Source organism: Buteo buteo, chromosome 23 (genome assembly GCF_964188355.1).
Source record: "Buteo buteo chromosome 23, bButBut1.hap1.1, whole genome shotgun sequence".
NCBI classification, from domain to species: domain Eukaryota; kingdom Metazoa; phylum Chordata; class Aves; order Accipitriformes; family Accipitridae; genus Buteo; species Buteo buteo.
In genome coordinates this window covers 21,674,964-21,816,556 of record NC_134193.1, presented here as the reverse complement: position 1 = coordinate 21,816,556, position 141,593 = coordinate 21,674,964, and the positions used below count along the sequence as shown (strand labels likewise).

Sequence of the window (141,593 nt, the reverse complement as noted above, 5' to 3'; positions counted from 1 at the left end):
ATCCAATGAAGAATGGATACGTAATGCTTATCAGCAAGTAAAAGAGTAATCATTAAATAACTCAAGGATGCTTCAGTACAAAATGTGATTTGTTCACTTATGTTAATAACCTCTGACTCAAAGTACAGTACTACCATATATATATACACCATATATACTACCAAATATAATGTTCTAAACATGATAACATACTAAATCTCAGTGTAAAGAATTTTGCTCTCTAAATACGTGCTGTGAAACATAAAGAGACTTCAAGTTTCCAGGAGAAAGAGCTCCAAGCTTGTTAGATTACCAGCATGAGAGTTAACTGGGCAATTTTATACCAAATGGCCTCTATGCAACGATATTCTAGAAAAAAAATAAGTTATCATTGCATATAATACAATTTAACAACAGAGGAATCCACATATTTGTAAATTAACTCTCATCCCATAAGCACTGTACAGAATCTCACATAGGTTCAGCAGTGTTACAAGAAATAAGAGATTATAATCTTTTATACAGATAATTGACTCCTAATTTATATCTTTAAAATGCTGAGAACTCTTTTTCATTGCAGAAACATAACACTTCTACATAAAAATAATTATCACATGCCTAGCTCTGAAAGAACAGATAGTAACAAGGACATGAATCAAGATAGTGAGAAACTGTCAAAAGTTGCTAGCAGTACAAGTCTCCAATTATAACACATACCTCACATAAGAGTAAGTCAATAATATGGAAGACCATGTAGAGAGGGAATTTTGCAGTGAACAGGGTAAGGAACCATTGGGAAGCATACATGTGAGCTTCAAGGCTAATGTCCAGAAAGTGGTTATACAGATCAGGAATGTATTCCTAGTAATAAAAAAAAAAAAAACAAAAAAACAAAAAAACAACAACAACAACAAAAAAAACCACCACACATAAATACTGAAAGTTAATTTATACTATTTTGGAACTGTAGCTGAAATCCCAAAGTAACAGCAATAAGTAGGGTAGTGTGACAATCAGTGCAGCAAGGCTTCTGTATCCACCCATGCCTGCCAAGACAGCTGTCTGACAAGCTGAAGGACCTTCTAAGGATGCCGAAGGCTTGTCCCAGTGTGGATGCTCAGAAGGACACTCTATCACAAGCACAACGAGTTCAATCTCCGAGCTCCCACCTTCGCAGGAAACCCAGGCAGTGGACGTGGTGACACTGCAAAGCCACTGTGTGGTGTGCCTGCAGTGAGCTCAGAAGTCACTGCTATGCCATGGCCATAGGAGAGCCACTCAACTGGTCAGACACGTCTGCCTTCAAACTTACTGCACACTGCCAGCAGCATCAGACTGGTCTCGAGTCAACATTCTCTATTCTTAAAAAACCCCCAATATGGATAGTCCTCACTCTTCATCCTTACTAAGAGGTCACAAACACTATTCACATATAATAAAAATAGCTAGTTTTGAATTGCGGGCTCTGCTCCATTCACTTCATGTAAGTTTGAACACCTACCTGCATGAGGCGCTCCAGCTGATAGAACTTGCAGTGCAAATCTTCAAAGTTTTGTTTGAAAAGTTCCCTGAGTCCATAATCAAACATGATTTTAACCAGAACACTGAAAGCTTGCTCCTCAGGCATCTGTGAGAGAAGAAAGTGTATTTATCACAGAGCATTTAAATCTTTCACATCGGTTCCATTTGCCCTTACTTCCCTCTTACAGAAAGGCTAAATTGTCACTCCTTTTTATTCTGGCCCTACCCAGTTTAAAAGTAAACAAAAATACTAACACACAAAATTATGTCTAGTGTGGCAAACAGCATTTCATTCTTGTTCTGTGGAATAAACCACCTCTCAATCGCTCGACTAAAAATACATCTTTCAGACATCAAGACCAAAGCAGTTTCTTGGTTCCAAATTGTGTCAGAATCAGAATCTTACAGAATTTTAACAGCCTAACCCTTTCTCACCTATGTAACTAAGACAGAAGCAGTATTACTAGAGGATGTTAAACAGAGATCTTTCCCTTATTCCCAACAATATATTTACCTTTTTAAATGACATTATTACATTTGATGTTTACTTATTAGCTGGCAGGAATAAGAAAGACCAGTAACTGCTAACAAAAATTCCACACATCACAACTCAGCATTGGTTTGGGAGAGTTCAATATCCCTTTCCTGCCAAAAACTGAAGAAACACTCATCAAAGCTCATCAGTGTTTAGACGTTTTTCCCTGACATCAAAATTCAGTTTTCATATTTCCATAGTAAAGTCTGACTTCGGGTCAATCACTTGTTCCTGTAAAGGGACAGAGCATCCATCTCAAGTATTCTACTATTAATCTGCAGATGGAGTTTGTTAAAACTGAAAACTTTGCTGAGACATTCCAAACTGGTAGCAAAGGACTAGCAGAAACTTAATTTCCTTTTCTGCAACATTTCTTTTTAATATTTATTTTCCCTAGCAGCCACACTCCAAAGGCTGACTTCAAAGAGAATCAAATAAAAAGAAACTTATTTGAAATGTAGCCTTTTTAAATGGATACATTATTCCCAGAAGCAACAGCTATTGCTAAAGAAAAAACTCTAGAATAACACATGGTTCATTCTTGACAGTGAGTCTCTCTAATGCAATGGATATTAAAAAAAAAAGGACATTATGACAATGAAAAAGCTAAAAGAAAGCATCTATGTTTCAGTAAGTGTTCAGTTCTTCTATCAGAAAGTATCACCCTTCTTGATCTGATTCAGTGTAGTAATAAAGAATTAACTGCTCACCAAGTAAATATTTCAGATTACAGTTACAGAGAACTAAAAGGTTGTTATCGTTAATAATTTGGCTTTTCTTTCAAAAGAATGGAGTTTACAATCTCTTCTATATCCTTCACTGACTTTACAACATTATGGAAAATCCTCCACTGAAGACCACACTTCCTCTTCCACTGAAAACTGCAGAGGAGTCTTCACACTTAGTTCTCTATGGTAGCAATGATCACTAAAAAGCAGCAGGGGAGAAGAAATCTCAAAACACTACTGGGCTTAGGAACTCTGTTCAGTTTCAACTACCCATGCTTGCAATAGAAACACTGATAAAAAGCAGACATTACTTTAAAAAAGAACAGTCTATAAATAATTTGTACAGATTTCCAATCCTCTCATATTTCCCAAGCGTGAGTGAATCTAAAACTTTTGCTTCTGATAGACAGTAACCATTAAACTCTCTAGCTTCTGAACATGCAAGCAATTAAAGGATATTACTCTGATGAGATCACTTCTACCAACAACAATTAAGTTGAAAAAAGCATAATGCAGTACCTTTAAAAAAAATTAAAATATTATTGTATCCTTCACTAACCTCTCAAACCAAGAAGCATAAAGGCCTACAATACAATAGCCCATATAGGCAGCATGTTGTTTAAAGCTCGAGACCTAATAAACTGCTGTCCCATCAATGACATAAATACACTGCTGTGTATACAAGACATATGGCAATTACCATCCCTATTTCTGACTGATTCCAATAGAAACGTCTTCCAAAAAGCTTAAATCTGACCTTGAAACCCTTCAACAGAAACATTTACAGTGTTGTCTTATACACAAATTCCATGCCTACTAGTGATCATGAGTACAAGCCTGCAGAGTTTCAAATGGAAGGTGTCCTGAAACAGAAACACAGTGAAATGAACGCTGACTGTATAAAAGAGTCATTACGAATACCACAGTAAGTTTTAAACAATGTACTCCTCTCTGTCTAAAATCACATTATTATTGACCAACATGTAAGTGGATATGTAGCTTGCAGCCCTACTAGTTCACCAGTTACAGACGTTTGTTCTAGGCATGTGGAGCAATATTTATTCTTAAGCTTAAAACAAACGGGGAAAGAAACCCTACCACTTACATGTAGGAGCAGCACAGCAGCAAGAAACGACTGGCCTTGACAGTAGCCAATCTCTTCATCATAGACAGAGTAGGCCTAAAAAAAAGAATCAAGACTTTACAGCATATCTAACTTGAGCTACAAACACAACGAAAACAAACCACTGCATTGAACATAGCTCCACAAAATTTTCACAGGGTACATCAGTTGCCATTCTAACAAAGGGATAACCTGTATGAAAATCAAACTGTGATATATAGCGGCAGTGGCTGGTTACGGTGATGCACCAAGACCACTGCAGCCTATTAAGCCACTTACTGGAGTGCTTTTATGTCTAAACAGGTGCTACAGGGCCATTAGGAAGAGGGAGAAACACTAGGAACACAAAAGAAAGAGTGCAGGAAGCATACAACATTCCAGCTGAGATAACTGAATACAACAACAAGCTGTCCATTTTTGCTAATTTCTTCCTTATAATAAGCCACTTCAATGCATGCCTATAGCTTTATAACATTTATGGGAGGTACATAGTTATCTCCAGTTTTAAAGACAACTATATATGGCAACAGCAGCTTATGGCATACATTACATATAAAGGACACAGCCAACGTCAGAACATTTCTTTTTCAAGAGGCAACATCAGCATGATTTCCTGCACGTGTCCCTAACTTTGCCAGCACAACTTACACAATATTGACAACTAGGGAGCAGGCTGCAGCCAAATGTGAGCTGCTCTTTATCAGTATGGAATTAGCCCTCATCTCCATCATAGCATATAATTTGTCCAGCTTGATCCAGGCTGACACGCCTGGAATCACGTGAAGTCTCTGTACCAAACTCCTCAGTGTTCAGGAATCCAGAAGGGCTTACTACTTTAGGTCTCCTATCTGAATGGCACTATAACCAGCTAAACATCTACAATGAAGAACCAGACTGAGACTAGCGCCAGAGTCTGTCTCCATGATACAGTTAATGGTAATACATACACATTCTTCTCAGGTAACAGTTACATCTGTTAATGGTGTTAAATACAAGTTACCAAAACCAGTTAAGAACAATTTAAAGAATACCTTGCATATTTTGTACAGGGAGTCCTGGCCATCTCCCCCAGTATCTTTAAAATAATCATGAGCAGGGAATGTTCGATTGATGTCTCGGGTGATAGCACTGTCTTGTGGAGACTCCTATTAGAGGAAAAAAAAAAAAGTAAATTAAAACACATATCAAAAGAATATAAATCACAATATGCTAGGACTGAGAGTTAGGAGATTGGCATTGTGTTCTGTGCACTGTTCTAAATTTAACAAAACACAGAACAGGCTGCCTGCAGGCTGGCAGGTCCAGATCACAATCTTGATAAATTTGGTTACCTAAGCACATCTGGGAACGGTCAGTGAGTGGCAGAAAAAGCACGCACACAAAATTGTTCCAGGACATTGCAATGCAGATAGCAGCCTTCCCTTGGAGACTTCTGAATGCGAATACTGCCCGGTCACACTTCTTCTATCTCACAACTGCAGAAAGTAACAGTCAATTGTAAGCAGCTGCATGCTGCTGTCCAAAATTCTGTCCCTTAGGTTCAGCTAGAGAAACTACTCTTCATCCCCTCCACAGAATCAGACAACAGAAAAGTAGAAAACTGAGTATGAGCCCAAGAAAAACAGTATCATACAGTAAAACATTATACAATGCAGGGGTGGTTGCCTGTATGAGCTGGGCATTTCAGCATGAGGAAGATGGAACTTTGTTCTCTACATTGCTCTGATGCAATCAGTTTCAGATGCCTTAGACATTTGGAAAGCTCGACAATAACAAATAGCATACAATTAAGAAAACCAGTAAATGTGAACAATGGACCAAAGAGACCAATTGGAAGAAACACCACGAAAGTCTGCATCAAGGGCGAGTCCTATACAAAAGGCAGTGAAAACTCCTGGTAGAGATGAAAGGAATTTGACAAAGCATAACAATTAAATACAGTAAACAATAAAAGCTTAGGACCTTTTCCTCCTGACTTTTGAGTGATTTAAACACCAAAGGATCTCTGTGAAATCAGTTGGCAATACTGGCCTCAAATAGCCCACCTTATTAGGAATTGTCAGTATTGCTGAGGATGGCTTAGAAGGAATCCTAGTCCTACTTCAGAGAAATATCCAGAAAAAAAGTTTCCAGAATATAGAAGGAAGAGGTTTGTGTCAGGCACATCATGAGAAATCATAAGCATTTATGAACAACGTCCAGCTTAACCTGATTTGCCCTCAACCACAGATTCACATTCCGAATGGGAAAATAAGCAGGTGCCATTCCCACACCGAGGTCTTCTCAGTTCTCTGTCAGTATTAGACATGCGACTGAGATGTTCTGATCAATCTCATTCAGTTCAGTTTGAAACTATTTCTAGTGTAGTCATTTAAGCCAGAGCTTGTCGCACTGCAAGGAAAAGTATCCTTTGGAAACAGAAAAAACTGCTCCCCCTCATTAGCAAATGAAATTTGCTTGTTTAGGAAGCCAGTGGAAACAGCTCATATACATCATACCTCCTCCTTTAATTCAGAAAACAACAGTAAGAAATATGTATTTTAAAACCACGCACCAAAAAGTGACACAAATGCAAAAATTTCTAACCAGGCACACAGAAAATAGCTGTCAAAAGATTTGATGCAGTTCCCAAAACCTTTACTTTACAAGGAACATTCATGCAAATTGGAAGATTAAGCAGCTTCTTCCATGTAGATGGAAATGGGTTGCTGAAAGAGGCTGTAAAGTCTCCATCATCACAGGTGTTCAAGACTCAACTCAACAGGGCCGTGAGCAACCTGATCTGGTAAGACCTGCTTTGAGCAGAGGGTTGGACTAGATGACCACCAGAAGTCCCTTCCAACCTAAGTTATTCTATGATTAGCATACAACAGAAATCACTCATTCAAGCTATCTTTAAATCACTTAATTTACCCAGCATGTGATAGGCAATTTTAGTGTGTCTTTTGAATCTGAAATTGTGCTCACCATATTGAATTAAAAAATCTGAATTGACCTCTACAATTTCAGAACTATTTCTACAATTTTATGCCACATTTTGTAATTTCTGATTAATCAGATCTCAGAGTTTGTACGAATGTGTTTCACCATAATGTCTTGTACCTTTTGAGGCAGTCGTGACCCAGCTGATTATTATAACCATTGCTATTACCTAAATAAAACAGAAAAAAAGCCCTCTGTTTGTCTGTAGGTATTTCTTTTTGCCTGTGATTGGTCCCTCTTTCCACTACCTAAAAGATTACTTTCCTGGGCAGGTAATGAGACCAAGAGCTCCTTGGTAGTGGGAATCATCTGAAAAGATGCCACAACGATCATTAAGCAACGATTGCTAGCAAAAGGGTCAAAGGTTCCCTTGTTAGGTGGCTTCCCTGGCAATGACTGAACACACAAAGCCAGTCTTCTTCACATGTGAGATTACCATGTAACAGTGTCCAGGTTAACATACAAGATGCTCTGCAGAAGCAAAACAGAAAAGATTTTTTTATTTTAAAAAAAGTTTTACTATATCCAAATAACCCATGTTTCTGTTTGACAAAGGGAAAAATGGTTAGAAGTAAAATAGATCATAAAAAAGTACATTATATAATCAGTGTGAAGATCATTAAATATATCTTTTTGTTGATCTTTTTCTTCACAAAACGATTTTGCAAACAAGAACAAAATTACCACAGTGTGCTTGTTTTCTCTTCTGACTTTAATCCAAGGTTAATGCTCCTCTCTGTGGCTTAATACAGACATTTCATTAGGAAAGCATTACACTGCTGTTAGAATCAAGTTACTGGATTGTTTTGGAAATTATATCAAAAGTACTGTTCAGCATTTCAATTTGATAATAATTAACATGCTAAAGTGGTCCGCCTCATTATAAGGAAATCGGAAACAAACAAAATCCAATGCTAAATAAATGTCATATAAATAAAAGCCTTTTAAGTCAACAAAGACAAGTACAATAAAGGCTGGCTGTTAGCTTCAGCTAGTTTTGCAAGTAGAGAGAGACAATGTTCAGAAACAATTCTGAAACCTTTAAAGGATGCGAATACAGTCTTGGTGATAACATTCTTAAAAGTCTGCAAGACTGAATTAAAGTACTCTACTTTGCAGGAGCACAGGTACTGTTCACTGCTAATAGCAATTTGTGGTACCAAACAAGCGAGTTTCCTGAGTGTTACCTGTGTTCTGCTGCAATGGCAAAACAATCTTAAATCCACTTGCCTTTATTCCACTTATTTAATAGCTAAGACCAAAGCATCTCGTTGGAAACTCTTAGGATAGACTTCTCAAACCAATCAGTCATTGTGGCTAAAAAGAACTAATTAGCGGTCTCTCTCTGGCTTTGCGTGACTTGTTCAGCACTTGACTCCTATGTTTCAGTACAATTCTTCCAAGTAATCTGTAACGCTAGTTCCTGCAGCTGAAACATAGCTTGGGGAGAGAAAAATTAACGGAAATGATAAGGTTTAAAAAATGTTTTTCAATCCCTGGCTTTGAAATCTCCCCATTAGTACAAACTGCTGCAATCCAAGCATTGTGTAACCTTTTCTTTACTCCTATTTTTATACCTTGCTGTGAGAATTGGCTCAATGGGCAATTTCTCATGCTTTCAGGGGACTGGGAACTGAAGGAAACCCTTCTGAACCCACACCCTTCACAAACTGGGATTGAAAAATAGAAAGCTAAGAATGACAGGAAGAAAAAGAAAGTAATAAAGAAAACAGAATGGAAAACAGCCATGAGAACTGAGGCAAGTGTAGTGAAGATTAAAATTCTCACAACAGTTCACTGCTCTGAAGGAAAGCAGGAAAATATAGATGCTCAGACTAAGAACATACCCTTCCTCCCCCTTTTTTATGCACTTTAAAATATATGGGGAGTTATACCGAAACCTTCCTCTACAGTTGACTTAAAAAGAAACTACATGAGTAATTATGGAAACCAGGACACAGTCCAGTAGATAAAAGCTCATCTATTACACCAGCCTGTATATAAAAGCATATTGGTTCCCACCTCCTAAACTGTACACACCTAAAAGACATTTTCCTTGTATTTTTGTGATCTCCCAGGGACCTTCACAGGATCTGCAAACCATATCATGCAGTTACAACCTCGATCAACATCTTCAGACTGAGACTGTGTTACTTTAGAAGCTCTTTCTGTAGCTTAAGCCACAATTAAAAGACATGGAAGAGCTGGAATTCCTAATACCTCTTCATGGGGCTGATGTACTTGCAGTTTTCAGCAGCTCAGGTTTATTCCTTGTAATCCCCTACATAAACCCAAGAGGATGAAGAAGCAGCAGCAAAGAATTGCTGAAGGGACCAAATCTGTGATAAAAAAAACCTGAAATAGTAAGTCTCCAGAGAAGCAGAGGAAGTTGCCTGCTGGAAATGGCTTGCCACAGAAAGATCAACTCCAGCCACACCAGGCTACTGGAGAAATCTGATGGGGGCATAAAACATAAAGCCTTTACCTAGACACAGGCTGACTTCAAAAACAATATAAAAATGGAAAAATTGTGAGGTCCAAACTTCAGATTCCTCCCTGCCCCCACCCCAGAATTATTCAAAATATGGAAGTTTGCTCACTGGGGTGAGTTATCCGACACACCCACCACAAAAAAAAAACCAAACAAAACAAAACTCTGCTTGATTCTCACTCCTGCCACAATGGCACCGATTTTCACATTGCGATTATTTCTTAGGAAGGTCCCACTGACTTTGCAAGGATTTTGTCACACGGTCAGAGATTACTGTGAGAAGGGTCTATAGACTCAATCAGTCAGTGGAATTTTACCTGCTTTGCCCAGGGTCAGATCAGCACAGGGCATGTTGTTGCAATGCATCTGGGCAAGGCACAGACAAGCCCTCCAGGAGAGCACCAAAAGCCAGCTGACAGCTTTCAGCAGTTGCAACAAGCAGAAAAAGCCAAAACTCTCTGTAACTTTCATGGGCACTAACAAGGGTAATATTACACAATGGGGATAAGTTATTTTCAGCAGATCGGTACATTTTAATTACATCCAAAAATATTAAAAGGTCTTTCGATAGGTATTTTCAATGTTAGTAGGATACCGTGTCAGCAGGTCTATTTTGCAGGTTGATGGCATTCCCAAGATTACTTTTAATAAGCAATATTTACACTGACTTTTACACAGAGGGCATTTCCTGCATTTGTCTTCGACCAAACCACGGTGAGAAGGTTTTGGTAAGAAGAATTACACCTGTTACTGAGACCTTAAGGAAGTATCACAAAACCCACTTTCAAAGCAATGTGCTTGTTAACTTCTCACAAGAAATGCTGCCTGCAGAATGTAAGCGTTACCTGGAGTTAGCACTTACCAAGAACATTCACAAATAAATAGTATTTGTGGAAAAAACCTGAACAATTTAGATGAATTCGGAATGGTTAGACAGCTGCAATTTGATACAATAGTGCATTGATACAGCATACTTTCAGTCCAAATATGGCAATATAGTGCAATTCTAAAAATAAAAGTGAATCCCTTGTGATATCTAGCCCTTTCGCTGTGTTCGTTTCCTTTTAGGGCTCAAGTTTCCCACAGGAAAATTATAGAGGCGAGTTTGCCTACAGTGCCCTACATCATGTATGGATAAAGCATAAACACAAAACGCGTGCTGGAAGGTTTTCCTGCTCTTGGCAATTACGTACAAGCCAGACTATTTAGAGCAATCAAGATAAGAGGAGAAAAAATCCACCCACTCCCAAAGAACACACCTTTATCAGCACAGTTACATAAAAGTCATCCGAGACAAGACGTGAAAACATGTGACGTATCATTTATTTCTTAAATGTATTTATGATCCATTCAGACCTTTCAAATAAAGTGTACAAGTGCATTTCAGAATAAAAAACTACACTCTTCACACAGCTCCGTAGAACACTACATTTCATCAAGAAACTTGAAGCAAAAACTTCCTATTAAACCACCCATGCATCCTTTGGCTACAATAATATCACTGATCAACAAGTACTGCTATTCAATTCTGAGTTTCCCTTTAAAGAGAAGGAGCATCCTAAAATATGCTACCCCTTCCAGAGACCTCTCTTTAAAGAGAGAATATTAAATAAATTAGCTAGGCATTTAGGCAAAACAGTAAGGCTACTTAGTACTGTTGATGCATGATCCATATATTTGGAGAACAGGCAATCCTAGGCTATGTGAAATGCGTCAACAGCCCTTGAAATTTTAGTAGTATCAAGATTACATCAATCCAGAACAAACGGCAGACAAAATGTAACCAGTGGAACAATCACTGAAAAATGTGCAGTTTCTCTTAGGATGGGAAGTGCTGATAACAGATTCAGAAAAGTGTTTATAAAATTCGCTAAGAACCACACTGACATTCTTAAAATTACATATTGTACAAAGCCCTAAACTGTATGACTGTACAATTACTACCGTGTTAAGTTGCTTGTTTTAAAATACATACATACACATATATATATAAAATACATATATATATTCCAAAACAATCAATTTAACACGGCAGTAATTGTACAGTCACACAGTACACACATATATATGTATGTACATCTACAGCAAAAAGGAAACAAGCCAAGAGATGTATGACACAGCTGGGGTACAGATCATCTCAAAGGGAATAATACATTTCTTTGAGATTTAATAGCTCATAGCAAAATTACCTCTTGGAAATAATTATGCAAAGATTTAGAATCAGATATTTACATGCTTCCAATTTATCTAGTTCCATTTAATATTTAAAAATACGTAAGTATTATTTTAAATCAGTAACATTTGTCATTTTTGGCTCAACTGTAGTTTTTTTATTATTAGTATTAGTTGAAAAATCAGCTACAGAAATGTCTATTAAAACGATGGGATAGAAGTACCCCTCTCCCCTGTATTTTAACAACAATTCTGAGTTGGCACAAAATAAGTCATTCTGGAGCCACAACAATAACTCTTCCTCAGCTGCCTTGCATATCGAAACACCCATCTTCACCATCTCCCCCTTCCCCCACAGAGCAGAAAACAGAACAAACCCAGGCATAGATGAGGAACATCGAGGAGCCCAGAGTGACACCCTGATACTCCCCATTGTGTCAGAATTAAACACAGCATTAGAGAGTCTTAAGGGTTGGATTGCCTCTAATTCACCTGTTTGCTTTTCTAATCTGCTTTGGTGGATTTTTTTCCATAGTTCTTCATAGCAGGGGCTTCACACTCACACCTCTTTCTCATCTTTTAATACGAAACAATTTCCAGCATTAAAAGGTGCACAAAGTCCTTACAAACACACACATACGCATTCTTACCTGTGATTTTGTCTATTCTTGGCCTTTTCACTGACACTCAGGAAAAAACTACCAGTTGCAACACTACTCCTGTAAGGAGCTGGACTGTCTCCCGAACAAAACTCCTCGTAACGACCCTCTGACAAATGTCACATCTCCACAGAACACACTGAAATAATGTCACCAGTGGCTTCTGCTGTCCCAGTTACTGTGAAGGCGCAAGGAGACAGGTGGGACACAAGGAAAAGCAAGCATCCTTTAAAGTAAGATTGCTCCGCTGTATTTCGTTCAGCAAAGCAACCTAAAAGCACATGCACGCATAGCTTCCCATGCTTGCAGTTTAATTGTAAACAGCATGTGGAAAAAAAAACAATTAAAAAAGGTAATAATACAACTTTGAAATCCCTGAAGAAAAGACATACCCACGAGTATTAAGAACAGTAAAAAAGCTCATCATTAGCAATTGCAAACTTGTTTCCATCCTGTTGCATTCATTAGAGGAATACAAAATTGAATCTAGTGTTTACATGCTAGAATTACAATAGAAACTAGATTTCAAAGGTTACACACGGAGAGAAATTTATCAGCATAGGAACTTGCAAAACACTGTGCTGTACAGCATTTCTAAAGACATAAGTCTGTGAAGACAATATACGCGATTGCAAATCCTTTCAGACAGTTCAAAAGCATGGCTGGAGGTAATGCTGCTTCCTGTTATCTGAAAGGATTAACTGCACCATTATTTTTAGTAGGTTTTAATGACAACAATTTAACCTCAAGAAATACCTGACCCCTCAAAAACCGAGGTGATCAGAAACATACAGGTACCTTACAGCCCTCAGGGTTTTATTTCTTTGTACACTAAACATCAATTCCTTTGACAGTATCTACAGAAAATGTTTTAAAAAAATGTTTTTATGAAATACTTTAATACTCAGTAATGCTAATATTTAAAAATACTTCACAGTGTGGTACTAATGTAACTTCATAAAACGAGCAACTTGAGTTAGCTAAAGCTCAAAGCCTTACATTATATTAAAATAGTCCAAAGATTTCACACACACACACACAAAATCACTAGCACTATAAATATACCTAAGCCACTTTAGTGCAAAGTCTGTTTTTGCTTCCCCTGACAAATCCCTCTACATTCCTGCCAGCATATTAAAATGTCATCTTTTACTAATCTAATTATTGATTTTCAAGGATTCATTTACAGTTGAAATCCCAGAAGAACTTTTTTCAATTTACCATAAAAGTAATGACTTGGTTTATTAAGCATTTGATTGCTTGTATCACGTGATCTTTGTAACATTTAAGAATGACTCACATATGCACAGCAGGATTTGAGTTCATCTTTACAAGGAGCTACTTGAATTTAACATTTTAATTAAAGGATCTCCAGTAATGACCATCAGAGAGAAGCCAAAGCTTTGAATTACAAAATTGCTATCCTCGTCTTAAAAATTCATAAAAAGAAAGAAGCTGGAACAGAAAGTTCAGACTCCCTTCCCTCCTCCTAACCACCCACGGGTACCCTCCTGCTGCATCTCAGGCGCTGTCTCATGCGAAGGAGCTGCCCAGGTGTAGTTCTCCTCCGCACAAGCAGCAATTGCTAACTTCAAAAACGTGTTTGTCTATCTAAACCCAGATTCTAAATATAACCTAAAGCAATGTGCATCCGCTCAGCATTTCTAAAAACTTCTTAGCAAATAAAGCTACTGGTTATCAACCCGTGTACAGGTAACAGTCCCGCAGGGACCTGCCCTCCTGGTCTCTCCCCCGAGCAGAGCCTGCACCTCCTCTGATCAGCTCAGTGATCGTGACACTCCTCCCCAATGTCTTCAGGACAAAACAAAGATTACTTCAATGACTTCTCTTTCTCAATTTAAGTAACCACAAATTCACTGGCTAGAGAATCAGTTTTGACTGGACAGATTGCTAAAGTACACCAGAGGCTGTAAATAAACAACCTGGATCAGGATATAGGAATGTAACTTAAATTAATGTTTTCATTAGCTGCTAAAGCTCAAGAGATGCAAATATGATACGGGTAAAATCCGCAAACACTTCCATTTGCAACCACCACTAAATGCATGTAGAGCAGACACAGACTGTGGCTCGTTTTAAACCCTGCAATGGGAATAAAAACCAAAAGGTGACAGAAGTCCATATTGAGCAGAGAACCATCAGCAAAGCTGCCTGCATAAGCAAAATGTTGTGTCACAGACAAAAAACCTGAAAAGCTGACTAAACAAACTATACCACATCAGATTATTTCCCTATTGCTGGAATACCTCAGATGGTCAACCACGACACCAATTGGTATTATCCCATTTTACCTGCACTGAAACGGAGGGGCTGGATCGCCACTCCAGGTCTGAAGGGAATCTGGTGCTGGAGACCCAAGGCTCAGGAGAGCTGCCTTCGGAGTGCAGCAAAGCAAAAGCAAAAAGGTTAATTAAACTCCATCTTTTAAAAAAATGTAAAGAATATGACCCAAATTAAATACTCCATTGTTTTGGCAGAACTGCAATTTACACCCTACCATCAGCACAGGCACAGCTGTCCAGTGGGTTTCCTTTGTTTGTTTACACTGGCCACAACTTTCAGTTTCTTTCTCTAAATACAACTGCATCTGGTTTTACACATGCTAAGTTTTAATTTTGAAGAGCTACCCTCTTCCCAAAACATTTTACATACCTAGTTTTAGTATTAAATTGTCTGCCTTTGCTTATCTGCAGGAAATGTCTTTCAAAGTGGTACCTCTGCAATGCACAGGCAATAAGGGAAATAACAACCGAGAAGCTTTAAGACGTTGGCCTCTAGAAGTCGGAACACTTCTCTTCTAGTGCAGAATGGGTTGTTTTCATGATGGGGGATCCTCCCATCACCCTAAAGGAAGGGCTGTTTACTTTGATGGAGACAGTCTGTAAAACCTGATGGCCCAGCGGTCTGACCAGCTGTGGCTTATCCCAAGGTCTAACCTGACCTCAGCCAAATGTATTTCAAGCCCACACGATTATGAAGTCTTAGGGGTCCCAAAGTGACCAACAGATCTAATACATTGACCTGAGACCACAGCCACATACAAACAGTATCCATAGTATAAAGAATACGAAAGATAAAAAAAGCCCCATGTTAACCATGTTCTCTGGAGCTCTGAATTTCCACAACAGGAACAGAAAGAGAAGAGCAGAAAAGAGACTGAAAGAAACAGGCCGGCTCGGACAGCAGGGAAGAAGCACAGCTTCACCAGGAGAACAAACGGACTCGGCATTTCTCCACCGCCGTCACGCCCCAGCCTCTCCCCTCCTGGAAGCCTCAACAGAACAACCCCAGCATTTGCGAAGTGTCCACTCCTTAAGTTGCATAAGGGAAGACAGCTACTGTTCCCCCTTTTAAGTATAAAAACCACGGAGGCCTTTACACCTCTTGGATCTCAGCAGAACATCAGTTACAAACATGCGCTTTGCCAACTTCAGATAGTGTTGGTAGTGAGGTAAAATCCAAGTTTATCTTGAATGACATCACAGAAAGGATGTGTTGTCCTATTCTGCAAAGTCATAGAAGGGAAGAAAAAGGTTTCTAAAGTAAACAACAAAATAAGGGCCAGGTCAGGCAAATGTTTTAGGCAGGTCCTTCAAGTAGCCAGAACCAAAAATGTGTTAAAACAGCAACAAAAGCCCTCCAAATCTTTCACCTCCTCTTCTCAAATTAAAATTACCTACAGGAGATTTAAAAAAAAAAATTTTAAATGCGCCTTCTGTTTGTAATGTCTAAATGTAGACTCCTATGCTCAGATATTAGTTCCTAAGAAATATGTTTTTTAAAGCACCGACCTGAATTAGAAATAAAAGTTCTGTCAGCTTCAAACCCTGATGTGGAGTAAGATCAGACTGAAACATTTCAGACTTCCTGACTCGTGAAGGTTCAGTACATCTGTTATCATCACAGCAGTTGCTAATGCCACAATAAATATTGAAAAATCTGCTTATTAAATTTGCATACTGAATGTTTCCATCTCACATCACATACAGGCCTTGGAAATACCTTTTTCAGAAGAGACAAACTGCTGAAATTCAGGACTTCTTACAGGTAAAACCTTTATACGAGCAGGAAAGGAACAATGCCATAGAGATGCAGCACGAGACTGAAATTTCGAAATTCTCATGAGTCTGCTGCAAGAAAGACTCTTTGCGCAACCTCATGCTACTCTTGCGATTCTCTGTGCCTTGGTACTTTGTACCACTTTCTTCTTGTCAAAGATTTGTGACAAATATTCAAGACTGCCCCTTGGCACTCTGACGCTGAGCCATGTCAGAATTCCAACTAGCAGAAACAAATTTCTGAGTGGTAAGAAGCTTAAAAACAAGTACAAAACCCCTAACAGCAAAGAAAGACTGTAGAAACTAGTAACATTTAATTAAAAAAAAATAACAATAGATAACAGCAAAACTTTTGTTTCACACAAAAGGTATCTGTTGAATTAAAAAATACTGTCACTTGATTGGAGATTGTAAAAAAAAAAAATAATATTTCACAGAGTTTTCTCTCAGTCTATTTGGAAAATGACAATAATCACAAGCTAAACTTCCAGTAAACTTTAAAAAAAAATAAATAAAAAAATCAAGAGTTCTAGATGAAGCAAATTATCACCTTCTGAGAAGTTGTACATATAGAAATCCTTCCCAAGGTACTAGAAACATGCCACTGAATTGCATCCTGCAAATTGAAACTTCTAGCAGCTTTATTTGAAAGTGAGGCAGATAACCTTAATAAAAAAAAATTAAAAATTATAGTCTGAGATGGAACTTCAAAATTAGTTCACTTAATCGTATCACAACACAATTTTTATGAAGATGTAATTTGATTTCTGTATTCTCCTTGGTGTGGCATTTATCTGTGCAATGCTCTTGATACCAATTCCTAAAGCACCAGGCACACTCGGATAAAAATATAGCCAAAAAAGGATCAGTTTCATAAGTACAATGATGAAAGTGATCCAACTGGAAAGTTTGCTGCCTAACAATTCATAGCACAGATTGTGATGAAAAGGACTACTGTGCCTCACATTAACTATATGACAAAGGATGTTAAATGGACTGCTGAGCAAACAAGGTAATACATTTCAAAATTATTTCTTCCACAGCTGACATGGTGAACAAGATTCACCTCCATGCAATTTCACTGGAGACAACAGACTCAAACATTATGAATACCTAATCTAATCACATACAAACCTAGATCAACATTAAATTAGAGAAAAAAGTAATTTAAATTTTCTTAAAAAAATCAATAAATTAACACAGACAAAAAAAGAAATATTTGACACTAAACTACTGAGGCAACATTTTAAAGTGTCTGTAAAAACACCAGATGAAACTTGAATGCATCAATTGGCTGCAGCTCCTCTCTGTCCTCATCTCTTGGAGACTTCCAGATTCTGATTTTCACCTCTCACGAAAATCATCTGAGCTGATGAAGACTTTGAGATGAGTAAGGCAACTGAACAAAAGCCTGGCTGTTAGGAATGTTATAACTGAACCTTAGCTGCAAAGCAACAACAGCTGCAAGCATGCATCTGCATCTGTAACAACCACTACACTTTAAGTACAATTCTAGGCTTATAGCTGAAGTAGCAACTGCTTCATCTCGAGTTAAATCTCTATGCCATGATGTAGACCCCTTACCACTTTTTAAAATTTTCCATATTCTCAAAAACTAGCACACAATGCTCCTATATAAACCCTCTATCCATACCATGGGGAAAAAAAAAAAAAAGGCAGTCTTTGCTCTCCAGCTTCCACTTAAACCTGAAACTGCCATTTTGGGGGTTTTAGGCCCTAGCAGATTCTTTTCTTCTACTAAATTTAACCAAATGCTATTTCAACGATAGATTGCATCACTTCAAAGACTTGGAAATGTTAGATAAGGTGAAGAGTCAGAGAAAAGCTATTGAGAGTTTACCTGAGAGGCTGTTCCGAAAATATATCACACACACACTTTGATATTGGTGACTAAAGCCCTTAAATTGTTCCCCAAAGCCCACCTTTGCCATAATACCTACAAAACACTTGAGAACAATTAGCCAGCTGATGTGCTGTGAGCTTATTATACCATTTATAAATGACTCACTACACCCTTTCACTTCGCTCCCCCCACAGCTGTCTGTGCCTCTAACCAAAATTCAGACTGCAAGAGCTCTGCAGAACAAATCACCTCTACCCTGTCTGTAAAGGATCACAGCGCAAGCCCTGGCTCTAGACACGGTCTTATTACAAAAGATAACAAGAAATGTTGTGAAGGCATCAGGGTTTAGACAACCTTTGCTCTTAAAATTTCAGATGAACTAAGGAGGAAGTTTATCTTGAGAGGTTTGGACTATGGATGAAATAAGTTGAAAGCAGACCAAGATATGACTTAAATGCGCTTTGTAACAGGGCTCTCAAACCAAAACTAGGCAGCAATAGCAGGGGGTTCTGCCCCGTCCTCCCCAGGAACAGGTATATGCACAAATCCATAAGAGGAACGCATGTCTATCATCTGTCAGTGCTGACAAGTACAAGCCATGCCAGGAGTGCTTCATCCTGCTGCTCTCCCTTTTCTTCGCTGTTTCCTCACTGGCAGCCTCACAAGACTGTACCCGAGTTAACGTGGATGGGCAGCAAGCGGGATGGTCCGTAGCAATCGTCACACGTGACAGGACAGAGACACAACCTGTTATCCTCCGGAGCAAAGCACGGAAGATAAGAGGCTGGGGCTCACAGCGGACCAGAGAGGAGGGTATGTGTATGCTTGTGGGAGGGACAAGGTAGAGTACTAAGAAGAGGATGGTCTTGATCTATCACAACAGCAGACCTGGAACCATTGAACAAAAATACAGAGTCTTCCCTTTGGCCAAGAGAATTACTCCAATCCTAAAAAAAATTAGATTACTTTTCCCTACTATTTTTTCATTCCCACTATGACTAACAGTACACACCAGCTATAACACACGAGCTCACAGAATTCCCCAGGCTCACAGCAGTCCAATGCACCGACTGGAAGCACAATGATGGAAGCGAACTGCGGACTGTCACGGTGTATAACCTGCTCTCAGACCAGAGGTGTGGCGGGGGGGATATCCCTGTACCAGGGATAGGGTGAGATAAGACGATGCAGACTGTAATCCATTATTACAGGAATACTTGGTTCACTTTCATTTTCCAATATGGCATCAGTAAAAAGACAAGGATATTCTTCAGAAAAAACTAACCAATTTGAGGGCCATACTGCCTTCTTAACAGCATTACAGTTCTCAAAAATTTTTTATCTAAGCTAGCTTGAAAAAGCTGTGGTCAATGAGATTTTTTTTCTCAGATACTGACTTTGACCAGTTAGATACACGTTTGCCAACAGGATTTAGCTCCTGCTATATTCAAACCATCTTTAATCCCATGAAGGCTAAAGAAAAATGTCTCTAATTTAGCTCTGTGCACTTAGGAATAACTCAAATACTACAGTTAAATTTACAACATAGTTCCCTTAGCTGTTTAGAAGGCAATTGTTTTCTTTCCTTTCCCCTTAAGTTCTAGTATGTAAAATATCAGAAGAATTTAGATTAAAAAAAAAAAGGGGGGGGGAACATGTTATTTTTAAAGTTGTTCTTGAGAAAATTTCCACATACAAAACCATGGCATTTCTCCACTGGTTTGAGAATAATTTTCACATGTTGGCATCATCCTCGAGTGGCTGCCACAACTCTGGTATCATAAAGCGGCATATATTTTCTCTTAGCTTATCAAAACACGTTTTATTTAACTGCTAAATTTGGTCTGATCCAAGTTTTTCTTCTTACTTCACAACAAACAGGAAAATGCAGATGCCGTACTCTGATCGCACACATGCATCCTACCAGAGAAATGGGGCACGGAAGCCAGATCAGTCCTCCTAAGCGTATGACTGTTCAGATCACATCGCTGCACTCATGGCTCAATAAGACCCTAAGTTCACACTAAAATGTTCACATTGTTCACTACTGTTCTAAAAGTCCTGTCTAGGTAGCACTGAAAAACAAATTGTTTGGCCCCTTCCGTTATGAAGCTGGAACATTGTGTCAATATACTTTGGCATATATTAAAAAATCCCTGTAATATACCATATACTGTGACATTTCCACTTCAGATCTATCATTTACATGTGAAGCACGAATCTCAAAAGAACCTAGTAAAGCTGTAAGAAAGACTACATTTTGCCGAAGCTCTCAGACACCCACTCCATTCAGTCACACCAGCTGGAGAGGTAAGTGTCAAGATACAGCTTTATTCTTAAAAATGAATATGGAGGTGAAACTCCACAGCCTCCTCCACAGCAATAATTTTTTAAAGTGAAACCACAATGATATGTGCTCCTGATTCTTCTATGTCAGCAGCATTTCTCAGAAACCTTTTTGCAAATCTGGACATCTTAAAATCATATTTAACTTATTTTGCAATTTACAGAATTGTCCCTGCACTTTCCAGTCCAGCTGATAGGCGTCTTAGACATGACATCCATTGGAAGATCTTTTACTCCTAGAGGTAGAGGAGTCCTTAGCTACCCTCTGTCTAGCGCAAGAGGCACAAATAGCCCCCGAGAGACGCTTAAGTCCCTTCTGAAAGACACTGTTGGAGAGACTGTAAATGACACAGTTGCAGAAACTGTTGCTAATGGCAAGCCAAGTGGTCAAGAAGGATGCAACGCGGTTACTATAGACATTGGAGCTCTCCAGCAGAAAATAGATTATGTAGGGCAACCAGAGGATGTAGAAGACACTGGTGATGCGGAAAAGAACCATGGCATAGCGCTTGTCCGGGCAGGGCTGTGCCTCCCCAGCCTCGCCATCCTGAGAGCTGAAGCGCACTCGCCTCTCGTTGATCTCCTTGGTGTGCTGCTGGCAGATGCGGAAGATGTTGAAGTAAGTGAAGCAGACGATGAAAGCAGCCGGGGCATAGAGCATCACCACAATGAAGAGGGTAAAATAGGGATCGGTGCTCCAGGAATTGGCACACCACTGAAACACATCCCCGTGATATCCAGGCTTTCCCCAGTGAAAGGAGGGTAAGAAGACCAGGCAGGAGTACAGCCAAATGATCAGTATGCAGATTCGAAGTCTCCACGGGGTAACCAGCGTGTTGTAGGTCAGCGGCTTCGTGATGGCAATGTATCTGTCGATGCTAATGCATGCCAAAGAGGCCATGGAGACGCTCTTCAGCACTGACACCACATAACCAAAGATTTGGCAAACCAAGGACTCACTTAAAACAATAGGGTAGTGCAGCAGAGACAAAGAAGGCACCAGACAGCTCACGCCCACCAGGAGGTCAGCATACGCCATAGTCTGGATAAAGTAGCTGGTGGTGTGGTGGTTCAGCAGAGGTGCACAGTGAAAGACAAATATCACGATAATGTTGCCCGAAATAATCAGCACCATGAGGAACACAATAACAACCACTTCCAGGAGACAAAAATTGATGGTCTCCAGATAGCTAATGGCCAGGAGACAGAACGGCCGGCCACTCTGGTTGCCAACCAAAGAGGAGTTCATCTTGAGCACTGCAGTGATCTCTCTACTTCATGCTCCTGCCTGCTGCCTGCAGCCACTCCAGGCAGCTGCTGTCATTGCGGCTGGTGCCGTGTGTGTAGCAATGTCAAAACCGGAGCTCCGGTCCCCAAGGCTGCTCCAGATGCTGCTGCTGTGCATTGTCTGCAGCACAATTCCCCTTTAAATCCGGCTCCCCGCCGCTACCGGTGCACCGGGACCCAGCAGCAGTCATGTCAGCAACTTCACACACGCACACGGGAGAGGGCTGCTATTCGAGCCCTCCTGGGTGGGCTGCCTCGCCGAGAAGGGATGAGGGGCTGGGGGGAAGAGGGAGAAGGAACCTTCACCGAGTCAGGACGAGAGTCCTCCCGGAGGCTGACAGAAGAGAAGGGGGGAAAGTCTTTTTTACAGAACCGCCTCCCCCCCCCCCCCCCCCGCGCTCCCTGCCACCTCCATCGCCACCCCTCCTTCCCCACGCCCTGCTACGGCGCTTCCCCGCCGCCGCCTGCCCCCGCTCCCCGCCGGGGGCTCCCCGCTTCGCCTCCTTCTCCCCCTTCCCCACGCCCTCGGCCCGGGGCGCCGGGCTCCGGCCGGAGGGGCAGCGCTGGTGGTGGTGGTGGGGGGGTGTGGTGTGTGTAAGGCTTTCCGGACGAAACAACCTCCCCGAAATTCCTGCCGCCGGCCATCCGGGCGGAGGGATGCGCGGCGGAGGAGGGGGGTTCCAGCCCCTTCTTCTCTCCTGGCTCCATTTTGCACGACGCTTTTGTTCGCCGCCTCTCCCGGACCGCGCCGCTCCGGCCCCCCCCCAAGCCCCCCCCCCGCAGCCGCCGCCGCCCCCCCTTCTTCCTCCTCCTCCTCCTCCTCTCCCCAGCCCGCCCCGGGGTCGCAGCCCCGTCCCCGCCGCCCCCCGGTCCCCTACCTGCCGCAGGGGAACAAAAGCCCGGCAGCATCCCCGGCCGAGCGCCGGCACTGGCGGCGTGTGCTCCGGCCGCGGCGATGCGGAGCCGGGGGGGGGGGGAGGCGGGGAGGAAGGGGAGGGAGGCGGGCAGGAGCGCCGAGGAGGGCGCGGCGACGGCGGGGACCCGGAGGGGAACGGGGCCGCAGACCCCCCCCCAGCTCCCCTCAGCCCCGGGCCGCCGGCGGGGAAGGGGAGTCCGGGAGCGCCGCGGGCGCAGCCTCGGAAATGCGGGTTTTCCACTCAAATCGGCGAGGGGGGGGGGGGGGGGGCGTTTTCAGGAGTGGCCGATGGCGGTAGGTGCCTCACCCGGCGCGACCCCGGGAGCAGCCGGGATAAACGAGGGGGTCGCCGGGCTCCGGAGTGGACAGCGGCGGAGGCAGGCTCTTCGCCGGCACACCCCGGTCCTGCAGACAGACAAGACAGACAGACAGACTCACACCCACGCCCTGGTCCTGCAGACAGACAGACAGACACCCACGCCCTGGTCCTGCAGACAGACAGACAGGCAGACAGACACCCACCGCACGCCCCTGCTCCTCCTCTCAGCACCTCTCTGAGCGGTGAATGACAACCGTCCGGGCAAGGACGTGAATTCAAGCGTCTGGGCGTCAATTAAGGCTTTTTTCCAGCCGAGCCCTTTGGGGGAAACGCTTATTCTGGAATAAACGTTGTCTTTCCTAGGTGTAGTTTGTGTTGCTTAGGTCATGCTTGAAACCAAGGGCAAAGCTGAGAACCGTGTCCCACCATTAATCCAGATGTTGCTCCAGGTAAGTAAGCACCTCCTGCATACGTACGCGCAAAACGCAACGGCTTCGCTATCCCCGACAGCGCCCGAGACAACCTACACCGAACCAGAAAACACAACGACATTCCAGGGAGCAAACGCACAAGAAATTCACAACACGGCACTTAAACTTGTATTCGCACCATAAGCTAATACCATCATGCGTATTTAACCAGAAAATCCTCGTGGATGCATACAAGGCGAAGATGTCATAACAGGATACTGGTATCTTGTTGTTTGTCAAGAGCTTTTTACTCACTTGACATGCTGGAAAACACATTCCCGTGGTATGTGGAAGCTCATTCTCTGACCCGGATACCAGACTGCTCCACTGCCACAGCTCAGGACAGGCCCAACGCTACGGGAATTGGTCTTTGAACTCATCAGACCAGTAAGAGTCTGGAGTAAGGCTCTCCAGCAATTAAAGTCCTTTTGTCAAAAATGAAAGCATGCAACTGGCATCCTTACAAACATTAAGTTCACACGCTGAATTCAACTGATACCAACGAACCCAAGGTTTCAGTTAACCTAAGCTAAACATTTATTATTCTGTGGGATGCCTAATGAAAACGAATTGCAGCCAAACGGCTAGATCTCAAAGCAATCACGCTACAACGCTGGGGATTTTAGCTGACCTGTAAGTAGAAAAAAACATTTTACGATACACTTGTGTTGGTCAAAAATCTGTGCTGGACAACAGCATGACTTGGCAGATTTTTAGTCTGTCTTGTGCAAAAGCCTGAAAACAAAAACTTGTTTTTTCCCACCCTATCTTAAACCCAAACAGATCCCTTTACTATTGTCCTTCATTTTCATTGCAATTTATGGCATTTCTACTCACGGCAATTGAAGTACTAGAACTGTAGCTAGGAAACATAAACTTTGAATTAAATTTAGGCAAGGGCATTGTGGTTATACAAAAAAACAAGCTATGATTGAATTACTGCTGGAGAAATGATCTCCTATCTTTCCAAAGGAGAGAATGATTTACATACCAATTGATTCAAATAGTATTTCTGGATCCTTAGGCATAAATAGACACATTATAAACATCCTCAAGAAAACAACATACATTGAACTTTAAATATATCTCAGATATATAAAAACAAGGTAGCACTGGAAATTGTGAGACTGACCAAAACAACATCTGGTTGCTGAAATTTCAAAACAAAAGATGCACCGCCAAATCAAAAACTCCTCAATGTTTAGATTTTTATTAAAAGTACAAGCTTAACTCCTGTACAGCTGACAGGTATTTCTGTAGAAGAGAGACATTGTTTTTTTCCTTTAACTGACATTCTGTTGTTTCCCCAAAGCTGAGAGTAGTAACTCCATTCAAAGTTCATGCCAACTTACTCCTGCTTGCTTAAAACACCCAAGCCCAAACGAGCAATATCTCAAGTTAATTCTCTTAAGCACCCCTGCACCAGAAGCCAGACCCAAGTGGCCAACAAAGGGCGTAAACTGCAATTGGAAGGTAAGTGGGCTGGAGATACACCTGCCTGCTATCCCAGCTCTCTGGCCAATAGCACAACCAGCCCACCGAGAAGAACCACTTCTAAAAGACATTAAAACATGTGGTTCAGATGGCTGAGGTCTGTGAGAGATTGAAAATATTTCTGTATTGTAGAGACTTCTCCCACTCTATACTGTGAGATAATGCAACCTCACCTAAGACTATTAAAAAGTATTCAAGAAATCATTCAAAGTTACAACGAGAACTCTTGGGAAAACTACTGCTTGTAAAAGATAATTAAACTTTTATCACCACGTGATCAAAACTAATCAAACAAGGGATCTAGAGGTTCAGACAGACTGACAGCAAGGCTACGTCATACTTCTTATACTGCGGTTCACAGACGTAAGTTAGGTTTAATTTCAGTTGATCGTACACAATCGTGGCCCTTTGTACTCCTGAAAATTAAATGTATTCTTCTTAATTTATATGAACATACGGAAATGTCATTGTGATACAAGTGGAAAATAAGTGTTAACCACCCACAGCTAAAGTACTGTTACATTTTATGCCACTGATGAAGCAACACATTCAGTCAAATAATGGTAGTGACATTTTAATCTATTTCTTCATTAGAAACTAGTATCATTTGCACCAAGACAGATGAATAGATTTGGTAGAACTTCTGTGTACTGTAATCCTCTGCTCATGGAGACAAAAAGTGGGAATATGAGAAAATAGGTAACAAGTGTCCTGCTATAAGAAGAACTGGAACAAATTCATCTCTTACCAGGTCTACAATTTCTACCAGAAACGGTGACCCCAGGGTAACATCCCAGGATACTCCTTCTGCCACTGGATTATCTTTATTTTATTTTACTTGTGCCACAAGATGTCCCTCTCACATTGTAATGTTCTTAATATAGTGTATTTATCTGGTACAACAGTTCACGTTTTTTTCCTTTCGACATTATTTCCTCCCACACAGACCTATATCCTTATTTTTTCCTCAATACTGTAAATGTCAGGTTCTTAAAATTTTGGTATTATGAAGTACTTCTCCACTGAGAAATCGCCACTGATCTGAGAGATTCAGTAATTGCATTAACATTTTTTTTAAAACCTTGTCTGAAAAGTGGCTATTGTCTATTTTGCTTTGTATCATGATTTTTATTTTTTTTTTAACCTGTGTGGCTCACTTTACAAGTTTTCTACTCAATAATACTTTCCATCCACCTATGACTGTCAAAAACATGAAGTATTTTTCCTGCAGGTGTCCATTAATACCTGGAGCAAGTCCCGATGTCTGTTTTTCTACCTTTCAGTGGCTGGAAGCTTGAAGATTAACAGCCGTAACCATGATTGCCAAAGTCCTACCAGGAACAGATGCCTCTCAAAGGGACTGTCTAGATCGTTTTACCTAGAGTTTGCTTTCTGTCCCCAGTAGGGACATGACCTTAATTCACTGGGCTGGCTTTCATCCACGCTCCCCACCACGAGCACAGCAATCTGGAGTTACTAAAAGCTTTATTACTGCACACAGATGGTGTGCAAATTCTCAAAAGTAATTTGTGAAAGCACCACAATGGTGAAACTTAGACACTACCGCAATAACAAAAGCACAGAGTACAAAACGCCAGCTACTATTTATCAAAGAAATAAGGAGAAAATAATTAGTAAATATAGTCATGATGACTAGAACGCAACAAGCACATCTTAAGGCACCAATGCAACACCATTTTTAATGTACAAGTCAGATTCAGGAAGAGACCTAGACACAGCCTTCACTGGTAGAACGCAACAGAAGACATTTCCTTTTCAATCATTCAGTAGCCACACATCAACATTGAGCAAAAAATTACCCTTGCAGCAGTTAATTTGCAAAAGAAAGCAAAAAAACCAGATTCACCAGGCACCAGGGGCCAGAACTGCACAGGAAAGCAAACACCAGCAGAAATACTGGGGCGCCTGCATCCAACACCCTGCGCACAAGGGGGAGGAAAAAAAAAAAAAAGTATCTCTGAAAGAGGCCAGAAGCTTTTGAAGCAGCTGTCAACACAGATCCTTATTAATTTGGGACTGTGCTGCCGCATGGGGTCATGAAAATGACAGAAATCAAATGCAGCTACAGGAACAGAGGTCAACATTAAGAGAGAAGGGGCACTGGATTATGAGTACTCAAACAGGCTTACTGCATCTCACTACTTCCACTGAAGAGCAAAGGTTTTACATCAACTCCTTGTGCTTCTGCACTACACCACAGCAGTTATTCTCAGATAAACCATTTTCAATGCATGGTAATGCAAATAATTGCGTGCTTGCCAGAGAAGAATTTGTATTAGTGACATGCAAAACACAGCGAAGCATTATAAGGATGGTAAAGCGATGTATTATATGGCACCCTTGCCTTCACAAAATCAACAAATTTATTTTTTCCCAGACACATTTTCTCCTGTACGTTGCTGCATATTGACTGTAACTGAGCTGCTATTTTAAAAGCAGTAAGAATTAGTCACATTCCAACTCCAAAATTATCAAGTAATCTATGAATGCAATGAAAATAAAAAATTAAGGCCAAAATGCAGTCCAGCATTATTATACTGTTAGTATATACTATATACGATGGGTCTGCAAACATTCTCTTCCTGGGTCCTGAATTCATGTTCTCAGCCTCCCAAACAAACTTTGCATTCTTTGCCTATTCTTATCTTTAGTACTTCCTCACAGCCACTGATAACCTTTTTTGAAACCTTACACTTCTTCCACTGCCTGCAAATTGAAGAAATGGCAGTTCCACCGTGAACCAATCAAACATTTTTGCTCTCAAAGCACCAACCTTTGTCCATTCTACAGGAACAGTCCCAGCCCATTTTCATATTTAAGTCAGAACAAGGCAAACAGCCACAGCTGTGATCTAATACAGCACTTCCAGATTACAGGAGACTTCACTTTCATTTGCTTGAGCTGGTTATTGTAGCATGCTGGTAGTATACTACAGACCTCATATGACTACAGCTGAGCCTGAAAATGGTCATTCAGTACTCATTTTCTTTCATTGTTTAATTTCTTAACTAGTTTCCACGCTGAATGACCACTGCAGGTATACCCAGTCCTTTTGCTGCAGAACACAGTGCTGGATCAGCCCACTGCCTTTTACTTGCACTGTAGGGATGCTTCCAACACATCAGATCCAGGTTATTTCCTTCATCTCTGCCAAGTGTAAATGAGTGGAAAGGTTCACAGATTTAAAAATGAAATGTTACACTGTTCCTTTCTAGCTCACAAAGATAGTAGCAGTACATGTCACCAACTGTGCCACAAAGATATCATCTTTTCCATTCTGATACCAAAACATTGAAACAGAAAAACAAGTGACACTGTCAACTACTCACTAGGCAATTAAAATAACACAACAGGATAACTGTGATACACTCCTTGCCAGACCACTCAACCTCCATGTTATTTGTATGATTTATTCACCATAAAATCCAAGTTATAGCTCTACAACGCATGTTCCAATATTAAGGAATTCAGATCAAGTTTCTTCAATAAGTATGTGAAAGTATTTATGGCAGAACATTTTTAGCTAATCTAACATGATTCATTCAAACCACGTAGGATCCTTCCTGCATGATTCCAGCAGAAACCAAGTTTAATTTCAGAAGCCCTCTTGCCCTCAGAATAAGGTCTTTAATTGCTCTTTGCGAATCTGTGCCATCAGAACATAGATATACAAAGGCTGATTCAGTTGTTTTGCCTTTTTAACTAGTGAATAATTAATTTCTCTTATATATGTACTAAAGTTGCATCATTAATAATTTCTAATATAGTCCTTCTAGACTTGCATGTTTGATGAAGGCAGTAAAATACAATGTATCTATACAGACAATGGTCAAATCCAAATCAACACATCAGTTCTCTGAATAAGGAAGTGACATTTCATTTTGTGACCCATTTTTTACTCAAGAACCTTGAGAAACACCAAATCATGTCTGCATATATGAATTCTTATTTTCTTTTTATACATTACTGAGGTCAGTATTCAAGATGAGAAGTTAAAAAACTGCTGTCTAGTGCAAAAATGTCCAAACTGTTCTGTTTTTTCTATCAAAAAAGGCAGCGATTTCAACTAGCGTTGGATTTTTAGCATAAATGTTAAGACAATACAGCGAAATTCAGCTTTCATTCAGGAAAGCCAAACAAGCAAAGGAAATGAGCTCCCTGAATCTCTGTCAATTATGAAAGCAATTAATAGAATACTAATTTTTTTACAAACTAACTCAGAACTCATCTGAGTGAAACAGAAGTAGGACTATTAAAAAGAAAGCATAAAGATAATGCCACAACTAGCACCGCATGTTAGGGGTTTTTGTTGGAGGGAGGACTGAACTGTACTCACTAGTTGGTACACTACATTCAGATACACTCGTGAACCTTTAAGCAAAAGGGTACACACAGTCTCTGTATTTCCATTCATTAAGAGATGGGGGGCAGGGAGGAAATGAAAAAAAGCATTCTACCTTTGTGATGAGAATTCGGTACTTCTCCACCAGGTGATCGTTATTATGACACCCTGCCAGCAACTGCCACACTTCTCCTCTTAGGGCCTCAGGGACACCACTTCTCACCAACGCTGACAATGTCTTTGGCCTCACACTCAAATTGAGGTGCCTGGGTGTAGATGAAAGCATTGTTACTATTATCCAAATACAAATAAATGAGTACATGAGCAACAACTGATGTGTAACATCAAACGTGTCAAATGACAGGAATTTCAAGACAGTCCATATGTTGCCAGAGTAAGTGAAATTCAAGTTACGAAAAACAACAGATTTGGAAAAGCGCTTTCCAAACTATTTCCTTGATTTCCATTAAATTTAAATATAATATAAATATATAAAATACTCAACAAACCAAAACACTCCAGCAAAAACTAGAACTGGAGGACAGATAGCACACTGTAAGATTCCAAGCTCAGAGGATTACACCAAAATGAGAATTAGTTTGCAGAAGCATATACTGCTCTCTAGACTTCCTACACCCAAGCAGGCAGGTAAGCTTCTAGGTGAGGGAGGGAGAGAAGGCAGGCAAACAGAGCTATAAAAAAAAAAATAAAAAATCTCACATGGTTATCTAACTACATCCATGCATTTAAGCAGCTTCCACTGTACAATCTAGTCCCATCTAAACAGTTTTTTCAAGTGAGACCGGTGACAGCTCATAAATTACAGCACTGCAAGTTGTAAAAACTAAACCTACACATAATTTATGCAGCTACAGAAAGTTAAGCTGAACAGTCCATTCGTGCCTTATACATAAAATCCCCAAAAGACAGAGGCCTTAAATCAAAGAAATTACAATTTTTCTGCAGTTACTAAAAAACAAGCTTGTAGATAAAATTATTAAGAAGACTGATAGACTAAGCCAGGCAAAAAACCTGAACTATTGTCATATTGATCGCATTATCTTCTTAACAATAAACTGGTAGTTAATAATGTTTGTTAACAGTCTAACAGATAGGTGGATGATGATTTTACACAGACTGGGACTCCTTGTTGCCCTTCTCCAGCCTACAGTGTTCCAACACAGTAATCTGGAGACTAGCAATGCGGACATTTAAATCAGTATATATTGCACAGAACCTACTACCATAATGTCTTCCTTCGCTTTGCTTTCTCTAAACAAAATCAACTATAATAAAAATAATACTTATATAAGAGTTCCATTTATATCTACATACAGTCATATCTATAGACTTATATAGCATATATTTATAGAGCATTTATTATACCTTTTTAATATATAAATATTTATATATTTATATAAAATACTTGTTATATACAAAATATTCAAACTCTTTGTAAAGTCCTATACAACTGCTTTGCCTTAATCTTGGATCAGAATAAGTACAACATTAGTTCCAATGAATACAGCCATGAACTGTAAGGCTGTAGAATAAAAGCCACACACTACTAGATTCTTCCAAAGTATTTGAAATGAGAAAGTTGTGTGACTCAGCAGTTACGAATTATGAGCCAAATATTATTTAGAAATCACAAAATACCAATGCATATTTAATTACTACACAAATCTAATTACAGGATTCTACAAAACTAGCATGAAACTACCTGAAATCTGATTTTTATGATTTTCAATCCTCTTATGTTAAAAGCTCAAGGATCATCACTTCCAAATACTCGTTTTTAGTTAAGAAGGAAAGCCCTTTAACACATATTAAAGTTGTTGCCAGCATTAGCACAGAAGCACTTCATATCCTCTTAGAGCTGCCAAAACATTTTCAATAGGAGTCAGGTGGCTTAATTATCTTTGAGTCCTTGGAAGAATTACAAAAAAAATTCAAGTTGAAAGAAACCTTCTCACAGCAGCAGATGCATAGAGCTCATCTGTTAAAGATGTTTCTACGAGTCTAGGAGAGGGAGGGAAAAGGGATCATATATCATTTTACCATAGCCTTCCCCTTCTTACGAATGTGTCCATTTCTGATGTCCGCTTTCTTACCAAGTTAGTGCAATATATTAGTGCAAAACCAAACTGGAAGTAAAAGTACTTATTCAAATAAGTACTAAGTAACTGCAGAAAATAAAAAAATAATGCTAAATGGTTACACCCTCAATTTAAAGAGAATCCTGGCTAAGTGGTCACATCAATATTTTTCCTCAGCTAAAGTGCATGACTTATTCTAATCTCTGCTGTCCTACTCCTTAGATCTAACATTCTATACAGATCTTTGATTTTCTGTACATCCCTTGTGCTGCACCTCTAACATTAGGAAGCAGAAGGCAACAACCAAAGCCAGAGTCAAAATGTAGCATATTTGAGCTCAATCTGATGTTGTGCCTGTCATCCCCCTTTGTGGAAAAAAAAAACCCAAAACTGAATTTTGCAACAATCGGCATCACTTTCTTTCAACTGCTCAGGCTACTTCAAGATGAATAAAAGATCCTTCATGAAAGGAGGACAGGTGTTGCATTAGCAACATGACTGTCAAGAAACACTCTTCTTGTAAATTGGCATTTTCTAGGAAAAAAATCAGAAGAGCTCATGCACTTCCTTCTTGGCAGGCTCTGGAGCCATCTTCCTTTAGACAACGGAGGAAAAGCATCTTCGCTATCCAAGTACAAATCTCCCATATTCTTAAGCTACAGTTACTAAGATATGACAGCTGCAAGAAAAATTGGCTGTGAACTACATCAGAATTACAAAGAGGAATGGAAGTGATCTATGCAAAATAAAGACAAAGGGCTGTATTTTCTTTATACTACTTAAAGTTTTTCTTTAATAAAATCCCAGTGAAACTCACAGATAGACAAAATACACATGCTAAGAGAGAATGACCTAAAGACACAGCGCAAGTGAATTTCTACACAGTATTTAAGCATGCACTCAGAAATGAAAATACTTAAAAAACCCTCTGAAGAAATCAGAAAACACATAGCCAGAGAATAAGGGGTGTTGTGGGGATGATAGAAGACTAAATTCATACTAATGTCATCTCAACTGGCTTCCGGAAATAACAAAAACTCCAAGCAGAAGGAGCAAACAGAATGCGAATATTCAGAATTGTAATTTTCAGAATGTGATTTTGCCACTTACCATTTGGACAGCAGCTCTCCCCACGTCTCAAGAATTTTTTCTGCACACTCTTTGGAAACATCTCCAGAACCACTTAAAAGTGGTTCGTCGTTGTCTGCCAACAGAATAGAGGAGATGCTATGAGATCAACAGCCATTACTCTACCTTTACAGATTTAAATGTCGCTCTCTTAACCATATCAGTGTGTGGCACAAGAACTCCCTCTCATTTGTGGTGCAGTGCTTGGGCGCTCAACGCAGAGAAGGCAGAAGTATACTCTTCTCAGAGGCACGCAGTGATGTAACATGAGGCAGAAGACAAGAAGCAACATGTGAAATTCTGGTTAAAAATCAGGAAAACAATTTGCCATGAGGGTGGCCAAACCGATAAAAGGGCCCAGAGAGGTTGTGGAACCTTCATCATTGGAGACTGTCAAAACACAACAGGACAAGGCCTTGAACAATCTAGCTGGCTGGATTCACACTGAGTGGGAGGCACAGTTACTCCAGAGGTCCCTTCCCACTGAAGTAATTCTATTCTTCTACCTCAAACTTTTGGAAGGCTACAAAAATTCTCAAAGAGCACAACCTTCTGTATGTGAAAAGCTACAATACTGTAAAAGCAAAAAAGACAATAAAATCAACATGGTTCCACCAAGCAGGTGCAGACTCGGCATGTTGTTGCAGATCCATGAAAGTCCACGTGGTATTTTACTTTTAAATGTTTTGCACTTTTACTTTGAAAGCTACTACTCTTTGGTAACTTCCTTGGCTTAAATTAAACAGCTTTTTGAATGAAACACATTAAATGCGGTGGAGGGGGAGGATTAGCATAATCACAGTAACTCTTTTTGAAACCAATACTAACTGATGTACTCCCAGATATTTTTAAACACTTACAGCAAGTATCATATACAAAACCTACATTTCATTGATACAGTAGCCAACATTGGTTTTGCAGTAATGAGGAAATATATTCTTTTTCATTAAATCTATGCTTTCTGAACTGACACCTGAACTTGTCAGCAAACTCTTGCAACGATGCAAGTCATATCAACTGTAAACTAAATAAATGTATGTTCCTGGTCTAGAAAAGAATACCACTGTAGTTTAGTGTAATGGCTAGAGATTGCTAATGAATAACACTTTGCAAAGGAGTTAATTTTCAAACCAGCTTTCCCCTCCTTCCCCTCCCCACCAAGAAGGGAAATTAAAGCACAGAAGTGAAACAATTCACTCAAGGCCATATAGAAGGCCAGCGGAAAAAGTGAAAAAGCAGAAACCCAAGTCATCTACATTTCAGCTCAGAGCTGTAAGGCCAGATGTTTATATAGTCAGAACTAGTCCACATTTTGGTTTAAGAGAATTTTTTAAAAGCAGAAAAAAGATCTTGAAAAAGCATTAAGTTTCAAGCTGGGCAGGTCCTGGTATAGTTTTATGTATTACAGATGTCTATACCCGCCTCTTCACTAAGATATGCTGCTTGCTTTTATTTCCAAATAATATCACCTTCTCATTTGTACTCTCAAATCTGTTCACAGCTGCTCAAGGAGGGGCAGAAGCTACATGATAATCCCAAATTTTTAGCAGCCTCTTTTCACATTGTTCCAAATATATCATACTGGGGTCTTCAAGAGGCCTGAGCTGAGAAAAGTAGAGACACAGAAGTGTCACACAAGGGAGAGGCTGATCCAGAATGCGAGGATACTGGTTATCGAATACTCACAGCATTAAAGCAAGGTAAAAAAAAAAAACTAAAAAAACCCCAAAAAACCAGTAGGCCAGATTCTGACTGGAAAGGATTTGACATGTTTCATAACTATGTTATTTATCAACTGCCCGTTCTTTCAAAGTATACAAAGCATACAATCCACTTCTTACCTTCCTCTTCATCATCCTCTGGAGGAGAAGGAATCATCGAGCCCTGTGACCCAGACTGGGGCAGACGAAGAGAGGGGCTTGCTGTAGTTTTTCTTCTCTCCCTTTCTGATTCACTTTCTAGGCACACAACTTCATATAACGTGTCCGAGTTATTCTTTCTGTCCTTTTGCTTTATCTAGGAAACAAGTTTCATTTTACTGAGAAAAGCTATACAAATGCCCAGATTAATTCATAAGGTTCTACCTTCTCTTTTTGGAATAGGAGAGCTGAGAAACAATTTTCATCACATTCTACAGTGAGGAATGTTCAACCCTTGCAGCACACTTAATGCATCGTACAGGCCTGCAAGTGTTTCTACCCCTAATGCCCTAGAAAAATCTGTAAGCATACTGCACCCAAAAGGCACAAGTATCTGTAACAGATAGAGCAGAAGTGACGTTGGGGTCTGCCATGCACAGGTAGCTCATCTTTTCAACCGTAAGTGGACTGGACACAAATGCACAGATCTTTAAAGCTGTAAATGCATCTGTCCAACAAACGGTCTAAGAGAGGAAGGTTCTTTAACGTGAAGCAACTCTGCCTTTATTTAAAGATTAGTGGAAAATTAAAAACAAACCTTTAAAATGATGTGTAATTTATTTCTTTAACTTTCTGGCAAAAGGAGAGTTTTAATAAAAATTGTTCGGATCTCTTTTCCCACCATGACAATTGTCTTTAGAGATGCTTCCAAGTCATGTATCTGTGTATACATTGCTGCAGGAACACAAATTGTTGAGTCCCAAAGTCTGTTAAGTGGCTCTGTTTTCTCCTTAATTTTCAATGCTTTGATACCTTCCTTTCCTTTAAAGGAAGATTTTTCTTTGTGAAGTGGTTCTAAAATTTTAATACAGTCTAAGGATTTGGAACTTTTTTTTCATAAATGAATAAAAATAGAGAGTAGAAAAGGAAAGGTGAAGAAAAGAGGGAAATAAGATTTATAATTATACTCTACACTAAGCTCCTAGTGCTCAAATTTATCCTTTGGAGTATTAAAAATGAAGAGAAATACATCAAAACTAAAAATGACTAAATCACTAAATGTAATCTGAGCAAATAAAATCCCTCTGCTTCCACCATTTCCGAATAAAGAAACACTGCCAAAGTAAGATAAGCCAGTTCTACACAGCTGTATTTTTAATAGGCTAATCATGACTCCATAGAAATAGGTTTCCCTTCCAGGCTTATCAAGCAGTACATTCTATATTTGTTGCATCCACTATGAATTTTGATAATCTTCCATTAGTAAACACTGGAAGTTGGATAACCTGACAGTGCCTGTGGAAAAAAGAGAATTAGCTAAGATAAGTCACAATGCCTGTGAATTTGCTAAGACAAAAGATACAGAATTAGCTAAGTAAGATAAGCTTCCTTTAAACTGCCAAATAGAAAAGGCACCTTTTGGAGGTTGTAGAATATTTATAGCCCAACAGCCTTAACTGTTCAACATTTCCATGCTCCACCTCAAAAATATCCTAAGTAAAAAGACTGATCTCATCCATGAAGAATTTTTCCACCTTAAATTTTGAAGGAAGTTCTAAAGGAAAGTTTCCAAAATATTTATTCATATTTTACATAAAAAATAGGACATACACAAAAAAGAATCCTTAGTGAACCTCATCTTTGTTACCACCAAGATGCCATTATTTGTGAGCACCTTAAAAAAGTGCAAAAAGAACTAAGAAAAGACTCTTATTTCATTCAAAACCTCTTTAAAAAAAGAACACTTATCAAGAAATCAGGACTCCAACCTTGCTTTTTTGGGCTGCACCCAGAATTATAAAACCTTAAGAGAGGACATACATCCACATTGTTATTTGCTTCTATATATTTCCACTGCTTTAAACAGGACTTTAATTTCAGAACAATAATTTCTAAAGCAGGAGAACAGCAGCTACTTCAAGTACATCATCTCTTTAGTGACTTGGACCTTCAACTTTCCAGCCTTATTTTGAGACTAAGTTATTGCCTTGTACTGCTATTATGAATATCCTGGATAGAAATAATCCTTTCCTTTTTAGTAGATAGGGTAAAAAAGTAAGTTGGAAAAAACAGTAAAAGTTTTTAACAAGTTCTGGGGATTTTTTTGTGGTTCCTTGGGTCTTTTTTTTCCCCAGGGCAAACTTGGGGTATGTTTGAAATCTCTGCTTCCAACCATGTACAAGGGGGAAAACAGCCTTTCACAAAGAATAATTTTTTTTCTCATTTCAGGTGGATGTTTGCTCATCTAAAAAAAATAATAAAATATATTGGATTTGTATGATAAAATCAATTTAGTGACATATCAGATAGCATGTCACCAGGATTATATCAAAGCCTTTTTTTCTCTTAACCCTTAATTTTACATACTTACCCTACTATACCCTTACGCAAGCAACTCTCAGCATAGCCCCTGTTTGCAGATAAATACTCTGTTCCTTTTATTTCTGTGGTTTGGCTGGAAAATCCGTAAGCCTCTATGTAACTTTGCAGCCTCATCAAAGCTATCAAAATTTGCTTTGGAATGAGAACATCCAGCTTTTAATGGGAACTTTAGATAGCCAGCAACAATTAGCATAATGAAGGATAGCTTTTCTAAAATTGAAGAGCGTTTATTATACTACTTTGATTCAGGAGTAAAATATTGAAATATGAACATTATATTAGTAAAGATTTTACCAATCATAGGGAGAAACAGCCACAGTGAAATTCTGATCTGCCAACAGGCACTAATAACTACAATTCATCTTTACCTTCAATGCATTTGCATTTATTCAGCATTGTTCCATAAACCTACCTCTCAAGTCTTGAAACAATATAATTGACTGTGCCACAGTTATATTTGAAAAACAACCTTGCCAAATCCCAAATTAACTGTAGATTTTATTTATTTATTTTTTAATAAATACCTGTTTCAATTTTAGAAAGAAATTTTCAGTAGAGCTACGTTTGCTGAAGGGCCAGAACAATCTCTCGTTAGGTGAGCAAACTCTGACTTTAGTCTCCAGAATGAATCGAACAGGTTCCTGAACCTCAGTTATCACCAAATCCACAGCGGTAGTCATGAACAGTACTTTATCTAGAGAGAAAAATCAAAGCAATAATATTAAAAGAAATATTTCAAACAAAATATTCCATAACCTCTTTCCTAGTAACATGAAAGAACAAATGAAACTTTTTTGCAGAATTCAATTTTTTCCCTAATGTAACATCTCAAAACCCTAGAAGTTTCAAAATACGAAAATAAGATGACTATGCACTATCCACTAGAGAGTAAGGAAACTTAAGTCTTCAAGCCAAGAAAATGTTCTTGTTAAAGAGAATAAAAATTTTGCTTTTCAAGATCCCACTGAAAAGTATCAAAAATCTTCATTAAACATTATAAAGGATCTGTATACTTAACTCCACGGTGAAGATCTCATGCCATCTAGCCTAATTACATTTTAGTTGGGTTTTGTTTTTAGAAGTTACTTAGACAACGCTTAAGTCCCACCACATTAAAGGTAGCATTTAAGACCATCTCAGCTGTGAGATTCAGAAAATTGACTATACAGTATGATGCTCCAAACGGAGGCAACTGGACTCAGTGACCTATCAGATCTCTTCTGGTACTAAATGATAAATTGTGTCCTTTAGGTAGGATGGCATTCAATCTAGCAGCAGACTGCACCCAGCTGCACCCAGCAGCGGACTTTTATGACTTTTCCCAGTCAATTTCTATTAACTTCCCCAACCTTTGGCATACAACTGTGACAATAGATTGAAAAGATGATAATTCAGCTGACATCTTAAAAGAAGTAATGACAGATCTGTTTCAGGACTGAAGAGAGCAATGCAGCATCAGCTATTTTCAGACTACAGTTGGGAGTGTTTTACTTTCATTTTCATAGGTACAGGAACCCTTCTTTTTTAATTAAAAACTTGGATTCAGAAAAATCTGAGCTGACCACAGAAACCAAGCAAAGAAGAAACCTGCAATAGCCATTTAGTGCAATTCTCAATGGGATTCTTAAGAAGCTCTAATTGTGTACAAAGCATCTGCATCCTGTCCCCAACCTACACAGCCTCCTACTGGGATACAGTCATTCTTACAAGGTATTATTACTGAACACAGGAGCTTTCTTCTAGCCTTGTTTTGTTTAGATGTTTATGTTACATCTGGCATCCTACTTTCTGAGAATATATCCCATACTATGAAGGTCTTTTTGCAGGATTCATCTTAAAAGAAAAGAGAATTGATCCAATGCCCACTATGTAAGTCATTCGCCCTGGCTAGGGATAACATCTGGCAAAGTTCATACCTTTCGGTGTTTCTTCATTTACAAACTGGAAGTGTGGAGATTTTTGATTCCAGCTCCCAGTGATCACGTATGATTTCCCATCAGAACTTTTACCCATGGACTCCTGGAAACAAAGTAAGTTTATGTATTTTTATTTAAATTAAAGAAATCTCTACATTATGAAGTCTCAGCCCACTAAAACAGCTACTACACTGGCAAGAGAAGGGCAAGCGTCTGAAGTCCATGTGACACAGTCCTGTAACAGAGATCATCTCTGAAGAAAAGAATAGAGTTCCCATGCAATCTTTGGTGTCCTTGCTGATAACATAAAAATGCCAAATAATACTAATTGTTATAGATGTATGTGGTATAAACGTCTGTCTAGTGAGACCTGAAGACCAATAGCTCATTTTGGAGGTGGCCATTTGACAGCAATTTTCAGCTCACACAGGTGTAGGTGAGATCACAGCCAAGTACTTGGAAAGACAGGGCTCCAGCTGCAAAAGCTTTGCTTTTTTGTTGCTGTTTGGGAAAAAGAAAAAAAAAACAAAACCCAAAGCCACACACAAAACAAAAAAAAAACACCAAAGAAAAAAACCAACCCCAACCCCAAACCACAAAACCCCACTAAAACCAGAAAAAAACAAACCAAAAAAAAGAAACACCTGCCTGAGTGGTAAAGCATTTAAACATATAAGGCTTTAATCATGAACTTCGGGGATGTAGTTCATTGCCTCTAATACAAGAAAACAAATTAAATCAGAACGCTCTTTTACAAACTGCTGAACATGTAAACTTGGCAGATGTTTCACATTAACATACCTTCTACTTCACTATGATGTTTTAATACACCAGATGTTTTATTTTATCCTAAGTAGTTATTTTATATAATAAATTTTACTCTAAAACATCCTGAGATCCAGCTTTATTCAGCAAACAAAACACATGTTATTCAGCTATTAAGAACCAAGTCAATATTTTATCTTTAGGGTTCAGTGTGTCTGTCTACCTACCAACCTTATTTTCTGGGCCCGGTAAAAAGCAAAATTATTCATGTAGTATTGGACCTTTTTGGGTACTCACTACTGTAACAAGCATGTACGTCATAAATACTAGCAAGTTTGTTTTCACAACACACTTGTGAGGTCAGATGATGCCTTTCATCATTTTATAGATGGAGAAGTGAGTCATAGAAATAAAGCGCCCACTAATTCTCAGTGTTATGTTTGAAGCCGCTTACGCCTCAATTTTTACAGTGATAAGTATGCTATAAAACTTTTTATGTTCAAAGCACAGCTCTTTAATACTCAGCACTTCCAAAAATAAGGCTCCATGTTTCTTATTTCAGGCCCCTAACTGACAACAGTCATGACAGACTCCAAAATTGGGCAACTCCCTTGACCAAGCATCAGGTCATATTCTACCTCTGTAGGAGGAAGGAATTCAACCCAGTTTCCCAGAGCCTCAACCTCAATAGCATAAGCAACAGCATCAATCCCCATCAACAAGTGTACATAAGCATCTAAATCTTTTCTGTCTATCCTGAGATCACACACAATCGTTATCAAAATTATTACTGAATTTTGTTAAGATCCTTACCAAATCTAAAAGGTGCATGTCACCGCTCCGAACATCTTTCCCACGGCTAAGGAGAAGGCCAAAACATCTGCAAAACCAGGCAAAAAATTAAATGGCAAAAATTAGACTTACTCATAAACAAACCACTAACGTTCCTTACCTAAATATTTGCTGTCATACATCACAAGCAGCCCATGAATCCAATAACAAATGTCAACAAACCTTGACATTTGAAAGCAGCATCAAGTATGTCAAGCAAAACAATGTCAAGCCAATATTAAGTGTCAAGCAAGATTTCATAAGCATATTTAGAATATGATCTTACCCTGCCTACAGTAGCCTGGAAAGTTGTTCAATTACACAAAACATCCAAACAGATAAAGAATTTTTTAAAAATTTATGAAATTACCTCTCAATAGCAAGTTCTTTATTAGTTGTCTGTTGGACGTAAATCACTATCTTCTTATCAATTCCTTGGCGAAGTTTAAAGCATTGCCTGTCCTTGTCTTTGGGAACCGCACTGTTATTTACCAGGAAAGGAAAAAAAAAAAAAACAAACCTCAGAGCGTCATTTATCTGTATTCCTTGCATGTATCAAAACCAGCAACAGACACTTGGTGAAGCCAGCTTTTTACACAAAAGCACTCAAGACCTTTCTTCCTTGCACACTGCCATCAGTAACATGAAAGAAATGGCAACATGATTACGTGATGTTATTTTACCATCATTAGGTGAAAACCAAGGACACTTAGTTTGCAGAATAAAACCCATGATTTTATACTGTGTGGCTTAGTGTTGTTAGACTTCCATCAGCATTTCAAGAAAGTTTCTAAATATTGATTCCCCACGTAACATGCAAGTATTATTTGCTAAGCAATTACTTATAAGAAACTGCATATTGCTTGCTTTCACAAGGGAGGTGACTGGTGGGGCACATGATAAGCCAACAAGCCAAGAAAGTGCACCAATCTTTAGACTATTTCCCTTATTTTTTCTCCAGAGCATCCCTTCTCCTAAATGCTGCAAAAAGAGGGGATAGCGTGGTGGAAAAACCTAGAATTACACTTCAATGCCAATACACACGCTAAAGTTTTACCATCAATATTCCCTGTTGAGCAGCAGTTACATTAAATACTGGACAAATTGAGACTGTTGGGTTTTGACTTTCTTTTTAAGTCAACCGCATGTTCACTTTTCTGTTGGATATAAAAATAATCCTTATTTTATTTCAGACTTTCAAACCATGCATTGTTACCCCCAGGAGCTGCAAAATGGACGGTGGAGTATTGCCCATAGTTTAACACCTCAAACAAAACTTGGGTTTATTTTCTGACAGTGGGTGCTTACCCAGGCCAGGGAATAACAGACTGCCTTTAACTGTCAGCAGGAGTTTTATCTCCAGGGTCAGGACAGTGGATTTACATACTTAGAGCCAGTACATGCCATCAGACCTCATTTCCCCAGCATGACAGAAATGCACTACTAGTGACCCAGAGTGACAAGTGAAGGTAGATGAGCCAAGACAGGGTCAGGTACATTAAAGACTGAGATCAGAGACTGAGTATGTGGAAAGTGTTCTCTCAACTTCCAGGTGAGTATGGGTCTGCACGCAAAGGGTCATACGAGGATTAACATCAAACTGATAAAGTTTGCTATCTGAACTAAAATCTGTACTGTATGCCCAATGTAGGTACGATTCTGCTTAGCTGGAGGCAAAAATCTACTTTTCTTCACCTTGTACAGAGTAGGCACATAGCTTTTAAACAAATGCCCTGTTCCACTCCTAAAGCAGCTGTATTTTTGTGGCTGACAAGATCTTTAGATACATCTCCATAGCAAAGGCTGAGGTTCAGCCTACAGTCCATGCTGACATACCCGCGCTGGCTAGGACTGAAACAGTTCTTAGCAGCACAACTTCTGGAAACCACGTAAGCATCAAATCCTAGGCTGGCTTACACTACCTGCACTGCTGTGGCTATGCTGACATTAGCACCAAGCCAGCAAGATTGAACTTCACCCGGCGTATCCCCGTGTGCTGCAGCCACGATTCTGCCTGCCATGCACCTCAGCGGCTGCTGCTGCATCCAAGCCTAAGAGCCGTCAGTATCTTTTCAGGCCCAGGCCCTAAGCTAAATCATTTTTCAGTTTCAACACTTGAGCAGTCCTTTGGAGTGCTGAATAACTACTGGATTATTAAATGGGATTTATTCACTCAATAAATAAAACTAGAGCTGGATGTAAAACCCAGAAGAGAAACATCTCTGAAGCTGTGGCTAGGAGCCAAAGTGCTCAACAAGTCAGAGTATTTGGCACACATGCTGTACTGAAATAAAGACACTTCAGCAATTACAGAACACTATAAATGGTTATATAAAACATCTAAAGGCACTGGGTATAGGCTAAGCAGAAAAATAACTTTTTATCATAAACTAAAAAAGGTCTTTTTAGAAACCAAGGTTATCCACCATCAGACTTAACATGAAAACAGCATTAGCCAATACAATGTGAAAAGCTGCTCTAATACTCTCACCCTACACTACCACTTGCTAATAACACCTGGTTCAGGAAAAAAGAAAAAAAGAGGAAAAATTAAATTAAATTTTGAGAACTCGGTCAGAAAACAGAACCCGTTAGAGGCAAGCTCTGTTCGTAAATCTTTTTTGATATTGATAAAGAAACACTACAGATCAGAATGGGTGAGTATTTTAATGAAACAGATCACAGCAAAACCAAGGAGAACTAATGATGATCTTTGAGAACAAAGTTGAATTCTGCCTTCTTTTCTGCTTTCAATGACTAATACAGAGATCAATCCTAAGAAATCACAGGGAAATGGGTACAGATGAAGGATTTATCCTTCATATTCTTAAAATGCATGATGTAACTACAAGTTGCAATCACAAGGGGGAAATAAGGAAAGTTGGGTTTTCACTAAGATAAAAATAACAGCATGTCTACATAGGCAATGTCATTCAAGAAATTTACCTTGCCTGGGCAGCACAGAAAGATTTCAGCCTGAACTATGCAACTCCAGTAACTACCAAAGCACTATCATGTAAAGAGGAAGAAGGCCAGCATGTATGATTTGTTCTATTATATTCTGCTCTCAAATGTCGCCAGAGAATTCTCTCTGTTCAACATATTTTAAGAAAGATTAAATTGAATTTATCCCATTCATGGAGCAAAATCAAACCTAATGACCAAAGTTAAAATGCAAAGTGGTCTTTATGTTCCTATATGGTTACCTTCTGCCTCTACACAAACATCTTTCTTATGACTGTAAGTAAACAACTATTCAAGAAAGGGTTTTAAACAACATTGTTGAATTCTAGACACTTGCTGATCACAAATTCGTAACCGTATGGTTGTTTTCTGATACCGGGTTGCATACAGAGCCATATCTCTGGAGCCAAAAAACACATTATGGACAACTACACCTTTATTTAGTTCTGGAACAGCAATGTGGGAACAAGTCTGAGCTCTTGATCATCAAGCTCTCAGCTGATGAAGCAGTAATAACCCTGTACTAGATCTTAAAAGTAAATGTATCTTGTGACAAACAGATTTGGCTGAATACTTCTCTGGAGAGTAACTTATCTTTTTGGGATCAGCAAAATTATATTAAAAATTGAGGTTTTCAGAGTTTCTAATTTTCTCTGCTTTCTTTCATGAGACTTAATTAAAAATACGCACCCTTATGCCTCCTGCACTAATTCACACATCCTCAGCACCTTTGAAAACCTGGCCGAAAACGTGCACAACTCTGGATATGAGAGCACAGTCACAATGATGCATTTTCAGCTTCAGCAGCAATTCAGCTGAACACAACTTAAAACACATTGCGCAGAAAAGGTTTTAAAGACAAAAGAAAAATACAAACTATAAGAAGCACTTTGCAGGTAGCACCAGGATCAGTTAAACATCAAAGATGAAATAGTCCAGAGGGACATCACTGTTTTACTTCCCAAAAATGTTTATGTCTGGGATTCATTTAAACTAGAATAGGAAATTTTCAAAAAGGGAATTTAGCGACTACCTCAGACTCACACTCTTTATTCACTCACTTTCCAACAGAACCAGATGCTGCACGCACAGGAATGAAGAATCTATACCTGAAATAACCTTTCCCATCATCTTCTTTGATTTCCAGTGACACGGAGAAGGTGAAAATATCACTGTCTGGAGTCTGTGGGGTGGCAATGGCTGAGAGTGGAGTTTGTTTGGCAGAACGACGGAAGGCAGTGGCAAAGCTGTACAGTATTCGGCTCACCTGTGTTTAGACAGCACCAAAGAAAGATCAGAAAGCCACAGACATACAGAATGCATCAGCTGAAACCTACCTGAATTTTCACTAAAGAATAAAATGAGAAGTAACTGTACAAAAATAATTCAGCTTTAGCATCTAATTAACTGGTTTTCTACGCTTCTTAAAAGGATAAACTATTAAACATGCATTCTTATTTCATACCTAAGGTTTCTATAATTATCTTAACTTGGGGTAGAAAAAAGCCAAAAGTGATGAATTACATTACTTCTAACGTGCCTGAAATACTTCAATTTCATTTCAGTAATAACATTTACATGTACATAATTACCATTTGACAAAAAGATTCAACTTACAGCCTCTTGGATTTCACATCGGAAGACATGAATCCTGAAGAGTTCTGCATTGTAGTGGCTTTCAGTGAAAGCAAAGCAATCACTTTCAGGGGTTCCATCATGCCCTCGTACACAGAAAAGGATTTTATAGATTGGATAATTTGCTATTTCTGTGTTCGTCTGAGGATCTAAAAGTCTGTTAAATGAGAGAAAGAGGAAAAAAACCCCAAAGCTTGCACCTTCAGAACAATTATTTCAGCCAGATATTAACTTGCAAGCTTTAACAATGTCATAGCTACTGGTGAAAGTACATCACAAAGAAACTAGCTCCTGACTGTCATTTACTGCAAAACTTGACCAGAGTAATTATATATAAATTGAACAGTATAAAAAAGAACAATGCAACAGACATTTCCACCAATAATTTCCCCATAGTTTTCAGGGCTTAGCCTTCAAAAGCTACACTAATATGCAGCAATGGATAGCCTCATCCCTGTTAAGCCTTGTGTATCAGCCATTTTCCAGCCCTACAAACTAAACACTTTCCAGGCTATTTCCAAAGTCTTCAGCAATAACCACTCCCACTATGGCTTTGGGGACACCTTGGATCATCATAGTATTTCATACTGATCCTTGAACATAAAATGTCTTTGGTAAACAAATTCAAAGCATCACTTTTCTCAGATCTCTTTAAAACCCACATTTTCCACTAAACAAAATCCCAAGTTGCTCATGTCTCCTCCCAGGTAAACTGGTAGCTTGTTTCCTTTGCTAAAAGTAAGATTAAATGCACACAGTCATGGAGTACACCTGAGTGAGCTTCATACCTCACTGTTCCTTCAGAGACATTAGGCACTGACAGAGTCACATCTAAAGAAATCTGGCACTGGCTTCGTAAGATGGACATCATTCTGAGGGCTTCCACTTCACTCCGGGGAGCATTCACAGAGGCACAACCTAAGTAGGTGAGCTTGCTAAACACCACGCTGTCCTCATCTGTCATAGGTGTAAAAGGGCTCAAATCCTCACAGTCTAGGGTGAGACACAAAGTGGAACATAAGAAGCAAGACAAGGTATATGTAAGAAAATTATCAGAGGTTGACTCATCTCTAACTAAATGACAAAAGCGACCAAGAAACACATTACAAAAAGTCAGGTCAGGACAAAATACTATAGGAAAACCCTGCCTGAAAGTGAGTTGCTGATGGCAGAGAGCAACTCAGCTATCCCAACGGTACAACCAGTTCACTCAGAGGGCTTCTTTTAAATATAAGAATGCATTGATTTTCATTACAGCAATAAGATGCATAGACGAGCTAAAGAGACTAAAATTTTATACAGCCAGGTAAGAAATCATAGTACCTCTCAAGGCTAGTACAGCAAGTGTCTTCAGAAGAGAAGACAGTTCAGCATATGTTAACTCTTGCATCACATAACCTGGCTTTTACTGCACTAGTTGATTATAATGGGACAAATGGGGAAAGGTTGGTAGACACACCTGTACATAAATTCTCCTTCCTTTCCCCATAAAAAGCTAGCTCATAAGATACCACCAGGCATTCCACATTTTCTTTCTAACCTCCCTCAGATGGTTTCACCGGCAAACTCATTTCTGGTTTCTGGAGTCCTGCCACCGACACTGGGTTAATGGTAGAGGATGCTGAAGCTTCAAGGACAACAGGTTCTTCCCCATCTCCATCAGTTCTAACTTCTTCTCCATGGTCCCGGTCACTTGACTGATCTTCCATGGGTGGGTCCATCAGCACGTCTTCAAGCTCCCTTTGCAACTGCTGTTCGCTTCCATTCCCCACAATCTAAGAGCCAAAAACAGAGTTGGGACACAAAAAACTGTCTGAATGAAAAAAAACAACAAACGCACCCCTCAGGCACAGGGTCATTCATATGGCTTTTTCTGCCAACCAAAGCAGCAGTTAACAAATTTAACCTAGTTACAACCGTAAACACAAACTGCAATGTGCAAATGCTCACCAGTATGGATTATATCCTCCCTACTTTAACAAATTAACAAGCTCAAAGCAGGAGTTTTCTAGCACTGGAAAAAGTGAGATTACTTTCAAACTAGTCTTTAATCACCAACTCCAAAGACTAGCTTATGACAGAAGAAACTTACAGATGTCCACAGTACAGTGGTCTATAATAATTCTCAAAATAGTACCAGAAAGGGCCAAATATAATTAAATATGCTACGTGGTTCACGGGTAAGACAGCAAGTCTTCATAGAAGCGAAGAATCTGGAACAGGATTGTGCCATCATGCTGAGGAGAAGAGGTAGTGTTGTTTTATTTCCTAACACTCACCTACAGCCTGACTTTGCACTCATTGAAGTAAACATGAAAGCATGAAGCAACCTAAATGGTGCGAAATTAAGTTCTAAGCTAAAAAGAGAATGAAGACATTAATTTCAGGAAACTTAGATACTGTATCTAAGGAAACTCTTTGTCCATTCCTCTGTAATTAATAGGGAAGTGACTGATGCTTTACATAGTTTAGAAATTAAGCACAGAAATGGAGTTTACAGAAGTATTTTACCAGATGGCAGTCAGAGAAAGGTACTTGATTCCATCACTTCAGCTGCTGCTGGTTACTATTGTCTCAACTCTATGAGCTGGTTATTATCGTCTCAACCCTACGAGCAGATATGCATTTCTATATCCTTACATCTCTGTAAGCTTACTGACTTAAGACACTACATGCCAGCTAATAAAATCCAAATTGTGCAACTACCCCAACTTCTTAAAAAGAGTGTAAAAGAAATCTTATTAAAGAAATTTTTATTTTTTTTAAATCTGTAAAACAAGACAGTAAAGAAAGTGGTTAAAAACAGGAGGAAGAATACAGAGCAGACATAAATCTGCCCATAACACAATCTCAGTATTGAAGCAAATTCCATCTGCCTCAAAAGTAGCATCTCATAGTAGAAAATTATATTATCTTGAAAGTACCTGAAGCAATGGCCAAGGTTCTCACATTTCAACAGTAAATAAATCAACCTGAAGTCCAGTTAAGATTGCTGAAATAACACTGGAACAGATAACAGAACACCTTCATGCACACGGATGAGCTTTGCAATGAATTAAATATACTATAAGCAAAACATCAGATGTCACTTAGATATTTGTATGTGCATTTCCACCAGGCATGTCTCAGGAGTAATTACAGCAAGATTAGAGGTTTCTCAGTCAAGTCAGAATTCTGACATATGGTCATTTCCATCGCATCCCCAAAGATGAACTTCTCAGTTCAGAGGGAAAAGGAAGAAACATGAAGTTTACTTACTGTCTTCTCTTTTACACTCAGACCTACAATCTCCAGATAATTATCTGTATCTGCAGCCTCTATCTATATTGCATTAAAGGTGTAAATTGCATATTAGTTTTCTGGTGAAAAGTAACTATTTAATATACAAGAATATTAACAAAAGAACAGAAACTGGAAATACTCTAGAATAGAGCAGAATACAATTACTTTAAGAGAAGAAAAGTCCCAGATCCCTGTTCTTCAGAAGAAAGTAGGCAAAAAATGAAATTCACAGGTAGAGAAAAAAAACAAGCACACAAGATCCTAGAGGTAGGAGGGACATAAAAAGTAATAACCTGGTGACTGTTTTACTACAGAATCTAAACAACAAAACCTAGTGACTGTTTTACTACAGAATCTAAACAACAACAACAACAATCTGTCAGATGTTTATGCTCTTGAAACTTATGCTCAAACTGAAAGTAATTTTTAGGTATGGGTTAGAATACATTGATGTGCTAGCTGGGATCATCTGCCAGGAGCAGGATAGTAACTGCCTTACTCAGCTGTACATCCACAGAAGTATCAGTAACCTGTAACTAGTTACAGGAATTCACAGATTTGCATTTTCCTCCCAATAATTCTAGTATTCATTTGCATGATTCATGGAAGCAATGAAAAATCTTGCACAAGCATGTGGTCATCAAAGGCATAATCCTTTTAAGTATCAAGTTTATTATTCACGTCTTTGCAGGCGTTCATCAGAAAGATGATGATGATGATGATGGAAGATGCACCATGTTACTTTACTGTACACAGTTTATATGTTTTGGAAGAAAATGTAATGAATCAATCATAATGTCCTGCCAGCCTTGTTAAAGCCTGTATATTAAAAAACCTAAAGTAACTTCTAGTTTACAGGACCTGTTTCTTATGTAACTTGAAGTTAAGATTCATTCTGGCAAAAACCTGCATCTCATGCTTTTGCTCACAGTGATTAAACAAATTTCAGTTTTGGGTTTCGGAAAGGAAGGTAAGGAATTTACATCCAGTGAGAATTAAATGTTGCAATGGTATTAACATAAAATGCACGTAAAAAATGTTCTGTTCCATCAAGATTACAAGCCACAAAAGTCTGAACAGTGGTCTACTGTATTTGGTAAAATAATCATTATCAATAACTTGCATCTAGATACTACCCCATAAAACATGATCTTGAAAATAAAAGTTCCTAAAAATAGTAGTGACAGGTAAAACATGAGTCTAAGTTGTTTATGGTGTGACATGAAAAAGGCACATAAAAAAGAAAAAAATCTGTCCCGTAAATATTCTAAAATCTCATCATGCAAATCTTCATTTTAAAAGTAATTTAAAAGAATCCCTCTAAGAAAGCCTTCCTTCTCAGCCCAGACTACCCTCAAAAAAGAATTCTAAAAGACACAGTAAATATACTTTTGGACTAGAGGAGCTCTGCTGTTCTCATAGCCCTAACAGTCAAGTGCAACAAACCAGCTGCCTGAGAAACAAGGCCTAAAATACAAACTACGACTAACTTCGTGTCAACCAATGTCTCTTATGCAACCGTATAAATTCACCATATCGTGGGAACAGCACAGATTAAGATGTAAATATGCTTGAAACTTTGCTGCAACCTAAAAAACCAGTAAGAGGCAGCATGACAGAGTGCAGCAGAACTAAGGGCAGAAGGGAAGAACAAACAAGGCATACCTAACAAATGCTTCATGTAGGTTTGCTTGAGATAGAGGAAAGAAACCATTTGCCCTAATCATTGTTTTCTCCATTTCTCACAAAACTGAAAATTAATTTTACTTGACCTTTAAATAGGAGGTAGCGAACTCCCTTTACAGAAACACAGGGGATTTATTAGAACTGTAGTTTATTCCCTTCTCCTGACACATATGCTGCTGGCCTCTGCTCTGAGAGGTCTCGTTGTACCGTGTAGTTCAAGAACTCCTGCTCTACAGTGTGCTCCAGAAACAAGGCTTTCATAAATCTAGTTCAGTCCCACTGGCAGTGAGCAAAAGCAGACCCAGAAACAATAATGGAAAGCAGAAACAGCTAGCCAATTATATTTCTGGAAAAAAAATCATTGACAACCCCTTTTTAAATTGAACCAAGTATTTCAGCGTAGACAAAAAACAAAACACATTTATGAATTACGACCAAGTGAAGAAAAATATGGTTCCTGACTGTACTCGGAAGAAATATTTCTCTGTCTGGACTTGAGAAAGAACAAAAACTAAAATGTGCATTAATGTCCACAGCACTATTACTTAGAACTATAGCATATCAACAAATTTGAAATGAGAGCCTTAGGTTTGATGTACAAATTTCACAGCCTATCACATTCAGCAAACAGAAGCCTAAACTTCTAGCAGCACCCTCAGACTGCACTTAGCAAATGAAAGATCCTCAAACTGCTTTTCTAAAGAAACACAACACCAGAAAGACACGTGCTCAAACATGAACCTGAACCTATCTTCTGCTTTTCTTAGTGGGCACATCAAAGCAAATGGGTTTTGACATCTACAAACAAACAAACTTAGTTGTAAGTACCAAAGCAATTAGTTCTCCCTGAAAAAACTCATTTGTTCCTATGAAATACATAACCTCCGTTCTCACGTTGTACTGTTAATATTAATCTTCCATATACTACTTAAACACTTTTAGATATCACGGTGACAGTACTTTTAACACGTCTGACAACCTTCACAACTCCACTTATCCATGCACACCATAAACAGTTTAATAATACAGTAAAACTGGTTACTGAATGACTATTTGCAAGCTGAAAAAAAAAGATACCAAGAACAAAGCCATATTCTAGGATAGTATGTGTCGTCTCTTGTAGAACAATAACAAAATACAATTTCTGTTCTTAAGAACAGCTAAAAAGTCTTCCCATTTCCTCTGTTAAAAGTTTTTACCTCCTTAAGCAGAAGGCAGGAGGTTAACAGGAAGATCCCTGTATGGGAGAATTTAGACTGTGCACTGACTACTTATCTAAGGTATAATGTTTCCATTAATCACTCAGATTGCAGCCAATAACTAAACAGCACATACTCTTCAAGTGCCAGAATACTGAAAAGCTCAAGGTGAATCACTTTGTTCAAGGATCGTGCTCAGTCTTGGCACCAAATTCATAAAGAAGTTTATCTTTAAGACCTGCAAAGCTCTGTGACATTCAGTGCCAAATCAGGGAACAGCGTAACTTTATTTTACAATTGTTAATGATCAGGAGGCAGCAGTGCTAACCTTCTTTCCTCATCAAGAGAGACAGCATATCTTTAGCCACCATTTTATAAATCACTTTGGAAGTAAACATACGAGGAAAATTTAAGAAGTAATTTTCAGGAGTCTGTTTGAAATTGATTAAGGATATTATTCTCTGAAATATTTGCAAGCTTTATGAAGATGACTTCTGTATATAATGTCTCTTCAATTTCTTCGATTGTACTAAACAAGATATAGCATGTCATACAAACACTGCAGGACAGCCACAAGGCAATCGTTAGACCAGCAATACAAATAGCTCCCATGTGGAGCAAGGAGCACTGCAGACTACGGCATTTCACGTTTCCAAATTTTCTTTGGGAGTAACAGGATGAAATGGAAAATCTGGTTGACTGTGTCTGCCTCCTGGGGTCTCAAATGATGCATCGCAACTTTGGAAGCTAATAACATACACTGTCACATAAGCATTCTCAAGGTAAACACCACTATGGAGACTATTCTGAATTGTTAAGTATTTATAGCTGCTGGTATTTGCAGCATTAGGAAGACAAGTGTGAGGTTACAGTCTTTCAGCGGTTTTCATAGATAACCAGGCTGATTGTTCAAGAAAATGTCAAATTTTTTTAGACTATCCTATGATGTGAAGTGGCAATCTTCTGCAATAGCAATAAAATGTAAATGAACGTTTTTGCCAGATTAAGCACAAGTAAGATCTTGAGACTCTTAACTAACAGAATTAGCTTAAAGTCCTATGTAGAAGAAAACAGCCACTATAATGGCATGTCTTGTCCAGGACTCAAAGGAATGCAAGAAAAACAAAGAAAGTAGCTGGGAGGTAAAAGCAAGATGAGCAAAAGCATCAAGAAACATTCAACAAAGTCTCTGTTACAACTGCTGATAAGGAAAAGAGGAACACCCAGTCCAACAGGCAGAAGATGTGATTTCTTATCATCTTTAAAGACATTATTTTGAAGATGTAAGTGTGACTATAGACGTCAATCTCTTGCGATGGTGGATTATCTCTTTCCCACAAAGAACACACTAACTTGACTCACTCTAGGAAAGATCCAGTTTTCAACACATTAAAATGATGGAATTTGGAGTGACCACCTTACTTGTATCACTTTGCTTAAAGACTGCCGAAATACAAACTGGGATGAAATATTTTCTTTATGTAGCTTAAAAAAAAAAAAAAAAAAAAAAAAAAGAGTGACAAGGATCTCTTTTCAGAACAGCACTTTTAAAAGTGAGAAGATATCAATGCCCTTCCAATTCACACAAGCCTACCACATAGGCTTGTATTCTCAGATGCATGTCAAGTTGTTAGTTATAACTACACTTCTACATTTCTTAAAGAGAACATTTCACATTGGGGAAAACTTTAATATATGTTTGAATTAACAGATATGGTCAAATCAAGTGTATGTTAATATTGCTTTCTGTCTGAAATCTGTGATAAAATCACAGTTCAAAGTTCTTGACAGTCAGTCTGTTTCATCCTAAGCGCTTCATGAAGGATTCTGCAAAGTGGGAAAAAACCCACAGGTAGTGATGGAGAGAGCTCTTACTCAAAACCTAATTATCACCTCTGACATCAGCAACAGTAATGCAGAAATTACTGGCAAAATTGATTCCTGAATAAGTTCTCCCTTCTGTCAAGTTTTCCACAACAAAGAAGTCCCTCTTTAAGCTCTCTATGGTTAGTTTGATTTAGAAGAATAGGGAACAAACTCAGGTTATTGATTCTTACCTTCAGTCCTGTTTTTTCATCATCACTACCATTATTTGTAGATGGTGTTTCATCCCCTTGCCTGGAAACCAAGACAAAATCTTCACTGTTAAGAGTGGATACCGAGTCTGAAGAGACACTGATTTTTCCAACAGAAGCCTTGTCATCCATGACTTAAAAAGGAAGTTCGATTCATGAATGAGATTAAATATGTTATAAACTCCTGAAAAACAAAAATCATAAAAATACTTATATAAAACTTCATGCTAAAATGCTCCAACGTTTCTTTTCAGAAACCTGCTGACTAGTTATAAAAAGTAACACATCTGACAGTATAACCAAGTTATAACTCTTCTGTCAGTGTACACTCATGGTCCTGCTTTGATTTTGCCAAGCAGCACGCTACTATTAGAGTACTGGTTTCCATAGCTCACAAAAGGGAAGTTAATAAATCTTTTTGCAGTATTTCATGATTGTGTCAGGCACCATTTTCTACACGTAGCACAAAACAGGCCTTTGGAACATACACTATGCCTGCTGACATATTATTAAGGCCAGAACTATAAAGTCCATTTACTTTCTTCAGATAACCTGTCTGCCTTCACCTATGTTCATGCAAAAATTACTTTTGTAGCTATCAGAGCTCACTGTATGCTGCAGTCACATTCTTTTCCCCCCAAAACAAGAGTTAGATCTAACTCTTGATATTTTGTGGTAAGGATGCTCTAAAACCTTGGGCATTTTATGAATCTATGCTGAATCTTCTGTACTGTAACGAACAATAAAAGAAAAGACTTCCAAGAAGCAGGAAGAACAGCGTAGGCTGGATCAGTACTGAGAATCAGAGCCAACAGAGGATTTTAAAAAGCTGGTACTGGCACTGAGAGGCATTTGAAGAAAGGAACAAAAGGTGAAGTTCAGCTGCACACCTTGAACTCTACAGCACAGATTCTCAGAATTCATGGCTCAAAACAGACTGCCGTGATAAAAATGGGTAATTAATTTCCCAGAAACCCAAATATACCCTTATCACAATGGCTCAGGTCTTTATATACTCCCAAGCATGACCAAACCCAAGTGCTTTTTCAGCCTCAAGTTCTGCCTTCCATTTGGTGGAGCACTGTCCCAACCTGGCTTCCAACAGAGCAGCCAAACAACGGGGAAACCTGGCATATCCACAAGCACAGCTCATCGCATTCCTCCCTGAACCAAGAACAATGCACCAAAAATAGCAAAGCCTGCTTTTATTTCTATCAATACCCTTCTCTCCACAGCCACCAGTATGACATGAAATCTGCCAAGAGGACAACAATTTTTTTTTTCCTCTGGGTTATTTTTAACCTGATTACTTTATCAATCGAGTCACTTCACAGTCCTGAAACATGTTTCACTGGACAACTGAAGCAGTACGAAAGAGGAAGAACGGATGCGGGTTGTTCATGAATAACAATATGATTATTGGGTTTCATTTTCACAAGCATGTAACATATTTAGATATCCTTTTCAAAAACATTTTAAGATCCACTGAATTTCAATGAGAATCACCTGCTGAGAAACTTATATATTTTGAAAAGTTTTACTCGCTGTATGTGTCTATCTGGTATTACTCGCATAGATCTTAAAGGTAGGGCGGAGTTCTCATTCTGAACGATGCTTTTGTTCAAAGAATTCATATTAAAACATTTCTACAGAAGTTCCCCATTGCACCATCTAGATAATATATTGAAACACAAAATAAAAATAAGCTTCAAACACTTAAAATCCCTTTGGCTTTACTGTTTTAATTTAAACAGTGCAAACTCATCTGCCACACTAGGGCAGTATGAGTAGAAGAGCTGGCTTTGATCACAAGCAGCTGTAAAGATCATCTAGGCAGGGATCAATTTAGCAATTTATTTTGGTATAGCGCATCTGCCTTGAAGCGTTAATTTTACCTATTTCCAAAGTCTTTCAATGTGACACCTTCCACCAAGATTAACTTCAATTAGAGAAAAAGTATGCTCTGCTTTTGCATACTCCTTTTTTTTAGTAGTGTAGTGTAAACAGACACCACACTTGATCCCGGAGCACAGCTGGCTTAGCCTAACCCCTACAGCAGTTTCACAATACAGAATTGCAACAGCAGAAGGTCCTGATTAACCCAACTTTGCCAACGTTACATTGAGCAAAAGTCTTACTGAAATTACACAAGATAAGACAGCACAGGAAAGGGGACAATGTAGTAGACCACTGTAAGAAGATTTTGTTTATCAGTGATGTACCAGCAAGCAAGGCTCAATTACCCAACCACACTGGAATCAGCCACAGTTCATCGGATTAATGCTCAAATAGTCGAGGTGCAAAAGCAGAGTCTTAAAATTCTAAAAATGCTAAAATATTGCCTGAAGTTAACCAAAGTTTCCATATCCCCATACTTTGCTTTGCATGCATTTCATTTCCTCTGTTCCTTGCCGTCACTTTGTTCCATGCAGACTACTGCACAGATCATTTTACCTGAATCAGAAAACTCACAATGGCAGAATCAACAACAGAAAGCCTATGAGCTCGTTAAAATATGGGCCAGCCTAGAAGGGCACACATCAAAGACCAGCAGAGCAATTAAGTGTGGCAGGCTTATGACTCCTCTGGAATCAAAAAGCAAGAACAAACAACAGCGGTGACAGTGCTCTTTAGTAATACCTGCAACTTGTCTTAAGAATTGAAGCTTTCAGTTCTCACAGTTTAGAAAGGTAGGAGAAAAGACCCCAGCCAGGCACAGATCTCAAGTTTTAACATTTCTCTGAAGAAGCCAATATCTCATTCCTTACAAGGAGAGACTTTGGTTTGTTTCAGCATAAATAAAATATGAGTTTTTGAAATCAGCATAGTTTAGTTCCTGACACAAAACTACACCATAATAATGTAGTATTTGCCTGAAGGTGTCTTTACACCTCTATGGGAGACAGAGTGTCTAGGTAAAATGCATCCCATGAGACAAATTTTTAACAACTTATTTGTTTGCTCACCTGTGTAATTAAATGGGTATGCTGGCCTCTTCTCACACAAAAGGCCATTAGAAAAAGCTGCAAAATGAGAAGGTCAACACAGCTGGCTCTTGGGTCACTGTTTTCAGTTTTATTTAAAATTCTAATTCTCAGTGCAATTCACCTTCACTGCTGCTGTTATACAATGCTACAACACGAGTCCAAGAATCAAACTATCTTTTTAAAAATGTTCTTGTTTATCTTTAAAGCAACCAAACAACAGTCGTAACCTACCTTACTCTCTCTATTCAAGATAACATGCAAAGGAGCAGCAATCACCATGTTAAAATCTCAAACAACCGAAAAAAAAAAAACTATCAGAGTTAGAGATTAGTTACATAGATTTATAAAATATTTATCCTTTACTTTCCTATCTTCTCCCAAGTATTTGGCACCTGACCTGCAACTTGTAATCAAAATTTTCCTTGTAAGCACTGCTAGAATGAATTTAAAAGACCTTAAAGCAAACAATATACAAAAAAAGAAAACTAGAAAACCTTCCATTTTACACTACTGTAAGAGACTGAGGCTTGAATGCCACCTTGAGACATGTGCAACAAATGAAGAAAGGCACTCGTAACTATGGCTGGTCTCAGTCCATTTCCAAGGAGCGCCTGTTTTCCCATGTTTAGAATATCCACAGCCACACAAAAAGCGAGAGGATGAGCAGAAAAATGAATGTTTCAGCTGTGAACTTCTTGGAGTGTTTAAAACAGCAGTTACCTTTAAGTCAACAGCAGATGTAGCACCCTTAGCTCTGAATTTAGAGGGGAATAAAACACAAAACCTAAGTATGTTTTGGGCTTTCAGGGCAGAAAAGAGACTAAGCATGAGAACAGGTATGCAAACTAGACAGGAAAAGAGATTTTTTTTTTCCCCATTCATCTCTTTCCTGGTGTTTGTACTTCAGCTGCAGTTCCTATAGCAATCCACAAAGTTACAGTATATCTGATGAAGAACGCACCAGATATAGAAGAACAATACAGCAATATTAACTAAATTACTGAAGAATGGTATACTTCAAAAAGCTATCTTGAACAGCAAAGTCAGCAAGCTTGGCATGCAAAATAAACTTATATCCTCCATCCCCTAAAATATAAAAACACTAAGTACAATGTTAAAAAACATGGGAGACAATGAGGTAGCACACAGCCAAGACACTGAGGTGACTGATTCAATGCAAATTGATTCACTGAAAATAACATATTTTCTCTTTCTATTCCTCTGGCTTTATGCATAGCTTAACAATATCATCGAGTATGGTTCAGTTTAAACATACAAAGTTCTGCTTTCCTAGTTTTCATCATTAGCATCTTAGTGTGGGTGAAAAGTGGAATTTGTAGCAGAGTTCAGAAGATTTGCAATGTACTTTGCAAAGCCATGTTATGACAAATAAACCAGCATTGTTTAGGACTCTTAGCTCTTTACAGTCTTTGACATCTGTGATTTTTTTACCTTCACAATTCACATAGTCTACACTTAACTGTTTTACAAATACACAGTGAGTCCTGAAAAGAGCCTGGAAAATGCTACAGCACAATGCCATCGTTACAGGCAGTTGCGCCAGGAGCTTAAGCCTAAGAAACGTAAGAGCAAAAGTGATGTCGCACTGACAGACATGTGGGAAAGGAGCTGTGGTTTGACTTCTTCTAAGCACATACACACCGCCTGTATTTTACTGCGGCTTTGGGGGAAAAAAAAAAAAACATACAAGAAAGATCAATCACTAGCAACCTTTTTCTTCTCACATATTGCATGATTAGTCTGCATAATTGTACGTTTGATCTTTACCCACCTTCCCTGCGCAACACACTCTCAAATACAAGGAGAAGTATTTTGCACTCAAAATGAAGCAAGAAAGCCAGCGGAATACTGCATGTGAAAATAAAGATTTAGGATGACTAAAAAGAGTAATTGATAAAAAATAGCAAGTACAATACTAACTTTTCTGTTCATTTTAAAACACACTGACAGCCACAGATGTTCCCACTAACCTCAAAAGCCAGACAGAAAAAAGATATCATTATCTGGAGATAACGCTGCCTCAAATTTCACCCCCCCCCCCCCCCTTCTCAAGAACAGAGAAGGGCAGATCTCAGGAAGCTGAGTGAGTGAATCATTACACATTGTATGCAAAACCAGGAATCAGACAAAACACAGGAGTCAAACTAATACAATCTTTGTTAAAAATCCTTAACAGATTCATATTTATTACCAACATAATTTTGCTTTTAATCTTAATTTGAACTATCTGCTCAGAGGACAAAACTCTAATTTTAGGCTTCTGTAATAAGCAAATTCCCCAACCCCAGAAACATGCGGCAGGTCCTGGGAAACCATGGTTTATAAAAGAAATGCTGACACTGCCTCAGCTAGCCCATCACAAGAATGTCGCTGGAACGAATTAACTATGAACGGTTGGTTCATCCACGCTCCGCGGCTGACGCTTCATCAGCATCAGGCACATCTAAGCGCTGTCTGCATGGGGGAGCCGGGATATGCAGGACACAACCCAGGCTGGAGGCTGGGATAAAGGCAGCGCAGCCAGAGGCTGAACAAACTCTGAAGATGAAGCTCTGTATACTCGCGGCGTTCCTCTCATTAGGATTCAAACAGAAACAGAGAGTTATGCTTACCAGACAAACACAGCACTTCAAAAATATGCTGTGAAAGAACTGAAAAAAGGAGAGTTACATGCGGTGCATGCTGCTAAAAGCTGTCTGCACTTGGATTTGGAAAACAAAAGGAAACCCCTATGCCAAGCTCCATTTGTTAATTTGTTTACTGAGTACACAAAAAAAGTTTGCTCAGGTCCTTGACCTTTTAATGTTAAGTAGAGGCCTTTAAAAAGAATACAGTGTTTCTGTAATTTAATCAGCAAAGAAGTTGTCCACCAGTTACGCATTTTCTAACAAAGTAGCCAAAAACCTCAGAAATCCCATCAAGTTGTGCTTTAACAAAACTTGTAGAGTAAAATTGGGGATATAGATGAAGCTATATCTAACAACACAGGTAAGCAGTGCTTGATCTCCAACTTGTGCTTAAGAAATAAACATGATCTTTTCCCTCTCTCCAAACCTCTCCTGAGTATTTTTTCTCCTTCTCTCCTGCAAAATGCCTTGAACAGGCAAAACTACACAGACGACAACCACAAAGTCTACTTCTACTTGTATTTTCACTTAATTTTCACCGATGCGTGTTTTTAAACCAAGTTAGCACAGTCTGTTTGTTTATACTTAATTTCCATCCCTAACTGACACAATCAGCCCTTAAAAATTCTCTTCTGGGGATGTTTTAACTGAAACAAACGTGTCCTTGCCAACAGGAAGGAAAAAAAAAAATAACTGAGAGAAACACGGACGTTATGGTACACAAACCAAATAAGGTGTCTGGACGGAATGAAACGCCACGTTTTAGGATGCACCTGGAAGCAACAGGCAACAACCGACACAGCCGGGCCACGGCGGGGGAAAGCGGGCGCCTGGCCGGTAAATCCATCACCGTCAGTCCCAGAGGAGCCCGGGGCAGCCCCGGACAGAACGGCTGTCGACCCGACGGCTCCGGTACGCGCTCAGAGGGGTCCCGGGACCACCGACGGGTTTCCAGGCTGGAGGAGCGAGGCGGGTCCCCCCTAGTCCCGTTCCCCCCCCAACCCGCATCCCGGGGAGCTGGCGAGGACGGGCCCAGCCCGGCGTCCCCCCGCCTGCCCCGGGACTCGGACCGGGGACCCCGGCAGCGCCCCAGGCCCCGTACGAGCCGGGTGGGGCGGCCTCACGGCCCCGCACCGAGGCCGCGGCCCCCGGTCGTCCGTCCCCCCCCACCCGGCGGAGGGGACGGGAGGGCACGGCAGCAGGAGGGAGCGCCAGCCCGGTGGGCAGGGGAAGGACGCGCCGGTACGGGGGCGCAGGAGGGGTCCCCAGCCCCCGCGCGTCTCTCGCCGGTGAGGGGCGGGGAGCGCCGGTGAAGCCCCGGAGCGGCGGCGGGGCAGCGCCCGCACGCACCTGGCAGGCACCGCGGGAGCGGACCGGGAGACGGCGGGAGGGGGGGGGGCGGCCCAAGGAGCGGAGGGACGGGGCGGACGAGACCCCCGCCGGCAGCGCGAGCCCCACCTACCCGGCCGCCGCCGCCGCCGCCTCCCGGTGCCGGGCCTGGGCCGCCGCCGCTGCCGCCCACCACGTGACCGGGCGGAGGGGGCGGGCGCCCCGCCAGGCGCTTCCGGGTGCGGGGCGGAGGGCGCGGGAGCGCTTCCGGCGGCCGAACAATGCGGTTCCGAGTCGCCGTCCTGGGCTGCGGCGGCGGCAGCGGCGGCGGCTGTAGGTCCCGGCGGGCTGGCGGGACGAGGGCGGCGGCCCCGGAACGGGGTTCGGAGCGGGCCGCGGCTCCCGCTCCTTCCCCCGCCCCCGCCGCCTCCGTCTCCGCCGCTGGCCGGGTTCGGAGAACGGCCCGGCCCGGCCGGGGACGCGGCGGGTCGCGGGGCCGGCCGGGGGGTGCGGCTGGCGGCCGGGCCCGGTCCGGCGCTGGGGCGGCGCGACCCCAAGCCCGGGCGGCGGCTCACGGCGGCTCTCCTCCCCTCTCTAGGTCCGTAGCCGGAGGCCGCGGCGTGCGCTGCGGTAGGAGCGGCCGCGGGTGCCAGCGGGGGGACGCGGCCCGGCGCTACAGGTACGTGCCCCTTCGGCGGGGGGACGCCCCCCCACACACCGCCGGTTTTGCGAAGGATTTGGTGTTTGGGGACGGTTTTGAACAGCCGCGCGGGGTCTCGGTTGAGCTGTCCCGCAACATCGTTTTCCCCGGTTGTCGGGAAGTACGTGCGGGGCAGACGGTGGCCGTCCGCCTCGGTGGAAGCACCGGCTTCCAGGGGGGAGAGCCCTGCCCTCCCCGCTCGGCCCGGAGGGTCGCGGCTGACCAGAAGTTGGGCTCGGTCTGCCAGCCTCCCCAGAAAGAGGATTTGGGGTTCATCGGGTGGCTTTGTTGTTTGTTGGTTTTTTTTTTCTTGGAGATCAGTGGTAGTAGAAACTGAACGTGTGTCAAGGCAAGTCGCTTCTTTTCTGTTTTCAGTTTGTCGTGGTGTGGCTCTTGTCACCTGCCCGAGGAACGCAGAGCCACTGGAGTAGCTGTGTCGGGTTAGCAGCACAATATAGTGTTACCTTGGCATGGGCGCTTTAACTGCGCTTATATTGTAGTACCCCCAGGTGGAAAAAATAGGCTCAAGAGTAGATTTCCTTCATCGCTTCCAAGAGAAAACACAAAGAGAAACAGTTTGATGGCGCCTGAAATTCACTGAAGATACTGCACGCTGATCTGTTGCTACCGTTTATATTTGCCAAAAGCTATTGCCTCGTAAAATTCAATGTTTTGCCCTAGAAATGGAGATGAGTCAGGCAGCGCTGAAGACAGGATAACTAAGAGACTGGCGGCTCTACTTTCTGTAGATTCAGCAGAACTGTTTGTGCTGCAGAGTGATGCTACCCTGTTTCCGAACTTTCCGTAGTCCCTTGTTTCTGAAGGCTTTTGAAATCCCTTTCTAATTCTCATGTGCCGTACGCTGGAAGATATACCTGATGGGCTTGAGTAGTGAGGAGGTCATGTTTCCGAATGATGTCTGATCAGCAAATTGAAACAACCCTGACCATCAGCAGATACTTCTAAAAATGTTCTTCTTTGAACCCGTCTTGTGTACTCATTCATTTACACTAGGCATGACTCCATTTCCTGTTGTGTACACTGAGCTGATACTTCATGCCCCAAGAGAGCAGTATCGGCTTTTATCTGTAAACTTCAAAGCTTCCTTTCAAGCTTTATGTGGTGGTTGTAATAGTTGTGAGGTGTAAGTTTTGCTTTGTTTTGTTATTTTATCTCACTAAATCTTGCATCATTTAGTCTCCTCTGATTTCTTCACTTCTTGCAATCCCAGTTCTCTGGCACGATTGCGTGAACAGTGTTTCATCGAGAATCAGTGTAGTCTCCTAAATTCTTAAAACAACTGTTGAAAGAGAAAAGACTGATACTTATTTTATGGAAGATCCACTGTTCTTCATTCCAAATACTGTCAAACAAGAACAAACTTCCTAGAGGAGTGATCTTCCAAAGAAGACGAGAAACAAGACTTCCTACATTCCCCAGGTATTCAAAACAGGGAGCCTAGAAGGTGTGATTTATATAATGAGGGGCCATACAGAACGTTTTTTTTTCTATGATCTTTTTTAAAAAAAAAGAGAACAACACACATCAAACCAACCCTTGCAAAAAAACTTACAAGACAATCTAAAACGATGCGTTGAACCCAGTGCTGCAGATACCGTAAAGCTCGCATAGTCCTTCCTAAGACTGGCTTGTCGAAGTTACAGTTACTGCCAACGAGATGTGTCCTATGTCAATATTGCTGCAAATTGTGAAGTGTCCTAGAGGAACTGTAGCCATTGTTCTTGGACTGTAACTCTTAGGAGCAGTATATGATAGATGCCAGAAGGTTAAGAGGGATGTTTGCATGTCTGGCAAGTGCTGGCTACTGTCTTACCTTGAATTCATTTGTCATGAAAGCTATTTAGGCATTGAAGGAAATAAAGAACCAAAAGCTGAAGGAACGTCTTTGTTATTTGGTAAAGACAAAATCTCTGAGGAGTTTTAATGTGGAAGGAAAGCTTTACAAGAGCAAAGGCTGCTAAAAATAATTCAGTGGTTTCCCTTTAAATTCCACACAAGTAGTGTGGAAAACATCTTAACTCTTTAGGATACTGCTTCAGGAGAATTTCTGTCCTATCATCTCTACTTTATATTCAAGCTGCATTAAATTAAAAAAAGGTAAAAGATATTGTAAGGTGAGGTGTAAACTTGATTTTTTTTTTTTTTTAACTTGTAACAGACTTCAGCATTTATCTAGGATAAAACATAACATCTGATTAAACACACGCTTTATATTATTTCTTTAGACCCTTCTAACTTGCATTTTAGAAAATGAAAAAATTCTCAATTGTGTTTTTTTTTCTTGCTGCTTTTCCTTAGGTGTGCCAAAATGTCAGAAAGATCAGATATTCTTCACTTCAAGTTTGACAATTACGGGGATTCGATGTTACAGAAAATGAACAAACTGAGGGAAGAAAACAAATTTTGTGATGTCGTGGTCCATATAGATGACGTTGAAGTTCATGGGCATAAAATTGTATTTGCTGCTGGCTCTCCCTTTTTAAGAGATCAGTTCTTACTGAACGACTCCAGAGATGTAAAAATCTCTATACTGCAGAGTTCAGAAGTGGGGAGGCAGCTGCTTCTCTCCTGTTATAGTGGCATTCTGGAGTTTCCTGAAATGGAACTGGTAAACTACTTGACTGCTGCAAGCTTTCTGCAGATGAGCCACATTGTTGAACGATGTACGCAGGCCCTCTGGAAGTTTATAAAACCGAAGCAGCCGCTGGAGAGCAAGGAGTGTGAACAGCAAAGTGACTCCTCTGAGCTGAAGGAACATCAAGGAGACGACGACTCTCTGCAGCAAGATTCACCTTGTATTCAACCTTCAGAAGACAGTATGGACATGGAGGATAGCGATATTCAGATCATCAAGGTGGAGTCCATCGGGGAGGTAACAGAAGTTAGGAATAAGAAGGATCAGAACCAGTTTATTTCTTCTGAACAAACTGCACTGCATTCCTCAGAGCCTCAACACTTTCTTATCAACTCCACTGTTGAAAACAGAGCAAGTGAAATAGAGCAAAACCACCTCCACAACTATGCCCTTTCATATGCTGGCAGTGATAACATCATTCTGGCCTCTAAAGATATGTTCGGGCCTAACAACCGAGGTATAGACAAAGGCCTCCAGTGGCACCATCAATGTCCAAAGTGCACAAGAGTATTTCGGCATCTGGAAAACTATGCTAATCACTTAAAGATGCATAAACTATTTATGTGTCTCCTCTGTGGCAAGACATTCACTCAGAAAGGCAATCTCCACCGGCACATGAGAGTGCACGCAGGCATCAAACCGTTCCAATGTAAGATCTGTGGGAAAACGTTCTCTCAGAAATGTTCCTTACAGGACCATCTCAACCTGCACAGTGGGGACAAGCCCCATAAGTGTAACTACTGTGACATGGTTTTTGCGCATAAACCCGTTCTGAGGAAACATCTTAAACAGCTACATGGTAAAAATAGCTTTGACAATGCCAATGAAAGAAACGTTCAAGACATAACAGTGGACTTCGATTCATTCACATGTAGCGCTGCTACAGACAGTAAGGTCTGTCAGCAAGCTGATGCAAGCCAGGTACTGGATGCAGGGAAGCTGCCTCAGGCTGTGCTCAGTTTAAGAAATGATAGTACCTGCGTCAATTAAGCAATTAGAAACAGCCCTTTGTAGGGATCATGACTGAGAGGAGCGAACAGTTGGTTTGGGCTCTTACCTAAACTAGTGGTATGCCCTGAAAGGCTACGGATGGATGGATGGCGGGTTGGATTGCAAAACCTGGCAGGTCTTCAGCATTCGTTCTTAGTCTTACTTGATATTTTCTGTGAATAGCAATCTTCCTTCAGGTTTCTGTCTGTGTCTCTACTGTGGATTATGGGGTTAATTGTTTCATTTCTCTCTGATTAGGAGACTCAAGACTAACACCTTTTGAAAGACTGTTGCTGTGGGCTGCAAGTAAACCATCTGCTGTACAGTTAGAGGCCTCTCTGTGTCTGGGCAGATGGAGGAAAGAGCAAAGAGGACAAGTCTGTGAGATAACGTGATTTTTTTTATTTTTTTTTTAAAGCACTGGATAACTGAAAGCACTCCATATAGTTAAATTTAAACTTACCTCTTAAAATTACCTTTCTCTGATCTTACCCCTAGACCCCTACAGTTGAAATGAAGTATTTTTGTGTCACTTTTTTGCCCTTTCTAAACTATTTCAAGAAAATTCTGCTGCCAATCAATGCTATCTTAAAAGCTCTCAGGGTTTTTAAGCTCAACATGTGTTATGAAAAGATAAAACCCTAAATGATTTGGCAGGGTTAGCTGATCGTTGCATAGAACTGTTCAAAATAAGAATAAATTGCAGCTCTGGAATGTGAGAGGCCGGTGCCTGGAGTGCAAGTATGACCTATTTCTTATGCTGTCATACCTAAGATTTTTAAAGGGCACTTACCAGTGTATGTACTGAGACAAGCTAAACACTTCAAAACTAAAAATTATCATCCATCTTCCATAAATTTTGCATCACATAAGCCACAACAGTTGTTGGTTTTAGAGCAAAGCTGGAGTGGAGAAATACTGCTTTTTGACACTGTGAACAGAATCTGTTTTAAAAGCTGCAAGGTATAACAACTCCATGCTTTTCTTTTTTTGTCGCCTTTTTTTTTTTTCCCCTTTAGTTCTTGTATATCTCTCCTTGGTATCTAAAAAGGGCCATGTTAACTTGGAAAAAAAAACCACAAAAATACCTGCCATGAGAACATTAACAACATAAAGTTTTTTGATTTCTTGGACATTCAAAGAATACTTTTTTTTTTAAGTGACCTGCATAGTTCATGACCATTAGTGTTTCACAAAGCCTAGGATGAAGTATAGGTAGCACAATTTCCGTAGGTTAATATATCAGCTATTGGCTGTACTCAGCAATACCTCTTGTATACCGCCTTAAACATCAAATGTAGCGGGAATGGCATGTCAGTTGGGATTCTGGGATTATACTGTATTGCTTCTCAAAAGTGCCGTGGAATTATCCGCATCCCAATCAGGCTGAAAGAAACTAATTTATCAAGGAACACCATTCCCAGTAGAACAGCACTCTTATTACATTGAAGTGTAGCATAGACTAATAATCAAATGGCTGATCCTCGGTAGAGAACTGCTGTTTGTATTTGGATTAAGTATTTCTTCCAATGCAGCTCTTTTCCACAAGGTTTGCCATGAGGCTGAGATTATGCTTCCTACCTAAAAGTAGTACTGTTTGTGTGTTTGAATGAGGGGGTGGGGGTAAAAGGCTGCTATTGTATGGTTAAAAATGCTAAACAGGTATGACCAAAGGTGTGTTAGAGCAAAAAATGTTTTGTATGTAATTATCAAAAGTTGGTCTTGATCTTCAGATATGTGTGTGTAGAAGCCAGGATTTCCTTACGCAGATGTTACACTGATGGATGATAAAAAGCATTAATGTTGCAGAACGTTTTCAGAAATCCACATACTTTCAAGTAGAAAAGCAAGATGATTCTGTGAATCAGTTTTTGCAATTGAATTCTTAAACTACTGTACTTGACTGTTACATAAACTATTACATGGACAGCTATGAAGTAAGCAATGGAAGTGGAGTCAGGGCATTACACCTTTCAAGTTGTAGCAAATATATTTAGGCCTAAAATCTAACTATTTGGAACTTTTTAAAATTATTGTTCAGGTTCCTGGGGCAGAAAATAGGTTTGCGTGGGAAGAAAAACTGGTTTTCCTCTTAAAGCCACCCGCTTTCAGAATCGTTTTGAGCTAGAACTGACCGTGACAGTTGCCTCTGACACTTGCATTCTGTCTTCAGGCAGAATCTTCTGTATTGTTCAAACATCTTGACAATATTTTATTCACTATATGGAAATAAGTTGTAGCACTAACGTCAAAACGAAGATAGACATGGAGAATAAGAGCTTGCAGAGCCAGGTCAACGTGCTGTAAGGGACTAGTGAACAATCTAACCAGATACGAATATGGACATGATAAAGAGAATGGTCTTCTGCCAGAGGAAGGAAGAAAACTGTACAAATGCTAGAAAAAGTGGCAGCAAAATGGACAGCATTGAAAGCTTTGTCTATCTGGGAAGGTTTTTTTTTGTGGAATTATGAAGCTGTAATGTTACTGTAAGGAGAATACAGCTTGTTGAAGAAGTAGCCGTGGGTGACCTGAAGCTGACATGAAGAGACAAGGGGTTTCCTAAGAAACAAAAAAATTATTTGGTCAAGATACGTAGGTTTTCAGTCCACCCTATGCTGTGGTGATATCGACGTCTGAGAAGGCTGAGACTGCTGGCTGTTGAGTTAAAAGGCTGCTTGTGGTCATTTGGTGAGACCATGGCAGAAATAAATAGGAAAACGCAGAAATGCAGAAGACGGCTTGCTTCTTCAATGAAAATGGACACATCTGTTGGATGAAAAGTGACTTCTTACTAATGTCTGTGCTTTTGTCCTGGCAAAAGGGTGCAGACCAAAAGATTTATGCAGGAGATGGCTGCGTGACTCCAGAAATGCTGGAGATCTAAGAGGGCAATATGCTGATGGCACGGTGCAAAGTGCACTGGTGGTAGAGTTCATCTAAGATTTGCCCCTATATGGAACAGACAAGCAAGGAGTATAGAAGAGGTATTAGAAAAGAAAAATCTGGCTAATGCTTCTTCTCTGAATTACAGATTAAAATGGAGTGAGAATTATTATAAATGGAATATACAGAGGCAGCTTGGTTATAGACTAAGATGAACTTAATTGTCCATGTATGTAAAATGTTGTCTTCATTGCAATGTTCTGATTAGTGAAAGACTAGATCCATTGGTTGTTGCTACTGATGCTGCATATTCAGATGAGGACTATGGCAGTTATCATGATCTGTGTGTTAATGTGTAGAATACTATTTGCTGGTAAGTGGATAGTCTCACAACTTAATGTGCTGTACAACTTCCTGCATATCCTAAAAATAACTGAAGTCTATTACAAAAATATTTTAATACCTCCTTGAATATATTAGGATTTTTTTTTTATGTTGGCATTTTATTTATTTATTTTATATAGAAGAAGAAAATCTTAGAACTCTTAGGTTTACCAGAGGTTTAAGCTCAACACTTTTCTGAGTGGTGGTAGCTTGTGTAGCCTGTGTTCCTGCAGCATATGGTGCAGCTGCACAGCCTTCTGTATAGATCAGGGATGAGTCTTTCCTTAATTTATTTTTCTTTTAGAAGACACGTTTTGCAAGTTAGTAACTGATAAAACTGAAGTGTCGGTCTTTTTCCTCCCCTAGCTTTTTGGCAAAACTTGGATAGCTGCCGCTGAACTTTAAAAAAAATCGATTGTGTGGGGCTGATTTTGGTTCTGGAGTCATTGGGAGGAGTACAGGCGAGGAGGGAAAATCAAAATGCGATACAAACTGAAACTGCTGAGAGAGTTCTAAAGTCACGTTAAGTCTTGATTTTGAAAAACAAAGGGGGGAAAAATAGTCGGCCCCTCCTGACTTGGTAAGGCTTGAGAAGGCAGAACGGACGTTTTTCCTTGGAGATTGTATAAGCGATGGACTGAGCATTAGCTACCTCTTCAGTGACGGGCAAAAGTCTTACGCTACGTATTATTACCAAAGCAGGCGGGTCAGCGGCCCTCGGAGAGTTTCCTCCCCGCCCCGGGCCCGGCCCGGTGGCCGGTGCACCTCCTTTCCCTCGGCGCGTTCTCGCTGACGGTGCCTGCCCCCCCCACCCCAAAACCCGGCGGCGGGGCGAGGAGGAGCCCCCCCCCCCCCTACCCCAACCCCCCCACCCCCGGGCAGCTGCTCTCCGAGATGCCTTACGGGGGCGGCGGCCCGGGACGCCCCGGGCCCACACGTTGCTACCTCTACCGGACGTTTAGGCGAGGCGCGCCCCGTTGCCGGTGCGGTGCGGTGTTCCCCCGGCGGCAGCCGCTGTAGCAGTGCCAAGTCTTCTAATAAACGTGCTGCTAACTCTGTCTCCCGCCGCTTCTCATTTCCCGCCGCGGTAACGGCGCCCGCGGAGCGGGGGGGTGGGGGGTGGGGGGGAGAGGGGGGCGGCGGCGGTGCCGGTGCTGGAGCCGCTTCCGGTGCCGGAAGTGGGCGGGCGGGAGGTGGAAGCGCTTCCGGGGCGCTGCGGCACCGGCGGCGGAGCACGCACCGGCTGCAGGGACCGGCCGGGCCGCGGCCGGTGAGTGGGGCGGGCGGCGAGAGAGAGAAAGAGGGAGGAAGGGAGGGAGAGCGGGGCCCCTCAGCCGCCGCGGGGCGGGGGTGGGGGGGGGGAAGCGAGGCCGCGGCTGGGCCCTGCCGGCGGGGGTGGCCTGGGCTCGGCGTGACTCTCTCCGTCGGTGCCGGTGCCTTCCCCCGCAGGAACGGCGCCATGGCTGGGGACTCGGAGGTGCTGCACTTCCAGTTCGAGCAGCAGGGGGATGCCGTGCTGCAGAAGATGAACCTCCTGCGGCAGCAGAACCTCTTCTGCGACGTCTCCATTTACATCAACGACACGGAGTTCCAGGGGCACAAGGTGATCTTCGCCGCCTGCTCCACCTTCATGAGGGATCAGTTTCTGCTCAATCAGTCGAAGCAAGTGCGGATCACCATCCTGCAGAGCGCCGAGGTGGGCAGAAAGCTGCTGCTGTCTTGTTACACTGGCGCTCTGGAAGTCAAAAAGAAGGAGCTGCTGAAATACCTCACCGCCGCGAGTTATCTCCAGATGGTTCACATTGTGGAGAAGTGTACCGAAGCTCTGTCGAAGTACTTGGAAATCGATGCTTCCATGGAGAACGGTAATCAGGCCGCAGAGAGGTGTCACTCCTCCGACGCTGAGCTGAGAAACGGGGATGAGGTTTTAGAGAAAGACTGTGAAATAATCGAGATCTCCGAAGACAGCCCGGTGAACGTAGAATACCCTGTGAAACAGGAGAAGGGGGAGATCTCGCGGCCTGCAGTGCAGAGCTTGATCTCGGAAAGGAAGGAGGCAAAAACCCCAGAAATATCAACAGTTGAAATCGGATACAAGGACGATGAGATCTGTATCTTCAGAATGGATTCTATGAGCGTAGCGAACGTAGAAAATGATCATTTTCCTCAGCCTTGCACTTCCTCCAAAACAAATCTATATTTTCCAGAAACCCAGCACTCCTTGATAAATTCTACAGTTGAAAGCAGAAATACAGAAATGTCAGGAAATCACTTTCAGGCCTTTGTCAGTGACAATCCAGAAGGAACTTCTAGTCTGATGAATGGGTTCCAGAGCCTGGATGATTCTGGCAATTCGTGGCGGCACCAGTGTCCAAAGTGTCCCAGGGGATTTCTGCATCTTGAGAACTATCTTAGACATCTAAAAATGCACAAACTCTTCCTGTGTTTGCAGTGTGGCAAAACATTTACCCAGAAAAAGAATCTCAACAGACACATCCGGGGGCACATGGGCATCCGCCCCTTCCAGTGCATGGTGTGCTTGAAGACCTTCACTGCCAAAAGTACGCTTCAGGATCACCTGAATATACACAGCGGTGACAGGCCCTACAAGTGTCATTGTTGCGACATGGACTTTAAACACAAGTCTGCTCTTAAAAAGCACTTGACTTCTGTTCATGGAAGGAGCAGCAGCGAAAAACCAAACCTGAACACTATTACGAAAGTTAAAATAGACTATGATTAATGGATGGGCAGTTGCGGGGCCAGGGTCCGCAAAAAGCTCCTGCCGAGTGAAATTCTAGATGAAATTCTAGATACAGATCCCCGCGCGACGGAGAGAAGCACAAATATGTGACTGGTGATCAAAGACAGGCCTTGTGAGCAGCAAACTTGCCTGCTGCGTTAAGGTTGCTATTGCTGTAAGTGTGAGAACGGTGTTTACTAGTTGAAAGTAAACTGCAAAATATGTGAAATTATTTCATGCTTCTCTTCTGTTATTCTGGATGCATTCTGATTCTGCCCCCCCAATTATGTTTTACACTCCCCTGTTTGAAGGGCAGGCACTGCCGCTTTTCACACTATTACTGATACTGCAATAAGCTGAAGCCTGAGCCGTGATGTTCTCGATCTGTAACGGCTAAGGAAAGGGGATGTTTGTATTTATTCAGCGAGTCAGTCATTTCCACCTGGTTCACCTATCCTTTATGGTGACATCATCTCCTTAGTTGCCCAAACTTTGCTAGATCTTTTCAACAGAAAGAAGGCATGTTTTCACACTCAAGTCTGTGATATTTAAGAAAGAACACACAACAAAAAATAATCGAGGAGGCTTTCAAATTGCCTCTTGCAAATCGAGAATTGGTAAAAGAGAAAGAAACAAACAGCATTGCCTTGCAGTTAATTTTTAACTGGATGGTCCCATTAGAAGGACTTGTTTTCAGTTTTATGAATGAGTTCTGAATTTTTCTAAACTTTCTAAACTGAATTTTTTTTCTGCCATACCAGTGTTTTGCACCTGTATTTGACTAATTCCAATTAAGTTAGTCCTGGTTTTTGAGTTGTAACATTTGCCTTCATTTTTTACAAATCTTGGATACATACACTAATGTGAAAAATTAAGCTGTGTGCTGTTACATAATAGGAGTTTCTACGTTAATTTTGAAAAACAATCCTTTGTATCTTATTAGGAACGGCTTAGAAATAGAGGTCTTCTCATTCTCTGAATCTGTGATACGGTAAAACAGTAACTATGTGTGTTTGGATAGGTGTGTTTGTACTTGTCAAAGGTCGTTTCAGTTTCATCACAATTATTGAAAGCCCTGTAATGCAGAATCTTTATCCTGTACCTGTCTTTGACTGGTATATGTTTCTTCCACTTAATATGATATAAATAAAGAGTCAATTCAGTTGTTAATATGAGATAATGGCATTTACATTAGATTCTCTCCAATTAGCAAAAAGTGGTAGTTCTTAATTCTGTATCACAAGGGTATGCTTTCCTTCCAAGTTTCAGAAGTGCTGTTACGAAGTTCTTGCTCTTGAGTCCAGAAGTCTGGCCCGTGTGCTCCATAACCTGGCTGTTTTTAAAATCCAAGACAACAGGTTTTAATGTCAGTTAACGGGTTTCACTTCCTTTCCTTCCCTGTGTCCGAGAGTGCCCCAGCCATTGCTTGGGGTTTTATTTATCAGCTATGTGAGGGGTTAGGTGTGTGCAGTAGCTACCGTGCAGTTTCCTGTTATTACGTGTAATAGGTGTGATCAGCCGCGCCAGTGTTATTACTGTCTTCATCTCTTGAAAATTGCACTAGAAAAGTTTTTAAAAAACTTGTTTCATGAGGGTTTTTTTGAGTTTAAACTACCTATTAGTTGGATTGCAGCAATATTTTCAGGTCTGGGTTCATACTAGGCCTTGTGTGGTAGGCAGCATATGTCTTCCTCAAAAACCTTGTACTCTAAATAGGTAAGTAGTGTGTTCTGAAGCTGAGCATGCCGCTAGTGCTGTATTCCTCCAAAAATTCACAAAAATGTCTGACTTCACAGACAGTTGACTTGTGAAGGACTGCATTGTACTGGATCACTGGAAAGGCGTGCGTGCCAAGTCTGCATACCGGGGTGTCCCTATGAATAATGACAGAAATGACAACCCCCGAGTAAGTAGCTAGCGTAACTGTGAATTGAAATCACCTGTTTTATCCAGTACTTTAAGCATAAGGCCCAACCTTTCACAATCTCTTCTATTATTTCATATTCAAAGTTGATAATTTGCTTTATTTTGGTGATTTTTAACTATAGTAATTGTCATGACAATTACTGTAATTAAAAGATTTGGGAGTCATTTATGGCACAACCGCCTGACATTTTGAAAAAAAATTGCATTTTATAGCGCTGTCTTCTGTTTGCATTCATTAGTCTGTCACTATTTACAGCCTTTTTGACCTTGTGATTAGTATTGTTTGCTTGGTTTTCACAGAATACCATTAATTTTTGGTTGCCAATTGCATAAAATTTAAGGGTCTGATTTTCAAATGCATGCTAATACCTGCACCTGCCCTTACTGTATTTACAGTTGTTAACTTGGGTACACATACAGGTTTGTATGTAGCTTTTCACTTGTGCCTATGGACTTACTTAAACTCCTTCATCCTTGGAAGAGGTTGTAAAACAAGGAAAAAGTTTTCTTCCCTCCCTCCCATCCTTTTTACATTGGGCTGCTATTACTGTAGTTCAGTAAATAAATGTATTGTGCATTTATGGGACAGGCTTGGTTCAACTGTGCTTAAATTTGTTCAGTTAATACGCATTTTTGGCAGGTGTACGATTATCATTGTAACTCTTCAAAAGATCATTCCTTGTTTTTTGTTTGACTGTTTTTTATAGGTGTATGCATGGGTATTTTCCTGTGTGTCAAAGGTAAAACAAAGGCTGATCTTTTGAAGTCCGTCTTCTGTGGGAGCAGGGTTGCGAGTTATTTTGGTCTGCTGTTGTATTGCATGTAAACATGAGAGGGAGTTGTGTTGTGTGACAGGCCAACAGCATGTTCTCTTCCGTGGCTAGAGTGTCTTGGTAAGCTTTGTGAACAGAAACTGATTTTGTGCACATGTTCACATTAAAGGTGTTTCCTCTCCCCTGTCCATACATGTAACCACTCGTCCTGTCATAACACAATAAATGAAATGCAAACAAGACATTGTTTCAGAAATACATATGCTTTCTTCTAATCACAGTTAAATAGTTCTGTGCATACCTTGGTATTTAGTATTCTGGCTTGCTATGGTGAGTAAAAAATACAGGCGTTCAAGTGGCAGTCATCCAGTAACGCGTTTTTGCTGTCCTTCGAAGGGTCTACCTGACCTACTTGTCAGACGAATGCTTTCTCCTCAGAAATGACAACTCTACAGCGCCTCGGCCTTGGTTAAGAAAACTGGTTTGATTTTCGCGAGTGACCAGAGAAATGAGGTGCTGCTCCCGGGCTTCTCCCTGGGCTGGCCTGTGGCGAAGCACCAACCCAGGCGCTCCCGCCGCCGCCTTTGTGCCGGGCTGGCCCTGAGGCGGCCCCGCCGGGACTCTCTGGCTTCGCCTCTCACCTCCTCGGGAGGCCGTGGCGGGCGGCAGCGGGACAAGCCACCAGCGCCAGGGACGGCTTCCCATCTCCTCGTCCTTCTGGGCGCTAGTAATAATCAAGTTATTCGTTGAAATTTAAAAAGGAAAAGAAAGAAGCGACGGTTGCCGCGAAGACGGGGCGCCGCGCGTCGAGGAGCGGGATGCGGCGCCGAGGAGGCTAGGCGGGCCGCGGGGGGGCGCTGGCGGCGGCGGCGGCCGCTCTGCCACGTCGTCTCGATGGCTGCCGCTTACCCCGTGGCGGCGGGGCTCGTCTGTGCCGCCGTCTCCATGGTAGCTCCCCAGCCGCCTCCCACAATGCCCTGCGACACCCCCCCCCCCCCCCCCCCCCCCCGCACAGAGAGACCGCGGTGGTCACGTGCGGGGCGGTGGCGGGCGCGGCGCGGCCGTTGGGCTCTCGCGCGGCGGCGCGCGGGTCTCGCGAGAGGGGGCGGGGCGGCGCTCCCGGCTGTCAGCGCGATGAGGAGGCGCCGCCGAGGCCCCCGCCGCTGCCTCCGCCGGGCCGCGCCGCGCTGCCCGCCCCATGGCGTGTGAGAGGCCGGGGCCGCCGCCGCCGCCTCCGCCTGCTCCCGGCCCCGCCGCCCCCGCCTCGCAGGTAGGAGCGGGCTGGGCGGGGGCGGCCGGCGCGGAGGGGGGGGGGACGACGACGCGGTGACCCGGCGGGGCCCCGCCCGGCCCACACACACCCCACCCCCCCCGCCGCCGCCGCCGTCGTCGTCGTCGCCTCCTCCCCCCCGGCGCCCTGCGGGGGTCCCGGCGCTGCGGAATCCGGGCGGGGAGCGGGGCCGGACCTCGCCCGCCGAGCGCGGTCTGTCAGCGCCCCCGCCCCGCTGAGTACCGGCCGTCGCTGCGGCGCGGGGGAGGGGGCTGCCGCCCGCCCTCTCCCCCCCCTCCTTCCCGACGCTGGGCCAGCCGGGGGACGCGGGGCAGCCATTTGGTGGCGGCTCCGAAATGACGGCGAGAGCCGGGGCCGGCGGGCACAGGTGCGCGGCGCGGCCCGGCCGGCGGCTGCTGACAGCGGCCTGGCGGAGGCGGGCGGGGGGGCGAGGCTACGAGGAGACCCGCCGGGGCCGGCACCGGCGAGCGTAAGGCGGTGCGGCTGCCGGTTACCTCGGTGGCAGCCCATTCGGGCCCGCTTGGCAGCAGCAAGCAGCCTGTTCTAGTGGTGTCCTCCAGTACGGAGGGGAATTGCAGCGGTATCGTGAGTGTTCCTACTCTTGTGGAGCTGTGCTTTAGGGTAATGGTGGAGAAGAGTCATGGTGGAAAACAGGCCCTAGAACTGCACCCGTCATGTCACGTTTAAAGCGTCTGAACCAAAAAAAAAACCAAACCAAAACAACCGAGCAGGAAAAGCGTGCCTTGGTTCTGCTGATGCTTGAGGTGCACTGAGGGTTTTAAGTTAAGCGTAGAAGTCAGCACAAAGCGTAGGAAAGGGCAGCAGTGTGATTGGAGAGTGATGAGTATTCGGCTACAGTCAGGGTTCAAAGTGGAACGGTGTGTGTCTTTAGTGAGCAAAAATAATGGCAAAGTTTAGGCTGGCAACCAGGAAAATTTCTGATATCCGCCTGTTTCACTTTAAGTGCAAACTTAGGATTTTGTTTGGGTTTAGTTGTAATTCCTGTAGCTATTCTTGTGTTTGTTCTTTCACGGCCGTTATAGCTATCTCATAATGTTGAAACAAAATTAAAAACAGCCCTTCAGATTACAAGAGTGTAAATTTGTAACTGTGGTGGAAGAGACCTTCCAATTTAAATGAGAACCAACAAGGACAATTGTAAATCTTCTGAATCAAAATACTGTTCCTTGACCTTTGGTCTGTGTTAAACATCTGTGGAGATTCTAGAATTTGAAGCTTGTGTTGCTGGGATAAGTATTATTCTGTGAAACACTGAATTCTTAATTTTTTTAATAAATCATTTTCCCAAGACATGCATGTCTTTTTAATGAACTTTTTCTTGTTTCTTCAATGTAAGCAAAGCTTTCCACAAGAAAAGGTTTCTTGTTAACTCGCGTTCCTGTCTTGTTTGAGGTCATGGCCATTTTTCTCAAAAATATTAAATTCCAGCGATTTTAGTGTCAGTGCTTGAGATATCTCACGGTTATGTCCTCGTCTTGAGTATTGATCTCTTTTATTTAAGGTTTCATTGATTTACAATAGATAGAATATTTACAGTATTCAGAGGGTAATGGCTAGTCGCATTTGTTTTGTTAGGTGTACGTTACATTTTGTTTGGTAAGATTTTGTATACCTCTTAATGAGATGAATAGAAGTGGTCTTTCCTTACTGACTGGACAATCCTAATGAAAGGAAACAAAAATCTGTATCTGTGGGCATATTAAGCTATTCTGTATGAACTTTAAAAAGGCTTTCCAACTCTTATGGAGCCCTCTGTTTTCTTGCCTATGTCTCAGAAAGGAATTATTATTTCATTAAAATTATTTGAAAAATGTTAGAATGCGAAGTTTCTCTTTTGTAAAATGTATAGTTTAAGTATGGAGGTTGTGTTTAAAAAAAAAAAAAAAAAGGCATGGGGAACTAAGCCATACATGAGAGTCCTTATTCTCTGAAAATATTAATGAAGAGTAAGGAATTCTTTGGTGTATCTTTTCTTGAAGTAATTGTGTCAAAATAGATGTGCTTAGAAATAGATTCCCTTTCTCTGCGTTCAGTGTAAGTTCAGTTGATTTTGGTGGCAAAGAAAATTTTTCGTTTATTTGCTCTTCAGTTAGTCCTGAAAAGTCAATACTGTTACAGGAGCTGAATTTGTATCAGGCTTGTGGCAAGGACAAACTCTCCTTTCAGTGACACCTACGAAACACAAAAAAAAACCCACAGTGGCATTACATAAGTATATAGGAAACTTTTAAAATTTAGTAACAGGATTTCTGCTAGCAATGCTTGAACAGGAAAGAGCAGGTGTGAACTGTTGAAGATACACTGAGTCTAGTGTTGACTTGGGGGGGGATTTACCTCTGAATTGAGTGAACTTTGGCAGTCATTGAGCAACCATGAACTTAAATTTGTATTAGTGAATTGTACCACTGTTCATAGGGAATTATTCTTCAGCCACATCTTTTAAGGAGGCAGAGGGGATCTAAGCTTTAATTTTTTAAGAAGATAGCAAGTGAAGCATCCCATAGGTGTTTTGGCAAAACATAGTCTGGATAGACATATATTGTAGTATGTCACCAAGATTTCTCTTGACAATAACTTTTCTAGAATTTAAATTGGGCTGCAGATACTCCCAGTAGCATTAATGTTCAGTGAAAAAACTGCATTGAAATACTATATTTAATGGTCATCAAACACTCTGCTTTATATATAGAATTTGCACGTGATATAAAGACATTTACATGTGACATTATGGAATGTGGAAATAAGCAAGTCTGCTCTGTAAAGAGGATTTATTTTAATTTCAATCCGTCATAGCTGAATGATGCAAAGCTATTACGGGGATGGCCCTTTTCTAAGCCTTTAATGAAGCTAGTTTTTAGATCTGTAGATGATGGCTGTTGAAGAGAAATGAATAAAAGTTTCTAGCCCTTTCAGAGAATAATTTAATACTGATTACTTGATTATGTGTTTGACTAAGTTTTTGACCCAGTCAGGGTGCTTTGAGAACTACATAACTTAGGAAGGAAGACTTGGAAAAGGTACCTCCTTGCAGTACAAACAAATGATTAATCTGCATAAATGGAAAATTATAATGGAGATCACTTAAAAGAAAAGAAAATACCATGATCTCTGCAGCCAACATTAAGAGCAAGTCAGTATCAAGGACTCTATAATTTAGTGATTAAAAGTCAATTGAATTCTAAGATTTAGGCTTAAATCCACAGTGAGATTGTAATTGGACTACCTTAATTTGTGAAAATGCCATATAATTTCACAAGTTTTTCAAGATTTTTCCTTCATCTGTAGAGAAGACTTGCCCATTGTTCAACACTGACAGAATTGCTCCATGTCATATTCTCATACAAGCTCTGCTTATTAGACTTTCCTTTGCCTGTGTCGCACAAGGGACCTGATCAAGTCGCCTGAGCAGAGCAGACCTAATGTAGAGCTGCAAGACTGCCACTTCTGTTCAGAAACATGGCTGCTGGTGATACTGCTGCTTCTGGTTTTTTCCTAGGCATTTGCCTAGGCTATGGGGGAACTGAGTGCAAGCCTTCAACCCTTCCTTTGAAAAGGGATGAAACTTGCATATCTTGCATTTTGGTAAATGTCCTGACTCTGGGCAACGTGCAGCTTTGAAGGGGATTGCTCCCTGCCTCGTGCTGAACCTGTTTCCCTTTGAAGAGAAGAAAGTTTTCTTAGGTTGAGACCCATGCTTACCATGCTACCTAGGAACTGGAGCATGTAGCTGGGGAGGAGGCACTGACTTTGTTCCTTACTCAAAGAACTATACATAGATTTGATCCAATGACTGATTAGTAAAAATGCACAAATGATTTTTAAAAATGAAGCAAAATCCAAGTCATCTGCTAGGGCAGCTGAAGATGAGGCTGCAGTTGTCTTTGATGAATATTCAGTCCTTTTTTGTGTGAGGAATACCTTCAAGGGGAGGGACTGAAATTGTCCCGTCTCCAAATGTGTGTGTTTGGATGCTGCTTTGTAAGATGAAAGTGTGAGTTAAAAGTATTTAAAGTAATTGAATTTGTCTATCTTAGTGTAGATAAGAAATCTGGTCACGGAATTAAGATGTAAGGCAATGCTACCACCACTAGCTAAAGAAATCCCTTTCTCTATTTTTGTGTGAAGTTGTTGAACTCCTGAGGTCGTTCTGGTGTGGAGAAGTCAACATCTCCTTCTGGTATCAGGCCTCTAAGCCCTGGATAAAGGTAGACTTTAAGATAAAGCATTGTCATCAGAATTTCTAATTAGCTAGTCCAGGCAATGTTCAGCTCAACGTGCTGGCTCAGTATCCTGCCGTGGGGTTCTGAAATCTCTCCTTGCCTTGTTTTATGAGTACTGATACTGAACTCGGTAGGCCAAGCGCCAAATGTGCGACATTGCTCTTCATAGATCAAGCCCTCTGTCTTTAAAGGTTTGTTGGAATTCCTGCAGATTTGTGTAATGTCCCTACCTTCCAAATAGCCCTTTATTATATCTGAACAAAATGTGATATTTTTTGGCTGGGTTCTGGTTGGCTGGTGCATATATGCTGATAGATCAGAAAAGTACACAGACAGATAACTGCTGAGCCTGATGCTGTAGCCTTTCCTGAGAAGCACGTGAATTTGGAAGTTTTTGTAGATACCAGTTTTCATGGAATGTATGTGCATTTCAGATGTGATGTATCTCTGTCAGGTTTGCTCAGAAATGGTCTAGGGGTCCTGAGGCTCATGTGGGAGAGGAACAGACTAGTAGAACAGCATGATCACCTAAGCTTGGTTTCTTTAGGAAATCAGGATTAAATTATATTTATCATGTCCAAAGGTTGTTTAGTAAGTACAACGGCTTGGATTAGTTGCAGAGACCGTCATGGGATTAGGTAGCTGAAAGTTAATGTAAAATAAGAACATCTAAATCTTACAACTTCCATAATTTGTAAATGGTACAGCTGTTGGAGGAAGGTTTTGGGGCTTCACCTTTCTCCCCTTCCACTCCACCTTCCAATTTCATAAAATATTCTGGTCAAAAATTATCATGAGAAAATCAGTCACTTATCGTTGTTACTCCACTCCATTGCAACCATTACTGTAGTGGGAAAATGTTATTGTATTAGAAACAGAAAATTACTCAACTGTAATAGTTTTTATTTATTATATAATTTCTGAACTTAGGCTTGTGTGTTTTTCAGTTTGTCATCTGAAGTGTGGCTTCTAATAGTAATACTATAACATTTATTGTGACTATACTATGTAAAGATCTTTCAGTTAAAACTACTAGGTCTTTTCAATCTGTTTGCCTTGTATGTTTGGCCAGTTTCTGTATCAGCCATTTCTTTGGGATTTTTTTTTTTTTCAGGGTGCTTCTACTTTGACAGGCAAGAGAAGCCCTGTGTATGTGTAGAGATAGACAGCATGTCTGCCAGAATGAACAGATAGACCAAGGGTAATTGTTCTGAGTGTACTGCCTGTTAAAAACAAAACCAAAATGATTTCTAGTTTACCTTCTTTATTATGCTCTCCTCCTTGTGTTTGCTCAGTTTAGAGCACTGGAGCAATTTGTTCTGCAAGAGGACATCCCTGAAATACACTGTTTCTGACAAGGAGCAAGAATCTATTAAACATTTGGCTTATGCTTTTTGTAGAAGTTGACATGATAATTAGGAGATGTGAGATTGTTTTCTTAACACACTGGAGTGCAAGAATGGCAGGATAGCTGGCATGCTTAATAGAGTATGGAGACTTCCTCTGCGTATGGCTGCTTGAAGTCGAAGGAGTTGAGAGCTTTCCCCAGCTGTTTGCTGATTTAATTAGATTTTTTCCTGTCAAGAAATCTGAAGGTCAACACATGCTTAGTAGAATCTGTCACTTACGATGATTAAATACCCAGAGATAGATCTTTAAAAATCTTTAAAAAAACCACTTTAAGAATCTGTTGTGTTCATTTCTATCCTGGTCAGGAAAACAAACTACTATATTTTAAAAGCTTGTAAATAGAGAGGTGGCTGTTTCTTGCAGGTCTCTGAAGTATCGGTGGAAACTGAATGTGTGTACTGTCTCAGAGCAGAGATTCCTGCATTTGAGATAATTAATGAGCAGTGTGGAAATAGAGACTGTTTATTAGGAGATTGTTAGTGACCAACAACATATTAGCAAATGAGCTGTGTGTGTACTAGCCTTTTCTTAAACTTTTCCCCGTGTGAGTCATGATGGTAGCACACTTCCCAGAGTCGTCTAGTTTGTGCTGTTACCTGTGTCATGCAGTCAGACAGGTGAAAAAATGCCAGTCTCAGTCCTAGGTCAGCAGTAGTGTTGGTGTTAGTATCTTGACATTTCTGGTAATGCTGGCAAAAGGCTTTAAGAAGAGTGTTTGCTGCAAGGCTTTACACTACAATTCTGTGCATCTCTTGTCCTGCTGTTTTGGTAGGAAAGCTGAAGTAGATGTGCTGAAGGAAATGGTGGGATTTCTTAGAGAGGAATTAAAAATCTTTCTATGCATGTTGGCTCATTGTTTGGTTTTGCTGTTATTTGTTTTGCTTTTGAATTTCCTTGGTTAAAAGACATATGTAGTAATAGCAGATTAAAGAGGACTGCAGGTTTTTTTATCCCTGCAAGAGCTTTGATTGTGCTTTCCTAGAAGTTGGATGAAAATCTATTTTATCCAATGCCTGTGAATATTCTGGCTTATGTTGAAACTGTTAGCCCAGCAGTTTGGTTTTGAAGGGACAGGTTCAACTTTCAGTTTGTTGTGTTTTACACTTGCTATGGGAATTCATTTGGGGGAAAAATTGCTGCATAATATTGAAAACCTCACTGAGATAAGGACATCTTGTACAAGTATCCTGTTACTTAAAGGGCACTGAATGTTCGTAGTACTAAATAGAATTTCTAAACAGATGGTCATAATTAACATAAAATACATCCACAGATAGAGTCTATTTGGTGTTCTAGTAATTATTTCAATGGTCCAATACTTTAGCATTAATTAAACTGTAGCACAGCCAACAATGGAATTGCAGTAGTTACCGAATTCAAACATGGAGGGAAGATCTCAGCTTCCTCAAAACAATTACCTTTTTTTCCATCATCAGAGAAAAAAAATAGGATGTTAAACATGTAATTAAAACATTTGTGTATTGGAGTTTCTAACGAGCTGCTAGGAGAAGCTTGTTCATAGCCTTGAAGTGAACTAACTGGTCTCTAGGTTGCATAGAAAGTCAACATCATTGCACATTGCAGCAAAGGGTGGGGCTGTTTAGCTCTTAGATGGAGCTGTGAATTTAAATCTTCATGATGAAAGCTTGAATGTAAACGGTTTCAATGAACTTCTTAGGCCTGTTATCTTTTTCAAGAACATAAGTTATATAAGATGGGATGTCTTTCAGAACAATTTCTACAAATTCAGATTTTTCTTTGGAATACAATTTTGTAAATGATTTGCATGGCACTACTGCATAGAGTGAGATGTTTCAAAAGAAAAGACTGAGTAGCAAGCCAGCCGAAGTTATTGCTTGCTTTATTGTAAGTTTTGTCCTACATACCTGGATTTTCCACACATTAGATTTTCTTGCTGTGAGTTCATGGAAGTGGAGTTGCATTGTTGTGAGGTAGAGATGTGAAAAGCAAAACCGAATACAGCAAACTCTGCCCTTGTGTGCTCCCGTGGGTTCTTGGGAGAAAAGTTTGAAGTAACACAAGAGAATAATAAAACTAAAAACTAATCTCTCATTCTTTTTGTGTTTTCTTATGATTCTTAACTTTTGTTAATTGATTTGTCTTTTACAGAAAGAGAAAATGTATTTTTTTAAAAAAAAAGCAAAGCTATGTTTAGTTTGGTGTCTGAGTAAGATGTACAGAAGGAGGGCATTGTTCTACTTCAGTTCAAATGGAAGTAACATTTTAACCCCCCCCTTCCCTGCTAACAAACAAACAAAAATTTCTGTGTCCTCTCCCCACCCCAGGCCCATTCTACAACCAGGGAGTTCTTTCAGGGTTTTGAAAACTTGAGCTTAGATGAGACAGTGTGAGAGATGGTTATTGTGATTCACGCCTTTACGTTTTCTGTGCCAATAAATGTCTTCCTCTTCCTACGCTAAAGGTGTATTTAATCCTGTGAGAAGAACTGTAATGCTATTTATTGTGCATAGGTTCGACTTCAACTTACAGTAGTCTGCATTAATTCAGTTCATGAGCCTTTTTTGGTACAATTATTAAACTAACACGAAGTGAGTTTTTTGAGTACTTTGACATAAGGATTTGGTTTTATTCTGTAAAATGTTGAAATGGTGGGTTTTTTTAATTAAAAGTATTTCTAAATTACCAGAAAGCATGTTTTAAATACTCTGTTATTCACTTACAGCTGCCAAAACATAGTACAGTGAAATAATGGTCTGCTAGCCTGCTAAACAAGTGTCCAGCTTCCACAATGCCTGTGCAGGCAGCTCAGTGGACAGAATTTCTGTCCTGCCCAATCTGCTACAACGAGTTTGATGAGAATGTGCACAAACCCATCAGCTTAGGTTGCTCTCACACTGTCTGTAAGACCTGCCTGAACAAGCTTCATCGCAAGGCATGTCCTTTCGACCAGACTGCCATCAATACAGACATCGATGTGCTTCCTGTAAACTTTGCACTCCTCCAGTTAGTTGGAGCCCAGGTATGATTTAAGCAGCTCTTTGTTTTGCCACTTTGTGTTATTACCGTTTACATGCCAGTTGCAATACGCGTACTGATCTTTTACCCTTGGTATAGTCTAAAAAAAAATGGTCAGACTTAAACTTTGTAATATTTAGAAGTCCATACATACTCTAAAAGCAACCACACCATTTTCAGGACCATCCTCTTCTCATAAAATGAAAACATGTTCTAGTTGTAACCTGAATTCTGGTTTAAAAAGGCTCTTGAACTGTGACTGGAGAAAAATACCCATTAGGAAGTAGACAGTTATCTGTCACAATTGTCATTAGAAAACTGAACCTGCAGATTGCACTCATTCATCATACTCTTGCAATGAATCTTCTTTCTACATGTCACATGTTCGAAAGTAGCTAGCTGTTCAGCCAAGTTTCAGAAGCATGTGTGTGTAAAATTTTTTGTAAAATATGCATGATGATTGCTTTTCAGTTGCGTTTTCAGACACTGGCTAATCAGGCCAGGAATGTTCCCTGTGCTGTCTCGTAGCAGTGGCAAAACAGCGATTATATAATCAGTACTATGCTTTATGGAGACTAAATAAGTCTGTTCACCTTATGCTGATTCATATGCTTTCTCATATTACTCTTGCTATAACACCTGGGGGATGCAGTAAGAAGATGCTTTTTACTTTGTTTTTTAATGTCTTATCACATGCCTTGACACAGCTGTTTGTAATAACTCTGTCTATGTCAAAGTGGTTTGTTTCTCAAGTTCACATGTTCCTTTCATTTTTTTATTTCTAAGTTTGTGTCAAATCTCTGCCTTGATCTTACAACATTCATTTTCCTGGTCTCCTAGCTTCTTGCAATGTCTTTCAAACTATTTAATGTATTGTGACTAATATTCCCTGTATTTTCATTGCCTGACCTTGTTACTCTACTTGGAGTTCTTTTCCACCAAGTTTGCTAGTTCTTCTCTCTAAAGATTTCAGCATGCCCAAATTACGCTTAAATTATTTTTTTAACTTTGCTTTTGATTTTTTTCGTATTATTTTCTTGCCAGTTAATTTTGTCTCTCTGTAGTAAATCATGCTGATCTTGTACACTGATCGTCCCCTCAAGTGATGTGTTCTTAATTCATCTTTTAAGTAGCTTTTCATTAGACCTTGGTTATTGTTTTCTATCCTACTGTTGTTCTTAATGTGTTGAGTACTAACAAAAATAATCTTTCATCACCCTGATCCTCATCATGTGTCCTGTTTGGTTTTCTTTATTATATTCTACATACCTTGGGTGGGTCTTGTCTTTCACTTCTCTAAAAAGCAGTGTACATCTGCAGTGTTATGTAATTAATAGTAGTGATGTTGGTACCATCATAGGCATATCATATAGGTCAGCTGGGTATATATAATTCTTCTCCCTCCTCCTCCCCCTTGCATTTTCTTAGGTACCTGATCATCAGACAGTAAAGTTGAGTAACGTGGGAGAGAACAAACATTATGAAGTAGCAAAGAAATGTGTTGAGGATTTGGCACTCTACTTAAAGCCATTAAGTGGAGGAAAAGGTGAGTCTACTGAACAGTGGAATTATGATGTAGCTTACTTTTAACAGCATTGTGTTTTCAGCACTGATTTTAGATGTCAATGGGATAATCCTCTAATTTTTGTAATAAAATGTCCCTTTTGTCTTTAAAAGCTTATTCACACCTGTGACACTTGATTTTTTTTTTAAGTTTACAAAATATTTTTTTTATTTAATAATATTACCTTGGGGCTAACTTTGTACTAAAAGCTCAACTTCCCTCAAAGGATGGGTTTGTCAGTTTAAGACTTTCATTAAAATCCTGTTTGATAATGAATTACAGAGTTGCCTAAGAGAAGGGAAGATACCTGTGACTAGTATGCAAGTCCTAGAGAAAGACACATACTATTAGACACTTTCTTTTGTCTTACTCAGATAAATGTCTGATTAGAAGCAATAGTTTGCCTTTTCTCTCTTTCTTTGAAGGTGTTGCAAGCTTGAATCAGAGTGCACTGAGCCGTCCAATGCAAAGGAAGCTTGTGACACTGGTGAATTGTCAGCTGGTGGAGGAAGAGGGTCGGGTTAGAGCTATGAGGGCAGCTCGATCACTGGGAGAGAGAACCGTTACAGAACTGATCTTGCAGCACCAAAATCCTCAGCAGCTTTCTGCCAATCTTTGGGCTGCTGTCAGGGCACGAGGATGCCAGTTTCTAGGACCAGGTAAGGTACCCGTGGAATCTGCAACAGTGTATATTTAGCTGTACCTTAACAAAACAATCTTTGGAAATTTTTTCTGTTCAGTTGAAGATGTAATTACTTCCGGTTTTCAACTTCTTGCCAGGAAGAAAGGAGAAGGAAAGAAAACATAGACAAGTTAGTAAAATCTGCTGTTTTAAAGTTTGGGTTGATTTTTGTCTCGTCCCACCCTTACTAACTTCTTCAAAATTGTGAGGAACTATTTCAAAAAGTCCTGGCAAAGAAGAGTAAATAAGCATGCTTTCTGCACAGTTTGTAATGCAGTGTAACTGTTAACACAGGTTGGTTGTACTGCTCCCTGTGATTAGAATTGGATAGGAAACTGCAAATGCTCTGTTGTTCATACTTTAGCTGCAAATACAATCAGCCTAACTTTAGTTGCAGCATACTTTAATTTTAAAATTTATAATGATCACGTTTATATCTTTGATAGAAACAGCAAATTCCTAGTTAAGAATGCTGCTGAAGCAAGCACAGAAATGAGAAGGAAATTCTGTTTAAACTGGAAGTAATTCTCTCTTGATTCCAATAACTGATGATAGCATTCCTGTACTGTTCCCATATTTATTTTTTACAGTTTCATGGTGTAGCATTGATGAAATGTCCAAAATGACAAAGGCTACAAGACTGCATAGTAGAGAAAAGTATACAAACTGTACTACTGATGTGTTTATTACTGAAAATTAGTCTTAGCTCTTGAAGTTTGCTGTGCTTAGAGTGCTTCGAAGTACTTCTTCTAAACTAGCAAATTTCTTAAAATGTTTACAAAGCTTTTTTTTATTATGGTTAGTGAAATAATAAGTAATAAGGAATTACATTCAAGATGATTCAGATGCTCCTACTTACCATGTTAATACATGATAGCCTTGCTGTTTTTTGGCAATATATTTCACTTCCTATCCTTTATTTTTGTGTGTTAAAGCTATGCAAGAGGAGGCACTGAAACTTGTATTACTGGCACTGGAAGATGGCTCTGCACTCTCAAGAAAAGTTCTGGTACTTTTTGTTGTGCAAAGGCTAGAACCAAGATTTCCTCAGGCCTCTAAAACAAGCATTGGTCATGTTGTGCAGCTACTGTATAGAGCATCATGCTTTAAGGTAAAATACCAATATTTGAAGCTTGTTACTGTGAACTAGTGCAGCTCCAGAAAATCCAATCTAGGATTAATATCTTGGACCTGTAAAATGTTACATAAATTCAGTTTCCACACATTTAAATAGTTTAGACTATAAGATTTTTATCTAGAACTGTCATGAAGTAATTGTTTGATATTTAAAATTCCCTGCAAAAGGAATAAATGATCACATGTGGAATTAAGCCAGAATAGATTCTGAAATTATTGCCCTCATTATTAACTGCCCATCATCTGGAAATTATCTCCCCTGAAAGAGGCATGAAACATGACTCTGTAGGCACTCCTAGCCTGCTTCAGGTAAGTATTTTAATATAATCACTTCTGACTTTATTTAGATTGATAAGAGTTGACCATGTCCAGACATGTCACACTGGCCTGGATGCTCTCAAAGCGTAGAAACCAATCCCAGCATTCTAAAGAAAACTTTTGGAGTACTGTAGTCCTGGGAACAACACCGGGCATGAGAGAGGGACACCATGCACAGAGAGTGCTCTCAGCCTGAACTCCAACATTGTGTTCCCACACATTTGTCACTGTATCTCCATTTTCTTTTGTCTGTATCTAGCTGCCTTGCACTGAAGAGTTCCTTTTATTTTTAATATGTAGGAGTGGGTTGTTTAAACTGAATATTCCCAACTCTATATCTGGAGAAGAATGAAAAGTTAATTCCATGGGTCTTTTCTTCTTTTTGAATCACAGTTAAAAACATGATTATCACAACATCATTAAACTAAACATTAAAATAATGACACCTGTTGCTCTCCTTTATGACAAACGTCCTCTATAACCTAAGAGTTTTACTTAACATTTACAGTGGGCTCTAGGTTAAATATTCTGTTCTTTAAATGTCAGTATCTTGAAATTTTTTTTCCTTTTTATTATTTAAGTCATTTCTAGAGACTTTCCTGTTTCTTTAAGTCATCTTTTAATATTGCATAGCAAAAACTACTAGTAGAACTACTAAATATCTAACTATCTCCTGTGACTTAAGCAAATCTGATTACTTTCCTAGTTGAAGTAGTGAGTTGGTGTAGTTTTGCACCTGTGATCCTGTAAAAACTTCAAGAGCTGGCATTTCTGCCTATGCACTGCTAGCTAAGTGGATGAATACATGGAAGAAAACAAAGTATATGCTAAATATAAAAAAGCAATACTGTTGTGATTTGTGCTGTGTAACTGTTTTTTTCTGATGGACTTGGAGATTTTTTTTGTTAAAGGAGGAGTATTTAACTATTACAATTTATTAGGTCACTAAAAGGGATGAAGATTCTTCTCTGATGCAACTTAAAGAAGAGTTTCGGAGTTACGAGGCTTTGCGGAGAGAACATGATGCCCAAATTGTTCACATTGCCATGGAAGCAGGACTTCGAATATCACCAGAACAATGGTCTTCCCTTCTTTATGGTGACTTGGCACATAAATCACACATGCAATCCATTATTGACAAGGTTTGTCAAAGGGATGATTTTAGTATCTTTGTAGGATTAGGTTTGACTATTAGACGTTATAATAAAAATCCAAGAACCACTTGAGTTAACTTTTTGTCTTTAGTCTTATCAAATATTAATTAAAACTAGACTGAAGGTGTTTTCCCCACTGTAGTGTATTCTTTATACGAAGACATTTTGGTTTTCAGTCGTTCAAGGCTAATTCCCTTTCTTGTGTCTTATGATGAAGCTTCATAGGGCAGATTCTGAGCTGAGAAATAAAATTTCTCTCCACTGATACTCTCTATATGCCATCTGAAGACACTACATATTGTGTTTAGGAAGCAGTGTAATGTAAATCTTTTTAAGATTAGTAGTTCACAGTTGTAAGATGCAGCACACTAACGTTCACTTTGTTTTCAGCTCCAATCTCCGGAATCTTTTGCAAAGAGTGTACAAGAATTGACAATTGTCTTGCAGCGCACGGGGGATCCTGCAAATTTAAATAGGCTGAGGCCTCATTTAGAGCTCCTGGCAAACATAGATCCAAATCCAGGTATGCAAATGAAGCTTTTTAAACATTTCTTGATATTTTTCGTATCTGGCAAAGTAAATTATTAAGATGATAACCTGCATTCCTGGTTTCAAAATTCCCATTAATTAACATAGTATGTCATAAACTCTTCTTCAGGCTCTCTGAATTCTGTCCTAGTACTTGGTGTTTTGAAGTACTAGAAGAGTTGCCTGTTATCTATGATACTGCTGGAAATATTGACAAAATGACAAGCCTGCTTTTAATAATTTTAGATGCAGCATCTCCAACATGGGAGCAGCTGGAAAATGCAATGGTGGCTGTAAAGACTGTGGTACATGGACTGGTGGATTTCATTCAGAATTACAGTAGAAAAGGCCATGAAACTCCACAGGTAACTATATTCGATGGTTGCATTATATGTTTTAATGTACATATACTGAAAGATGCAACTTTGAAAAATTACTATTGATTTGGAATATTTATAGCCTTTTCTGTGGAATAATTGATGATACTGTTATTTACTGCATTCAGATTTTTAGAATTTAATGTTTCTGAATATGGAATGCAGCAGAGCTTGCTGTAGTGAGATCCATACAATGGCATAGTAGCCCATCAGCAAGAAATTTTCTTAGTTTTCTGATTAAAGGTGCAAAATGTAAAAACATATCGTGGATGCATTTTGTGTATTTTAAGCCTATTTTTATGTAAATCTCTGTAAGATTGTAAGAGGAATGTCTTGTGTGTTTTGTTGTGTGTTTTTTGTTTTTTTTTAAAGCCACAACCAAATAGCAAATATAAAACAAGTATGTGCCGAGACCTTCGACAGCAAGGGGGATGTCCAAGAGGAACAAACTGTACATTTGCTCATTCTCAGGAAGAGCTTGAAAAGTGAGTGTGGGAGACTTTTTTTTTCTTCTCCTTTTTAATTTAAATCCAAGCAATCTCCATAGAATTTTGAAAACAGTTTCTTCTATACATTTATTCATTCGGAAGGATTTGTGAATCTCTTGAACAACTCTTTACATGAAATTGAAGGTACCGTAAAGCAATGTCTGCAAACTAATTCCAGTTTTAGTTTTTTATTCTACCCCATATGAAGTTAAAATTTCCTTTCCTGGAACTGAGTCTAGGCTCAGTGTCTGAGGGATTGGTTATATCACCTACAAGAGAGAGAATATTAATTGCATTTTAATTGATTATGGAATAAAGCGAGTTATTTGAACAGTATGCAACATCTGCATTCTCGAAGCTGTTTTCACGGAAATCCGTTTTCAAAGAACTGCAGAAGTGGATCTTCTACAAAGAGAGATGATCTTTGGATTCAAGGAAGACATCGATGTTCTATTTGCAGATTGTTGAAAATAAGCACCAGTTTTTGAAGTCTTGTAATTTTTGGATATCGTGTTCTTCTCAATCCCTTTTGCTAGTTTTACAAATACATTAAACTTCACAATAAGCACTTTTAAAATCGTCTGTCTTTTGTGTGTGTTTGTACATGTGTTTGTTTATAGGTATCGCTTGAGGAACAAAAAAATCAGTGCAACAGTGAGAACATTCCCCCTTCTAAATAAAGTTGGCGTAAATAGCACTGTCTCAACCACAACAGGAAACGTGATTTCTGTCATAGGAAGCCCTGAGGCAACAGGGAAGATGGTGCCAAGTACTAACGGAATAGCTAATCTAGAAAGTGGTGTTCCCCAGTTGATACCTCGCTGTGCGGACACCTCCTTGAGAGCTTTGGAGAACACCAAGAAAGGAGGGAAGACTGGAGCCAATGGCCAGAATGTTTCTGGATCCCCTACAGAATCACTACCTGAAAAGTAGGTAACTTTTTTTTTCATAAAGATAACCAAGCACAACATTTTGCTTTTAGATTATCATGGAGTTTGTGGATGGCAAACAATAGAAACCAAGAAGGGCGCACATAGTGCGTACTCCCTTAATAATCCTGGAAACTTTCTAGTTTGGGAGTTTTCCCTTAAAACTTTTTTAGATGCTTCTCCAGGAAGTACTGAGCCTCTAAAATTTTCAAAGCCTTTGTCTTTACCAGAATACACTTACAAGTGGTATGTAAGCTTCTGGATACGTACCAAAACATTTATATCCACTTTTGAGCTCTCTTAGGAGAAAGTCTAAGATGTAGTAGTAGTATCAGTTTGGGGTATGAAAAACAAAATTCCAGAGGAAATGACATGGCCCAAATTTCCACATTACATGGGAGTGTACATGAAGAGATGACTCACAGAAATAAGTAAAGATCTGCTTAATTATTTCTTGGTAATCCTTTTCAGTAAAATTGGTTCTCCACCCAAGACTCCTGTAAGCCAGGCAGCAGCTACCTCAGCTGGTCCTCCTAATATTGGAACAGAAGTTAATTCTGTGCCTCCAAAATCCAGCCCGTTTGTTCCTAGAGTACCTGTCTACCCTCCACATTCTGATAATGTTCAATATTTCCAAGATCCCAGGACTCAGCTGTCATATGAAGTTCCACAGTACCCACAGACAGGTGAGTGAGATGAGCACTGAATCAAAAATAGCTCTGAACTTTTCTCTAGATAAGCCTGAATGCTGAGAAGTAACTTTTATCTCAGTTTTGTGGATTTTTTTTTTTTTTTTTTTTTTTTTAAATATCAGCCAGATCTTCACGTAATGGAATACTAATCTGGTCTGTTGCTGAGTATGGGGGGGGACTTGTAGTTTGCTCCCAGTCTTGGTGGTTCTTGTCTTTGTGTGCTGTATGTTATGCAACTGGTACCTCAGCATCCAGAAGAGCTCAAACCTCAAGGTCTTTCATCTACTTCTTCCTTTGTTAGCATTTAATTGCATTTATTTAGGCTGGCTCACCTCATGCTCTGTCTGTGAGGGTATCCATAGAAAGGATTCAGACACAGAGGCATAGCGTGCTTCTACTGTGAGACTTAAACATCTTTGTGCTTGCTGAAATGTTTTTGAAAGGTTTCAGTCACCTTTTTAGGTTGCAGTGTGCGTGTTTATATTCAAGCAAACAATTAGATGTTACAGCATCGGGTCATTCAGAAGCTCTCAAGGTAGAGGTGTTCAAACAGTCCTCTCCAAAGAAAAAAGAATAAGCCAAGCTTGAAGTGTTTATTTATGGACCTTTGGAATTACCTTTTTTTTTAGCAATATAGCTTTTTATTTTGGAGATAACTATTTTAACTTCCTATATAAAGAAGTGCTTAAGATGCTGTCTTTTCAGTTACATAGTTATACCATAGGACATAGGAGCAATGGCAGAGAAATTCCATTTTCCAAATTGGGTCAAGGTGGTAAAGCATCAGTGCTACATCTGCAAATATGGTTGTCATACATGAAATTATGTTCCACAGAAAAATGATAGGATCAGTAACAGATTTGTACAGTGTGACTCTTCATTTTCTAAAGGTACTTATCAACACTGTTTACAGTTTTAGAAGGTGTAAAATTCTGGGTCATTTGTGGTTACGTTAAATATGCCTTTTTCCAATTTTTAAGGATATTATCCACCACCTCCAACAGTACCAGCTGGTGTGGCTCCCTGTGTTCCTCGCTTTGTGAGGTCCAATAACGTTCCAGAATCCTCCCTCCCACCTGCTTCCGTGCCATATGCCGATCATTACAGTACATTTCCCCCTCGAGATCGACTGAATTCTCCTTACCAACCTCCTCCTCCGCAGCCGTATGGACCAGTTCCTCCTGTCCCTTCTGGAATGTATGCTCCAGTTTATGACAGCAGGCGCATCTGGCGCCCACAGATGTACCCACGAGATGATATTATTAGGAGCAATTCTTTACCTCCCATGGATGTGATGCACTCATCTGTCTATCAGACATCATTACGTGAGAGATACAACTCTTTGGATGGGTATTACTCTGTGGCTTGTCAACCTCCAAACGAACAGAGGACTGTGCCTTTACCAAGGGTAAGTGAGAGCCAGAAGGGGTAGGACGTAGTCTTGGTTTTGAAGGTCATTACTGAAAAGTTGGTAAATAATTAGCATAGACCTCTTCTGTTTATTTGGGGTTACAGTGATCAAGACTTGTGGCCTGGACAAAGTTCTTGTTTTGTTTTTAACCTTAATAAAATAAGCTTGTAAAATAGACCACTCTAATCTGCATTAGGACCAGAGCCCCTCTGCCTCTTTAATTCCCATGCATGTTGCTTGAACTAATTATATATTTAAGATTGGAGTTGCCATACATGGGCCAGGTTCTCCTGCAAATCCTTGTGAAATTCTTCTAGTGATCTCAGTGGAAGGTTACAGACCCAAGGGAATTTGGGGGTCCAGGTGTGTCCCCTGCAAGCATCTGCCTTCTGATTAGAGTATTATAGGATATACAGTCCTATATTTATTATTGCTAGGAGCCTTGTGGTCATTTGAAGACTGGTTATGACGAGCAATTGAGACGGAAGCCGGAGCAATGGGCGCAGTACCACACACAGAAAACTCCTCTGGTATCGTCAACCCTTCCTATGGCAACACCATCTCCAACACCACCTTCTCCTCTCTTCAGTGTAGATTTCAGCACAGAGGTGGGAAGCCAAAGTACTTCTGTATTTTCCCTTCCTGTTTCTGTAAGATGCCATTTAATATTTCTAGTAAAGCTTTTCTACCTACCATCTATTGTTCATAGAATTAATTTAATCTTCCAGCAAAAGGAAAGTAATATCTAATAATGAATGCATTCAATTTGATATCAAGGCAATGCTAAACATGATTGTGGAAAAAAAGTCCAGAAGTGAAGTGATTCAATTTATCCTCACTAAAGGAAATGTAATTTCATTGAACTAGCTTTGTGAACCTCCAGGTTTTTGTGTAGGGAACAACAGTTGTTTTCCATTAAGAAGGATCTTTTATACTCCAAATGGCACTATGACATGATGTATAGAGTGAATCAAGCTGCAAATACTTGTCAAGTCTCAGAGAATACATACCCCTTAAAAGTGGCAAAAGGCATTGGTAGAACATTGTGTACTTATGTGAGAAGTTCTGTAAACAGGAATGGAAACTCAACAAATAGGAATAGTGTGCTTTTGAAGGAAAAAAAAACCTAACTTGTGAAATGTATTTTCTGTATGTGTAAATTAAATGGATCCAAGAAACTGGATTGAGAACCACTGTGCCAAGCACTCTTTGCTGTGGTTTGACAGTTCTGTTGATGATATCTGAGGTGTTAAACTCTGATTATTCGGAAAAGGTCTTGTAAGGCAGGTGTACCTGAAGTCCCTTATGGGCACATTTAAGATAGATCAGGATTTAGTCCTTTTCATCCAGGTTGGAGAGTTCCAAGTCATACTTCTATCTACCACTGGCTTATACATTAAAGGAAAATGCATGGCTTCCTCTCAATTTAATTACTGCAGGTATTTGGCTGAAGAAACCTGCCATTAACATAGTGGCACTGATTTCAGTCTCTCATCTTGGCAGACCAGGCAGTTCTTCATAGCGGCAAAGCTTGCCCTTCTTTGACAGCTGTCAGCTGCACTGATCTAAAATTTGACAGGACAGGTTATGTTGTCCCTAAGTCAAGTCTTGAATATGGCTAGAACTCCTTGATTGACTTTTGAGATAATTTAATGAAATAGCAGTAAATGTCTTTTCTTATTTTAAGACCGTATTCCCTGTTTTTATTATTCACTGCTTATTTATTCCCTTTTCCATAGTTCTCAGAGAGTGTCAGTGATTTGAGTGGAACTAAATTTGAGGAAGACCATCTCTCTCACTATTCACCGTGGTCTTGTGGCACTATTGGCTCTTGTATAAATGCTATCGACTCAGAGCCCAAGGATGTGATTGCCAATTCAAATGCCGTGTTAATGGTAGGGGTTTTCTGCATGTTATCTCATTAGTGTAATGATACTTACATGCTGAAGTGTCTTCTGTTTGGTTAAAAAAGCCTTTTTTTTTTTTAAAGTTGATAGTTTCTATTATTAGTATTTTAAAGTAGGTCTGACCATTTGAAGTTGTTCGGAATATCATTTCCCAGTTTTGTAAATAAACAATGTATTCAGTGACAGAATGTAGTGCCATGAATAAAACTCTCAGATGTCTGAAAGCTATTTTAATAACAGATCTCTGTAAGTCAAACTTGTAGCCAAAATATTTTGAGTGGGTGGTCTGTAAACTGGTAAGAATGAATTAATTTTAAATGTGTTCTGTGATTACTAGAGTGGGATAAAAATTTTTGACTTCTTAATTTTGTTTGTATCTCTTCAGAGTTCTTTATATAAATGTATATGTGTACACATACATCCTTACAATTTCTGAGGCATCTAAAATAGTCTCAGAATATGTTGTAGTGGCAGGTTTGGTTAATACAGGGTCATTGTGGCCAGTTCAGAGCAGGTGTTTCCATTGCAGAAATACATTTCCTATTTGGCTTAAATGCAATAGTCCATCGTGTATGAATGAATCCCTGGCCTTTTCAGGATTCTAAGATTCATTACGTTGCCATTGTTTCAGAAAATCGTTCCTTTGAAGTTAATCCCAAGAGTTTAATGGCAACATATCTGTGAAATAAAATACAACTTACTTTTTATCACCCAATTCCCATGAGAGGAAAAAAAAGCTAACTGAAAGACTTTAGGGAACAAAAAGTACATAGCCTGAATCACAGAATACAGCCTACCCCTGGAGGGGTAGGAGCTCATGCTTTTTGGAGGCTTTCTGCTTTATAGTGTAGCAGGCTACCTTTATGTTCTATGAAACAAGTGTAACCAAATCTCATCCCAAGCCTTCTTTTATACTGCCTCCTTCAAGTATAGGAAAGGGTTCTGAAGGACCTTAAAGCATACTGGAACTTCTGCCTGGAAATACAAGCTTGGAAAAGCAAAATTACTTCCACTAGCAGTGGCAACAGCTTTCTCGTGGTCAGTTTGCCATTAAAGGGCAATAGTTAAATCATTGAGAACCATCTTGGCTCTCTAGTTGGACAGATTATCAGCATTGTATTTCGCAACAATAATCAGAAGGTTATTGGGAAGCTGAAGAATCTGAGTAACCTCAAATGAGTCCATGTATCTTTTATCTCCTAAATATGTAGGATTTGGACAGCGGGGATGTTAAAAGGAGAGTGCATTTATTTGAAACTCAGAGAAGGGCAAAGGAAGAAGATCCTATAATCCCATTTAGTGATGGACCGATCATCTCCAAGTGGGGTGCAATCTCCAGGTCATCCCGCACGGGTTATCACACAACAGATCCTATTCAGGCCACTGCTTCCCAAGGAAGTGCTACTAAGCCCATCAGTGTATCAGGTACAAGTACAGGCTTCCTATGACAATATAGCATACATCATGAGCATTTCATCTTGTTCATGCTTACTACAGCATTGAAGATGCTAAGAGCTAAAATACCTGTATGTCCTACTTTAAGAACAGATAAGGTAATGGTATCTTAATTTATTACAGATTATGTCCCTTATGTCAATGCTGTCGACTCAAGATGGAGCGCCTATGGCTCAGATTCTACTTCATCAGCACGTTATGTGGAACGGTACGGACTTTTTTCTGTGTTCTGTTAAAAGCATTTTCTATAGCTTGCTGTTCTTCAAAATCCAGAATGTGGGGGAAAAAAATCTGGAACTATTAATAGACCTTCTTAATTTTAAAGTAAAAGATTCCTTCCGATCCAGCATAAAGCCTTGGAAAAACTACACAAGTTTTAACCTAGCCTTTAAGACTTAATGCAGCTAATAATACCCAATTACTAGCAACGTATCCCTTGAGAGAGCTAATCAAAGAATGGCAGTCAGGTACTGCCAAGCCATCATGTCAAAATCTGCAATCTTAAGTAGTTTCTCTCAAGTTTTCTTGCCACATCTTACCCATATGTAAAATAAGGATGTTTGCTTCATATAGCGCCTTGGGCTATTGTGAGCCCCAATGAAGCTGAAGAGCGCATTATCTTAGTCACACACTTTCTGTTGAAAAATCAAACATTGATAGACTAATGAAGTTTATGGAGCCTTTGATTCAGAGAACTTGTTTTTAATTCCTAGATTTTGCCTTCTTTTTCTTAAAGGGACAGGTTCATAGTTACAGATTTGTCTGGTCACAGGAAGCATTCCAGCACTGGAGATCTACTGAGTATTGAATTACAGCAGGTAAGATCAGATATAATACCATGTGGTATTTTTAATTTAAAAAAAAAAAAAGTGTTTTAGTAAAGTGATTTAAAATATATTTTCTTAGTGTAGCCTACAGAAAATAGTACAGTTGACAAAATGATCAATAAGGGTTAACTAGATGCTAGTCCTGCAAGACTTAGTATGATGCTTAAGGACTGCTAATATGAGCTGTTCCATTGACATCAGTAAGGCCATTTTGGGGAGAAAGTGGTGGGCCTGATACATGTCAGCAAATGCAGAACAAAATAAATGATGTGCATTAAAGGAATAATGTAGTTTTCCATCTAGCAAGACAACTGTTCTTTTTGTGAGCTGGTTTATTTTGCCATTTGACGTACATGGTTTAAGTGTAGCTGTTGGTAACTGATACGTTTCTTTCCATAGGCCAAAAGTAACTCATTATTACTTCAGAGAGAGGCGAATGCACTAGCCATGCAGCAGAAGTGGAATTCTCTAGATGAAGGCAGTCGTCTTACCTTAAATCTTTTAAGCAAGGAAATTGATTTGAGGAATGGTGAGGTAAAGAAAGGGGTAATTGGGATGAAACAAATCTTTTGAGTTTTTTATATGTACATAAGTGCATGCATTTTAACTAAGAGTTAAAATTCTTGGTTTTAACATTCCCAAATATTTATAACACGTTCTGTGCAAGTTAAGTCACTGTTGTTGTTGCACCCAGTTACTTCCTTGAGATCAAGAAGGTGCAGCTGCTATGCTGCTGCTCCAGTCATCCATTTACAAAATGGAAAGAATGTGACAATCCGTTTTCATGCAATAATTACTTTTCGTTCTACTTGTACATGTTATAAATCTAAACATTCTGCCAGTGGACTCTACAGAAATTTCTACTTCAGTATTCATTTTCTCTCTCTGTTTCAGCACTTCAATGTGATTAGATTTAGCTTTGTATCCTATGTTGTCTATGCCCAAAGTTCTGTTTGTGTCTTAACTAGCTCTTTTATATTGTAGAAATGTTGTGTCCTAGAAATGCATCTTCTGTTTTCACTTTAATACTTGAGTTGCGTGAAGCAGGTGAAAAGCTAACTTGATATTTACAGAACATATTAATTCTTTTTTCAGACTGATTATACTGAAGACTGTGCAGACACAAAGCCAGATCGAGACATTGAATTGGAGCTGTCAGCCCTTGATACAGATGAACCTGATGGACAAGGTGAACAAATAGAAGTAAGTACAAAAATCTGTGTGTCTAAAGAGGTCACTGGGTCCATTCATTAGTTACTAAAATCTTCTAAAATTTCTTTGTGAGTTAGTAGATTGTTCATAGCAAAGCTTTTTGGTTTTAGTCTTTGTAGTGGTATCAAACATTTGCCTTATTTTAACACTAGGGGTCTCATACTTCTCATTCAGATACCTGGCGGTTAACATTACCAAAGTTAAAAACAGCTCACTGTGTTCTTTGTCATAGCTTTCAGCTTTTTGCTCTTTCTCTTTCCATAGCATTAGTAATGGTGGGAGTCCGTTCCTTTCCCCTTCCCCTGCAGTATTGAAACTGTAGTTAAGAATGTTTTACGTTGAAGTTTGTGTGTAAATGCAGTCATTTAATTTAAGCTTTGTGCTCACCTGATTCTAATGGTAAAGTCATTTAAATGATTGTAATCCAGTGTTCTTTTGTTTCTGCTACTACTTCATTGTTTGTAATTCTGTGCATCTGCCCCAGTTTCTTCTATGCTGTTTCTTCCTTTGCTGCGCAGTCATAAAACATTTTGGTGTTCATCCCAAGCATTAGGATCAGTTGTCCTTTTTTTGAAGTATGGTACACTTAAAAGAAATTAAGGTTCTTATCTGGAACATGTTCCATAATGTATTCCAATACTGGCTTACAGTACTGGCTACAGCTTTTGTTTGCTCTCCTATGGTATGTGATGCAGTACTGTAGTATCAATTGTAAATAGCCATTAGACAGATGGAAGGACCTTTATCTTTAGCCTTTCCTATACCCCTAGTTATTGAAACAGCTCTCACTGTCTTTATTGCCTCCTTTATATCTTCCATGATAAACCATTTTTTAGCAACTGATGTTTATACTACTGTTGCCATTCACTGCCATCTTTGAATAATTGGTTTTTCCTTTTTGCTATAGTAAAATGTGGTAGACATTCCAATAGTATGAAATAAAAATAAGGAGTCTTATGATGAGACTCCCATTTCCATCGCCTTTATGTAGTGGAACATAATAGGAAAATTTAAAGCTGGTAGCGACAGTATTGATGGACGTTTCTACTTTTCTCCTGTAGGAGATTCTGGATATACAGCTAGGTATTAGTTCTCAAGATGATCAGCTGCTCAATGGAACAACTGTAGAGAATGGGCATCCGCTAAAGCAGCACCAGAAAGAATCTATGGAACAGAAGAGACAAAGTTTAGGTGAAGACCTTGTGATTCTGTGAGTGTTAGACAAAACAGCAGTGTGTGCCAGTATTAGACAAACAGCAGCAGCAGAATAGTTGAAGCATGATTGTTTAAGGATGAGCTACGTACCTACTCAGACTTGGATTAGACACCTGCATTGTGTATACATGGTGAAGTGAGAAGAACCTGTTAAGAAATAGAATTAGGTCACAAATATGAAAGTCACAGGATGGTACCATTGTTCATATGCATTGTTGTAATTGTATATACTGAAACGTGTCACAGCTGTTAAAAATACCTTTCACAGTAAGCAAAAAATGCAAAAGTATTTTTATAGGTAACAAATTAAGACAAACTTCAAAAGGTTAAATGTCATACTGTTTGCACAAATCTCCATAGAGATGTAGTTTTTAAAATACACTATTTTAGGTTTTTATGTTCTGTAGTCTTTAATCTGTAATGCAGCCTTTGAAAATGAGGCAGACTTCATTTAACATCTTGAGCATACCGTTCCATAGTAAGATGTTTAGTCTGTTGCTAAAAATGAGTTTATGTCAGTATTTATTTAATGCACACAATTCAGTTCCAGATACTTGTGCATGTACTTGTTTAATATTTGTGTAACTTACTTTTCTCCTCAGGGAGGAGCAGAAAACAATCCTGCCCGTAACTTCTTGCTTCAGTCAGCCGATCACAACATCTGTTAGCAATGCAAGCTGCCTGCCCATCAGCACATCAGTCAGTGTTGGCAGCCTCATTTTGAAAACTGCTCACATTATGTCTGAGGATAAAAATGACTTTTTAAAGCCTGTTGCAAATGGCAGGATGGTTAACAGCTGAAAGGCATTCATCTTTCCAGCTTGTGACCACACCATGGAAGCATTTACACTAGCTTTTTATATATATAATATATATTATATAATGTATATTTTTTTTAAAAAAAATAATATTGGGGTCATGCATTTCCTGTGGACTCTTTGATACTTCAAGCCCCTCTCGCATTAGCATTCTGAAGAAAAAGAAACTTACTTTACTAGGGTAAGGCGTTCACTTTCCACAAATGAATGGAATTTGGACATTGTTTTACTTAAGCTTAAAGCAGCTTTTTATGAGTTTGTAGCAATCCGGTGCGGTATCTGAGCCATTCTTGTTTAAAATGGCTTCTGTAGAAAACTAACAACTCAGTTATTTAAACTAGCAGGATCCTACAATGATACATCTAGTGAAAGGAAGACTAACTTATTTGTCTCTATTTTGTTTCATGAGAGAGGAAGTTGTGTCTTGTTGCAGCTGCTTTTTCTTTAGTTGTGGAACTTTGCATGGAGTATTGTTTCCTGTTTGAAGACTGAGAGGTGGAGATTTGGACTTGAGACTTTTACAGGGTTAACACACCATTAGCTTTGCACTGCTACGTTATTTGCAGGTCTGTGGTGCAGTGCTTTGCTGCAGCTTTTTGTTTCCATTCCCCCCCCCCCCCCCCCCCCCCCCGCCAATTTCTGCTTTAGTACTGTAGATACACATACACAGGCTACTTGTCCAAGTAAAGTTATCAGAAGTAAACCAAGTGCCTAAGTCCTCCAGCTAATGTACTAGGTATTGATTTCCCCAAGTTATACGTGAAACAATTTTCAACCATTTTGAGAGGTTATGCACTAATGTAACAGCAATTTTGTTTTTGTTTTTTTTTTTCTTTTTTTAGTAATAGTTCTCAACTTGGAGATTATAGAATCCAGATGACTTGGCAAAAAGTATCAGGTGCTCTTGGCTTTCCTTTGAAAACCCTGTATGTAGTGTTTGCACTGACTAACAAGATGGTATTGCTGTTTTTTGTACTGTTTTGTTTTTAATTTAAACTAAATATTGGGAATATAAGGCGGTTATATTACCTTTGTTAAATGTTGTTAATCATAATTTTGTGTTCAGGTTTAATTTTTGCTTGTTCAGTGGCAACTTATTTTCAAAGACCTTGAAAATACAATAATATAGCATTATCTGACCTTCAGAGTACTGAAAAGTGTATGAATTTATGCCCTGTTAAGATGTGACTGAGAATCATGTTAGACATGTCAGCTGAAAATTGGTTTTCATAAATACACATGAACTAGAGCCCTGGGCATATTTTTTGAGAAGCTTAAAAATCCACTTTTTTTTTTTTTAAAAGAAAGCAGGACTCTCCCTCCTGATGATTATTACTATCTTCTTGTTTGTCCTCTTACTTTTCTTTGTGACAAGTTTTACATTTTTTTGTGTTTTTATTAACTTCTGTGAAGTTGTTTACTCTGAAAATTGTACTGGAATATTTTAAGCCAAGCTGATCTTTCACCAGGTGTACTGCATGTAAGGGCTTTTCCTGCTAGCAAAATGCTTAAAGAGGATCATGTTACTGGTCGTCTGAGTTGTTATTTTACAAAATCACAGCTATGTGGTCGGGTAAGATTTTGATAACTGTTTTGTGCACGCTTCTGGGGGGTGGGGGTTGGCATTTCCCTGAGGGTTACTGATTAGACTAAGTAAATATTGGTGTTTGATATCTCTCCTAATGAACCTGTCCATGAAATAATTATGTTGTAAATATACCTGAAAATCCAAGGGTTAGTTTTGATATTCTGGTGTCAGTATGGAAGATCTTACACATCTATTTAATACTCAAATGTAAAGGAATGTATGTAGAAAAACAGTCAAGTAGTCTTTTCTTAGTTTTCCTTTGGCTGTTGCTGTACCTTCCTGTAGCCAGTGCCACCTCATAGCTAGGATTAGACTGATGCTTTGTTTCACTTGCAACTTGAAGTGAATGGATACAAGAACCAGACCACCTTTGTCACCTTAACTTATTTCCTATTGATGTTAACTTTAACTTAGAATGTTAGACATAAATATGATTGTTGTATATTTTATACCAAGACCATTCTGTAAATATGAATTTATATTACTTTTGAAATGCTTCTGAGATACTATTATTTGCTGTACAATGTAATTCCGAAACAGATATGCAAACAAGTATGTCTCTTTCATGGATATTTAAACAGTGAGATCTTCCATGTTGAAGGTGATGTAATTTTTTTAAAAGATTTTTAAATTTTAAATTGCTATTTTGTTACAAAAATAGAGAAAATATAAAGGTTTGAGAAGTCCTTATTTGCCCTCAGGGAAAGAGCCCTCTGTGCACCAGAACTCCACAGAACATCTTCAGCATGATCTGAGGGTGAATATATACTACATAAATTGATTGTGTATTTACCTTAACTTTTTAATTTTAAAATTGCAATTTTAAAAACTTGGTTGTGCTCTGCTGGAGGGGGATTGGGATAAGCTGCTTACACACATTTGCCTGTTTGTCCAGTGAAATTACATAAGCCTAACATATTCCTGCCAACCATATTGGCGTATTTAAGAACAAATGTATCTATATACTCTTGTCTGCAGCAGGAGGTCCCATGATATAGCAGTTCTCTAGGATGACCATACACTTCATATGGAAAGTTGGTTCTTAACTGAGGCTAGGTTTTTTTAGTTGAAATTTTAATATATAGAATGACAGGCAAAAGAATTTGGGGGAGGGTTTAACAGCATGCCAGCTTTGTCGTACGGTTTTAACGCTGTGTGGGTTTTGCCATGAAACTATACCCTCCAGTGCCCTGACAAGGAGAAGCTATAGGTAGGAACCTAGTTCTGGCTTGCTTTGGTGAAGTTTCAGCCCTTAACCCTATACAAACAAGTATGTATTCATTTGTCTAGTTGTAAATCAGGTGCCTTTGGGCTATGGAAGGGCTTATTTTCTGACACTGAGATATAGTGACTTATCTTTGTGTGTTAATAGCAGTGATTCCCATTTAGGTTTTGGCCTAACTTACCTGTGCTGTCAGAAAAAAAGGCCCATAGCAGATTGGGGAAAGAGATTGGCTCTCTTGCTTTGCTTGGACAAGCATTTTGGGTTGCTTTGGTTTGAGGTTTGTTTTTTTTTCCCCACTGGGGGTACAGCAGGGATTTCACATGCAAGAGATACAGGAATTATTAGTATCTAAGTTAATTGTGTTGCCTCACTACCTGGATTCATTCCTTGGTTTGCCTCATTTCCCACATAGGTCTTAATAGAGACTAATGCTTGTGCTGGGAGAATGCTTGTGTGAGAAAGTAATTATCTGTACATTCTTAACATATACTTATAGCAGAGTGATTGCCCTGCTACTGATATTTTGTTCCTGTAAACAGGTGACAAGAAATGAATCTTAGTGTTTATGCAGATTTTGCATTGTAGAATGTATACTAGACCCTTCAAAGGAAAGGTTAGACTCTTTGCAAAGCAAACTGGCGTTGGTTCTTGGTAGTCTAGTACAGGGACACTGAAGTTTGACATTTGATTTAGGAAAAAAAAAAAGTTGTACGCAGCTGATTACATTAAATAAGCTCTTAAGTGCTCTTTGTAGAAGTCTAATTTGGAAGGTTTTAGTGCTTCGATAACACAATTGAAATTTTAATTTATCCTGTACTCAAGAGCTGAATGCTGTTCTTGTATAATAGTGTACTAGGCTGGATGAGGTACAAAATAATGCACAGTGGTCAGAAACAGCTGAGGAAAGAATGCTTAGAATAACTTGATCTAAACTCAGAATAGTTCCAAACATTGTTTTTGTTTGCTTTTTTAAAGCACAAGTTGTCAAGTTGTACCTGTTGCTGTACATAAACACTGTATGCCAGCAGCTCCTTGATCATATTTGTGAACAGACTTTTCATTATTATTAGACTGTTATTAAAGGAAGATGTTGAATTTGAGAGTGTAACAAAATGAGAAACGATCAGATTATCTATAGTATGTAAAAGTCCATTCTTTATGTTGTAGTTTAATCCCTTGGTTAGGAAATTCCCTCTCATTGAGGGACCTCTTCTGCAAGCAGAACACAATAAATGTGCTTTTTTAAATGACCCAATTTTCCAGTATAAATGAACAGCTGACTTTGGCAGTAGTCATCACCGTGCATCACTTTGCTGGCAAGGGAGCACGACAAGGAAAAAAAGAAACAAAACTGTCAGTGGTGAGAGGAAACAAGTCTGAATGATCAAAATGACCGATACCCGAACATAATCCTACACCCCGTTATTTAAGAAGGATACTTGTGGAAGCTTTTAATCACTCAAGATTTAGCTGTAAAAGCTGAAATAAAACAGAGCCTGGCTGCATTTATTACTGCCAAAAGCCAAGGTCATTTGCACATAGCCCATCAATTTATCCAGAGTAGATCTCAGTTAATCCAAGGCATGGAAATGCATGCATTTTCTTAGCTGGGCAAACAAGTACATTATACGGTAGTTGTGATACAACACATGTGGCTTTTATTTGTACTGCACATACCCACTGTACAGCCACTCAGAAGTATTGTGGTTAGCTTGCAGCATCTGCTGTCCGCATTTATACTGTTTACTGCGTATTCTTTTCCCTGGAAGTTTTAAAGAAAATTTTTTTTCTTGTTGCATTGATTACATTTTATAAATTTGCTTAGCTGGAAAGTTTGGGAAAAGAGGCCTGTTTGTCAATTGTACAACCGATTGTGAAGCTCTAGTGTGAATATTTTTACGTCTGTATTAGACATTTTCTTTGCAAATCTATTGTTCGATTGAAATGTAAATGAAATAAAAGATGGTGTACACCCATCATGTATAAAGCAGGCACCATCGCTACGATGGATTTAATGCTCATTTTTATGGCGCATTCTCAGCTTCTATTTAAAACTATAATTTAAAAAAAAAAAATCTGTAAAATGAAATGGGGATATATGGGGGAGTAAATTCTATTCCGTTTATTTCGGTTTTGAGTTCCCAATGGTAATGTTTCCCTTGGTGTTAGAAGTAGGGGGGCCCCGCGGCGGGGCGGTGCCGTGTGTGTTTGCTGTAGCACTGAAGTGAAGAGGTTTTAGCTTTGGCTGGTCACGGAGTAGAGCATCCTGGTTTTCAGTGTTTGAGAGACTTGATGGAAGAAGTTTGCAGTATTGACATGTATTTGCATGCACGAATAAAAATTATTTGTCCACCTTAATTGCCTCTCTGCCTTCAAAGGGGGCGGGGAGGAGGGGCGGGGGGCGGGGTTTGGCGCTTGGCTCCTCCCCGTCCCGTGGGGCCGCCTCCTTCCCGTCGTGCCCCGCGCCGCCGAGAGGCAGACCCGGAAGGCGGTGGGCAGCGGGTGAGGCGGCGGCGGGACGGGCCCCGCCGGGGTCGGAGCGCGGTTCGTGTCGTGCCCTGCCCCGGTGGGCTTCAGGGCGGCGGGCACACGGCCCTAAGGCGGGGAAGGGGCCGGGCGGCGCGGCCCGGGGTGCGGGGGGGGGGGAGGAGGAGGCGGTGGGGGGGGGAGGAGGAGGCGGTGGGGCCGGGAGGCGGGGGGAGGTGGGCCGAGCCGAGTGAGGAACGGACATTCGGAGCGTTTGCCCCTTTTCTGCTGAAACTAAACCGGTTTTTCTGCCGGTGCCCCGGCCGAGGAGCCGCGTTCGCGCTTGGCGGCGACGCGTTGCCGTGGCCCGGGCGCGGCTGCAGCCTGAACCCGGTGCCGCGCTGCAGCGCTCGGGAAATCGCCTCAGTAATCCTGGGCCAGCTGGGCACGGCCACCTCCGCCATAATCCGCCTCGTCTGGTTTTAACTCTTGCAGAACCTGCTACCGGTTGGCAGAAAAACTAAATGCCCTACTTTATCCATAGGTTGCTCGGGGAATCTTCGTCACATACGCATTGATAGGGCTGACTTGGAGAGCCCTGCAGAATCGTCAGCCCAAATCAACTGATTTGACTGAAATTGCTTTTTTGTTTTTTAAAAAAAGACATTTTGTGGACATTTAGATGTAGTTCATGCATCACACGTCGACAGCCACATATCTGACCTTAGTGGCACTCCTTTCTACACCCGTTGCCCCTCACTCTGGAAAAAAGAGTAATTCTCATGCATTTTACATCTCCATCAGGATGAGATCTGATCAGCAGCTCTTTTAGAGGGTTGCGGTGGAAGGAGTCAGTGGAGAGTGAGCCCCAAACTCTCAAGGTGCTCCGTGGTTCTTCAGCTTTCCATCCCTTGGAAATGTCTGATCTTTCTGTTCTCCCGATGCAGATGTACAAAGACTAAATGCCGGTGCTGTCAGTAGCTTTAGAGGGTGGATTCCACTGTTGTTAATTTGTGTTTAGCAGAAGGTATTTTGGATTAAACAAATGTTTAACTGGGGAAAAGTGAGGATTTTTAGGGTAGTTGCAATCACTTTATCAGTATGTCAGCATCTAATTTCAGTGTTGTCTGTACAAACAAGATGCTGTTAACTTCTGTGAAGATGACTAATGTGGTCAGTGGACAGGTAAAAAGATGACAGACGTGAAGATCTTTCTTTTGACACGTTATTTCTTAGCTTGGAAGAGATGTTCATGAAACTGTAGCACTGACTGCACTAAGCATTTACGTGTTCTGTCTCAATACTTAGAAAGTATGTTTTCTGTGTTTGAGAGTAACCTTTTTTATTAAACAGCAAACACGCTTACATTTTCTTTAAACTTCTTTCCTTGCATGCGTTATGTTATTTAAATGTGCCGGATTTCTGCAAAAGTTTTTTTGAGATTGTCTTTGACAATTTGAATTAATATAGTCTGAAATTTCTTCTTCCAGGTTTTGACAGAAGCTTGTCTCTGAAAGACTGGAAAGTAATAAAGGTCAGAACATTTTAACTTGATTAATTACACTAATCATTTTTCAGGTCAAATAAATCATTATTAAAATAATGCAAGTAGTACTGGAAACTTAAATTTCAATAACTGGGAAAACAACCTCATGGAGCTGTCCAAGTGAGGCTGATAAGACTCCTGAATCATGGTTAGAAAATTCATTCTCTGTGAGTGAGAACACACATAAAGTGTTTCTGCACTAGTGAGCCTCAAAGCAGTTCTGTTAGTAAAGGTTTTTAAAATAAGTGAGTTTGAAATTGTGACTAAGAATTAACTCACGTGACTGACTGCACTGTAGGCTGTTTGATAGTGGGCTGTAAACTGTTCTTATGTGGCTAAAAAACTGCTCTGAGGAGGTAGAGGGCTATTGTTATGCATTTAAAGTGGTGTCTCGTGCTGCATATTTGAATAAGAGATACATTCTCTATTTTGTTAATTTATTTTTTTAGAACATAATGACTGCTTTGGATGATAAGCTGCTTGGTGAGAAGCTCCAGTATTATTACAGCAGTAGCGAGGGTGAGGATGAAGACAGTGAGAAAGAAGATAAAGAAGGCGAGAGCACCATTCCTGAAAGCGTTGGAGAAGTAGAGCTTAGCAGTGATGGCAGTGCAGTCAACACAGGTATCATCATATCAAACTAATTGTTTTGTAAATACTTTGTTTATTGGAAGATTCACGTGTTTTTCTAAAATTCATTTTTCACAATGAAAGTCCTGTTTTTGAGTCAGAGATTGATCGTTTCCTGGCTGTAGTCTAACATTATTTTTAATAGCCAGTTCTTTATTTTAATGTTTCACTTTGCCTCTGAGAGACTTCGGCATTATATCTAAAGCAGTTAGGCTTTGCATACAAAGCTGATTTGTACAATTTGGTTGATAACGCATAAATTTCTTTTCTGTAAACTGCACAGTTGTTAACCGCTAACAGGTGGGTGCTGAACAACTACATGAGGAACAGACAGAAAGTGGCCAGGCTTTCCCAAAACACTATTCTCCACTGCCACTGTCAGAGACACAATACTGGTCTGTGTGGATCATTGGTGTCATCCAGAGGGTATTTCTTATGTTCTTATGAAAGACTGGCCCTCTGTGTTGTACGGTTTCTCTAAGAACGATGAAAAATCTTCTTCCTGCATGTGTTCACATCTTTCACCTGAAGGAAGAATTATACTACTAAACTGGTATACTTACAGAAGACCTGAAAAAGCAACTCCACAGGGCCCCAGCAGCAAAGTAACACCAAGGTGCAGTCTGTAAGAATTAACGCTATTGTACATCACAGAATGTATTTCTGTACAAAAGCATTGGCAAACTTAATCATACTTTCCCATCATTATTTTTGTTCTTATGAAAAGCCATGCTAACAGTAGGGGAATTCTTGAGCGCTGGTGGTTCTCCTTGAAGAGCACAAATGCTAATCTTTGGAATAATCTTTGGGACCATTATGAGAGTAGCCTAGTTAGATAATCTTTAGTCTTCTTAGGAGAAAAAAATAGATACAAGCTCAAGGACATGTAAAATGGCAAATTACTTTCATTTCAACATTTTGCACACTATACAAAAAGTTTATGACAGCGCCACTATTTTACTGCTGACTTATAAATTATTACTTGAATTTTAAATGATAGGTGTAATTTTATTACCCTTTTATACAAAATGCCTACATATTTAATTTCAGGTCCCAAAGGAGTCATTAACGACTGGCGAAGATTTAAACAATTGGAAACTGAACAGCGGCAGGAGCAGCGCAGAGAAATGGAACGACTCATAAAAAAGTTATCTATGACATGTAGATCTCACTTAGATGAAGAGACTGATAAGCAGAAGCAGAAAGAGCTTCAGGAAAAAATCAATGGAAAGGTAGCATGGCACGAATGAGTTAAAATGCCACTTAAATGTTTAACATTTTCAGTTTCATCATTTGTGTATGTGAAGTAGATAGGAGTCCTTGCTCTATCAGTAGATACGTATTGTTTCTCCCTAGTAAACAGGAACACAGCAGCAGTGTAAGAGGTGCATTGTAATTGTATTTGCCAGGTGTTGTCAAGCTTAATTATTTTGCATTTCAGTGGTATTCCAGGAGCATTGCATTTGCCTGTGTTAAGAAATAAGTGATTTAGCTGCTATACCAAAGAAGTCCAAATCCTTTTCCCAGATTTCCCTTATGTGTTTATCAAATAAGTCAACTTCAAGGGATTAATACAAAGAGTTGTACAGCAAACCTATGAATACTGCCTCCCATGCCTAAAACAAGAGTTTAGGAGTCCTTACTGATTTTGTATTTAGTAAGTGGATGTTGAGAATTTAGCTTTGACTTTGAGCTACAAAGATAGAAGGCGTTGGAAGTAGTGAATGGTTTTAATCAACTGAGCTGTATAACTAGCTCTTACGGTTCTAGTCAGAGAAGTTACTAATTAGCAGACAGCATTTCTTGCTTTCAGCTGATGAGAGTTGGCCACAGTGTCCTATACCTTGAGTGATGCAAATATTTTTAACAAAGCAGGTGAACAGATAGGAAATGCATAAAATCCTGTTAACTTTAGTTCTACAGACAAGATAGCGCATTTGGTTGCCAAACAATGTTAACTGAAAAACTAAACGAAAAAGCTAATGAAAAAGAAGCTAGACTTAGATCAGGCATGGTATCCAAATCAGTGCTCATAGCTTAGTGAAAGCACATATCCACCATTAACCTGAATTAAAGTGGGAGCATAGAGCAGCCACTTGTGTTACTAGTGCAGCTTGTGGAAACTGGAATACCCAAGGCTGAAATCGCTTTTCCCACTGGACATGGTTTCTAATTAGATCAAAATGGAGTATAATACAGAGGGTGCTTGAGCCTTCATGGCTTGCACTTTGCTGCTATTAAAGATGAATGACCCATATTAATCCTCTTGATTTAAATTCTCGTTATATAAGTGACCCATATAGTGACGCAGATCTTTTTCATGTATCTTTGTACATGTTTTTTAGATGACATTACAAGAATATAACATGATTCACAATGATGAAGATGATGAGGAATTTTTACAGCGATACAGGAAGCAGCGAATGGAGGAGATGAGACAGCAGTTGTACAGTGGGCAGCAATTTAAACAGGTTTTTGAGATTACCAGTGGAGAAGCATTTTTGGACACAGTTGATAAAGAGCATAAGAGCACACTGATCATGATCCATATTTATGAAGATGATATCCCCGGCACTGAATCCCTGAACGGCTGTATGATCTGCCTGGCCGCTGAGTATCCAACAGTTAAATTTTGCAGAGTAAAGAGTTCGCTCATTGGTGCTAGCACTCGCTTTACTAATAATGCTTTGCCAGCTTTGCTGATCTATAAGGCAGGTGAGCTCATTGGCAACTTTGTGCGAATCACTGACCAGCTTGGAGAAGACTTTTTTGCTGTAGACCTGGAGGCTTTTCTTCAGGAATGTGGTTTGCTTCCAGAAAAAGACCTAGTGCTCCTGACTTCTATACATAATCCATCTGCATGTTACAGTGAAGACAGCGATCTGGAAATAGACTGAACCACTTACGCCAAGGGCCATTAGCTGTAGTTGTACTGTGGGATGTTCTTGTGCTAGGGATCATGCTCTTTCTTCTGTAGTGTGGGTATGTATTCTTCCCCTTCATGCACTTTGACTTTTGCTCGTTAAAAATTTGTTAAAAATACTATAAGGAATTCCTAACGTTTTCTTAAATTAATTCAATAAAGTACACACTAAAACAGTCTTGCTTTTATGCAATTCAAATGTATTTTACCAAACATGAAGTTCTAACACAAGTCGGTAAGTCTAGGAAATTGTGTGTTCTCATCTCTGTTCTCCAAATCACTTAGATTTTTTTTTTTTAAACATTTTGTTCTCAGATCAGCTGTGTATGGTCAGTCTCCTTACAGGTTTCCTGAAATTGTGTAATGTGAATACCAGTTGGATTGAGACATGGCCACCTACTCACCAAGACAAGAACTGAGACTGCAAATTTTATAAGCATTCTGGACTTATTATTAAACTGGAGTTGAACTGCTGCCAGTTAACAGTGCAGGGTCGCATCTTCCATTCCCCAATTTGCAGTCCCCGTTTTGGAAGTACCTTCTTGTTCTAACACTTGGCATCAAATATTTGTTCCTTTCTCACTTAAAAATAACAACTGCCCGTGAATTCATCCTGAGAATGACTTCAGCTGGAGAGAGTTCTTCTTCCTTTAACCTTGCCTGAGGCTTAAATGAAAAAGTCTTCTTTCAGTTACAGTTCTTAATACATTCTTGGGTTTTAAAATACCCACCCTTAGAGTTCATAGTAGTTGCTTCATCATAAAATGATCTCTGCCTTCTAAGAGAGAGACTGTCTATTACGAAGAGCTCCAACATGTGTGCTGAATAGCATCAAGGAGAATTTTGTTGGCAAAATGCAAAATTAGGACTTGAATAACCTTGGAAATTCGCATCTCTGTAAAATGACTAAATCAGTGCTAAAGTTCATTTTTGTCTGCCTTCATATTACCTGCCTCAGCTGGGTCATCAGATGTATTTTGAATATTAATGACTCCTGGACCTGACAGATGACTGGATGGCTTTGTGGGAAAGCAGCCTTGAGCCAGGAGAGCAGGTCACCATTAGAGGAGTTCAGTAGCAGGCCCATTTTTTCACAGCTGATTGCCTTTTCTGAAGCTCAGTATCTAGTTTCTGTACCGAGTGTTCAGCAGGATCCAAAAACATTGCAACTGTCCTGGTTTTCCTCTGAGGGCAGGTCCTTGGGAGCACGTTTTTTGTACCATGGATCAGTGGAGTTCACTAACAGAAAAAAAATCTTGTGGGGCGGGAGTGAAACCTTTGTGGAGACTGCAGTTTTTCCTTCTGTCCTTTGTAAGAAATAACAAGTAACAAAGGCCTGCTCAAAAGCATCACAACAGCTGTTTCTGTTGCCTAGTGACATTGATCTTAAAGTTCTCATCTTCCCCAAAAACACAGAGTGACTCCCACTTCTGGACTCTGAGTAAAAGCCATCCAGCACTGGCTGAACCCATTTGTCTATGAACATTATTGCTACTGAATGGAGCAGCTGCACATTATGCTTCCCTCTTGCAGCACCTTTGTCATTACCATTTATTTGTCAGTGATTACATTTTCATTAAGGTGTGTTTGTTTATTTTGTTTGTGCTCTACTTCCTTCAAAAATCAGACATAATATGGGGAAGTAATTTTCAGGGTTTCTATTACATTGAAGTTCACCCTGCCTCCAGCGAGTCTGGTGCTATGTAGCTGTGAGATAACCTAGGTAGCATTTGAAGCCATTAGCAATTTATAGCGAATGCAAGCACGAAAACCTCTGATGATGCAGAATGAGGTAAAGGCTTTATTGGCCAGATTATGGGGTGGCTGAATTGCTCGAACAATGTACCTAGCACAAACGAGCCCATTGAATGTGTGCACTCTATACCTAGTTATTATTTAATTGTTTTCTACATACTTAATTTGATATTACAACATGTTTGCTTTCTCATGCATTACTTATTTTGCTTGTTATTTTTTAATTTTGAGGAAAGTAGACTATCATTACCTAAATATATGACCCAATGTAATGCCATGTTTAATGATTAAATTTAATTGCAAGTTTTATGTAAGGCACTTTAGAACACCAGAAAGAAATGCAAATGTCTCTGTGTAAGCACTAGGTTCTTAATAAGAACGGATCTTATGATATGATAAAAAAAGAATTTTAATTGTATCTATTAGAACTGTGTTTTAAAAAGTACTATAAGCAGAAAAATAAATAATTTGTAATTAAAAATTACTGGATTGGCACAAATTGTAGCTGTTTTAAGGAGACTGGCAGAAATCCAGATTTTAAAATGCGGTAAGAGATTATTTCTTTTCATCTCAGGACTGCAGAAGAAAAACGTGAAAGTTATATGAAATTAAATCATTGAGCATGGATATCAGCACATTTAAGAAAAAAAATCAAAGTAGCTGTAATTTATATTCAGGATGAGATTCAGTGAAGTGTGTCATGCAGACAAAGTGCACATTAGCATCATAATAAAACCTGGCTTGGAGAGGGGGTCGAGGAGAGCTGACTGCCTCCGTTGCTTTGAAGTTTTATTTTTATAAAGTGTTTTTTTAACCCCTGTGGCAGCAAAACTGTAATGGGATCAAAACCTCTCCTGCTGCTCTGTGTCGGATGGCCTGCAGCAAGGTGACTCCTGGTTATTAATCTCCCATGCTCAGGTATATGACAGATGGTTTACAGTGCCAATAGCAAAAAGGAAAAGAAAAAAGGTCTGAATCCGATTAATCATCGATCTGGAAGAATATAATAAGCACAAGGGACAGGGGGAGAGGGAGAAGATGTGCTATGATGCTGCGTCTGATTCTCAGCACAGGCAGCCCAACTGTGAGAAGGAAGGGGAGGCTGGCAGCGGCTGCAGAGAAGTGTCGCTGGCAGTGCTGGGCGCTGCTGCTGATGCTTTTGTCCATTCTTGTAGCTAAATCCTTCCAAACCGACCAAGCATGCCCTAAAAAATCCCAGAATTCTTAATGGGCATTAAACAATGTAACAAAGTAAAACTAATTTAGAATAGGTCAGCTACTAATTTGTGAGTGTCTGTCCCCTATCCATTCAATACAAATACAACTCATACCAACACTGTATCTGTAAAGGTTTTGGTTGAAGTGTTAAAGTCTGCTTTATTTCTCTAATTTTAGATGTGATCCTGACATGCAGATTAAGAATTGGGGTGTATTTATATACCTGTATGGGAGATTAAAGTGAAAATTAAATTGTATGAACACCTACATACGATAAAACTGTTTTGAAACATCCAACTTGGCGTTGAGAGCTTCAAGTTTTTGGTTTGATGCAGGTGCCTCTCCTTCCCCCAAAGCCATTGTACTCTCACTGTCAGAACTTCATTTAAATTGATGCATTCCTACTAAATGGTTTGGTTTTGAGTAAAGGATGCTTTTTAATTTTGTCAAAGATGTTTCATCTATCTTTTCTGGCACAGCAGCTTCCCTAGCATGTAACGTGGTTCTTGGCAGAAAGCTGATAGATTGTGGTAGTGGGTTTTGGTACTGTGCAGGGCTCTGGTGCGGCGGGTGGTAGAAATCAGTCAGCTCTGATGGCTGAAGGGGCTGTACGCTCAAATACTTTGTCACTAGCCCTTACCTTGCCTTGGCCAAGTGTTCTGTGTGCTGCTAGACACCAGCTGAAGTTAGGCAAGAGTTGATTTGCCCAGCCACTCTCCCTGGCTGTTGAGGAGCAGCTCCCTGTGCACCTCCTGAAAGGGTTTCTGTTTGCTGGACGGGCAGCGCAGGCAGCAAAGCTGTGGGACAGAGCGTCCAGAGGCAGCACGGGGCCGTGAACCTGGGCAGGTACCAGCCTGTGAGTTTATTGCCCTTGACATCTCCTGGTTGTTTCTTCCCCCACCTCCTCTCACCAGTAATTCTCCTGCTTTTTTTAGTGTAGCTGATGGAATTGGTCTGAGATGCAAACATCGCTTGTGAAAGGGCAAGGGAGCCTGGAGTCCTGGTGCAAAGTGACCAGAGTCACCTTGTCTCACACTGGCAGAGCTGTGCAGGCATTGTTCGTGTTTTAACAGTATTCAGATGCAATTCTGCCAGCATCTAAAAGCCACAAATAAAAGCAAACTTTCTTAAATATATTCGTTTCAACAGGACAAGAGAGCTCAGAAAGAAAGCAGCTGGTCCTGGAAAATAAGGTCAGTATTTATCGCCTTTAAATGTTTTGAGACATTTACGCTAGTTGTATATCTAAAATACAACTATAAGTGAACATGTGGTTAAGATCCAACAAACAAGCCTTCCTCCCTGAGATGTTATGTGCTCTGTCTTTGCTGTCTGTCCTTTTTTTGTCCCGTTTTCTATCTGCTACTTCTCAAACTGCGTAGGACAAATGAGCAGGCATGGCCCAGGTGGATTGGGCTCTTCCTGCAGGTAGCGGCTCTCTGGTCGGTCGGTTTTGTGCGTCACCTTGGCTGCAGCCTGGTCTGGTTTCTGTGATACACCCTTCAGATCAAGAAGGTACATGTACCAAGTCTGAGTCATCTCTGTGTCTGATTTTAATCTTCAAGAAGTACTATAAATAGGAGTTGAAAAAACACTTGTCAGGTAGGTTGTTTTGCCTCTGGGAAATGTTTTGGTTTGGAAAAAGCAGCCTACTGCAGAGAGGGCAGCCAGAAACAAGAGTTTTTACAGGAGGGCATAATTCTGCACTGGGAGAGAGGAGTGTAAAATCACCTGGGTTTGTTCACATTTAATGATGTTCCAATACAAACAACAAAATTTGGCCACAGAATGCAAATGCACAAGGAAATGCAGACAGCTGCTCAGCAAGGGCAGGAATGAAATCACGGGATGAGCTTAACGCGGGCGTTTAATCATGGTGCTGACCTGGGTGCCAGCCAGTAAGGGACAAGATTTAGAAAAGTTTATACTGATTTTTTTTAGGGCCAAATCTACCTCTTCTCTCTAAAATGTTCAAAATATACCTTTGCTGAAAATCTAAATAAATGTTGCTGTGCAGTCGCTGGCGTGACTCACGCCGCAAAGGGGCCTGCTGGGGTGGGCTTGGGGGAATCCGGGTGACTTATTCAGACGGGGGACTGCTTTTCCATTCAACCTGAAGGCCCTGCTTATTTGTGCCACCGTAGGGTTTAGATAACTTTCCGTCGTGGATCTTGATCAGGTGCAGGGCTGGAGGGGTACGGGCTCCCCAGAGAGGGAAACCCCGGAGCAGCTGCAGCCCGGCTGCAACCTCTGCCCTTCCCTCTAACCGGAGGGACCACTTTACATGAAAAAGCATTGCAGACAATTGATCTCACTTGTATGGTCCACTCCGGTCACCAATAACCTCCTGCTCAGTGAATCATCGCTTAAGAGGTCGCACAACCACAGACAGATGTTTTCATTGTTGCTGCTCACACCACACAAACGCAGGCAGCACCGTCCTCCCGTCCACATCCATCCCCGCGTGGGCAAGCTGCAGCTGGGCTCCCCGGAGGCACTTGTTTAAAAAACCAAAGGACGTCCTATGAGCTGTGTTTACCGGGAGCTCAAACAGAGGGTAAGTCTGGCAGCACTCGCCTCTGCGCCATCCCCAGAGCTCACAGTGGTGGGGGATGCTTGGAGCCCTTGCCCCAGTTGGGTGATGCTGGTGGATGCACCAGACTAAACACCCAGTTTAGACGCAAACCGCTGTCTTCTACCTTGGATGTGGCTGCGCACTGTGATGGAGAAGCTGGTGAGGACGTGAGCAATTTCTACAAACTGCCATGGCTGAAAGACTAGCAAGGAAAACACAAGGGCTCGGCAGTGCTGGGCTGGAGGAAGCTCCATGTGTGGGGTCCCCAGGCTCGTGGAGGAGGAGGTTTCAATAGCGTGTTGGAGGCTGTGCCTGGGGTTGGTATGTGTCGGTCCTACAAAGAAACAATTTCAAAGCTTTTCCCGCTAGCAGAAGGGTGAGGTGCAGGAGGAAGATGCTTTGCTGTCCTGGACACTGCCATGTGGGAGCTGGTGGCACAGCTGGAAGAGATGTCAGGTTTGCCAGTGTTGGCTCAGCTGAGCTAGTTCCTGGTGAGACATTCCTCCTTGGTGGCAGAGAGCATCTCAGCAGCTCTCTGTGTGCCTGGTGGGCTCTTGTATGCTTATCAGTTGGTACCAAAACAGCGCTGGCAGCCTTCGATAGCTACAAACAAAAGCAGGATGTTTGTGGTCTAACTGAAACGAGCCGAGCTTGTGCCTTTAGCCAGATGGTGAAGGATGCTCGAGGCTGGAGCAGCTCAGCGCAGGGCAAGGGCTGTCAAACGCTTATTTTGGAAGTGCTCCAGCTGGCTGGAGACACGGGGCATGTGGATCCCGGTGTGGATTCGTGACACGCTGACAGTCTTTGGACTCTGTGTTGCTCCACATTTGCTGCTGTTTGCCTTTTTTTTGAGCGTTGCGTTGCTGGCTGGGCGAGGGAAGCGCAGTGAGGTTGTGGTCCTCGGTGTGTGGGGGGGGGGGATGTTGGTCACAGCACAGGGTACAGCCGGTGACGGGGCAGACCCTGGGGGGACAGACCCCCACCACTGCCACGTAACAAGCTGTCGGCAGGTGTTGGTTATTTTGGTACCTGGGCACAGCATCACCACCGCGCGCTGGCTTCCCAGCCTGAGGGGAAGGGAAGGGGAAAGCTGGGGAAAGGGAACTGTGGGATGGGAAAGGACCGTGTCCTCCTCTGGCCTTGCTGCTCAGCACTTCTGCACTACACGGTGCTGCGAGCTGCACAGGAGCTCTCTACGTGCTGGGACGGCTGGGCAGGACACGGGCAGGGCAGGGCCAAGCCAGGTGAGCACGCACCAGGCAAACCTGCCTGCTGTGCCTTCCTGGGTTGGGGCTGCCTCTCTGCCTCCTTGCGTACCATTAGGAAACGAAAATCCAGATGATATCCTGGTAAAACCATCTCGTTTCTGAAGAGTTAAAAAGAGCGAGTGGAGGCTCTTTTTTAAAAAGAGAAGGCTCTTGCCTTGGGAGTCTCCACTTGCAGATGTTCCCTTGCTATGACATCCTCCTAATGCATCCCTGCCAAGGCACCAGCTCTTTAAATCTCCCTGGTTTCAAATTCCTGTAACACCTCCCTATAACTGGTTTTATTATTGCTTGGAAGTGCCTCACAACCCCCTCTTGATGAATTGGGATCATGACATACTTGGTTGATCAGGGATAAAAAAATCAGCTGGTGCGACCAGAAATGATTGAAACTTCCAGGGCAGAAGGTGGGACATCACAGGATTGTCACCCCGTCCCCAAATGGCCAACACTCCCATCCGTCCTCATCCCCCTCCTAGGGAACGGCAGCAGAGAGTATGGAGGGGGCTGTGTCTACCTGGATATATCCACCTGGAGATCCCACATCTGTTGTCCTCACCCTTGCCTGCCCCATACCTCACGTGCTGCCTGGTCCCAGATTTCGGGGCAGCGCCCAGGACCAGGACTCCCTGCCCTGGTTCTCCTCTCGTCTCCTGTGACTTTGTGGTGGGCAGAGGAGCAGCCAGCAGTGCCCGTGGGGGGGTCAGGGTGGAGAACCCCATCAGGAGGGTCTAGCTGGGAGCAGCGCAGCCCCCACGGCCTCACGGCATGCAGTCACCGCGCCGGCTGGAAGTCCTGCCAGGACGGAGCGGGAGCCCAGGAGCGGTCCCCTCCTCCGGCTCAGCACAGGAGGAAAATGCAGCCATCTGCTCTCCTACAGACTGTGGCTATTTCATGCCTACAAAATACCTGGCCAGCAAGATTTAGATGTGGATAGATTTTATGTGATAGAAATACATAATGTTGGATGTAAGCACTGTGTTATCAGCATCGGAGCAGCGCAGCGCAGGGCTGTGGGGTGGTAGTGGCCGGAGGGCGGCGTAGATCAAACCTTCACAGGAGACTCGGGCTCAGAGCCCCCCCCATCGAAGCACCTCCTAAGGAGCAGGGTCACTCCGTTTATTCCTTGCGATGCAGCCGGCAATGACACAGCCTGCTGTGGCCGCGTGTCCCAGCCATGTCCCAGCGGGGACACCAGCCCTCCAGCAACGCTCCGGGGACTTCTCCTCTCCTCCAGCTCCTGCTGCCTCCCGAGCGTCCTGCCCTCTTGCAGGGCCTGGTGCTGGTGAGACAAAGCTTGGAAACTGGCTGGAGGAAATGAGAGGAGTTTTTTGAAATCATTTATTATTTTAAATGTCCATTTTCCTGGAGGTGAACTGGGATCTGATGGGGATCAAGGCTAGTGACAGTGGCTGCCAGCTACCACGTCATTATGTCGGCGAGGGCTGACATCTGCGTGCGTTTCTGGAGCGGGACAGAAGCGGGCTCTGTGTGCCTTGGGGATGCCGTTTCCTGAGCTATTAACGCAGGGAAGGGTAATGACCGTAGGATGGAAGAGATTTCATCGCTGTGTTTGCACAGAGGTAGCATCTGCTCCGAGCAGCTCAGCGTGGGTGGCCGGCAGTACGCGCCGGGGTCCTAGCCAGCAGGTGGGAGACGCAGGAGGTCTGGGAGGTCTCATCTGATGCTTCTCCTCTGGTCTTCTCCCGCAGAAACATTGCTTTGGTTCCTTCTTCTTGGCTGTGTCTCAGCTATGCCCATGTGCTGGGCAGGCTCGGGAGGACGGTCCGGAGCAGCCGCAGGAGAATCGGATCAGGACGGGTTCCTACTGCAAGCTCAGCCACCGCCGGGGCACCGTGACCACCTACAGCGTGTCCTCCCCGTCCGTCTGCGCGCTGCCACCTGCCTCCTCTGCCTCCCTTGGGGAGCTCAGTGCCTCAACCGGGTGCAGCAGAGGAGGAAGGACTGCAAGGGCTCCCTGGGCTCTGTGATCCTCCATCCGGAGCCCTGCGGAAGCGGGATTGCTGGTGGCCTGGTGCTGGAAAGCAGCGGGAGTGGAGGGTGACAAAGCACAGGGGAGTCCAGAGCGTCCCAGGGAGGTGGGCATCCCCCGGGGAACCCCAAAGCTGGCTTAGTGCAAGGTATTCACTAGCAAGAGAACTGGGTCTGCTGAGGACAGCCACGCTCCTGAGGCACTTGAGCTTTTCACAGAGCTGGTACCAGCCTCTCCTCGAGGGCTGGTGTGGAGGACGCCCAGGATGGGACCATCTTCTGTCCTGCTCCTGCTCGGCACAGGGGTGGGCAGGTCCCCGTGTCCTCGTCGCTCCCTGTGGGAAGGAACGGGATATTCAGTGCCAGGCTGGGAGCTCGGCTCAGCCAGCGCCTGGGCAAGGATTGTCTCTACCTGGGCAGGCTGTCCTGGTACTAGAGCTCAGCAGATGATCCACCGCTCCGAGGGCTGCCATGTTCCGCAGCATCTGGCACATGAAACGCCACGTATGGGCACTTCTTCACGTTGAGGCACACGAGCTTCTCGAGCGATGCTGTCTTAACTATGTCAAAGCCAGTTGCTCCACCGAATGTACTGGGTTTCCAGTACTCTGGGGAGCAGATGGGGTTTCCAAGAAGCCCCTTCAGGGAAAACGGAGCTCCGATCTCCACCATGCTTTCCCCAAAAATACCATTGGGTTGGGGTTTCTCAAGCAGCAAGCCCAGATAAAACTCCAGAGCATCAATGTCTCCATACAGCTCTTCCAGCTCTGCCGCCTTCTCTTCCTCTCCTGCACCAAGTGAATGTCAGAGTGCTTTAGCAAGGGAATGGCACCCGGCAAGGACTGGCCTTGCTGTGGGTAATGGGAATGTAGCAGCTCCCGCAACCCAAGCAGCAGCGAGCCCAGCTCCCAGGCCAGGCACTGCCCTCTGGACCACTCGTCCAGCCCCGTAGGAGGAAGGACCCCTGCAACCAAGGCATCAGCCCTGTCTGCCCTCGTGCGAGGGTCACGACCAGGCAAGGCTTGGATGGGCAGGACCGGCTGCTCTGCTGGGCAAGCCCAGCGGCTGGGGGGCAACTCGTGGTCTCGTGCCCTCCCTGCGGGCGCAGAGCATCTGCACTGCCCCAGCGAAGCCCTGAGAACTCCTGCGGCAGCACTGCAGCCCTACCTGTTAGCTCCTGGAAGGACTTGTAGGGCTTCATGCCAAACCTCTTCCGATACTCGTTAAACGGCTGTAGCCTCAGCTGCCGGGATTCCTTGATGACCCCAACGGCCACGTTCAAGACATTGGCATTGATGGTTTGTCCCCCACCGATCTGGAGGGCGAGAACACAAGGAGGAGCACACGTAAGGCACAAGGAGGCACCAGCATTTCCTCCAGGGGAGCCACCACACTAAAGCTTCTGTGTCCTGGGCATGGTGTCATGCAGACCAGCACGTCATCGCAGCAGCAAGAAGAGGAATCACTGGACAGTGTCAAAACAGCTGCAGAGCAGCTTGGGCTAAAGTCAATCCCGTTCACAGGGCAGGGCAGGGAACGCTGCAGACCAGCACGTCATCGCAGCAGCAAGAAGAGGAGGAATCACTAGACAGTGCCAAAACAGCTGTAGAGCAGCTTGGGCTAAAGTCAACCCTGTTCACAACCCTGTTCCCCGTCAGGGAACGGTGCAGGGGAAGCCCCAGATGGACGGTGATGCACTGGCCTGGGAGGAGAGGAGAGATCACGGGGGTTTGGGGTCAGGGAGAACACAAACACCCAAAGAGCAGCGGGTCTGTGCCTCAGTCTTGTTTTGCACAAGCAAAGAGGGTGAGAAATGTAGATGTAATCGCTTGGAATAAAACATCCATGTGATGGCAGCAAAGAACAGTGCCAGCCAAGCTGCTCCTACGCCCAGGCTGCTCCACAGCCCGGTCTGGGCCAGGAGATTCCTCCCAGTTTACCGCAGGCTCCAGGCATCACCGCAATGTTTCCTACAGAGTCCGAGAACAAGCAAACGGGGCTGCCAAGGCCCAGCCTTGCTACAATGCTTGTGGGGAGGACTTGCGACATGCCCGTCAGACATGTGTGACATGCGACTCACTGCCCAAAGTGGCTGTTCGTTACTGCCGTAACGGCACTGCCTTCCCGGTACCGCGAGCATCCCTCCCGGAGTCCCACAGTCCCGGCACTGGCAGGGAGGGGAGAGCAGGACCTTACCCTTCCTGCAATCTGCTTGGAAAAGGATTCCACCAGCGCCTCCACGCCGTAGTCCAGGAGCATGGAGGTGTTGTAGAGGAACTGCTCGTAGTTGTACTCTTCCCCTTGGATGATGAAGGAGTCGGGCATCAGCCCGTGCCAGTGATAGAGCTGGTTGAACTCCACCGCGATGCGATTCCGGTACTGGAACTGCGTCCCAAACAGCAGCTCGGGGTCAAACTTGAGGCTGAGGAAGTACCCACTGAGGTGCTGGACGTAGTCTTCAATGACGATCTTAATGGTCTCCCCTGGGCAGGAGGCGAGAGAAGCAGCCGTCAGCTGGCAGCAGCCAGAGCTACCAGCTCTGTACCCAGATGATGTTACCCATCTGCTATGGCAGCGCATCCCAGCACCCGTTCACCACCTGGGACCTTTCTGACTACGGGCTTGTTGAGTTGGTTGGGAATTTTTCAGTGAATTATTTTTTCACCAGCAAAGGTCAGTCTGCCAAAACCGAAATAGTTCCTGAGGAAGCTGACCTTGATACGCTTCTTAGAGATAATGTGGTGACATGGCTTTTTTCTGGATTTTGGTCAAAAATGACTTATCATGAGATTATAGTAATTTTATAATGAACATTAAAATGAAATAATTCAAAATTATGACAAACTTATTAAAAATTAATTTTTTTGATGGACCAAAGGCAATTTTTGCTCTATGGACCAAAGCCAACGATCCCCAGAAGGCTGCCAGAGAAACTCCTCCAGCCTCTAAAGCCAGCCTGGCCACCACCCTCAAACGGAGACCAACTAACATCCAAGTCCTTGAGGCTTGCCCGGGCAGGTGGGACACGGGGCTCCACAGTGCCCGTGCCCCACGGCACCGCCGGTCCTCACCGATGAGGATGAGACGAGCCGTCTGGAAGAGCTGCTCGTCGCTCCAGGTGGGATGCTCCCGTTTCAGTATGTCACAGACGCGGTTGTGCTCGCGCAGCCAGAGCGTGGCGTACATGCAGAGCCCCGGCAGAAGCCCAAACACCTCCTGGCCCATCGCCAGCTGCTTCTCCTTGGGGATGGTGGACGGGTAGACCATGTGAACTGGAGCATCGGTGACCGTGGGGGGGTACACCTCTCCATCCACCACCTTGGGGAAACAAGAACGGGATGGCAGAAAGGGAAGAGGGGAGAAAAACCACCGCGGTGAAAGCCTGCCCGGCTGGGACCTGCCTCCCTAAGGGCACCACGGCCGCTCTCCTGCAAGCGGTGAGCGGGACAGAAACACCTCCCTCATACAGACCCGACTGCGGAACGCCTGCTGCCGCCAGAGCAGCTACACCCCAAAGCTCATCCCTTTGACGTGGCTCCTCTGGCCAGCAGCCACATGGGCATCAGGGCTGGGGTCTCCCGGGCGCTGCCAGAAGGACACGGCCTTCAAACAACCCTGGATCACCGGGCTGAGAGATATTTCAGTCGTACCTGGAATTTCAGCTTCCCATCTCTGAAGAGTCGCAGCTGGTGCTGCCGCTGCAGGTTGTCCCCATACAAGTGCCCGAGGTCCACCTGCCAAAAAAGCACGGCATCAAGGCTGCTCCAAAAGACCATGCGTGCACTGGTCCCCCTCCTCACTCCCCGCATGCCCCCCGCTCCAGCACCCCTCACCCCATGCCCCAGCGCCTTGGTGAAGCCGCGTCCCATCTTCCCAGACGTCTTGAAGAACTGGTGGGTGAAATGCTGGGCGAAGAAGGCAAACATCAGGTTGGTGCCTTGGGGATCGGCTTCAAACTTCTGCCGCAGCAGGAACCTCTCTGCCAGGAGCTGGGCGTCGGGGAGCTGCTGCTTCCCTGCAAAGGATGGAGGTTGAGGCAGATGCCCCGTGCCAACCCGGCTGGGTACCGGTGCTGGCCGCGGGGCTGTCGGCAAGCATTGCCATATCTGCTGCAGCACCAGGCACTGACTCATGGCCATAGACACCTTACAGCCCTCTTACAGAGGCCACGACATGCCCCAGCTCAACCTGAACTGTCCCGGCAGCATTTCGGATGCCATCAAGCTCCTCCTGCCCACGGGGCCAGCTTAAGCAGGACAGCGGCAGTCCATGGCACTGCCAGCGGTGCCTCGCAGATGTGCCCATGGCAGCGAAAGCTCAGGCATGGGTGGGTGGGAAAAACCGATGCCGCGCCGGGTATGGACCCGGGGTGCTGCTCCGGCGACTCAGCCCCATACTCGGCACGGTGCGGTGCCGGTCCCCCCGGGCGAGCCGTGTACCTTTGGTGCCCATGGGCGTCGGGCAGTTGTCCGGCACGGGCGGGAGGACACGGGTGTAATAGCTGACGTTGGAGTAAGCCTCCCAGCTGATGTAGCCGTAGTCAGAGTTGAAGGTGGGGGGGCTGGGGATGAGATTGGCGCGAACTGAAAGGAGAGATGGGGGTCACCACCGTGGGGCCGGGGGCATGGGGCAGCACCTCACGGACTCTGCCCCCAGCCCCTGCCTGCCCACTCAGTGCTGTCAGACGCCCTCCTCTGACACCCCGAAACCCAGAAAGGTACTGGCACCGGAGCATGCAGACGTCCCAGGCTTTGCTCCGAGCCTTTTAAAGGCTGCAATCCCCTGCAGAAGAGGAGGGCTCCTGCTAATGCACTGCGCGGATTCTTGGATGATGAATGACAACCACATAGAAACGGTAAAACCAACAGCTGGAGCCTTGCGAACGTGTCGCTATGGCTCCAAGAGCTGGAACCTAAATATTTATGCAAAATGATGAATGTGGGGACATGAGTAACAAGGGCCATGTTTCCACAGGCTGCTTTCCGTGCGGCTGCTTAAAAGCCCTTTGGTCCGGGGAGCACGGTGTGCTGAGACCTGCGTGTGTTTTCCAGCTGGTGGGCAGCCTGGTGCATGTCCGGGGACACACGTTCGGGGACACACGTTTGGGGACACACAGCCAGGGATACACAGGCAGCCTGGCCCACCAACCCCCTGCGCCCTGCTGCTGCCTGGCCGGGCAGCCTCCTCTGGGCAGGGTGATGGGACGACAACCTCCCTGGGTGTCCCCGTGAGGTTATTCAAGCCCAGTGTCCACCGTGCCCGCGGGAGCTGCTCAGCATCACTCCAGCCGCGCCACCCCCGCCATCACCTCCTGCTGATGCCCGGAGGGTCCCCGACTCCTGCTGCACCCCGAGACCCGCTCCAACCCCTCACCTGTAAGCACGAGCCTCATGAGCGTGTCCCTGATGAAGGTGCTGTTGATAATGTCCCAAAACCACCTGAAGTGGGTCAGGATGAAGTGGTAGAAGGCAGGACTGGGCTTCAGCAGGTTGTGGAGGCGCGTCCAGAGCTCGGCTGGGGGAGACAGACCAGGCAAACCGCTCACCCCGCTAACGAAGCCTGCTAACGACCCCGGCCCACCCGCGCTGTCACTGCCGGTGAGAGCACGTGTTGCAGGTGCAGCATGTCACCTCGGGACCCACGGGTGCCACAGGTCCTCCAGGCAAGAGGGACTTACGGGAGGTGCAGTTGGCCCCGAAGTATCCCGTCCGCGTGCAGTCGCACTCGTATCCTCCCAGGCCGACCCTCACGCACACCCCTTGGTGCTGGCAGGGGAAATAACAACAGGGATCCACTGCGGACAGAGAGAGAGAGGTCACCATCCAGCCACAGTGTCACCGTGTCCGGTGGCTCCCTGCTGCTCACAGGGTGACACTGACCCGGACACAGCTGAGCCGGGATGCACCCCGGGGGGGTCACCCTGAGACGAGGTGCTTTGATGCCAGCCACCTCCGTGAACCCAGCCCCCAAGTCTGGTGTCAGCGACGTGCTGCGGGGAGACGGCAGACGGGTGCTGCAGGCACCGAGCACGGTCCTGGCTATTGCAACATCACGCCTGCAGTAGATACTACCGCTCAGCTTTTCTTTTATCTCCCTGGTGAGATATTTTGGGCAGGAGCATCGCTTTGGCACCGTCCCTCCTTCCTTGTGGAAGTTAGCCTCGTCTGAAACACCCGGGATCGCCAAAGGAACCATCCGCACCCCGCGGCCACGCACCGACGGGTGCTGCGAGCCCTGGCCCCAGCTCAGGCTGTTGCTGCCGAGCCCGTGCCCTGCCCGGTGCCCCATGCCACCGCGGGGCCGTGTCACAGCGGTGTCCCGCACAGCCGGGGCCGTAGCCTCGTGCACGGGCGGCTGCTGTGCCCCCCCCGAGCCCCAGTGCAGGATAAAGCAATGTAAACACGGCACCAGTGTTAATAATAATGGCAATTGTCAGGGCTGAAGTTTGCTTTGGCAAGTGGCTCCTCCGCCCTCGCCGCTCCGAGCGGATGAAAAGGGCCAACCGCTGGGCTCCCACCCGGCCCCTTCCTCCGCCGCCTTTGTGCCCCCGCCTGCAGGCGTGAGATAAGGGCCCCTTCCCGCTGGCCGCACTGCGGCGGGATCCCGTGGGACGGAGGGAGACCCCCCTCTGACATAAAGCAGCTCCCAGCTCTGGGGCAGCGCTAGGCACCCATCGGCACCAAGCCCCTCCGACCCACCCTGAGGCGGGCAGCACTTTGTAACTTCACCATTTGCAGCCCCTCCGAGAGCCGCAAAACTCAGGGGAGAAAGAGAACCGAGAGCCGGGGTGGCCGGAGACCCCTCTGCCTTTCATCAGCCCAGGGACTGCGCTGGAAATTTGGATGTCCTCCGCCCCAGCTGCCTCCTGAAAGCCTCGCTGGTGGCAACCTCAACCTCACCAAGCCGGGTCGGTCCCCGCAGACCTGGGATGGAGCCTTTGTGCCAGGAGAATACAAGTGCCAAGAGCCAAGACCTCCTGGAGCACACCCGGCTGAGGGTTTCGGTGCCCATCGGCAGGACGGCGGTCACCAGCCCCACTGGGATGCACAGCGCTCGGGGACAGGGGTGCCACCGACACCCAGTGCTCAGCTCCAGTGCCACCAGCTGTGGGGACGGGCAGCACGCCCTGAGCACCAGGAGGGACTGAGAGCCGTTCCCAGTGTGCCCAGTGTCACGGCTGCTGAAGGAAGGTCTCCCAGGTCCGTCGGCGGCTCTGTGTGGTCCGTGAGCTTACCAGACCCCTGCCAGACCTGGTTCAGATTCTTCTGGAATTTGGGAACAGGTTCCAACGCCGGGGTGGAGGGACGGGCACGCAGAATAGAAACCACGTTTTTTTCCACAGGAAATTAACATCTTTGAAAAATAAAGCTAATTTTGCAAAGTTGCTCAGTCTCCCAGCTGGCCACACGTGCAGGACAGGGGCTGCCTGGGAGCCCAGGGCTTGGCCGGCAGCTCTGCCCCGGCTGTGCTCAGCCCTGTGACCCCAAATCCCTCATGTCACGGGGGCCTGCTTGCAAAGATGCATTCAGCTCCCAGCTCTTCCATCAGACTCCCTTTCATCTTGGATCTTTTCATGTATCCAGACAGGAGGCAGCAGGCAGTTTCTTACTTATCTCAGAGAAATTAAGGTCAGACCACCCGTTCGTTTTTTTTGCAAGAAGGGAACTTTTGCAAAGGGGGCCATGTTGCAGCACAGCTGGAGCATCCTGGAGGCTATTCCTGCGTCGGTAGCTCTGCGCTCGACTCTGCCGTAAACTTTGCGAGCACCTAAGAGAGCAGCCCTGTGCCATGCCTGGTGCAACGCAGGGGGATGTGGGGCTGCCCGTGGCCACCGCGGCCACGGGGCCGGGAGGATGCTCCATGCCGCGGGCTCCAGCACGGCAGGTCATGTCCTGCCCCATCCCTCCCGCTGACGTGGGGAGTCAGAAGTTCACGTTAGCGGGGCCGCTTTGTCGGGGTTCTCCCCAGCACGGGGCTCGATGGCACGTCATGGCCGAGCGCTCCTCCAAGGCGGGTTTGGCTGCGCGCTGGGCTTGGCCGAGCTGCCTCCTCCCACGGTTCACATCGGTGTCAGCGCCGCGGGGTCCCGGAGCTGGGGTGGGAGTGGCATGTTCCAGCCAAAAGGGTGGGAGGGGGACAGAGCGTGTCCTGGCCCGTGACAGCAACCCCTTCGCGTCCTTTCGGGAGCCTCCCTCCCGCAGTGGCTCCGTGCCTCTCCCCACCCCGGCCAGGAATTCCGCGCCGGCTCTGCCAGGACGGCTCCAGGTGTGGGGAAAGCTGCTGCCAGCCTCCACGCTGGAGCACGGCCCGCTCCGTGACGGCAGAGCTGGTGAACACGCTCCATCACTGCTGAAAAATGCCAGATTTGGGGGACAACATCCGCTCTGTGAACCGCAGTCAAAGCAACCTGGGGTGAATCACAGGCAGGCTGGAGCCGGGCTTGCTCGATGGCACACGGCTCCGCAGCCGCAGGCTTTGAAGACGATGAGAGCCTCATGCACTTGTTTTTCTGATTCAGGGAAGTTTCCTCAGGCCCACGAGCTGTTCACAGCACACGCAGTGCAGCCAGATTGTCATCTGCAACCACTTCTGGCGGCACCACGAGCAAGAGCAGCGTGCCAGGGCCGCAGCTGCACGCCACATGGGGCTCGGCGATCCTCCTCCCCGCACCTGAGCCAAGCTGCCGGCCCCAAGAACGGGCTGCGGGTGGGCAGCCGGGCTGGCTGGAGCGGGCGATGCAGCCCCAGGGCTCTTGGAGTGGCAGCGGGCTCCCCTTTGCAGCCCGGGTTGAAGCTCCGTGAGCCCCGTTGCGGAGGGGCTGTGCTGGGAGGAGGCAGTTGACAGTGGGCTGTGGAAACAGGCATGAATCAGAAGCGGCTCTGCCACAGGTCCCTGCCTGCCCTCGCTCAGCGGGGTCTGTGCCCGACCTGCCCCGTGGTTGGAGCTCGGGCAGACGGTGATGTTGAGGTGCTGTCGCATCTCCCGTCTGCCAGAGGGTGAAATGGCACGAGCTGTGGAATAGCTGTGGAGAGGACGGGCAGGTTTATTTTGCAAAAACACTTCTACGAAACTACACCCCTGAAGGCAAGTCAGCAGCCAAGGGCAATATCTGCAGGGGAAAGCAGAGAAACACCATGGGACTAGCTTGGCTCCGCTCGCAGCCAGAGGAAAAGCCTACAGAGAGCAAACATCGTGGCTTGGAGCCAAGGTGCAACCAGCAAGGAGTCAAGTAGAAGTGCTCTAAGCAGCAAACACCAAGTGAGCAGGCGATCCCAGCCTCAGCCCAACATCCTGTTATTTGGTCTTCGAGAGCAGATCCGAGGGCAAGATTAGGGCTGTGGTCCTCCTGGCTCAGTGCTGCAGAGGAGCAGGAGCCTGGCCGCTCTGCTGACAGCACCTTGGGGCACAACGCAGTTCCCCTAATTTCTCAATCAGATATCTTCCCTCCTTAATTAAGGCTTGGAAGAGAGCTGTTCTTTCATGTATATCCCAGGTATCTTTTTTTTTCCCCCACGTAGTGAAATTTGCTTTGATCCTGGCGTGCAGCAGTCAGCTCCAGGGGTTCGTCACAGCTGCACCATCCCAGCGTGCGTCTGACCCAGCTGCTTCAGGCATGCGGGTCCCCAGGCCCTGTCCTGTGCCCGGCAGGAAAAACGGATGATGGTCCTGGATGTCCTCAGCCCCCAGGAGGAGCTTCCCGGGGAGATGACACCTGTGCTGGGAGATGGCCAAGCCAGAGGAGGGACCGCACAGAGGTTGTGCCTTGCTTGTCCCCACCACCCATGGTCCAGCCCAGCGGGTGACAACCAGGTCCATCCCATGGGATCCCTCCTTTCGTGCAGATGTGCCTGACGGGCCCCCGCAGCAGGGTGCCTGCTGCAGCGCTCGCTCCTGCTGCTCCTGCTCCGTCCCTCCAGCCCGAGGCCAAGAAGCCCAGAGGGCTGCGGGTGGCTTGGCCACGCTGGGGGCACCCAGCCAGCCCCACTGTCCCCAGCGAGTGGACCTGCCACCTCCTGCCAGGTCGCACCCCGACTCCCGGAGTCCCCCGCAGAGCAGGCACAGCCGCGGCCTCAGAGCAAACCCAGGGTCGTGTTCCCCTTTTGGACACATACGCTGCCAAAACGGGGAAGTCTCCACCTCAGGGTCATTGCTTTTGCACAGGACAAGCCGCTCCAGGACAGGGAGGTCTCCCCTCTCCCAGTAGGATGGCTGCGGGGAGGAGGCACGGGCGGTGGGGAGGGCAACACGCCGCGCTCCGGCGCCCGGCTCTGCCTGCTCAGCCCAAACCTGCTTGGTTCAGGTCGTTTCTCTCGCAGTCCCGCTTCCCCCTGCAATGGGGGGGGTACCTGGTCAGCTCCGCACGCTCAGCCTATGCAAATTTTGGGGGGGTCGTGGGTTTGGACACGTTGCTTCCCACCCAGGCAGGCTGCTGGAGATGGGGTCACCATCAGCCACCGTTTGCAACGCGGGCGGCCAGAGCCCCGCTGAGGGATGCAGCCCAGGTGCCTGGGCTGGTTTTGCTGAGAATGTTACTTTAGTAAGGAACTGTAAAACCTGAAAAGCGCCACGAGCTTCACGCTGGGGTGGTGTTTTTCTGCAGTGAGGAAGGTCATTTCACAGAAGAGGGCCTGGAGTCAATGCTCTATTAAGGACCTGGAGGAAACCGCACTGTAGGGGCTGCGGATGGAGCTGATGGGATTTGAGATGTGGTTTTATTTCACAACACGCTCTGTGGATGCTTGCCATAAGCAGCGTGACTCCTTGACATCCCCAAGTGCACAGGCAGCCCGAGCCCACCGCGGCTGTGCCAGCGTGCGGCGAACTGCTGCGGCACACGGGCACGGGAACAAAACGATGGCTGAGGCCACCGGACCCGTCCTTGCTGCTCCCAGCCCTCCATCCTCACCCCCAGACTGCGGTTTCACCTGGTGCTTGTTTGGGGAGTGCGGGGAAAGGCCCTGGCTGCCAGCATTCATGGATATTGCCCCCCTTTCTTTCGAGAAGCCCCGTCCCAGCCGGGAGGCCGCGGGGAGCAACCGGGTGCTGCCCCTCAGCCCGGTGTCGGGGCCACCCCGGGGTGGCCGCGGTCCCATCCTGCCCCAGGGTCTCGCGGGCCGGCGGTGGGCTTGGCGGGAGCCCAGCTCTGTCGTGCGGCCGCGGCCGCGCTCGGGCCGCCTCGACGGCTCGTCCAGCCCCTGTGTGTGGTCCCCGCGCGGCCGCGGCGGGAGGTAGAGGGGAAGTTTGTGTTTTTTCACAGGCGATTTCGCTCTCCGGTCAGGCGTGATGCCCAAACCCACGCAGCTCCGGGACCCGCGGGGGCTCTGACCCCAGGCGCTGCCCTCGGGGGTCCCGGCCGGCGGTGCCACGGCTCCGGCCGGCCTCCCCCCTGCCCCTGCCTGCCCCTGCCTGCCCTGCCCTCCGCTCCGGGGCTTCTCTTCGAGACCCCACGGCCCGGTCCCGGCAGCGGCGGGGCGAGGACCAGCCCGGGGCGATGGGCTCCAGCCCGGCCCCGGGGACCCGGCGGACCCCGGAGCCGTCCCGCAGCGCTGGGCAGGGGGGGGGCTTGGGCCAATCGCCCCCACCTCTCCCGGCCACCGCCCCGCGTCCCCCGCGCCTCCGGGGGTCCGACACCCCGGGGATGGACCCTCCCGGACCGCGTCCCGCTGCAGCCCCCGGTACCGGATCTCCCGGCGCCGGGCTCCCCCTCGCTCCGCGGGTCCCCCCCCCCGGTGCCGGATCCCCCCCTCCCCGCTGTCGTCCGTCCCCCCGCCCGGTGCCGGATCCCCCCCCCCGGTGCGGGATGTTACCGCTTCCCCCCCGCCGCCGGTACCGTCTCTCCCTCCCTCCCGGTGCCGGCCCCCGCCCCGCGTACCGGAGCCGTCGGTCGCGGCGCTCCCGGGGGCGCAGAGCAGCACGACGTGGGCGAGGAGCAGCCGCAGCCCCGCGGCCGGAGGGGCCCGGGCCCGGTACCCACCGCCCATGGCGAGAGGCAGCTCCGCCGCGTCCCGCCGCCCGCTCCCGGCCCGGCCCCGCCGCCCCCGCCCCCGCCGCGCCTCCTCCCGCCCCCGATGGGACGGGGCCGCCTCCGACAACCCGGCCCCCCTCCCGGGGGCTCTGCCCCGGGCCCCGAGTCCCCCAGGAGCCCCCTGCCCATCCCCAGGTCCGCCCGTCTTCCTCCTCCCAGTCCGCACCTCCTCGAGCATCTCCGTACCCATCTCCTGGTCCCCACGTCCCCCTGCATCCCCGTGCCCTGGTCCCCTGGTCCCCACGTCCCCACATCCCCCTGCATCCCCGTGCCCTGGTCCCCACGTCCCCACATCCCCCTGCATCCCCGTGCCCTGGTCCCCACGTCCCCCTGGTCCCCATGTCCCCCTGTATCCCCATGCCCTGGTCCCCTGGTCCCCATGTCCCCACATCCCCCTGCATCCCCATGCCCTGGTCCCCACATGCCCCTGCATCCCCGTGCCCTGGTCCCCACGTCCCCCTGCATCCCCATGCCCATGCCCATGCCCTGGTCTCCATGTCCCCCTGGTCCTCATATCCTGCAGCATCCCCATGTCCTGGTCCCCATGTCCCCCAGCATCCCTATGCCCTCACCATCATCCCCAGGACCCCCCTGCCCATTTCCTGATGGACAAGCCCCCCCTGCCTGGGTCCCCAAGCCCTGGGGCACCCTGTTACAGCTCTGGCAGCAGCACCCTCCCCGCAGTGTGGCCGTGGGCTGTGGGCCTGGCTAAGATCCCTCTGACCCACTGCAGGAGGCTGCCCCAGCAGTGCTGCCCAGCTGGCGCCAGGATCTGGGCTGCCCACAGCTGCCAACAGCCAGAAAAGCTGAGTTTATCAGTGAAACCATCGCCGGGTGTTTCCTGCCTGGCTGCTTTGCCCCCCAGCGCCAGCCTGCTGACGGGGACAGGATCTGGCCAGCCCAGACCAGGCAGGCACCAGCCACCCCGCAGGGGAGCACGTCGGACTGGGAGAGGCTCTGCGTGTGGCTGGGGTGGCCGAGAGCGTGACGGGCTGCAGATCTTGCTGGGCTAGCCTTAGGGGATGTCCCTGAGCCTGGTGGCACCCAGAGCCCAGGGGCTGTGGCTGCTCACCCTTTCCCGTGCTGCTCTGCAGCAGAAGCCCCAGCACGGGCCTGAGTGTATTTCAAGATTATCTCGGGTTTTGCTGTCACCTCCTTGTAGAGCGGCAGGAAGCCCCAGCAGGGCTGGGGGCTGCGTGGTTCCTGCACGGTTCCTGCGTGGTTCCTGCACGGTTCCTGCGCTCTGCATAGAAAGCAGCTTTGTGGTGGGGACAGGGTGGGAGCGGGGCTGCGGGACTGGGACTCGTGCTGCGGGGCTTTGCTGGGTTTCAGCAGCAGGGAGGGAGCATCCCCACAGGGCAAGCGGCCTTTGCAGGTGTCCAAAAAAGAACAAGTGCCTCAGGTCCAGCTTCAGCAGGCAAACCCATCAGCTGGGACACAAGCATGAGCTCAGCGGGCCCTTGATGCGCTCTCATAAGGTGGGGACACTGGCTGCCTCCCAGTGACGAGTAAGTGCTGGAAACGAGGGGGAGGTTTTGCTGTACACATGCAGTCGGCGTGGTCAGCGTGTGCTGGGGCCAGGGCTGCTCCTGCCTGCTGCGAGCCTGCCTGCGGGCAGCGCCGTCCTGTCTGGGCATTGCGTGCCCGGCTGCTCGCCCCGTCCTCTGGTCTCCGAGACAAAGAGCGGTTGAGCTGCATGGATGGGCACCGAAAATAAAGCCATGGCAGGCTGGCGGTTCAGCGCAGAGGGAGAGATTGCGGCAGGGTGTCGGGATGGTTTCAGCAGGAGCGTGGGGGGACGGTGTCAAACACTCGCCCAGGCGCTGCCCCGGCCCCCCCGGCCCTGTGCCCGTGTGCAGCAGGGGCTGCAGGAGCGGGGCAGCGACAGGTCCCCCCACCCGCTGCTGCTGCCACCGGCCCCGTGGTGTTGCAGCCCCACAGAGAGCAAAGCGGTTCACCCTGCGGGTGGGCGTCTTTCCCTTCCGTCCCCACGGGCAGCACCGCCAGCCCCAGCTCTGGCCTTTCCCCCTCCCTCCCTGCGCCCGGTGCCTGCTGCTGTTGACCGCAGTGGTGGGACCCGGAGGAGCCTGATCCCCCCCTGCATCCCCCCGGGCCAGCCCAGCAGCCCTTGGAGATGTCCCACCTCCAGGAGCGCTCCCGCACTCGCGGCTCCACTCTTCCCTCTTGTCAGGTTTTAATAACCATTTGCTTGCACAATACGGGAAACAGTTGCAACAGCCCCAAGGCTGGCTGTCTCGCCAGGGCCGCTGAGGGGCTGCCATGGAGGGGCTGCCCCTGAGCCGCAGGGCAAGGGGTGGCCCGGCTGTCCTGCGCACCCCCACCACTCCTGGCATCTCTCCCGGTACCCAGACCCCTCGCTCCAGGCACTCGGTGCCATGCTGGGGCTGCTCAGCACAAAACCCATCAGCTCCCGACCTCCCCGCTGCCAGCCCCGGCTGCCAACAAGCCTCCCTGCTTCCCCTTCATGATGGCTGTCTGTCTGAGCTGCAACCCAGGATGTCTGTCCTCGTGTCCCAGGATGGGAGCCAGCCCCGGGTCCCCAGAGAGTCCCTGTCCCCGGCCAGGACAAAGGTGAGCGGTGCTGCCTGGGCATCACAGTGGGACCGCAGCCTCGCAGCCTCCCTCGGCGCGAGCACGAGGCTGGGGCTATCTGGGGCACAGAGGGCACGTCCAGGGGTTTGCCACAGGCTTGGCAGCGTGGGTGCTGGATCTGGCCAGCAAACCCCCCGACATCCCTCCGTAGCAGCAAAGGGAAGCTCCAGCGCGGTGCTGCCGAGCCCCACGTGTTCATCACCGCCACGGTCCTGGGGGAAGGCAGGAGGAAACCAGACAAGGAAAAAGGTTTCCTTCGGCCTGATGGATGCCCTCGGAGGGGCGAGGGAAGCTCTCGTGGGGCAGCGGCACCGGCAGCTGCTGTCTGCGGCGTGCGCAGGGCAGGAGGAAGAGCCCACTGGGTGCCGGCCGGCTCATGCCGCGGCAGCTGGCCCCAGCCAGCGTGCCAAGCACCGTGCACCAGTTGCCTCTGGTGGCTCACCGGAGATTTCTTCCCTCCTCCCCGCTGTGGGGAGGGGGCTCTGCCCTTCGTGGTCCCAGTGCAAGAGCCGGCGAGGCTGTGGGAGGTGAGCGGCACAAGGGGTCTGCCCCAGCCTCTTGACCCCGGATCGCAGCCTCGCGTGCGGCCCCCGCTGTCGCCGATGACGGAGCCAGAGATGGAGTGTGCGAATTCCCAAAGCGCACGAACAGCCTGGCGTGTGCACCGGGAAAATAAACTCACACGAGCGGCTTTGGGAAGAGCGAGAGCCTCCCCGGGGCTGGGCAGATGCGGGGCTGAGGGGGCTGTGGGGATGGGTGGCTGCTGCTCCTCCGAGCGCAGAGCAGCAGCGGGGACGTGGCCTTGGCACGGTTCCTGGGAGCGCTCCTCGCCGACCAGCTCCCAGTGGGACACGGCAGCAGGATGGACGGCCGTGCGGCAGAGGCAGCCTGGGGTGGTCGGGCTCTGGCTTGAAGGGTTTCAGCCCTGAGCACCCAAAACCTTCTCGGAGGTGGCCGGAGCAGCTCCTGATGCCCTCCTGCCATGCGGTGCCGGGGGGGCCCTCACTGTGTCTCGTGCCACACTCTCGTCCGTCTCCTCTCAGCTGGCCCCGTGCCGGTCTCACGCTGCTCTTCTGCTTTTTGCAGCAGCAGCTGCAGGCGTCAGGGCTGCGGCTTCGCCCTTTTTCCTCCCGCAGCTTCCCTCCTCCTCCCGGAGACGTTGTCAGAGTTTTGCTTCCTTTTTCAACCCCCCCCCCCAACTCAGCGCAGGGGGGCTGCGACCGTGGCCCTGGTAATGCGCCAGCGACCGGACCTCGGTCTTTGCCGAGAGGCGGCAGCGGGAACGGGAATCGCTACGGGGGTCTTGCTCCAGTTCAAAATAGGACGGGGAAGGCATTTTTGGAGATGGGCTGCAGCCGTGCTCGGATGCCCCCGAGCCCCTCCGGCGGAGCAGCGGCTCTGCCCGCATGGTGCGAGGCCTGAGACGTCGGTGAGAGGTCACCGCCGCGGCGTGACCCCATCCCGGGCCCACGGTGTACGCATCCCCGCGCAGGCAACGGCGAGGCCCCGGTGCTGGCGGAGGAGCCGGTGCTGCCGGCCGCGTCCTCCCGTAGGGAGGCAGCAAAACACCGTCTACGGCAGCGCGGCGTTGGCCGGGGCTGCGGGAGGCACGAAGCACCGCTGGTCCTGAGCTGCTCTGCCTTGGGCCATCCCAGCAGCACCTCTCCGGCCACTTGGGACCCCCTTCGCCCGGGTTTGGGGGTGACACCGCTTCCGTGAGCCGCGACGCCACCGGGGCAGGACAACGGGACCTGAGAGCCTGCGGTGGGTCGGTGCTTGAAACTCCTTCTCCTCCGTCTTCCAAGGGGTGCTGGAGCCGTGGGGACACCCGTGCCGTGGTCCCACAGCCGTGGGGTGGGGGGGGTGAGGTGGCAGCTCAAGGAGCCCACCCCGGGCAGGCGAAAGGCGGCGTGGTGCAGGTGTGGAGCCTGCCCGAACCCCGCGCAGGGAGCGGAGCCACGGGGCAGACGGGCAGGCGGACCCCCACGGCTCCCCGGTCCAGTGCCTGGGAGGAGCGTGTCCCCCTGATCCCTGGGGATCTGCACGGCCCATGGGTCATCCCCTGGCCTGACCCATCCTTGCGCATCCCTGAGAGGCTCCTTGAGTGGGACGTGGCTCAGCGGGTGGACCCTTGCCCATGGGTTGTGGGGGTCTGGGCAGAGAACAGGGAGGCCAAAACCCCCCATTTTTCTACTGAAATGTTAAGGGCAGCTGGTGCCGAGTCCCCCATGGGGAAGGTCCCCGACAGCCACAGGTACTTCAATCCAGCCCAAGGGCACAGCAGATGCTGGTGGCTGGAGACCCCACACGGGGCATCGCTCTGGTCTGGTCCACCCCGTGCTGGGCTCAGAGGGACTGTGGGGGCACGGAGCCAAGCAGGGCAGCAGCAGGGCAGCCCCGGGAGAGAAGCCATCCCCGATGCCCGAGCAGGGCTGGCGGCCCCTTCCCCAGCTCCGCTGGGCACGGCAGTAGAGGACCCAGCATTTCCTCCGGCACAGGGAGCTGACAGACGCTGTTTGGGGGGCTACAAATCAGAGCTGAAAAGCTGGGGCTGGACAGGCTGTCTGGGAACTCGTAACCTGAGCCCCAGGAAAGGAGGACTCAGGAAAGCGCTTTCAGCAATCATATTCATCATCTTCAGCTCAGACTCATTAGGCTCTCGGAGCCCAGCTCCGCCACCACCAACGCCTCCCGCACGCAGATAGAGCCGCCGGCTCAGACAAATAAATGCTTCCAGCTTCCCGGTGGATGCGGCAGGTCAGGGAGCATCTGATGCCAATTACCCGCGGTGTAGGGTTCCCCGGCCGTGCTCGCGAGGCGGCTCCCGTGCTCTTGCCCTCCCGCCCGGGTCTACCCCGGCCACGGGGGGTGCTCAGCCACCTCCACGGCCCCTCCAGCTTGGAGCTGCCCCATGGATCACCCTCTGCTCCCTGTGCCAGGAGCCACAGAGGCAGCCAAGGGTGGAGAGATTTAGGTCTGTGCCACCTGTGTTTTGGGCTCCTCCATCCTCGGGTCAGGGACCAGCATAGGGATCACCCACCTGAGCGTTTCAGGGAACGCTTGAAGGCCACCTCACCGCATGGCCATGCCCACCATGGCTGGCACAGCACTGGGCGCCAGCGTGTCACTGCTGGGATTTAATTCCTCCAGGTCATTTCCTCCCAGGCTGTCCCCATCACACGTGCTCACAGCACGGTGCGGCAGCATGGACACCTCCTCCCTGCTCCCCAGGCGTGGGGCTAACGGTGGAGACCTGCCCGGCTGGTGCAGCAGGTTTGGAGCCATCCTGGCCAAGGGTCTGGCAGAGCCCCAGGCGCTGGGCAGCCGCTTCACCAAGTGGTGGGAAGCGTGTTGGGGCTGTGCATCGCCGTGTGGCACCACAGGGGTGGCCCGCGCCCTGCCGTGCCCACCGTGCGTGGGTCCCAGTGCCTTCCCTGGGGCGGCGCATCCCCATCACAGGGTCTGAGCAGAGGGAAGCCGTGGGACTCTCCATAGGGTTCAGGTCCAAAATTACAACAGACCATGGAAACCTGCTGACGGGGCTGGGAAAGGACCCCAGGGCCCGGGCACACATCCTGAACGGTGATGGCAGCCAACACAGCCATGCAGCCTTGCCGAGCGCTGCGGTGAAATGGGTGCAGGCAGCTCCGCTTGCCCAGTGGCTCTTAGGGGCAGCTGCACGTTTCCATTTCTCCAGGCTCAGGCCAGCCTGGATGTCTTTAATTGCCCAAAGGTCGGCATCCTCGAGCCCGGGGCCACGTGTCGGAGGGACCCCGGGCAGGAACCTGACACGGACACGAGTCATTCAGGATCAACGCTGGGGGCCAGGAAATTGCAACGGACACAAACCTAAATACACTGCATGTCCCCCCAGGTAATCAGGGGCCGGGCCAGATTCCGGCTGACAGCTTAAATGCCTTAATTCCTCGGCCGCTGCGGTTCGAGGGGGTCCCGTGTGCTGTGGGCTTCTCCCAAATGGTCTTTGAGCTGGAGATTTGTCTGTAATTGGAGGCACGTTGCATTCCCCTGAAAGTAGCCAGGTCCCACTGGAGGGGGGCTGCGGGAAGGCAGCAATTTCCCTTATGGACTTATTTACCTGATTAGAGAGTTTATTTTATCAAAATTGCTTCAGAATGGGGCCACTCGGTGTGTCCAGCATGGGGAGCTCCCCAGTGGGGCTGGCAGCCTGGAGACAGGTAATTTGTGTGGTTAATGGGACTAATCCACCAGGCAATTGCACCAATAGATTTCACGGCTGCAAAGTGCTCTGTTCCCATTAATTAAAAATCTGTTAAGAAGATTAGCATGTAAAGGTATCAAAAGAAACCCAAGAGTTTCTTTCCCCACCGGCCCCCAAAGGCGAGTGTGGGAGTGCTGGATTGCTCGCATTCGCACAAAAATTATTCTTTGAAAGGTAAGGGCTTCACATCCAAAGTAACCGCTGACAGTTTTCCCCGACTTCCCTACCCAGAGGTCCTTTATGTTTAATTATAGTTTGTTTAAATTAGCCTTGATTGTTCGCGTGGAGTGTTAGCTTAAATATATTTTGAACTCGTGGTTCCCCTGTGCCCTGCCGGTGTGGTGCGAGGAGGGCAGCCTCCGGCCAAGCCCTGTGTCCCGGCAGGTGCCCCCGCCGCGGGGCTGATGCTTGGGGCTGCCCGGGAGGAGACGGGGGTCCGGGGGGGGTCTGCCCCCGGCATCCCCTGGTTGAGATGGTCACACCAGAGCAGGAGCCGGGGACGGCGGTACCCACCGTCGGCAGGGGCTCAGCCGCCAAACCCAGCCCTGCAGCAGCGGCGGGCATCTCCCCGGCGTGGTGGTCTGCCCAGACCCCACCAGTGGCTTCTCTGCCGGCAGGAGCCCCGTGCCGTCACCACCTGCACCCCACGGACACCCCGCTCCCGTCCCCCCACTGCCGCTGCCGGCCAGCCCGGCACTGCTCAGCCTCTCGCTCGGCAGCCGGTGCCGCTCCTGGCCTTTGTCCACAGTCAGACACTGAGCAAAACAAAAGCAAATTCCCCGGCAGCTGAAGGTGCCATTTTTATGGCTCGGCTGAACGAGGAAGTATTTTTTGATCTCTTAAAAATCCTGAATATTATCTGACAGTTTATCTTGTTTCTCCGCATCCGTGTCTTTGCAGCAACGCCAGCTCATTTACATGTGTATTGCGCCTGCCTCCACGGGTGCTGAGGTCAATTGAAACTCAAGAAAAGAGGAGAAATTTATGCAAAACTGTTGATTGCATTTGTATGTAATGAAATCATCCAATATTCATCTGACTATAGACTCTAATCTGAAAGGAGAAGTGAAGGACATAAGAGTCACTGGAAAGCAATAATGAGCTTCTGTAGTGATTAAAAAAGCACTTGAGCTTTCTGAAAATCCAGCCAGAAATCGTGTCTAATCAACATGGAATATAGGAGGCAGAGATTACATTGATACATTTTGCAAAGCTCACTGTTGAAAATGTATGCGAGCTGTAAACTCTGACATGCCATCCATGGTCTGTTTTATACAAATCCGGGCGGCACACAATCAGCGCCCGGGCTCGTCCCTGGCACAAAGCAATCTTGGTGTCTCTGCTCGATGACTCACAAGGAGCGCAATCACATCTATTTTGAAGAGCAATGTTGGTTTTTAACTATGTCGAGAGCTTCCAGCTTCCTCGGAGTTTTTCCCCTTCCTTTCGCCTCCGCTTCGCGTTTCCCCGCGGCCGTGGGGCTCGGTCCGGGAGGTGGTGGGAGGCTGGCGCCCGCCCCGGTCCCTGCCACCACCTCCTTGGTGCGGCTGCCCCACTTCAGCAGCTCAGAGCAAACCCAAATGTCCCGGCAGAGCCGGATGCGGCCATCCCGGCAGCCCTGGGGAAGGGCAGGTCTCTGCCCGGGACGCGATGAGCGGGGACGTGCGCGGGGGTATCACACGTGCCCGGCGTGCAACATCCTCCGGGACCACCAGGCCACGGTACCGCTCGGGGACCACCTGCCCACCCACCAGGCCATAGCAGCGCTTGCCAGGTGGGAACCCGACGGTGCCCCAAATCCACACGGGCTGTTGGGAGAGGGCTCCTGGCGAGCGCAGCAGGACACGGAGAGCCCAGGACACAGCTCGAGGGGGTCTGGACACAGCCCTCCCTCACCCCCCCTGCCCTGACCTGCACCACCCAGAGGCATTTGCTGCTGAGGCTGAACTGTTCGGTGGCCAAAGCAGCAACCCTGATATCAGATCCACATCACACCCAGCCCAACCATTTTCTAGCCCACGGTCCCTTTCACTCCGGGGTTATTTGGTGCAGCTGGAGCTCCTTTCCCACCCGCCAACAGCTTCAGCTGCAGCTTCTTATCAGCTCTGGGTGGAATCCAGGCTGGAACCAAGTGAGAGGTTCCTGCTGATGCTGGTGGAGGAAGCTTTTGGAGCAGGCAGCCCTTGTGCTACAGATCCCGGTGCGGAGCACCAGAGCAGCAGTCGGTTTGCGCAGCAGAAGTGGGACCCATCCAGAGCCACCCTGTGTGCCAGCTGTGGTCACGGTGAATGTCCATCCTCTCTTCTCCTGACTGGTTTACAAGGGTCCTCAGCAGGTGGGGGGTGGCCTCCCGGGCGGGCGTGCTGCCACGCACCCGGCCGTGCTCGGTGGGTGCTGCCGCAGTCCTGCGTGGCTGGAAGGTGCCGGGGCTGTAGCTGGTGCTTTTGTCCGTTTGTCCTGCGGTGCAAAGTCCCACACTGAGCAGGACAGCCTGCGGTGGCCACAGATCTGCGGGTTCACGTGCTGCCTGCGCTGCTTTGCTGGTACCAGGGGCGAGAGCAGCATCCCTGGGTGCTGCGGCTGCTCCTGGCTAATGCAGAGCACGGAGGGGTGAGGTGAGGACCCAGGCAAACGGATTCCCCAAACCCTCCCCTGCTATGGGGCTGTCACTGGTGGCCACTCGGAGAACAGGTCTTTGCCTTTCTTCACATTTAAAAGCTGGTTTTGCACCTGGTTTTGCTTCACCAGTGTGGCAGCCTGGACCCCCTTCCCACTGCCTCCCAAATGCACGGGGCACGGCTGTGTTGAGGACAGCGGCTCCATCCCCAGCCTGGCGCTGGTGCAGTTTTACCCCTAGGTGTTAATTCACGTGAGGTGGAGTGAGATGCTACAGGGCAAGGAATAGCAGTAAATACTTGGGAAATTCCTCTGTGCAGTGACCCCCTACAGCTCCGCTGCCTGTCTCCAGCAGCCCACCCTCCCTCCACCATCCCGTTGCCACCACCTCCAAGACTCGGAGAATGGGCAGAGGCCAGAGAAGCCGCCATGGGCAGCACCAGCCCTGCCTGTGCCTGCGCCAGCAGCAGCTTCTCCACCTGCCCTGGCTTCAAGAAACACCCGGCTCAGCAGCTGCCGCTCCCGGGCAGGTACCAGGGAAACCCTTCGAGCCCAGGCTGTGGCTGGGATGTTGAGGCTGCAACAACGGCAAAAAAAGCCTAGTTGATAAATGTCAAAAGAAATACAGTAATCGGCTGAAAGCAATTTACCGAGCCATGTAACCGCCCTGGGCTCGCCATTTTCCTTTATTCATTTATCATGGTAAGCTCTTTGGCCAAAATACACAAAGCAGAGAAATTGTTGACATGTGGGGCCCTAGCAGAGCAAATCCTTCATCCTCCTCCCCCTCCCCACTGCACACAAACTAACTTTTTGGGACTTGTTTATTTAAGGACTGCAGAGCACTTGGTGCTCTTTGAACCCAAATGCCGTGGGAGTGGGGCTGGCCACCACCTTCCCTCCTTTTGCCATCACCGGAGACTGCGGGGAGGCCGTTTGCTGCTGTCGGGAAGTACCTGCTGCGTGATGTGCTCAGGATCTTGTTCTGGTTCTACCTCCTCCATCCCCTAAAATGTGGTACCAATGGCTTGCACAGGCATTCTGTAACTGATCAGGGAGGGCAGATGCTGGTTTTGGAAAGTTCTTGTGTTG

General features: G+C 44.1%; 7 protein-coding genes and 1 non-coding gene across 22 annotated transcripts in view; 5 read left to right on the top strand and 3 right to left on the bottom strand.

The window, feature by feature from the left end:
* Window positions 1-60,330, bottom strand: part of RABGAP1 (RAB GTPase activating protein 1) — a 75,171-nt gene extending 14,841 nt beyond the window's left edge. Inside the window, exons 1-17 of one of the 3 annotated variants that reach the window (XM_075055637.1) lie at window positions 60,247-60,330; window positions 53,132-53,333; window positions 46,448-46,682; window positions 45,696-45,900; window positions 44,890-45,064; window positions 44,382-44,539; window positions 40,679-40,789; window positions 40,291-40,357; window positions 38,713-38,815; window positions 37,321-37,490; window positions 34,397-34,571; window positions 32,538-32,631; window positions 29,444-29,594; window positions 4,918-5,031; window positions 3,869-3,943; window positions 1,481-1,606; window positions 697-840 (exon numbers count right to left, since the gene is read on the bottom strand). In XM_075055637.1, coding sequence (XP_074911738.1) covers window positions 697-840; window positions 1,481-1,606; window positions 3,869-3,943; window positions 4,918-5,031; window positions 29,444-29,594; window positions 32,538-32,631; window positions 34,397-34,571; window positions 37,321-37,490; window positions 38,713-38,815; window positions 40,291-40,357; window positions 40,679-40,789; window positions 44,382-44,539; window positions 44,890-45,064; window positions 45,696-45,900; window positions 46,448-46,682; window positions 53,132-53,281 — 2,253 coding nt within the window. In that variant the 5' untranslated portion in view covers window positions 53,282-53,333; window positions 60,247-60,330. Of the gene's footprint in view, window positions 1-696; window positions 841-1,480; window positions 1,607-3,868; window positions 3,944-4,917; window positions 5,032-29,443; window positions 29,595-32,537; window positions 32,632-34,396; window positions 34,572-37,320; window positions 37,491-38,712; window positions 38,816-40,290; window positions 40,358-40,678; window positions 40,790-44,381; window positions 44,540-44,889; window positions 45,065-45,695; window positions 45,901-46,447; window positions 46,683-53,131; window positions 53,334-60,134; window positions 60,181-60,246 lie in introns of those variants that run through there. The other 2 variants (XM_075055638.1, XM_075055640.1) reach the window with 2 other exon arrangements.
* On the bottom strand, window positions 20,457-22,734 carry GPR21 (G protein-coupled receptor 21). The gene is made up of 2 exons (XM_075055079.1): window positions 22,645-22,734; window positions 20,457-22,100 (listed from the first exon to the last, which is right to left on the bottom strand). Exon 2 carries the CDS (start codon window positions 21,726-21,728, stop codon window positions 20,682-20,684), a length of 1,047 nt encoding a protein of 348 aa, XP_074911180.1. The 5' UTR covers window positions 21,729-22,100; window positions 22,645-22,734; the 3' UTR covers window positions 20,457-20,681.
* Window positions 60,331-60,381: 51 nt separating the features above from the next.
* ZBTB26 (zinc finger and BTB domain containing 26) lies at window positions 60,382-65,594 on the top strand. Of its 4 annotated transcripts, XM_075055643.1 has the most exons (4): window positions 60,402-60,446; window positions 60,712-60,792; window positions 63,133-64,390; window positions 64,718-65,594. In XM_075055643.1, exons 3-4 carry the CDS (start codon window positions 63,143-63,145, stop codon window positions 64,730-64,732), a joined length of 1,263 nt encoding a protein of 420 aa, XP_074911744.1. In that variant the 5' UTR covers window positions 60,402-60,446; window positions 60,712-60,792; window positions 63,133-63,142; the 3' UTR covers window positions 64,733-65,594. The 4 variants fall into 4 exon arrangements, with proteins under 4 accessions (XP_074911745.1, XP_074911742.1, XP_074911744.1 ...); XM_075055644.1 differs by having other exon boundaries at window positions 60,382-60,446; window positions 63,133-65,594; XM_075055641.1 differs by having other exon boundaries at window positions 60,395-60,792; window positions 63,133-65,594.
* Window positions 65,595-68,933: 3,339 nt separating this feature from the next.
* On the top strand, window positions 68,934-73,427 carry ZBTB6 (zinc finger and BTB domain containing 6). The gene is made up of 2 exons (XM_075055183.1): window positions 68,934-68,999; window positions 69,179-73,427. Exon 2 carries the CDS (start codon window positions 69,189-69,191, stop codon window positions 70,470-70,472), a length of 1,284 nt encoding a protein of 427 aa, XP_074911284.1. The 5' UTR covers window positions 68,934-68,999; window positions 69,179-69,188; the 3' UTR covers window positions 70,473-73,427.
* Window positions 73,428-74,295: 868 nt separating this feature from the next.
* On the top strand, window positions 74,296-108,352 carry RC3H2 (ring finger and CCCH-type domains 2). Of its 10 annotated transcripts, none has more exons than XR_012654140.1 (23): window positions 74,296-74,441; window positions 82,818-83,114; window positions 84,539-84,656; window positions 85,100-85,333; window positions 86,292-86,467; window positions 87,753-87,953; window positions 88,356-88,488; window positions 88,740-88,858; window positions 89,243-89,355; window positions 89,979-90,287; window positions 90,759-90,973; window positions 91,960-92,387; window positions 92,828-93,040; window positions 94,130-94,285; window positions 95,509-95,722; window positions 95,876-95,960; window positions 96,489-96,570; window positions 96,979-97,113; window positions 97,675-97,782; window positions 98,853-99,001; window positions 106,594-106,637; window positions 107,099-107,273; window positions 108,330-108,352. XR_012654140.1 is itself a non-coding variant. In XM_075055577.1 (23 exons), the coding sequence occupies exons 2-22, from the start codon at window positions 82,884-82,886 to the stop codon at window positions 106,598-106,600; spliced, it is 3,510 nt and encodes a 1,169-aa protein (XP_074911678.1). In that variant the 5' UTR covers window positions 74,296-74,441; window positions 82,818-82,883; the 3' UTR covers window positions 106,601-106,637; window positions 107,099-107,182. The 10 variants fall into 10 exon arrangements, 8 of the variants coding, with proteins under 8 accessions (XP_074911678.1, XP_074911677.1, XP_074911681.1 ...); XM_075055577.1 differs by lacking the exon at window positions 108,330-108,352 and adding an exon at window positions 100,667-100,750 and having other exon boundaries at window positions 107,099-107,182; XM_075055576.1 differs by lacking the exons at window positions 106,594-106,637; window positions 107,099-107,273; window positions 108,330-108,352 and adding an exon at window positions 99,609-100,749 and having other exon boundaries at window positions 92,828-92,998.
* On the top strand, window positions 88,153-88,267 carry LOC142044103 (small nucleolar RNA SNORD90). The gene has a single exon (XR_012654205.1). It is a non-coding gene; the product is annotated as a small nucleolar RNA SNORD90 (small nucleolar RNA).
* On the top strand, window positions 106,594-112,441 carry PDCL (phosducin like). Its single transcript, XM_075055584.1, has 4 exons — window positions 106,594-106,637; window positions 107,099-107,273; window positions 108,330-108,511; window positions 109,625-112,441. The coding sequence occupies exons 2-4, from the start codon at window positions 107,105-107,107 to the stop codon at window positions 110,174-110,176; spliced, it is 903 nt and encodes a 300-aa protein (XP_074911685.1). The 5' UTR covers window positions 106,594-106,637; window positions 107,099-107,104; the 3' UTR covers window positions 110,177-112,441.
* Window positions 112,442-114,205: 1,764 nt separating this feature from the next.
* Window positions 114,206-131,009, bottom strand: PTGS1 (prostaglandin-endoperoxide synthase 1). The gene is made up of 11 exons (XM_075055286.1): window positions 130,880-131,009; window positions 124,685-124,801; window positions 124,381-124,521; window positions 123,447-123,590; window positions 122,841-123,022; window positions 122,658-122,741; window positions 122,079-122,325; window positions 121,204-121,490; window positions 120,175-120,322; window positions 119,420-119,795; window positions 114,206-119,342 (listed from the first exon to the last, which is right to left on the bottom strand). Exons 1-10 carry the CDS (start codon window positions 130,986-130,988, stop codon window positions 119,440-119,442), a joined length of 1,815 nt encoding a protein of 604 aa, XP_074911387.1. The 5' UTR covers window positions 130,989-131,009; the 3' UTR covers window positions 114,206-119,342; window positions 119,420-119,439.
* Window positions 131,010-141,593: the final 10,584 nt, after the last annotated feature.

Excerpts from the sequence above, each read along its gene's own strand:
- GPR21 (XM_075055079.1), bottom strand. The coding sequence starts at position 21,728 with ATGAACTCCTCTTTGGTTGGCAACCAGAGTGGCCGGCCGTTCTGTCTC.
- ZBTB26 (XM_075055641.1), top strand. The coding sequence starts at position 60,395 with ATGCGGTTCCGAGTCGCCGTCCTGGGCTGCGGCGGCGGCAGCGGCGGC. Across the intron at positions 60,793-63,132 it reads GACGCGGCCCGGCGCTACAG|GTGTGCCAAAATGTCAGAAA; the intron begins GTACGTGCCCCT and ends GCTTTTCCTTAG.
- ZBTB6 (XM_075055183.1), top strand. The coding sequence starts at position 69,189 with ATGGCTGGGGACTCGGAGGTGCTGCACTTCCAGTTCGAGCAGCAGGGG.
- RC3H2 (XM_075055575.1), top strand. The coding sequence starts at position 82,884 with ATGCCTGTGCAGGCAGCTCAGTGGACAGAATTTCTGTCCTGCCCAATC. Across the intron at positions 84,657-85,099 it reads GCCATTAAGTGGAGGAAAAG|GTGTTGCAAGCTTGAATCAG; the intron begins GTGAGTCTACTG and ends CTTTCTTTGAAG. Across the intron at positions 95,961-96,488 it reads TCAGCACGTTATGTGGAACG|GGACAGGTTCATAGTTACAG; the intron begins GTACGGACTTTT and ends TTTTTCTTAAAG.
- PDCL (XM_075055584.1), top strand. The coding sequence starts at position 107,105 with ATGACTGCTTTGGATGATAAGCTGCTTGGTGAGAAGCTCCAGTATTAT. Across the intron at positions 107,274-108,329 it reads TGGCAGTGCAGTCAACACAG|GTCCCAAAGGAGTCATTAAC; the intron begins GTATCATCATAT and ends ATTTAATTTCAG. Across the intron at positions 108,512-109,624 it reads AGGAAAAAATCAATGGAAAG|ATGACATTACAAGAATATAA; the intron begins GTAGCATGGCAC and ends CATGTTTTTTAG.
- PTGS1 (XM_075055286.1), bottom strand. The coding sequence starts at position 130,988 with ATGGGCGGTGGGTACCGGGCCCGGGCCCCTCCGGCCGCGGGGCTGCGG. Across the intron at positions 124,802-130,879 it reads CGCCGCGACCGACGGCTCCG|TGGATCCCTGTTGTTATTTC; the intron begins GTACGCGGGGCG and ends CTCTGTCCGCAG. Across the intron at positions 123,591-124,380 it reads CATGAGGCTCGTGCTTACAG|TTCGCGCCAATCTCATCCCC; the intron begins GTGAGGGGTTGG and ends CTCTCCTTTCAG.